General features: G+C 46.2%; 1 protein-coding gene across 1 annotated transcript; it reads right to left on the reverse strand.

Annotated features, from left to right (window-relative positions):
• Positions 1-503: 503 nt before the first annotated feature.
• YES1 (YES proto-oncogene 1, Src family tyrosine kinase) lies at positions 504-108020 on the reverse strand. Its single transcript, XM_075314479.1, has 12 exons — positions 107765-108020; positions 51683-51940; positions 39602-39701; positions 36295-36393; positions 29102-29205; positions 24218-24367; positions 21995-22150; positions 19264-19443; positions 10830-10906; positions 10591-10744; positions 3914-4045; positions 504-2672 (listed from the first exon to the last, which is right to left on the reverse strand). The coding sequence occupies exons 2-12, from the start codon at positions 51933-51935 to the stop codon at positions 2464-2466; spliced, it is 1614 nt and encodes a 537-aa protein (XP_075170594.1). The 5' UTR covers positions 51936-51940; positions 107765-108020; the 3' UTR covers positions 504-2463.
• Positions 108021-144179: the final 36159 nt, after the last annotated feature.

Consider the following 144179-nt stretch of genomic DNA (forward strand, 5'->3'; position numbering starts at 1 on the left):
GTGCAAGATGCAGAACTGTGGAGGGATGATGTGGTCCCAGGGAAGACATTAGGATGGATTCAAATAAGTGTATTTAATGTTTGGATATATGAACTGCTACGCTTAGACTGCCTGAGGATCTACCCACCCGAATTTACAGCCTTGCAAACACATATGAAAGTCTGTCTGGGTTGGGATACCCATGGTCAGTCACGTCACGGTGGTGTGGTTCATATTCAGACTGTGAAATACAGCCATCTGAAAACAGCCCCAACTTAGGGGGTTATACCAGGTAACTGTGGCATATATAGAGACATGGCAAGGATTTCTTGAGTTAGCTAAAATATCAAGTCAGCTCCTCTGCCCTGAATGTGATACCATGGCAAGAGCAAAGCACCTTCTTGGCACCCCATGAATATACCCTGCCATCCACCCCCGGCACTTCTCCGAATTGTGACCTATTGATCAACCTTTTACTACAAAATGTTATTGCACAAGGAAAAATTCTCCAAGGAAAACTCATCTTTGTAAAAAAAAATGTTTTTTCTTTATTTTACACGCTGATAACCTGTTGTTCTGCAGGCATCAAGTTTAACATAAAATGGTGTTAAATATATAAACCGATAGTCTCTCATGTCCATTAGATATGCATCATCGTAATCACTTAAAATCAAGGCGCTAATTAGTGTTTTAATCCTTTACTATACAAACGATATTACATGATTTTGTTTAGTCGTGAAAACGCAATGAATGACAGCGAGCTTGCCAAATACTGCGCTCCTTTTACTTAGTACACAAACTTACAGAAGTCGAGTTAAATTGGCTTTGAAAAGACTTATAAAAAAGATACAATTCCATAGTTTTTGTATAAAGCCCTTAAAAAAAAAAAAAAAGAAAAAGAAAAAAATTTGTCTTGTTTAACAGAATGCAGGTAATAAAGCGGAATGATGGCGCCGCCATTACAGAAAGATAACATGTCAGGCTGTAAACAAAATACATTTCCAAATGCCTTCCTGATACAGAGAACGGATCAAATCTTACAAGTTGCATCATCAAATGTAATCTGGGATCTCCGTGCTCCTCGCCATCTATTAGAGAAGCATATTCATGAGAAAGGCAGTGAAACAAAAGCTCATTTATTGCCAGATGTGTCAGCCGGAATTGTGAACATTTGCACGAGCATATTGACCATCCCGTTCTACGCCGGGGATCCAATGCTGTCACCACAGTAAGTAATCGTGTCTGCGTATAGTCTGTAAAAACATTCACATTTTAGCTCCAGTCACCTCACACCAATATTCACTGTAATAAAAAAAAAACCAAAGTGGTATCGCAGAATCCCCCATTATGGGATGGGACAAGGGCTAGATTATTTGGATTCTTGATATGAGGAGTATTAGGATTTAGACAATTTCCAAGCCATTTGCTAAATCAATTCTCATTGTTTTGCAAAATCTCTACTTGCTGCCAAAAATCTGTCCTGGTTGTGACAATCACCGCAACAAGGGGAGCAAACGTGTCCATCACATGACCAGGACGGATTTTTGGTAAAAAAAAATATAAAAAATATATATAATGTACGAGTGCAGGCGAAGATCTTGAAAAGTGAAAAATTGGCACAGACAGCATATTGAAGGTGTATAACTTTTCGTTTTACAGAGAATATGCCTTATTGAGACAAGGGTCCATAAAATAACTTTAGGAACAGATTGCACACATGATTATCTCCAGTCACCACTCCAGAATAACCTGCTGTCGGTTTGGTAGACGTGCACCTAACCTTGCCCATATGTCGCCATTCTCACACAGGTAATACACCCTGGAACTGCCATTCTTCAGAGCAGTATAAAAGCCTTTAGAGGCAAAACCCGTGATACTGCCGAGAGCAAGAATAAGATGCTCGGTTCTCTAAAAGGACAACAGTGTCAGTGGCAACACCATGAAAGAAACATCATGGAAAGCCGGTACATACGGCACCTCCACCAGAACATGTCAGTCTAATTCACTGTATAAATATTTTGCACCTAAAACCTAGTGACCCAAGCTTAATAACAGGGCCCAATGGAAACCCAATAAGAAGTGTGTTGTCACTTGCCATTGATGGGACTGAGATAGGATGCTTAGCATTTACTAGAATAGGCAAAAAATAAAAAAACTTTTAGAAGAGGAATGAAATGTTTGGTCCAGCAAGTCTCCATTTCTTGAAATGTTGCATTGGAGCACTGGGCAGGACGATACTCTTAATGGCTTTCCTCACCATCAATAACAAAAGACCTTTCTTTGGGACCTGCTTGGACTCACACGAATTGTCCATTTACAAATACTTTCAAAGTGGTTTTGTGCAACTGTATTGTGGATTTCCAGTTCGCCATAAGCATGCAGAGGGATCACGACTCTCCTTTTCCTCATAGAAACAGGTAAGAACTTATGCAGTCTTGCTTATACTTTTGGCAGAATTGTGCATTTGACGTCTAGTCTTTAGCCTTATAGATTGTCTCCAGGTTGGTACTGTGGCTCTGTAGCAGTAAAGTAGTCTTCTAAAAAGGATTGAATATACTCGAAGGTCGGTCTTTCATCTGGGTCCTTCTTCCAGCACATCTTCATTAATTCATGCAGGGACTCTGGGCAGCCTTGCGGACAAGGCATTCTATAGCCCCGCTCCACTTGTTCCAGAACTTCCCTGTTCACCATCCCTATGGAAAGGATTCAGAACCACTGTTACATATCATGTAATGAAACCAAAATAAAGATGCTTTTTAAAGGATAAATTCATTGAAGCAACTTTATAAAGTCTTGCTAAAAATCTGTAACTGTTTTATGAGTAAATATGTTGGTCTTAGGAGGGAAAGGAATAAGACATCCCTGATTCAGAGACCTATATCACTGCTGACAGACAATATATTAGCCAAAATCCCTGTAAATAGGCTAAGTATGGTCATAACTTCACTCATACAGCCTGACCAGACACGCTTTATGCCCTCAAAGTCTATGGCCATTAATATATGGAGGGCATTTCTAAATTTGAAGGCAGAACAAATAGACAACAGAGGACAAAAGTAATTCTTTGCCTGGATGCCATGAAGGCCTTTGATAGTGTAGAGTGTGGATATATATGGGGATTATTAAAGGAAATGGACTTTGGGCCTAACTTTATTAGGTGGCTTAGGTTGCTGTACAAGGCCCTCATGGGAAGGGTAAGCGGCAATGGGAATATGTCAGATAGTCTGGAGTTCTTAAGAGGGACTAGGCAGGACTGCCCACTGTCTGCTGCGTTTCGCACTTGCAAGATAGCCTTTAGCATGCATTATCAGAGGTCATTCTGGGATAGAGTGTTTTAAATATAGCAATAATATGGCAATAAAGAAAAGATATCGCTCTATGCTGAAATTTTGGACTCTCAGGTATTAAAATTAATTGGTCGAAAACATATTGGTGGGGGAAATTTGAGGAGTGTTTGCCCTTGTGGAGTGCACTTACATTGGGCTGGGCAGCACCTGATCTAATAGTATAGATGTCACCAATACGCTATAAGCCGGCATGGTGCACTACACGTAGCTGTGACTGGCCCCTTATACAAGCCTCATCTGTGTACATTTATAATATTAAGCAACTACCCTTGGATGATAGGAGTGTGAGTGTGTGTTCATCAGTATTCTCCAGTGCTACTTCCCCATTATACCACTGTCTACACCCTGCAGAAGGATGGCACTGTGAGCAGGTTTTGGCAAGTATGCCTTTTTCTGTGATGTTCTTCATAGATGAAAAGGCAAAACAAAACTCATCAAAACAATTACTGTGCAGAAAAGTTTCACTGTGTGAAAATGACGTCTGCTCAGTTAAGTTGCCTACTGCTATATTCAACGTCAGGTTCTCCGAAGTGTGTTTAGCCTAAAAGTGCCAACGTATTGCCACAAAAAGGTGTTGGGCACGGTACCTGGATATGGCACTCTTCCTTTGGTAACCAGCTCTGTCAGGAGAATTCCAAATGACCAGACATCAGACTTTATTGTAAATCGCCCGTATAAAGCGGCTTCAGGAGCGGTCCACTTGATAGGAAATTTCGCTCCTAAAAAAGGAGAATACATCAGTGTCACCAAAATTAATTTTAAGAACACAGATAAAGTCTATACATTATATATATATATATATACACACACATATAAAGTCGGCTACATATGCTGATGGGGGCTATTTAACAGTATTTACACAGGGCCACTGCGATTGCAGATTATGTTTTGCACATAGGCTGCCACTTATTTACCAATAATTATAAAAAAAAAATATTATAAATCGAGCAGTGTGAATGCACCCTTATTCCTAAATGTATGATCCCAGACAAATGAAGGGAATTTTGTTTACTTACCGTAAATTCCTTTTCTTCTAGCTCCTATTGGGAGACCCAGACGTTTGGGTGTATAGCTTCTGCCTCCGGAGGCCAAACAAAGTATTACACTTTAAAAAGTGTAACCCCTCCCCTCTGCCTATACACCCTCCCGTGGATCACAGGCTCCTCAGTTTTGGTGCAAAAGTAGGAAGGAGAAAACTTATAAATTGGTCTAGGGTAAATTCAATCCGAAGGATGTTCGGAGAACTGAAAACCATGAACCAAAAGAACAATTCAACATGAACAACATGTGTACACAAAAGAACAACCAGCCCGAAGGGAACAGGGGCGGGTGCTGGGTCTTCCAATAGGAGCTAGAAGAAAAGGAATTTACGGTAAGCAAACAAAATTCCCTTCTTCTTTGTCGCTCCATTGGGAGACCCAGACAATTGGGACGTCCAAGAGCAGTCCCTGGGTGGGTAAAAGAATACCTCAATAACCAAGAGCCGAAAAAACGGCCCCCTCTTACAGGTGGGCAACCGCCGCCTGAAGGACTCGCCTACCTAGACTGGCGTCTGCCGAAGCATAGGTATGCACTTGATAGTGCTTCGTGAAAGTGTGCAGACTAGACCACGTAGCTGCCTGACACACCTGCTGAGCCGTAGCCCGGTGCCGCAATGCCCAGGACGCACCCACGGCTCTGGTAGAATGGGCTTTCAGTCCTGAAGGAAGCGGAAGCCCAGAAGAACGGTAGGCTTCGAGAATCGGTTCCTTGATCCACCGAGCCAAGGTTGACTTGGACGCCTGCGAACCCTTACGCTGGCCAGCGACAAGGACAAAGAGCGCATCTGAACGACGCAGGGGCGCCGTGCGAGACACGTAGAGCCGGAGTGCTCTCACCAGATCCAAAGAGTGCAAATCCTTTTCATATTGGTGAATTGGATTAGGGCAAAATGAAGGCAAGGAGATATCCTGATTGAGATGAAAAGGGGATACCACCTTAGGGAGAAATTCCGGGAACGGACGCAGAACCACCTTATCCTGGTGAAACACCAGGAAGGGGGCTTTGCATGACAGCGCTGCAAGCTCAGACACTCTCCGGAGTGATGTGACTGCCAGTAGAAAGGCCACCTTCTGCGAAAGACGTGATAGAGAGACATCCCGCAGCGGCTTGAAAGGTGGTTTCTGAAGAGCCGATAGCACCCTGTTAAGATCCCAGGGTTCCAGCGGACGCTTGTAAGGTGGGACTATGTGGCAAACTCCCTGCAGGAACGTGCGGACCTGCGGAAGCCTGGCTAGGCGCTTTTGAAAAAATACGGAGAGCGCAGATACTTGGCCCTTGAGAGAGCCGAGTGACAAACCCTTGTCCATTCCGGATTGAAGGAATGAAAGAAAAGTGGGTAAGGCAAACGGCCATGGAGGAAAACCGTTACCAGAGCACCAGGATAAGAAGATTTGCCAAGACCTGTAATAGATCTTGGCGGACGTTGGCTTCCTGGCCTGTCTCATGGTGGCAATGACATCCTGAGATAACCCTGAAGACGCTAGGAGCCAGGACTCAATGGCCACACAGTCAGGTTGAGGGCCACAGAATTCAGATGGAAAAACGGGCCTTGTGACAGCAAGTCTGGGCGGTCTGGAAGCGCCCACGGTTGACCCACCGTGAGATGCCACAGATCCGGGTACCACGACCGCCTCGGCCAGTCTGGAGCGATGAGAATGGCGCGACGGCAGTCGGACCTGATCTTGCGTAACACTCTGGGCAGCATCGCCAGAGGAGGAAACACATAAGGCAGTCGAAACTGCGACCAATCTTGAACTAACGCGTCCGCCGCCAGAGCTCTGTGATCCTTAGACCGTGCCATGAATGCCGGGACTTTGTTGTGCCGTGACGCCATGAGATCGACGTCCGGCGTTCCCCAGCGGCGACAGATCTCTCGAAACACTTCTGGGTGCAGAGACCATTCCCCCGCATCCATGCCCTGACGACTGAGAAAATCTGCTTCCCAGTTTTCTACGCCCGGGATGTGAACTGCGGAGATGGTGGAGGCTGTGGCTTCCACCCACTGCAGAATCCGCCGGACTTCCTGGAAGGCTTGACGACTGCGAGTGCCGCCTTGGTGGTTGATGTATGCAACGGCTGTGGCGTTGTCCGACTGGATACGGATCTGCCTGCCCTCCAGCCACCGATGGAAAGCCAATAGGGCTAGATACACTGCCCTTATCTCCAGAATATTGATCTGAAGGGATGACTATCGGAGTCCAGGTTCCCTGAGCCCTGTGGTGGAGAAAAACCGCTCCCCACCCTGACAGGCTCGCGTCCGTGGTGACCACAGCCCAGGTTGGGGGTAGGAAGGATTTTCCCTGCGATAGAGAATTGGGAAGGAGCCACCACTGAAGTGACGTCTTGGTTGCAAGGGAAAGAGACGTTCCTGTCGAGGGAAGCCGACCTCCTGTCCCATTTGCGGAGAATTTCCCATTGGAGTGGCCGTAGATGGAATTGCGCGAACGGCACTGCCTCCATAGCTGCCACCATCTTCCCCAGGAAGTGCATGAGGCGCCTTAAGGGGTGTGACTGACTCCGAAGAAGTGATTGCACCCCTGCCTGCAGAGAAAGCTGTTTGTCCCGCGGTAGCTTGACTACCGCTGGCTGTGTATGAAACTCCATCCCGAGGTAAGTCAGTGATTGGGTCCGTGTCAACTTGGATTTCGGGAAGTTGATGATCCACCCGAACTGCTGGAGAGTCGCCAGAGCGACGGTAAGGCTTTGTTGACACGCCACCCGAGAAGGGGCCCTGACTAGGAGATCGTCTAAGTAGGGGATCACCGAGTGGCCCTGAGAGTGCAGGAACGCCACGACGGATGCCATGACTTTGGTGAAAACCCGTGGGGCTGTCGCCAGGCCGAAAGGCAATGCCACGAACTGAAGGTGTTCGTCCCCGATGGCGAAACGCAAGAAACGTTGATGTTCGGGTGCGATCGGCACGTGGAGATAAGCATCCTTGATGTCGATCGATGCTAGGAAGTCTCCTTGTGACATCGAGGCGATGACCGAGCGGAGAGATTCCATCCGAAACCGTCTGGTTCTCACATGTCTGTTGAGTAGCTTGAGGTCCAGAACGGGACGGAATGATCCGTCCTTTTTTGGCACCACGAACAAGTTGGAGTAAAAGCCGCGACCACGTTCCTGAAGGGGAACGGGGATCACAACTCCTTCTGTCTTCAGAGCGTCCACTGCCTGAAAAAGTGCGTCGGCCTGAGCGGGGGGCGGAGAGGTTCTGAAGAAACGAGCTGCAGGACGAGAGCTGAACTCTATCCTGTAACCGTGAGACAGAATGTGTCTCACCCATCGGTCTTGAACATGTGGCCACCAGGCGTCGCCAAAGCGGGAGAGCCTGCCACCGACCGAGGATGCGGCTAGGGGAGGCCGAGAGTCATGAGGAGGCCGTCTTGGAGGCAGTGCCTCCTGCGGCCTTTTGGGGGCGTGACCTGGACCGCCACGCATAGGAGTTCCTCTGGCCTTTCTCCGGCCTGCTGGACGAAGAGGATTGGGGCTTGGCGGAGGGACGAAAGAACCGAAACCTCGATTGTATTTTTCGTTGCTGAGGTCTCTTAGGTTTGGACTGGGGTAAGGAGGAGTCCTTTCCCTTGGATTCCTTAATAATCTCATCCAATCGTTCGCCAAACAAACGGTCGCCAGAAAACGGTAAACCGGTTAAGAACCTCTTGGAGGCAGAGTCTGCCTTCCATTCGCGCAGCCACATGGCCCTGCGGACTGCCACAGAGTTAGCGGATGCTACAGCTGTACGGCTAGCAGAGTCCAGGACTGCGTTCATGGCGTAGGATGAAAAGGCTGACGCTTGAGAGGTCAAAGACGCAACTTGCGGAGCAGAATTACGTGTGACAGCATTAATCTCAGCCAGACAAGCCGAGATAGCTTGGAGTGCCCACACGGCTGCAAAGGCCGGGGCAAAAGACGCGCCCGTGGCCTCATAGATGGACTTCACCAGGAGCTCCATCTGCCTGTCAGTGGCATCCTTTAGCGATGAGCCATCTGCAACCGATACCACGGATCTAGCCGCCAATCTTGAGACTGGAGGATCCACCTTGGGACAGTGAGCCCAACCCTTAACGACTTCAGATGGGAAGGGGTAACGCGTGTCAGTGAGGCGCTTAGTTAAGCGCTTGTCCGGGACCGCTCTGGGCTTCTGGACAGCGTCTCTGAAGTTAGAGTGATCGAAAAACGCACTGCGTGTACGTTTGGGGAACCGAAACTGGTGTTTCTCCTGCTGAGACGCCGACTCCTCTACAGTAGGAGGCGGGGGAGAGAGATCCAACACCTGGTTGATGGACGAGATAAGATCATTCACTAAGGCGTCCCCTTCAGGTGTATCAAGGTTAAGGGCGACGTCAGGGTCAGAGCCCTGAGCTGCGACGTCCGCCTCGTCCTTCAGAGAGTCCTCAAGCTGGGAACCCGAGCAGTGTGAAGAAGTCGGGGAAGATTCCCAGCGAGCCCGCTTAGCCGGTCTAGGACTGTGGTCCGGGCAGGAGTCCTCCGCCTGAGACCTAGGGGCCAACCTGGGAGCGCGCTGCGGCGCGGACCGAGAGGGGCCTGGAGGCGACGAGCCAACAGGGGCCGGGGCCTGTGAAAGGACCGGTCTGGACTGCAAAGCTTCTAGCAGCTTGGCAGACCATTTGTCCATAGACTGAGCCATGGATTGTGAAAGTGACTCAGAGTTTCTCAGCAAAAGAGGCGAACTCTGTCCCTGCCGCCTGGACAGGGGGAGCAGGGGGGTCTACATGAGCCGAGGGGCCCACTAGTGACCGAGGCTCCGGCTGAGCAAGCGAAACAGGGGTCGAGCATTGCTCACAGTGAGGGTAGGTGGAACCCGCAGGTAACATAGCCCCACAAGAGGTACAGGCCGCAAAAAAACCCTGTGCCTTAACAGCTTTGCTCCTTGTGGACGACATGCTGTTGTCTCCTAGGAGAGTGATCACTGAGGGTATATGGGAAAAAAGGGGTATACAGCCCGACCGAACAGATATATATATACGTATCTATTCCGGCACCCTAGGGGGACCAGCACCGGGTGACCGGTGTGGCTTACCGACTGCTAACAAGCGGAGTGTGTCCTCCAGATTCCCTGCCTTAGGTCCCCCGGAGCTGCAGAGCTGTTCACTGAGAATCCTCCACCGGCAGAATGCCAAAAAATGGCTGCCGGAGCTCTCAGGGGAGGAGTGGAGCCGTGGGCGGCGCCAGGAAAGTGCGGGAATCTGGGGTCCCCACAGTGATCAGTGAGGGGGGAGGAAAACATGCAGGATGCTCCAGCCCTCACATCCGACGTCAGGTCGGTAATCCCGCCCTTACCCCTGACAGGCAGGCCCGGGGGCGGGATTTTTGCGACTAGGCTGTGATGAAGCCGGGGACTAAATTTGAGACCGCGCCCGACAAGCAGGCACGGTCGGCGCGGAAGTCCACCGGCCTTCTCAATTCAGCAGCTGCCGCAGCTTCCGGGAAGAAGGTGCGCTCCCTGCACAGTCCCCAATGGGGACACAGAGTACCTTTGAGTTGCAGGGCCCGGTCCCTGAGGTTGAATAGGCTCCGGTCCGGCAGGTTCCCACAGGGGCTGCGGAGGGAGCACGGTCCCAGTTAATGGATGACCGCTTAGGATCCCACTTCTCCCAGAGCCGCTAAGGGATGGTGAAGGAGACGGCATGTGGCTCCAGCCTTTGTACCCGCAATGGGTACTTCAACCTTAACACCGCCGACGTAGTGGGGTGAGAAGGGAACATGCCGGGGGCCCCGTGGGGGCCCTCTTTTCTTCCAACCGACATAACTAATATGAGAATGCATGAGTGGATGTGTGCCTCCTTCCACACAAAGCATAAAAACTGAGGAGCCCGTGATCCACGGGAGGGTGTATAGGCAGAGGGGAGGGGTTACACTTTTTAAAGTGTAATACTTTGTGTGGCCTCCGGAGGCAGAAGCTATACACCCAAATGTCTGGGTCTCCCAATGGAGCGACAAAGAAAAGAAAACTTATTGTACTTATTATAATTACTAATGTAAGCTATGGAAAAATAAACCCAAAGTAGGAAAGAATATCTTATTACATATCAAAATGTATATATTCTTGTACACCATATGTTGTACATTATAAACACCACAATATTAATTGATGTATTAGTAGATTATTGTAATATTTTGTAAATGCTGAGGTTATATACATGCATGTATTGATAAGGGGTAAATAGAAAGAGAAGACATAAGAGAACAGATGATGTACCTTGTCTTGCTGTGTATTCATTATCTTCTATCAACCTAGCCAGGCCAAAGTCAGCAATTTTACACACAAGATTGTCACCAACCAAGATGTTAGCAGCTCGGAGGTCTCTGTGGATATAGTTCATCCTTTCAATGTATGCCATGCCATCTGCTATCTAGGGATACAAAATTAACAGGTGGCTGAAGTATAGTTCTGTAGCCTCAAGTCGAGCAGAATTCAGACAGAAAAAGTCTGCCTACCTGTGCAGCCATATCGACCAGCTGCGGAAGCTTCAAATACTTCCCATCCCCCTCCTTAAGGAAGTCTAATAGGCTACCTGGATTGGGAGAAAATAAAAAAAAAGTAATTAAAGTATTTGCTTAAGTAGTTTACATTGTCTATTTTGTTAAATCCTGGGAAGAGATAGAGGAATTTATTTTCAAGCAGTCGCCCCTCTTACAAATTGGACAGAGTATATACTTTCTGTTGGGCAAGAAGATAAGCAGCTACATCGAGTCACCCCCCCCACCTTGCCCCAAAAGTAAGAAATATTCCACATCTCAAGTTCTGCTTCAATCACTATAACTAACTTGTTACATATATTATTTTTTTTTTTAAAACACTTCATTTTTATGTAAACTGCGTGAAGGCTCCGATAACTGATGTTCGTAGAGCCATTTTCCAATGTACTTGTCAATGTACTTGTCAACGTTCATCAAAAATGCTTATCCAATATGATTAATATAAGGTAATCTTGCAATTTTTATTTATTTGGGTTTGTCAAAAGTATGATAATTGTACTTAAAAGACATTATCCAATACTTTTACATTGATGGCTTATACTTATGATGTCCGATCGGCCAAGGTCTGACAGCCCACACCCTGCCGCCAATCAGCTGTTCTCGGGGCTGGTGGCAGCGGCCAGAAATGCTCAGTTCTGGAGATTGCCAGTCTTCTGATAGCGTCCGAGTACTGCACGTCTGCCTCATATTGGTTTGAATGAGATCTGGATATGCCTTAACCAGCCGCTATCAGTTGACGGGGCAGCTTCAGAACTGAGCATTTCCAGCAACCTACTGCTGCCAGCACCGAGAGCAGCTGATCACCAGGGGTGTCGGGTTATGGACCCCGACTCATCATACATTGATGACTGTTCTTAAAGAAAAGGCCACCAATGTAAAAGTAGTGGCCAACATCTTTAACCTCTTCACAACATGACGTACTGGGTACATCATGAATTGTGTCAGGTTAATCCCTACCGGCTGCCTTGGGCAGCCAGCAGCGATCTCTGCACATGTCAGCCGATTTGATCAGCTGACATGTGCGTTATCAGGCACGAGTGGATTCACTACCCACTCATGCCTGTTAACCCCTTAAAGCACGCTGTGAAAATGTGACAGCATTCTGTACATGATGCGCCACTGGATGTCACGTGATGTGATCATGTGGATCCGATGGTAGTCATGGTAGCACAGGGTCATGTGATGACTCCTGTAGCTATCATGAGTTAGTTCCTCTCACAGCCGGCAGAGCGCTGTGTGTAAGAGAAGAGCAGCTTTTCTGAAAATCAGAGCAATGCTGCTCTGATCTCCAGAAAAGAATGAGTGATCAGACTGCTTATCCTTATAAGTTGCATAGGGGTACTAGTAAAATAAAAAAAAAAAAAAATAAAAAACAACAAAACCTACAAGTTCAAATCACCCCCATTCACCCCATTGAAAATTAAAGGGTTAAAAAATACACATTTGGTATTGCCGCATTCAGAAATGTCCGCTCAAAATATAAAATGATAAAACTAAATCTATACATGGTGAATAAAATATCCCTAAAACAATCAGGCAGTCTCACTTTTTTTTTGCTGTTTTCCAGTAAACTATATGGTAAAACTAAATTGTTTTATTCAAAAGTACAACTCGTCCCGCAAAAAATAAGCCCTTAAATGGCAAGATTGACAGAAAATTTAAAAAAAAAAAAAAAAAAAAAAAGTGACGGCTCTCGGAAAAAGGGGGATTTAAAAAACAAAAGAACGACGAAAAACAACCACCACCAGAAAATAGCCCGGGGGTGAAGGGGTTAAAGCAGAATTCGAAACAAAATGGCAGCCATCTTCCAGAATCTACATCATGTCTGTCTACAAGGGGCTATAGGAGTTCTGCTCCACTGAAGAGAATGTGGTCAAGCGGCCAACACCACACTCAGAATTTGCAAAGGAAGACAATTTTCTAATTGTGAACAATACAATTTATTTTTTTAGATGTAATTTTGGGCACTTATCTGTACTAAAATAGCCCTAATGCCTGTGTAGGGCACATTTTTTTTTACCTGGCATTACAATGATTTTGACTAGGTAAAAGTAGTGGAGAAGTTACCCATACCAACTAATAATTCCCAAAAGTTCTCTGAAGAAGGGAATTTTGTTTACTTACCGTAAATTCCTTTTCTTCTAGCTCTAATTGGGAGACCCAGACAATTGGGTGTATAGGCTATGCCTCCGGAGGCCGCACAAAGTATTACACTCAAAAGTGTTAAGCCCCTCCCCTTCTGCCTATACACCCCCCGTGCTCCCACGGGCTCCTCAGTTTTGGTGCAAAAGCAAGAAGGAGGAAAAAGAATTATAAACTGGTTTAAAGTAACTTCAATCCGAAGGAATATCGGAGAACTGAAACCATTCAACATGAACAACATGTGTACACAAAAAAACAGGGGCGGGTGCTGGGTCTCCCAATTAGAGCTAGAAGAAAAGGAATTTACGGTAAGTAAACAAAATTCCCTTCTTCTTTGTCGCTCTATTGGGAGACCCAGACAATTGGGACGTCCAAAAGCAGTCCCTGGGTGGGTAAAATAATACCTCGTAAGAGAGCCGTAAAACGGCCCTTTCCTACAGGTGGGCAACCGCCGCCTGAAGGACTCGTCTACCTAGGCTGGCATCCGCCGAAGCATAGGTATGCACCTGATAGTGTTTCGTGAAAGTGTGCAGGCTCGACCAGGTAGCCGCCTGACACACCTGCTGAGCCGCAGCCTGGTGCCTCAAAGCCCAGGACGCGCCCACGGCTCTGGTAGAATGGGCCCTCAGCCCTGATGGAACCGGAAGCCCAGCCGAACGGTAAGCTTCGATAATTGGCTCCTTGATCCACCGAGCCAGGGTTGATTTGGAAACCTGTGACCCTTTACGCTGGCCAGCGACAAGGACAAAGAGTGCAGCCGAGTGGCGCAAGGGCGCCGTACGAGAAATGTAGAGTCTGAGTGCTCTCACCAAATCTAACAAGTGCAAATCCTTTTCACATTGGTGAACTGGATGAGGATAAAAAGAAGGTAAGGAGATATCCTGATTGAGATGAAAGGAGGATACCACCTTAGGGAGAAAATCCGGAATCGGACGTAGAACCACCTTGTCCTGGTGAAACACCAGGAAAGGGGCTTTGCACGACAATGCTGCTAGCTCAGACACTCTCCGAAGAGAAGTGACTGCTACTAGAAAAAACCACTTTCTGCGAAAGTTGTGAGAGGGAAATATCTCTCATTGGCTCGAATGGTGGTTTCTGAAGAACCATCAGAACCCTGTTTAGATCCCAGGGTTCTAACAGCCTCTTGTAAGGTGGAACGATGTGACAAACCCCCTGCAGGAACGTGCGTACCTGTGGAAGCCTGGCTAGGCGCTTCTGGAAAAACACAGAGCGCTGAGACTTGTCCCTTAAGGGAGCCGAGCGACAAACCCTTTTCCAGTCCAGATTGAAAGAAGGACAGAAAAGTGGGCAAGGCAAAAGGCCAGGGAGAAAAAACCCTGAGCAGAGCACCACGACAGGAAAATTTTCCACGTCCTGTGGTAGATCTTGGCGGACGTTGGTTTCCTAGCCTGTCTCATAGTGGCAAAGACGTCTTGAGATAACCCTGAAGACGCTAGGGTCCAGGACTCAATGGCCACACAGTCAGGTTGAGGGCCGCAGAATTCAGATGGAAAAAACGGCCCTCGAGATAGCAAGTCTGTTTGGTCTGGTAGTGTCCACGGTCGGCCGACCGTGAGATGCCACAGATCCGGGTACCACGACCACCTTGGCCAGTCTGGAGCGACGAGGATGGCGCGGCGGCAGTCGGTCCTGATCTTGCGTAACACTCTGGGCAACAGTGCCAGCGGAGGAAACACATAAGGGAGCTGAAACTGCGACCAATCCTGAACTAAGGCGTCTGCCGCCAGAGCTCTGGGATCTTGAGACCGTGCCATGAACATTGGTACCTTGTTGTTGTGCCGGGACGCCATGCGGTCGACGTCCGGCACCCCCCAGCAGCAACAGATCTCCTGAAACACGTCCGGGTGAAGGGACCATTCCCCTGCGTCCATGCCCTGGCAACTGAAATAATCTGCTTCCCAGTTTTCCACGCCTGGGATGTGAACTGCGGATATGGTGGATGCCGTGGCTTCCACCCACATCAAAATCCGCCGGACTTCCTGGAAGGCTTGCCGGCTGCGTGTGTCGCCTTGGTGGTTGAAGTATGCCACCGCTGTGGAATTGTCCGACTGAATTTGGATCTGCTTGCCCTCCAGCCACTGCTGGAACGCTTTCTGGGCAAGATACACTGCCCGTATGTCCAGCACGTTGATCTGAAGCGAGGACTCTTGCTGGGTCCACGTACCCTGAGCCCTGTGGTGGAGAAAAACCGCTCCCCACCCTGACAGACTCGCGTCTGTCGTGATTACTTCCCAGGATGGGGGTAGGAAGGATATCCCCTTCGATAATGAAGTGGGAAGGAGCCACCACCGAAGGGAAGCTTTGGTCGCCTGAGAGAGGGAGACGGTCCTGTCGAGGGACGTCGGCTTCCTGTCCCATTTGCGTAGGATGTCCCATTGAAGGGGACGCAGGTGAAACTGCGCGAAAGGGACTGCCTCCATTGCTGCCACCATCTTCCCCAGGAAGTGCATGAGGCGCCTCAAGGAGTGTGACTGGCCTTGAAGGAGAGATTGTACCCCTTTCTGTAGTGACTACTGCTTGATCAGCGGAAGCTTCACTATCGCTGAGAGGGTATGAAACTCCAAGATATGTCAGCGATTGGGCCGGTGTCAGATTTGACTTTGTAAAATTGATGATCCACCCGACACCCTGGAGAGTCTCCAGGGAAGCGTCGAGGCTGCGTTGGCATGCCTCTTGAGAGGGTGCCTTGATCAGTATCCAAGTACGGGATCACCGAGTGACCCTGAGAGTGGAGGACCGCTACTACAGTAGCCATAACCTTGGTAAAAAACCCGTGGGGCTGTTGCCAGGCCGAACGGCAGTGCCACGAACTGCAGGTGTTCATTTCCTATGGCGAAGCGCAAGAAGCGCTGGTGCTCTGGAGCAATCGGTACGTGGAGATAAGCATCTTTGATATCGATCGACGCAAGGAAATCTCCTTGGGACATTGAGGCGATGACGGAGCGGGGGGATTCCATCCTGAACCGTCTGGTTTTTACATGTTTGTTGAGCAGTTTCAGGTCCAGGACCGGGCGGAAAGACCCCGTCCTCCTTTGGGACCACAAACAAGTTGGAGAAAAAACCGTGGCTCAGTTGCTGAAGAGGAACCGGGATCATCACTCCTTCTGCCTTCAGAGTGCGCAGCGCCTGCAGAAGAGCCTCGGCTCACTAGTGAGGCGGGGATGACCTGAAGAATCGAGTCGGGGGACGAGAGGTGAACTCTATCTTGTAACCGTGAGACAGAATGTCTCTCACCCAGCGGTCTTTTATTTGTGGCAGCCAGGTGTCGCAAAAGCGGGAAAGCCTGCCACCGACCGCAGATGCTACTAGAGGAGGTCGAAAGTCATGAGGAAGCCGCTTTGTTAGCGGCGCCTCCGGTGGCCTTTTAAGGACGTGACTTAGACCGCCATGCATCAGAGTTCCTTTGTACTTTCTGAGACCTTTTGGACGAGAATTGGGACCTGCCCGCGCCCTGAAAGGACCGAAACCTCGACTGCCCTCTCCTCCGTTGGAGTATGTCCTGCTTGGACTGGGGTAAGGATGTATCCTTTCCCTTGGATTGTTTGATGATTTCATCCAGACGCTCGCCAAACAGCCTGTCGCCAGAAATTGGCAAACTGGTTAAGCGCTTTTTGGAAGCAGAATCTGCCTTCCATTCCCGTAGCCACAAGGCCCTGCGGAGTACCACCGAATTGGCGGCCGCGACCGCCGTACGGCTCGCAGAGTCCAGGACAGCAATAATAGCGTAAGACGCAATTGCCGAGGTCTGGGTGGTAATGGATGCCACTTGTGGCGCGGCCGTGCATGTGGCTGCTTCAATTTGTGCTTGACCTGCTGAGATAGCTTGTAGCGCCCATACAGCTGCGAATGCTGGGGCAAAAGAAGCTCCGATAGCTTCATAGATGGATTTCAACCAGAGCTCCATCTGCCTGTCAGTGGCATCCTTGAGCGAGGCCCCCTCGTCCACTGCAAGAATGGATCTAGCCGCCAGTCTGGAGATTGGAGGATCCACTTTGGGACACTGAGTCCAACCTTTAACCACGTCAGGGGGAAAAGGATAACGTGTATCCTTAAGGCGCTTAGAAAAAACGCTTATCTGGACAAGCATGATGATTCTGGACTGCCTCTCTGAAATCAGAGTGGTCTAGAAACATACTCTGTGTAAGAGAAGCTGACTCCTCCGCCGGAGGAGCTGAGGGAGAAATATCCAGCATTTGATCGATGGACGCAATAAGAACATTCAGTATGGCGTCCCCGTCTGGAGTATTAAGATTGAGAGCGCCCTCAGGATCAGAATCCTGATCAGCTGTCTCCGCATTATCACCAGAGATTCCCCCCGCTGAGACCCTGAACAATATGATGTCGAGGGAAATTCTAAGCGAGCCCGCTTAGTCGGTCTGGGGCTGGGGTTTAAGTCAGAACCCTCAGCCTGGGATGTATGAGATACCCCGGGAGGACATTGTTGGTCCAACTGAGGGGGGCCAGGGAACAATGATTCAACAGAGTCCCTTTGCTGAGATACCGGCCTGGACTGCAAGGCTTCTAGTATCTTAGCCATAGTCTGAGAGTTTTGCAAACTCCGTCCCCGTCACTAGGACAGTGTCAACAGGTGGCTCCCCCTGGGCCCCTCTTAGCAGAGGCCCTGGCTAAAGAAGTGTCACCGGGGCCGAACATGCACACAATGAGGGTTAATGGAACCTGCCGGCAGCTGGGTCGTACAAGCGCCGCAGGCAGCATAATAAGCCTGTGTTTTTGGCACCCCTGCCTTTTGTGGGCGCCATGCTATTGTTTTCCCTGAGTAACACACTAGGGTATATAGCCATAATGAACTGTGCTCATACAGTGTAAAATATATACTAAAAACAAATAATGTATCAGTACACTACAGCACCATGAGGCTAGCACCACAGGTGCTGCTTACCATCCGCCTAAAGCGGTTATGAGGCCACCAGAGACCGTGTCTGGGTCTCTCAGGGTTTGTCCCTCTCTGCAGCGTCGTAGGAGCTGACAGGAAATGGCTGCGGCGTCCTGACGAGAGGAGGGAGCCGTGGGCGTAGCCGAGGTGCTCACACTGTGCACAGTGAGGGGGGTGGAGTATGGAAATCATATTCCAGCCCTCAGTGCTGCTCTTCCGTGCAGCGTCCCGCCCTTCCCCTGCCTGTCAGGGCTGAGGGCGGGAGAAAGGGAAACTAGGCCGCAAGCCAAGCCGGGGACTCGAGTATAAGCGTGGCCGCCGTAAAAGCGCGGCCAACGCCGAAGTCCCCGGCGAACTACAAGTCCCAGCCGCGCCGCAGTTTCCCATGGCAGCGGCGGTTAGCGCGGTAGCCCCTACATATAAACACACTCAGCGATGCTGAGTGTGTAATGGCACAGTTTAACCCGGTCCCCCGGTGCACTAGCACACCCAGCAAAGCTGAGGTGTTGCCGTGCGCGGTCCCCACAGGGATACAGAGTACCTTCACGTAGCAGGGCCATGTCCCTGAACGGTACCCGGCTCCTATCCAGCAGTCTCCACAGGAGTTGTGGATGAAGCACGGTCTCAGTGCCTGGAGACCGATAGGATCCCACTTCACCCAGAGCCCTGAGGGGGATGGGGAAGGAAAGCAGCATGTGGGCTCCAGCCTCCGTACCCGCAATGGATACCTCAACCTTAACAACACCGCCGACAAGAGTGGGGTGAGAAGGGAGCATGCTGGGGGCCCTATATGGGCCCACTTTTCTTCCAACCGACATAGTCAGCAGCTGCTGCTGACTAATTTGTGGAGCTGTGCTGTGCGTGTCTGACCTCCTTCGCACAAAGCAAAAAACTGAGGAGCCCGTGGGAGCACGGGGGGTGTATAGGCAGAAGGGGAGGGGCTTAACACTTTTGAGTGTAATACTTTGTGCGGCCTCCGGAGGCATAGCCTATACACCCAATTGTCTGGGTCTCCCAATAGAGCGACAAAGAAAAACCACATCCTATATCAAATTGAGTGCTATGCACAATTTTTTTGCAGAAGTTTTTTTTTTTTAAATATATCTCCCACGTTGCTCACTTTATAATCACTTCACCTACCTTGTCCATTGTAATTTCAAGATGTAGATTCAATATCATTATTTGATATGTAAAAGGCATCCAATATGGCTCTATTCACACTACTAGACAGCAATACCCTTTTTGTCAACTGCATGGAACAGACAATAACGCTATTCCATACAAAGAAGGGTGTAAAGTTTAATAAAAAAAAAAATAAGCTTAAATGTGACCAACCTTTTGTCATGAACTCTGTAACAATGTAGATTGGCTCTTCCGACACCACAGCGTAAAGAGGAACCAGTTTATCATGCCTGAGCTTCTTCATAATCTGGGCCTCTTGTAGGAAGGCTTCAGGCATCATCGTCCCAGGCTTTAGTGTTTTAATTGCTACTTTTGTTGTTCCATTCCACGTTCCTTTATCACAAACACACCAAACAAAAAGTCACCAAATATGATAAGAAAAGCAGAAAAATAAAAAATACCACTCCTGTAGGCTAGAGTAGACCGTCAATGCACAGGGTCAGGGTAAAAAGCACAGACTGAGGATTACAGATATACACCGCCATTTACAGTGCAATCCATGTGGACAGGATTTTAAGAACTCCATAAATGTGTGGAGTTAAAAATAAAAAATTGTAATCTGCAGCATGTATGCATGTGGATTTGTTGAGGATTTTCACAGGAGATTTCTCATTTTGCAATGCATAGAACGCTGTTGGTTGTTGCTGTTTTAATGCAGAACCAACAGCATCAGTTAGGCTGATATGTGGATTGGAGACTAAGGGCCCGTGCCAAAGATCAGTTTTAGCGAAAACATTCAGTGTCCAAACTGCTAGGTCCAAACTGCTGCATTATACAGTACAAGCACAGTGGATAGGATTTATAGAAATCTCCCCTACTGTGCTTTTTAACACTCTATAACACTGACCTGTGGTGTGGGTTTCTGAGCCGCAGTGCGTCAAATTATTCTTGTGGAGACTGTGTTCTGTTTGGTAGAACAGCGAAAAACCACTGCGCCCATAATCCTAATTCTAATGTGTTCTCCCCCACTAAGGTCTCTGCAAGCGAAATGAGGCTATGTGCACACGCTGCGTTTTGACGCTGCGTTTTTGGCCGCTAAAAACGCACCCGCGGCAAAAAAAACGCTGCAAAAAACGCATGCGTTTTTACTGCGATTTGGTGCCTTTTTGGCTGCGTTTTTCCAATGCATTGCATGGGGGGAAACGCAGAAAAACGCAGGAAAGAATTGACATGTCCATTTTTTTTTAAACTCAAAAACGCAGGTTAAAAAAAAAAAAAAAAGTTGTGTGCGGACAGCAAAAATGAAAACTCAGACTTTGCTGGGGAAGCAAAGTCATGCGTTTTTGAGGCCAAAAACGCACCCGAAAAACGCACTGTGTGAACTTACCCTAACACTGCGTCCAGAGAGTGAATAAGCCTGATTGTGGGCACGTAGCCTTAAGAGTCATTCACATTGGAAGATAATCATGAACAAGCATAGTTAGGCTAGGTTCGCACACTGCGTCTTTTTGACGCTGCGTTTGTGCGTTTTTGGCCGCTAAAAATGCACAAAAACGCACTTGCGTCGAAAAACGCATCAAAAACGCACGTGTTTTTACCGCGATTTGGTGCGTTTTTGATCTCTGCGTTATGCTGAGTTTTTCAAATGCATTGCATGGGCGGAAAACGCAGAAAAACGCAGGAACGAACTGACATGTCCATTTTTTTTTTAACTCAAAAATGCAGGTAAAAAAAACAGATGTGTGCGGACAGCAAAAATGAAAACTCAGACTTTGCTGGGGAAGCAAAGTCCTGCAGTTTTAAGGCCAAAAACGCACCCGAAAAACGCAGCGAAAAACGCACTGTCCGCACATAGCCTTAAAAACACTGTTTATGATCTTACAGTGTTAACAAGCTGCTGATCACCAGAAGAAGCAGCAAAATACTCATTCATCAGGTGAAAATCTTTTGGCCAACAAGAGAAATCATTTTTGGCATTGCATTGTTCTGTGTACCCAGGAACCCTACTGACGAGAACCGTGGCCGCCTCTGTACATTCAGCATAAATCGCTCAGTGTACATGGTTTCCTTCGGTCTGAGTGTAAACAGACAATTAAACGACCTCAGATTGCTGAACGTTTTATTGTGCCGCCAGTCAGTCCGTGTAAATGAAGCTCGAGAGGTGAATATCACTCACACATTTACATTTAGATAAACATGTAGCATGAGAAACGCGTTTTGGATATCAAGTTGCTGTTTTAGTGCATTCACTAGAAGAATACAGTACGGAGCTCCGAGGTCCGCACGAGAGCACTACGGAGCCATGAATAAGACAACGTCGTGGACTTGGTAACTGGAGGAAACCCATGAAAACAGTGAGATCAAAAACGCTCCAAAACCTACCGCAAGAGCAATTTCCATGTAAATGTGCATGATGAGGAGCATTTACTGTATAACACTACAAAATATGCTGTTGCTATAGTAATAGGTAAATCAATAATAGAAAAAAAAAATGATCTGTTTATTCAAGTTCCATAGACAAATGTGAAGACATCAATACAAAACAGGGCAGACATCACAGGCGTCCTGAAGCCTGAAAATAAGAGGATCTGATTTATTTGGATGCAAAAATCAATGAGGTCAGGCATTTAATAAATTTCTTTGGGATGTGGAAAGGCTCCTAATGAAATCATACCCCAAACAGTCATATTTACCCCTCCTGGCTTTAAATCATGTCAATAAGGAAACATGATCTCATCCACGTTTCTTGGGAGAAATGAGTGAGTTCAGTAAATTAAAGACTGGCTCAAGAGGCTGAATCTCTGAAGAAACTCTGCTATAGGTTATACCATTGCTTCTTTATTTCCGGAGAATCATCATCTGGTTTTAGTACACATGCATAAGCTTTAGATTCTGGACACATTCTGGACAGTGACAGATATACAGAATAATAATCTGTACTTACCCATCCACACTTCACCAAAACATCCTTGGCCCAATTTAACTTCAAGCCTTAAGGATTCTCTAGGAATTTCCCATGCATCCTTTGCTAGTCCCTGGGTCTGCGGTTTCACGGTGGGGCACACAGTTGTCAACCTATAGCACAAGCCATCGGCATGTTCTTTAGAACAGAAAAATAAATAAATTAATGCACTGAAAGTATTAAAGGAGAGGAAAAATGTGGAAAAGCAATCAAATAATGTTAGGAAAATGATGCTGTGTACCCGTCGCAGTGAGGATTAGTGTGAAGATGCCCAGCCTTCAACAGATGGCATGGGCTCAGTCTTGATGGGGCCGGCACTTTGGAGGAGCAGATTTGGCTGCCAAGCTTCATTATTACTTTTACTACAAGTACCCCTGACAAAGGCCAGATATAGGTGAAACACATCAAGGTGCGGTGTGTGCCACCCAGTCCAACCATAATTGGGTTAACATGGCACAACGTATTGCAGACATGGATAGGTATTTGTTCATCTTTAATTCTTTAATCTCATTGTAACTACTGCGTATATGTTCATTATTACTACCCATTTAATTATCTTCAAACACAGGAGGAGAGAGTAAAGTGCAAAATTTATACTTTATTGAAACAGACACAACAAGACAAATTTAAAAAGAGGTATACTACCAAGTAAATAGGGAAACAAGTAGTAGTCACTTTGTCATGACAGATTGCAGCCCAAATATTATATATAGGTTCTACCAATAATGGAGTGGGAAATAGATGGGATAAGGGCTGACCAGAATCTTAAATCGGGACTACAAAAATAGAAGAGTATATGGACAGGGACAATATGGGATTGCAATACATTACAGTCGTCACGGCATCTCCAGCAAAGCAGGGAGAGGCCGTGGTGGCTAATAAATGAGGCACCAATAATAATCAGTTGTATATATTGAATTACATAGTGAGCGAAACAGTGTGACTATTGTAACAAGGCACAAATGAGGTACATTTCGCTTACCTAAAGTGCAAGTGCAGAATCAAAAGGTCCTTAATGCGCCAAAGGTGCCAGCAACCCCATGCAGTCCCTGGACCAAGTTAGGCTCACTTAGGCTCCCCACCTTGAAAAAGCTAAACCCACCCGCGAAACGCGCGTTGGATGGAGATCCTGGGCATTTTTTAGGGATACCACTTGGTCCAGGGACTGCATGGGGTTGCTGGCACCTTTGGCGCATTAAGGACCTTTTGATTCTGCACTTGCACTTTAGGTAAGCGAAATGTACCTCATTTGTGCCTTGTTACAATAGTCACACTGTTTCGCTCACTATGTAATTCAATATATACAACTGATTATTATTGGTGCCTCATTTATTAGCCACCACGGCCTCTCCCTGCTTTGCTGGAGATGCCGTGACGACTGTAATGTATTGCAATCCCATATTGTCCCTGTCCATATACTCTTCTATTTTTGTAGTCCCGATTTAAGATTCTGGTCAGCCCTTATCCCATCTATTTCCCACTCCATTATTGGTAGAACCTATATATAATATTTGGGCTGCAATCTGTCATGACAAAGTGACTACTACTTGTTTCCCTATTTACTTGGTAGTATACCTCTTTTTAAATTTGTCTTGTTGTGTCTGTTTCAATAAAGTATAAATTTTGCACTTTACTCTCTCCTCCTGTGTATGAATATGTACTACGAGTAGTGCTGACACCCCTCCCGTCCATCCTGGTGGGTATGGTGTCTATACAAATGGCTCTTAAATTGAGACATGTGTTAACCATTTAATTATCTACAGCGATACCCAGTGATTTATTTATATTAATGGGACCATTACACATAGGAACAACATGGCTTGATCTCCCATATCTTATAGATGCCTCCCTCATTGCTGTCAGTCTTTATCTGGTCTTCTCGTGTACTTTGTTCAGCTCATTATGTATAATTAGACTTAAACTATATGTTAGAATTAATTCTAATAACTTAGTCACAAGGTAAGACGAAAAACAACAAAGGGATACAACAATTATCCAGTACTTTCATATTTTGGTATACTTGTATGGAGTGAGAGGGCAATTATTCTCTGGAATTATTTTTGTATGTGTCATATCAGAAATAAGTCTGGCAGGAATGCAAAATTATTTTCCCAATTCTTTTTGCCCTTCCCCACACCTTATTTTATTTTGCATAGTTCCTATAAAGCAACTGTAAAAAAAAAAAGAAGGACGTTGGGCACTTACCAGAGTAGTGTTTTACAAGTTTCTGTAGTGATTCAAATTGTGCCCGTGTAGTGATATAGTATCCTCCATTGTCAAGTTTTCTTATCTTGTAGTGTTTCACATTGTCGCCTCTTACTTCATCCCAGTCCCGGATGGACAGAGAAAAAGCTCCTACAAAGCAAAATGTGTGCAAGAGAATTTACTACTCAATCATCGAAGAAGACCACTATATTGATCAGCAAGTCTCGCTTTATTCCATAGCCCCCTCAAACCTCACATGTACACTATGTGAAAAAGCTTCTCTGTTAAACACTTGACAATATTTTGTGTGGTCAAAAATTGGTCTCAGATACCAGTAAACTTGGATACTGTGGACTTGTCGAATACTGCTGGTATCAGCCAGTTCTTGGTCGGAAGTGTCAGCACTTTTATTAGCAATTTAATACTTAAAATATTGTCACTTTAAAGCGGTTGTCCACTACATGGATAATACGAGGGGCTGCTGATAAGTCTTTGGTTTTACCCAGAAAGAAACAAGATAGGACGATGAAACTTTACATTTATTCCACATACTCTCCACGGATGTCAACACACTTCTTACATCAGTATTCCAAGTTCTAGAAGCCTAGCAAAACGAAGGATTTCGGTTGTGCCTCAAACTAGGCCTCCATAGCAGCCATGGCATCAGAAATGGTGTGAAATTTGGTACCCTTGAGGTGTTTCTTCAGGTTTGGAAACAGATGATAGCCGGAGGGAGCTAGATCTGGTGAATAAGGTGGGTGGTCAACCAGCTGGAAGCCGAGCTCTGCCAGTTTTGCCGTGGTCTCTTGTGCAGTGAGCCGAGGCGTTGTCTTGCAGGAACAAGATTCCTTTGGACAGCTGGCCGCACCTTTTGGCCTTCAGAGCTGCCTTCAATTGGTCCTAAAGTGCAATGTAATACCTTGCATTGATGGTGGAACCCTTTTGAAGGTAGTCCACTAGCAGCACGCCCTCCTTATCCCAGAACACAGACACCATCACCTTAGTGGCTGATTTTTGCACCCTGCACTTCTTTGGATGAGGAGAACCTCTGTGCCTCCACTCTTGACTGATCCTTGTTTTCAGGGTCATACAAATAAATTCAGATCTCATCCACAGTGACCAGTCAATCCAGGAAGTTCTTAAGCCAGCTTTACACCTTACAATTAGGTGTGCAATCTCGTATGCGATGTGACACGCCCAGGTTGCATATGGGATTTTATGAGATTGCACGTAGGTCGTTCATTTGCTGTCACACGTGCGTTAGTAGTCTATGTTAAATTGATCAATTTTGTGTGCGATCCTTTAGATCATGTGTTCTGTGACGTATGCATTGGGCACCCTTTTTTTTTTTTATTTATTGACTTGCCAAGCGTGTGTAATGTAATAGGGATGCGTTTTTACTATGTCATCTGCCTTTCAGCTCTGCTACATGGCCGCTGACAGCAGACACAGACAGCCATGTAGCAGAGCTGAATGGCCGATGACAGCAGACACAGACAGAGCCGCACGATCAGAATGAACTCGGGTTAACTTCACCCGACTTCATTGTCATGCTGCGGCTCTGTCTGTGCCGCGTCCTGATTAGAGGTCACCCGTGAAGGATTCACCGGTGACCGCTAAACTCCTGAGTAACTGAATTGAGCAGCCCTCTCTCATATACTCACCGATCACCGGCGCGGCACGGCTTTCTCACTGCTCCGGCGGCTTTTACCATTTTGAAAAAGCTGGCCGCTCATTAAACAATCTCGTATTCCCTGCTTTCCCCACCCACCGGCGCCTATAATTGGTTGCAGTGAGACACTCCCCCACGCTAGTGACAGATGTCTCACTGCACCCAATCACAGCAGCCAGTGGGCGTGTCTATACTGTGCAGTGAAGTAATTAAATAATTAAAAAAACCGGATCACAAAACTGTCACTGGATCCAGCGGTGGCCGCGGGTAACCTCAATGACAGCTCAGCTGATCGCGCGGCTGTCTTCAATTGCTGCGTGGAGGTGACAGGAGCGGCGGTGTCTGCTGCAGCTCCGGTCACCTCCATGCAGCAGAGCTGGAAGCGACGTTGGAGCATCCTGGATTACGCCGGACATGGAGGGCTTTTTCGGGCTTATTAAAGTGGTGAACCAGGGTATATGTTTGTGTTTTTTATTTCTAATAAAGGATTTTTTCGTGTGTGTGTGTTTATTTACTGTCACTTACAGATTAATCATGGAAGGTATCTCAGGGAGACGCCTGACATGATTAATCTAGGACTTATTGGCAGCTATGGGCTGCCAATAACTCCTTATTACCCCTATTTGCCAACGCACCAGGGCAAATCGGGAAGAGCCGGGTACAGTCCCAGAACTGTCACATATAATGTATGCGGCAATTCTGGGCGGCTGCTGGCTGATATTGTTAGGCTGGGGGGCTCCCCATAACGTGGAGCTCCCCATCCTGAGAATACCAGCCTTCAGCCGTATGGCTTTATCTGGCTGGTATTAAAATTGGGGGGGACCGCACGCCGGTTTTTTTAATTTAATTATTTATTTCACTGCACAGTATAGACACGCCCACCGGCTGCTGTGATTGGGTGCAGTGAGACACCTGTCACTCAGCGTGGGGGCGTGTCTCACTGCAACCAATCATATGCGCCGGTGGGCAGGGAAAGCAGGGAATACGAGATTGTTTAATGAGCGGCCAGCTTTTTCAAAATAGTAAAAGCCGCCGGAGCAGTGAGAAAGCCGTGCAGCGCCGCACCGGTGATCGGTGAGTATGAGAGAGGGGGTAAGAGGGATAGCCTGACATGGATAGAGAGAGGGACAGAGATAGTGACCGACTGACAGAGATTAGTGAATGACAGACTGCGCTCTTAAGCGGACCTTTTTTAAGCTGCGGTGCAGAGCGCACACCTGCGCACATAGCCTCAGACATCACAATCGTATGAGGGATGTCACACGTTTCAATTGACTAGGTTAATACAACAAAACGCCCAATGTATGAGGAATAAACAATGTGTATGCGATCACCGTATTTTCGTTCAATCTTGATTGCACGTAGGTGTCACACGCAAATACGTCACGAACGATGCAGGATGTGCGTCACTTACAACTTGACATCGACGACGGATTGAAAGATTTATTGAAGCGTGTAAAGCAGGCATTAGTCCGGAAATGCTGACAAATGAACCGGGAATTTTTCACTCGCATGCTTCTCTGATCTGTTGTCAAACATTTTGGGACCCACTTTGCAGATAGCTTCCTCATGTCCAAATGTCCATGGATAATGACACAAACATGTTCACGGGAAATCTCCCATGATGTTTGCTATTGCTTTAGCTGAAATTCGTTGATTCTCCAGTAGTAGGTTGTGCACAGCATCCACTATCTCCGGAACCACCACCACTCTTGGTCATCTAGGACGTTCCTCATCATTGGTGCTGAAGTGGCCCATTTCAAATTTGGCAACCAAGTTCTTAACTGTGGAATATGAAGGGCATTGATCCACCAATGTCTGCGAGATATCACCATGAATATCCTTCCCGGACTTTCCTTGCAGAAACAAGAATTTTAATTACTCCTCTGCTCTCAGTTGCTGTGAATATCGCATTAGACTCCACCATTTTGTTTTCCCGCGTGTGTAGAACACTGTTGCCATAAGCAACAAACACAACATTTTGAAGACATATTAGACACACAAGTCTTTCATGTGATGTAACATTCATTAGCACAGAAAAAAAAAAAAAAAAAAAAAAAAATCAAAATCACAAAGCCAAAGACTTATCAGTAGCCCCTCGTAAAATAAAACACCTATACTTTCAGCTCTCACTCACTCTGGATGTCTAAACTGTCCGATTGAGGACAGAGTGGAGCCAGTGCTGATTGACAGCAGAGACTGCATGACATAAAAGGGTCAGGCGATCCCAGGGAGATCCAGTGCTAATATTATGCGAAGTGAGGGGGAAAGCAGGGATTGAAAAAGGGTTGTCCGAACAGAGGAAAACCCATTTAAGCACCATGCATGTTAGAATACTGTATATAAGAGCCCACTGGTGGTGGCTGTTCCGTTTAAGTGACTATTCATAACAAACTGTATTACAAGTGTATGATTGTCATGTAAGCACGATAAACCTACCCTAAATGTTTTCTGGTTTCATCCCATTTTTGCCTTTGGCAAATTAAAGTTTAACAAATTAAAATGCATTAAAATAGCTGTGAAAATGTAATTACAAAAGGGGCAGGAGCTATTTTTTTTCTGTAAAACTATCAAAAGGTATTAGATGCATTTTTTGCAACAAAAGTCCACAAATATTTCAGGTGGATCTGTGAGCGTGGTCACAATAACGTGGTCACAATGGCGTGGCTGGGCTGAGTTTAGGGTGTATTTATTAGGCATGAAAATGGTGCAAGTCTACAGTGGCTCATAATGCATGCATTTCATTTTTTTCTCACTTTATGGGCCTCCCAACTGCACCCCATTTATTAAGGTACAACTTAATCTGGCGTGCAAAAAAAGAAACTCTAACTGCACAAAACGTGACTTTTTTTTTTTTTTTAACCTTTTCTGTTGTTCAGCACTCTTCAGAAGGGTGTGACCTAGTGATGTGCAACAAACTGACAATGAATCTGCTGTAAAACTAGAAAATATTGTAACTAAACGCTCGCTAGCCCAGAGACGCGCTAAAGTCATTGATGCGTGCCACTTAATAAACCTAGCAGGATATAGGTTTGGTTTCTACATATTTACCACCAGTCTTGATAAATGAACCCCACTTTTTTTTCCCCATGTAAAATTGGTTGTTTTGCACCAGAGAGAAAAAAAAAGAAGAAAAAAAAAAAAAAAAAAGGAAAAAAAAGTAATTGAAATAGTGTGATGAGGCACGAGCCGCACATTGTATATAGGATTACCTTTAGTGGTTTCACTCTCTCTAACGAGAAACGTTCCTCTCTGATTTCCCGGGCTGAGAAGCAATCGCTCTGCATCTTTTCTCCCCATTTTGCCAAAATACCACCTAGGAATAAGGAAAGCAGCACAAGTCTCACATCTCATGATCTGCAAGCATCAAAACATCCCCTTACTCATCGCTCTCCTTGAAGCATTTTTTTATATATGTTTGATGAAATATTTCACTTTTGTATTCAACACTGATACAAAACACCAGAATTACTATTCACTTTGGAAATACGAACTGCCTATTATAGGTTGATGACATCTCCACTGATTTAGTGGACAAAATGTTCTTTTTTTATTTTTACAATATTAATACTGGACGTTCAGATAAACATTGGCCCTGGTATAACATGTCTATAGTCAAGACGGGAGGGATACATCCTTAGGCCCCTTTCACACGTCAGTGATTCTGGTACGTTTGTGCTTTTTTTAAACGTACCAGAATCACTGACATACGCAGACCCATTATAATGAATGTGTCTGCTCACACGTCAGTGATTTTTCACTGCTCGTGTCTCCAAGCGGCGTACCCGCGTGTGCGTGATTGCCGCACGGAGACATGTCCATTTTTTTCTGGCATCACTGATGTCCCACGGACCACGCAGTGGTGAGATCCGTGAGACACGTGCCAGAAAAATAAGAATTATTCTTACCGATAATTCGCTTTCTAGGACCTTCCACGACAGCATAGGAGGTTGTCTCTCCACGCCCTAATTGGGACAGGAAGTTCAAGAGGTTTAAAAGGACCCTCCCACCTCCCATAGCCAGTGTCTTACAAAGAATCCATAGCATATGAGAAGTACTACACATTCAGGAATACATGAATACATAGGGGAGGGAATTACCTGCTGTCGTGGAAGGTCCTAGAAAGCGAATTATCGGTAAGAATAATTCTTATTTCTCTAGTCCCTTCCACGACAGCATAGGAGGAATACCAAAGAATTGATACCTAGGGGGGGACCACAGCCTGCAGGACTTTCCTGCCAAAGGCCAAATCCCTGTTGGAATCCAGATCCAGACGATAATGCTTCGTGAAGGTATGGAGCGAAGACCACGTAGCCGCCTTGCAGATCTGCTCAGGGGAGGCCCCTGCCCGTTCGGCCCAGGAGGCAGAGGTAGCCCTGGTGGAGTGCGCCGTGAATCCAGTAGGCGGAGAGAGATGCTGAGCGAGGTATGCATCTCTAATTGCTCGCACAATCCAGTTGGCGACTGTACTCTTAGCCACCTTCTTGCCCTTATTGCGGCCAAAGGGCTGGATGAACAGGTTAGAATCAAGGCGCCAAGAAGCAGTAACCTCTAGGTAGTGCAACACTATCCGACGGACATCCAAAGAATGAAACACTTCCTCACCCGGAGTCCGAGGATTCTGACAGAATGAAGGCAGGACGATGGACTGCGAACGGTGAAAATCCGAAACCACCTTGGGAAGGAAGGAAGGGTCCAGCTGAAAAACAATGCTGTCATCTCTGATGGTCAGATAAGGTTCCCTAACAGACAAAGCCTGAAGTTCGCCAACTCTGCGAGCAGATGTAATAGCCACAAGAAAAGCAGTCTTGTGAGAAAGGGAACGAATGTTACAAGAGCACAGAGGTTCAAACGGAGATTGAGATAGTCCTGTAAGGACCACATTGAGATCCCAGCGAGGCGTCAGGACCCTCCGACGTGGACAGAGTCTACCAGCGGACACAAAGAACCGACGGATCCAACGATGATCTGCCAGAGCCGTGTCAAAGACTGCACTGAGTGCTGACACCTGAACTTTCAGGGAGCTGGGCCTAAGACCTAAGTCTAAACCACTTTGGAGAAAGTCCAGAATCTGCGCAATATTAGGCCGAAAAGGGTCAGGAGGCCGAGAACCACACCAGGAGGAAAATCTCTTCCAGATTTTGTTGTATATACTATTAGTCACAGGTTTACGGTTCTTCTGCAGCGTAGCCACAACTTTGTCAGAAAGCCCTTGAGCCTTCAGTGCCCGGGCCTCAGAAGCCAGGCAGCCAAGTTGAGTTTCTGAGGAGCCGGATGGAAAATCGGACCCTGTGACAGTAAGCGGGGGTCCGAACCTAAGAGGATTGGGCCGTCGATTCCTAGCGTCATGACCAAGCTGTACCAACTCCTCCGGGGCCACAGAGGGGCTACCAGTATAGTTGGGACCCCCTCGTCTCTGATCTTCCTCAGGGCCCGTGCGAGAAGAGGAAGAGGGGGGAACGCGTAAGCGAGGCGAAAGGACCAACTGTGGCAGAAAGCGTCTACCCCTAAAGCCTCGTCCCTTGGGTTCAGGGAGAAATATGTTGCGACCTTGCGATTCTCTGCTGAGGCAAAGAGGTCCACCTCTGGTGCACCCCACCTTGCCACTAGAGAGCAGAACACTGCCTGATCCAGGCTCCATTCCCCTGGATGAACATCCCGACGACTCAGGAAATCCGCCTGAAGATTGAGGGAGCCCTTCAGATGGACCGCAGAAAGGGAGAGCAGAGATTGTTCTGCCCATTGAAAGATTCGGGAGGATACCGACTTCAGGGCGCCTGAGCGTGTACTGCCCTGATGGCGGAGATGTGCCACTGTTGTGACATTGTCTGAATATACCAGGACGTGAGAGTCCCGGACGAGGTCCTGAGCCGCAAGGAGGGCTTCCCTGACTGCCCTGAGCTCCCGGTAGTTGGAGGATTGGGAGCTGACGTAAGGACTCCAGACCCCTTGAAATGGGGAATTTGCCACCATTGCCCCCCATCCACGTAGGCTGGCATCTGTGGTCAGTGTAACCAGGGGTTTCTGAGTCCAGGCAACCCCCACCTGCAGGTTGGCGGGACTCAGCCACCAGAGAAGGGATGAGGAGACGGACTCCGAGAGGCGAAACCTTCTGTTTAGGGATGACGGGAGTCTGTCCCAGTGTGTCAGGATATGATCCTGGAGACACCGAGAATGGGCCTGAGCCCACCTGACCGAGGGGATGCAGGATGTCATGGAACCCAGGGCCGACATAGCCGCTCGAAGCGTTGGGCGAGCCTGCCTGCGGAGCTTCGAGATTTTGGATAACAGAGCTATCCTGTGGCCCTCTGGGAGAAAAGATGCCTGTCTGTCGGAGTCCAGCAGCACTCCGAGAAACTGCCGTGTGGAGGAGGGGGTTAACTGTGATTTTTTGAGATTGGGAATCCATCCCAGAGACCGAAGGATTCCCAAAGACCTCTCCACATGGCTCCGGAGGGTTGGAGCAGACGGAGCCATGAGAAGAAAGTCGTCCAGATACGGAACTAGACAGATACCCTGCAATCTTATGAAGGCGACCACCTCTGCCATGATCTTGGAAAAGATCCTTGGAGCTGAGGAGATCCCGAAGGGAAGTATATTGAATTGGAAATGAAGTACTTCTTCCCCGTGAAGCACCGCAAACCTGAGGTATTGTCTGTGTCCCGGATGGACGGGTACATGGAAGTAGGCATCTTTCAGATCGATAGAGGCCATCTGGTGGTGTAGACCTATCAGGGGAATAGCTGATCTCACCGACTCCATCTTGAACCGCCGGTACCTGACCTGACGGTTTAAACTTTTTAAATTGATAATTATACGGACGTCGCCGGATGGCTTCTTGACCAGGAAGAGACGGGAGTAGTGTCCTATCCCTTCTTCCCGACTCGGGACTGGGGAAACGACCCCCGAGTGCACTAACTCTAAAATCTTTGTGTACAACAGAGTCTGTGAACCCGGCGATGCCAGCGCAGTGACTCGGAGACCCGGAAGAGGGGGGGAAAGGAATTCTATGAGAAGACCGTCCGAGATGATCTTCAGAACCCATTGGCAAGAGGTTATGGACTGCCACTGGGTAAGAAACGCTGAGAGTCTTCCCCCCACCCGGGCCGAGTCACTGCTTGTCCTGCTGAGGACGTTGCTGATGTGGAGGGATGAGGATGTTTCTCCCTCTACCTTTGGGATAGCTCCACCTGCCTGCCTTCCCTTTCCCTCTGGGCTGGGAGGCCTGAGGCATCGAGGGACGAAAGGACCGCTTCCTGGTAGGTCTAGGATCGGGCAAGGCCTTACGATCAGTCGCCTTGTCCAGGATATCATCCAGGGCAGGTCCAAACACCAAATCCCCTTTAAAAGGAAGGGAACAAAGCCTCATTTTAGAGGTGGAGTCTCCACTCCAGGCCTTAAGCCAGAGGGCACGTCGGGCAGAGTTAGAAAGCACCGAGGTCCTGGCTGCCAGGCGGACAGATTCCACCGAGGTATCTGCCAGAAAACAGGTAGCCTTCCTAAGCAAGGGAAGGGATTCCAGTAATTCCTCCCTAGGGGTCCCTTGGGAAATATGAGCCTCCAACTGGTCCAACCACCTAATTAGGGACCTGGATACGCAGGTGGAGGCAATGTTGGCTTGAATAGAGGAAGACGATGCCTCCCAGGACCGCTTCATCAGGCCCTCTACCTTCCTATCCATTTGATCCTTCAGCTGGGAAGTATCCTCAAAGGGAAGAGCCGTTTGCTTAGCTACCCTAGCCACCTGAACGTCTACTCCTGGGATCTCCCAATGTAGTCCCGAAGGTTCCAGAGGAAACCGGCGTCTAAGGTCACTCCGTACCCGCCTCTCAGGACATTCCCATTCCTGAGAAACAATATCCAATATATTGGCATGAACTGGGAATCCCAACTGTTTGACTGACTTCAGGCCAGCAAACATTTCGTCCTGGATTGAAGGAAGAGACTGCACTTCCTCTAAACCCATAGTGCTCCGAACTGCCTCAATAAGATCCCCCAACTCTTCTGAGTGAAAAAGAAAGGACTGGTCAGACCCCCCAGATGGAAATCCTTCATCAGGACCCTCAGAGGTGGAATCAGCGTCCTCCTGATCAGAAGGGGTCGACTGGAGTCTCCTCTTTTTTGGAGGAGAGGGTCCAGTAGCAGGGCCAGGAGCAGGGCCAGGAGCAGGGCCAGGAACAGGGCCAGGCACAGGGCCAGGCACAGGGCCAGGCACAGGGCCAGGCACAGGGCCAGGCACAGGGCCAGGCACAGGGAGAGAAGCCAGTGAGGCCCTAATCTCCTGTTTCATCATGGACCGCAACTCATCTATCAGAGATGGTTGTTCGGCCCTAATAACCTGGTCCGTACATTGCTGGCAAAGCTTTTTATCCCATCTGCAGGGAGCTTCTTTATACAGATGGGACATTTTTTAATTTTGTCCACTCTGTCAGGTCTATCAGGCTTATCGGACTTGTCAGTTTTTTCTGACTTCTCAGGCTTCTCTGATTTCTCATTTCTGTCAGTTTTCTTGGTGGCCTTGTCCTCCTAGAAAACACAGAGCAGAGAGCCATAATCACTGATGAGACCTATGTCCGAGGGACCAGTCCCCTCCATACTCACAGTAGCAGGGGGCACACTGGGTTCTGCAGAGGCAGCTGCAGCGGAAGACATGACAGGGAGCACGGTCTTACCATGATCTGATGTCTTCGTGGCAGCCCTTATGGACAAGGGCCTGCCTCCCCAGTGACGGTGCACGTTTCCCCGCCTCCCGCATCCGGTCCTGGGCAGGTCGAGTCGCAGTCGGCGTGCCTCCACGCTGCCTCCGCAAACCGGAAGCGCTCGACCGGAAGTCCGCAAGACCAGAAGTCCCGCCTCCGGGAGCACTTCCGGATCGCTCCGGCAGCGTGCATGCGGGAGGCGGCCGGCGGCTCAGGGAGGACGCCGGCCGGGGAGCTCAACAGCCTGCATCACCCCTCAGGAGGATCCGGAAGGCTGGAGCAGCGGTCCCCCACAGCGTGAGGGAACAGCAAGGGAGGAGCGGTGAAGGCCCGACCGATGCCGTCCGGCTGAAGGTAATAGGGGGGAAAAAAAAAAAATATACTGCAGTTCGCCGGCCACCACAGCATAGGAGAAAAAACAAAACCTCTCCATGCCCCATGGGGACAGGAAAGACACTGGCTATGGGAGGTGGGAGGGTCCTTTTAAACCTCTTGAACTTCCTGTCCCAATTAGGGCGTGGAGAGACAACCTCCTATGCTGTCGTGGAAGGGACTAGAGAAAAACGTGCTTTTAAAATAAAAATAATTTTTACTCACCCGGCTACAGCGATGCCCTCTGCAGCCCGTTCTGCTTGCTGCTTCTGAGCCGGCTCATTATTGTCGCGCATATTCATTATGCGCGACACTGCCGACCCGGAAGCAGCTGCTGCGGGGGTCAGCGCCGGACGGATGCTGCACCGCGAGAGCGATCAGCCCCATGGAGAGCAGGAGCGGGCACAGGTGAGTTAATCTCTAAGTGCAATCACGGGCCACGGAAAACGGAGCCCGGATTGCACTTAGACAACTCACGAGTGCCGTGAATCACGGCACACGTAGGGACATGTGCGTGTTTTACACGCCAGTGAAAAACGTCAGTGTTTTTCACTGACGTGTGAAACGGGCCTTAAAGAGGATGTTCACTACCAGACAACCCCAGCTTAATCAATTCAGGTCATCGTAGAAAATAAAAATAATGTATATACTTGCCCTGTTCCAGTAAAAGGATATGACCGCTGCAGCCAATCCGCTGCAGCTCATCAATACTCCACCAGAGTGGATGTCCAGCCATACTAATTAGTAAAGGCTACAGCGGCCGCTGATTGTTGTGTAGCACAAACCTCTGCAGCCAATCTCATGGTATTTACCACTAATAGTGACACTGCATCAATGTGGAGGAAGGTACGGTATATATATTTTAAATTTTCTACGGACCACCAAACTGCTTAAGCTGAGGCTGTTCATTGGGGACAACCCCTCTAATATGGGGTCAAAGGAAAATAGAGCTGGAGAATGACAGTATATAGAAGTGTGTTCAGAGTCTTTGTATTTACTTAATCAGAAGGGACTGGACAGCGCCCCCTCAGTAACATACTGCCTATACCATGTAGGTCAATGAAATAGAGGAATAGTCACTGACCAGGTAGAATATATTCTCTGGATTAATAGGAATCACCAGAACAGGACCAATTATAATTTCAATAAATGATTTTAGAGAATGACAATCAGGGTTATAATGACTTTCCACATCTGCTCAGTTATTTGTTGCTTCTTCTCAAGAGACACCGTAGGATTTTGCCAAATGGCCAAGATAAATACATTTTGCAAAACTGCAATAATTGCTTCCTACTTTATCAGCTTATCGCTGGATACACATAAATTATACTTACTCTTCAGCCTGTATGGAGTCTGCCGGGGCTACATAGTTACTGGGGATATAACCTGTTTTGCCAGTGGCTATGGATCTGGCTTCCCACCAGTCGCCTTCCCTGTATTAGGAAAAAGATACAACAATGTAATGCACAAATTAGACAATACATTTTTCTACTTGCATCTTCTTTTTAAGTCTATTTTATTATGTGTGCTCGTCTGCTCTTTTTGCTTTCTGCTTTGTTGGCGAAGTCCATCAATTCCAGATGTTTTAGCCCAATTCACCAATTGCAATTTTTTGCCTGGAATTTACCTCCTCAAAAGAACCTGATCACAGTTTGCCAGGACCGATCCCTCAAAGTAATGTTGATGTTTCACCATGAGATTATTCTTATTGAGAAAATCCAGAATAGCATCTCTTAGAAATCCCTCAAGGATTTTACCCACAGTAGAACTTAAATTTACTGGTCTATATTATCCACGCTCAGATTTTGACCCCTTTTTTGAATATTGGAACCACATTTGCTGTGCGTCAGTCCTGTGGTACAGATTAGGGAATGGCAGGGGTTTGGAAGTCATTTACAGAAAGTACAATTGTTTTTCAGGAAGAAAGAAATCCACTAACAGGCGCTGCGCACACCACGTCGTTTGCTGCGCACACTTTCAACTTTGTCACTTTTCATAACAGATTCAGGGTTCGAAAAACATGAAGTGGTTAAAAGAAATCACATGTTCATTCATTGGGCGCAGTTACAATTTACATTCTTACAAAAAAAAAAAAAAAACAATTGTATTTTTTTTCTATAATGACATTGAATTTTACCCATATCACAATCTTTAATAATATATATTTAAAAAAAAAAAAAGCACGCATTTCACACGTCAGTAGAGCTTCATTTTAGACTCCCACTTCCTGTTTCAGGAAATCGATTTGTAGATTAGCTTCAATGGACAAACCCTGACCACATCTTTTCTATTGAAGCATCTAATGAGTGTGTGCAATGCTCAATGTGTAGGGAGTCCTAGCAGGATGAGTTACATCTCATTGTAATCCTGCCTCTGATAAACTGCTGTAAATTTTTTTAGATAGGACAAAAGTAGGAGTCCAAAGTAGCCCTGTGACTGATTGCAAGACTTTTTTTTTTTTCTAATATCACGATTTGGGCTGAGCGGACCACACTGTAAGGCTATGTGCCCACGTGAGATGAAACCTGCGGATTTATCTGCGGAAAATCCACAATTTTTCCAGGTAAATCCGCATGTTTCAGCATGCACAAACACTCCCCATGTTATCCTATAGGACATGGGGAGTGCTGTGTCCACGCTGCGGATACGTGCAGCTGCAGAACATGGTGCGGATGTCCCGCAGCCGCACGTAATTGCATGTCAATTCTTTCTGCGGAATTACCTGCGGAAATCTGCCTTGGTCCCAATTCTTACCTGCCTTGATAGACACCCGGTCACTTTCCCTCCATGCACAGGACAGCAGTGAAGCTAGGAGCAGGAAGGAGAAGGTCAGCGGGCCTGCACGAGCTCCGGTCATGTGACAGCCAGAGCTAGTGCTGGCCCGCCCACCTTGTCCAGCACAGTGCAGACACGGCCGGAGACTGAGAGTGAAGTGCTGCGTGATGGAGGTAAATAAGTATGAACGCCCCGATCACTGCAGCACTTGTTCTGCATTGAGGATGCAGTGTCCAAGCTATGGAACTGAATACTCAATGCAGAATGCCCGCACCATATCCGCAGGAAAACCGCAGCATGGAAACAGACAAAGTTGTGCTGCGGATTTCTGGGAGCTCCTGCAGAATATCCTGCGGATATAACTGCAGGACACTTTCCCTGTGGGCACATAGCCTAAAAGTCTGGATCCACGCAGTTTCAAAGATGCCCGGGTGCCGGTCCTGGGATTCTCGGCGTACGTATCTGTATTCGGCACTTGGGAAATTAAAGGAAAAATAAAGAAAAGAATTAAGAGGGTTTCATACTTAGAGACTCTGTCATGGCAGCAAACTGCTTCCGGGTAAATAAATAAATGCCCAATGCGGTTTCTCTTAAGCCGGCATCACAATTGCGAGGGATTCGCACAAGTCGCGTCGCATCACCCGGCACAGCCGCACACTCCAACAGGAGCAGGTCGCCTGTTGTCTTTCTATGGAGCTGTACGCTCATGACCGTGCCGGGTGAGGTCATGTCAGACTTGCACGAGTCTCGCATTGCATCACCCGGCACAGCCGCACACTCTGCTGGCAGGAGCGGGTCGGCAGCATGTGCTTCTATGTACTTGCATGCTTCTGTCAGGAGAGTGTGTGCCTGCCGGGTGATGTGATGTGAGACTGGGCGTGAGTGTGTGATTCTTGCCTTATTCTGATACACAGCCATGATAAAGCCCAACAGCTGGGGGCTGCAGCCGTGGGCTTTATCTGTGCTCGTATCAGAATACGGGGACCCTGCAACGATTGTTTTATTTATTCATTTATTTTTATACCACGATACTCACCTGCAGACACTTGCACTGCTTTCCCTGCCCACTGTGGTGCGCTTGTGATTGGTTGCAGTCAGCTGACACTCAGGGTGGGGGCGTGTCTAACTGCAACCAATTACATGCGCAGGTGGGTGAGCAAATCAGTGTATATTCAATGGGGGTTAATCGTGGCTCCGGAAGGGAATGCCTGACCTGGAAGTAGCTTGCCGCCATGACACAGCCTCGGTGAGTACACTGCGCGCTCCTACCCCCCTATCCCTTCTACCAACGTTTTTAATCTCCGGATTCTGGTCCCAATACACTTATTTGGGTACCGGATTCCGGAGCGGATCCGGGTTTTTCTTTTTTTAAATTTAGCAGGTTTTTTGCGAGTTGACCAGCTCTAATCACGATTTCAAAAACATAGGCTTTTTTTCTTAAATATAACGTTTTTAAAAATATGCAACACAAACATTTGATTTAAACAATAGATCATTATCTGACAACCCATTCCTTAAATCATTTACCAACATTTGCGGCATTTTAAAAAGGAATGGAAAAGCACAATTCATCAAATGTAACACATCTCAATCCAAATTTTTTGTGTTGCTCATATACCAGAATCTGCAATTTCCCGTTATTCACCCTGTTTCAAACAAAACGCACATTCCTGTTTTGGGTAAAAATAAATAAATACATATGGAGACAAACAATTATTTTTTCTCTTCTCCAAGTTGCAGACAAATGATGGAAATGGCCAGAATTTGGTCATGTCTGCAGTCTGTAAAAAAGGAGAGGAAAAGAAGGAAACCAGAAGCAGGACATCCCAATAATGGAAACACTTGTTAAACATGGCTGTAACGTACGTGTTGTTGATGATCTGGAATCTTTCACCTTTCCTGAAGGAAAGATCTTCTGATGTTCTAGCTTCATAGTCGTATAAGGCAACAAAAACTGTAACACCCCCTAAAGGAAAAAAAAAAGCACAAGAGGCAATGTAAAAGTATACAGTAACTACGGTTTTCATACACGTGCATACTACAGCTGAGATTACACCTCTAATACCCAGAAACGATTCCCTGTACAAGTAAAAAAGTTCCATATACTGGAAATATGTAACATTACAAATTAACCCCGTCATTTCCCTTTACTTCAGTTGTATTCAGATGTAGCAGAGCTGGAATCGCCAATGGACCTTGTGTGGATTAAGTCAGATCTGCATATGTGTTGGGGTTAATAAAGTGGTGAAAAAGGGTGTTTTGTATTTTATTCCAAATAAAGAATTTTTTTGGTATTTGTGTTTATTTAAAATTTACAGATTAATGATGAAGGGGCCTCAGATAGCTGCCATAACTTATCTGGGGTTTAGTAGCAGCTGTGCGCTATTAACCCCTTATTACCCCGATTGCCACTGCACCAAGGCATTCGGGAAGAGCTGGTAAAGCGCCGGGCTTGTCACATCTAATGTATCCATGCAGCGCGATCCTGGTACCAAACATGATGCACAGACCGGTTGTTGGTCTCCTGACCTGAACCAGTCAAGTTTGGATCAGGACACCAACGCATTTGGACCGTGATTTCACAATTTGGCCTTACACTGAATGCACGGTATTTTATTGTTTTTAGATTCATACAAAGCACATTCTTAATGTTAAATGTGACCACCCATTTTTTAACTCGATGTCTTGATCTTTATAGAAAAAAAAATGGCAGTCTGCTATAATCAACCCCTCATGAGCTTCCTCATTAGATGGAGCAATGAGCAGCTACAAAAATTGGTTCTCCATGCGGCTCAGCCATCTCCCATGTGTATTACATGAAATGCCCATTCATTTCAATGGGTGTTGTATTATGTTTGAGGGGAAAAAAAAAAACAACAAAAAAACAATGAAATGAGAGCTGTGATTTTGCAGTGGCCACTATTGTGCTCCCGACCGCTGCTCATACTGCTAAGCAACTCCAAGTGGGTGGAAACAGACTGTAGGTGTGAGTGGGAAAAAGATGTTCTTCAGCACTGATTATCGGCACAGGATATGACAGCGGAAAATGACACACAAACACCAGGAAGAATGAGGAGATGTGGGGGAAGGGCGGGCTACCTCGAAGGAGCTGAAGCAAAAGAAAAGATGTTGTGTGTGTTATCTAGTAATGGTTATTTCTTCGCGCTCACATGTCTGCTTCTAATAGCTTTTCAGGAATACATAATAACTACCTTTTAATGAGCCCTTCATCTGCCTAAACACACACTGTTGTCATGATAGAGGCGCAGCACATAAGTTGAGAACAAGATCTCTCATTCCCTGCGCTCTTTGCCTCTGTAAAGATGTTCCAATAAAACTCGCCCCAATGTATATTTATGGCACAGGTTTAGGCACCATGCTGCCAGAGACTGCAGAAGACCCCAGAGTAGGCAGAAGCGAATACACACAGCACTCACTCTAAGGGGCCCTTTGCACACTACGACATCGCAGGTGCGATGTCTGTGGGGTCAAATCGAAAGTGACTCACATCCGGCATCGCTCTCGACATCGTAGTGTGTAAATCCTTTTAACTACGATTACTGAGCTCAAAAGCGTCGGTATCGTATGATCGGTGTAGTGTCTGTCATTTTCATCATTTTGGTACAATACAATGTTGTTCCTCATTCCTGCGGCAGCACACATCGCTGTGTATGAAGCCGCAGGAGCGAGGAACATCTACCTGCGTCCCGTCTGCAATGCGTAAGGAAAGAGGTGGGCGGGATGTTTACGTCCCGCTCATCTCCGCCCCTCCGCTTCTATTGGCCGCCTGCATGTGACGCCACACGACCCGCCCCCTTAGGAAGGAAGCGGGTCGCTGGCCAGAGCGACGTCGCAGGGCAGGTAAGTGCATGTGCAGCTGCCGTAGCGATAATATTCGCTACGGCAGCTATCACAAGATATCGCAGCTGCAACAGGGGCGGGGACTATCACGCTCGGCATCGCAGCATCGGCTTGCGATGTCGTAGTGTGCAAAGGGTCCCTAAGGCTGGGGCCACACATGGATTACTGCGATCCCCTCGCATGACACTTGGCTCACGCTGGCAGTACAACAGAGCGGAGTGTCATGCGAGTGTCCCTGCGACTGAGGTCCGACTGTGCGAGTGGACCTCAGCTGCTGAGGGGAGGGACGGCTGAGGAGAGGAGGGAGGGATTTATCTCCCTCTCTCCTCCGTAGCTGGCTATTGCCATTCTCGCACTGCACTCGTGATACACCGGTGTACTGCGAGTGCAGTGCGATTTTTCTTTCGCTCCATAGACTTGAAAGGGTGTGAGAGAAAGTCTCGCATTACAGTCGTAGAATGCTGCGATTGTTTTCTCGGTCCGATTAGGGCTGAGAAAATAATCGCTCATGTGTGCTGTCACACAGGCTAATTTTGGTCCGAGTGGAATGCGATTTTTTTACCGCACTCCACTCGCACTGTTTTTCATGCCGTGTGGCTTAGGTCTTAAGGGCAGACACAAAGGATGTCAGCGCATACAAGAGATTTTATGGGAGACTTATACCCTACACATTAATATATGCATATAAAAACAGAAGAAAAAAAACCAAAACCTTATATAAAATGCAGCAAAAATCCATTGACAGTCCAGGAAAAATATATAATTTTTTTTATAGTGGCTATAATTAAAAAGCCTACTAAAACTAGCTAAGCCCTTTCTTATCCTAAAAGACCAAAATATCATTAGGCACGCTCCACCATAGTCATCTCTGGGAATGGCACTTACATCGAGATTTATGAGAATCATAAAACCTCCTGAACGTCTGATACAGACATCACTACACCTGGTAATTACACATCAACAAACCTAATAAATGGATTTTCTCCATCACTTTTCAAGTCCAATCTCGCTGAAAAACAAATGACACCCTTCACGTTACAACCTCCTTCACACACTAAAGCATTTTGGAATTAGGTTTTTTTTTTAACCCCCTCCACCACCCAGCAATTTCCATTTTTTCACTTTTGTACTAAGGGCCATAACTTCTTTTTTTTTTTTTTTTTTTTTTAAATCTTTCTGTCAAAATAGCACATGAGGGCTTTGTTTTTTGTGGGAAGAGTTGTACTTTAAATGAAACCAATCATTTATTATACTGTTATAATGTGCTCTTCAGAGCATCCAGGGGCATTACAGCCCGGACCAGACCCCAATCAAAGGACGATTAAACTTTCACACTGCTTATCTATGAACTACAGCAATATTTATGGCCACAACAGTTTGCCCCCTGCCATAGTGATAGTTCTGCTTCACATAACTTGTTTTTTTTTTGTTTTATTTCACTGCACTATTCTATGTCCTGTTGTGTATAAATATGTGACTCTTCAGATTTTGTGTTATACCGAGCCTGATGAAGAGACCCAAGTAGTTTCGAAAGCTTGCCATTATTACCATCTTTTCAGTTAGCCATTAAAAGGTATCAACCACTGAGGACTCTGTTCCTTTAAACCAACATTTTTTTATCTCTACTGGCTAACACGGTTCAAAGATTATACTGGAAAAACGAAAAAAAAAAAAAAAATCCAAATGCAAAAATCCCCCCCCCCCAAAAAAACCACATGTCTCAAATTGTAAGCTTTTAAGCCACAAAAATATTATTTAAACGCTTTAAAAAGTTGCAATAATTTTGCACAACATGGAGTTGTGCAAAACGGTTGTGATTTTTGGCATTTCCATTTTAAAGCGGCTCCGCCACAATAGTCAGGGCCTGGGGCAGGACGGGGCATGGAGACTTGTTCCCGTCAAATTCAGCAAAAGTGTGGCATTTCTTTTGTCAAAAATGCTACTACAGGCAACGAGCCACTAAAAAGATGCGCCGGATTCATGAGGCGGCGTGTGCTGCAATTAATTTGGCGCATCGTACTGCAGTTACCGCTTCTATGCCACACCAGTCTTTATGAATCAGCCCTCATCTGCAAACAGTTGTTGCTGCAGCTTTTTGAGCCAAAGAACCGGAGTAAATTCAAAAGAAATGGGAAATCTGAGGGACTTACACCTCCTTCCTGCTGGAGCCAAACCTGGCTTTAAAAAGGGAAATGTGTCATCAGAAAATTATCTATGGTTTTAAAAAAAAAAAAAAAAAAAAAAAAAATAGAAAAAACCCAAAAATAAAATAAATCAATTTTTTTAAACTATTCACCCCCAATGCCCCGTTTTCGTCTCCACTTCTTCCAAGAATGATAAAAATAAGTTATGTGAATATTGCCATATGAGGGGCTTGTGTATTGTGGGACGAGTTGTACTTTTGAATGGAACTAATTATTAGTTTTACCATTTTGTACTGAAAAATGGGAACAAAATTAAAATTAATTAAAAAGTGCGGTGAAATTAAAAAAAAAAAAAAAAGCAATTGCACCATTTTTTTTTTTTTATTTTTATTTACCTTGTTGCCTAAATGATAAAGCTGACCTGGCATTATCAATGCCCAGGCCTGAAGAGTTTGTAGATACCAAATATGGATAGTTTTACTTTTATCTAAGTGGTGAAAATAAATTCAGAAGTTTGAAGAACAAAACAAAAAAAAAAAAAAACCCCCCAAAAAAACAAACAAAACCAAAAACCGCACCTTTGTCGCCATTTTCCGAGACCCTGAGTCTTATTTTTCGGGATCTGGGGCTGTGTGATGGCTTATTTTTTGCATCGCGAGTTTGAGTTTAAAATATACTATTTTTGGATAAATGCGATGTTTTGAGCTTAAATTTTGTCGTTTGGAATTTTTTTTCTCTCTACACCATTTATCAATCAGTTTAATTGATTTTACATTTTGATAGATTCCTGAACACAGCGATACCAAAATGTGTATTTTTTTAGATTCTTATCTTTATTCTTGATGGTGCAAAAGGGTGATTTGAACTTTTAGGCCCTGTGCGCACTTGCCGGATTTTGCTGTGGATTTCCTGCGGTTTTGCTGCATGTTTCGCTGCAGAAAATGTTCATAACATCTCTGCAGTGATTCACCAGCAAAACCTATGGGAAAAAAAATTCCTGTGCGCACTGGGCGGATTTTGACAGCTGCATGTTTTGCTGCGGGATTCCCGCAGCAAAAACAATTGCATGTCACTTCTTTTCCACACGTCGCTGCGGGATTTCACTCCAGTGACTCCAATGTAATCGTGAAATCCCGCAGGGAATAACGCAGGCAGCAAATTCTGTGCGGTTCACTGCGCTTTCCTGCGTTATTCCCTGCGGTATTTCGCGGTTTACCTCCGGTAATGTACATCGCTTGCCTGCGATTTTGCAGGGAAGTGATGTCATTACAGGAAGAGGAAGCCGAGCAGAGAGTAAACCCACACAGATCACACACACACACACAGACATCACAGACCTAGAACACAGACACAGACACATAGAAAGCAAACGGAAATATAGAAAACAAAAACACGTGGGCTCCGCTGTATATTTACCGTACAGCCGAGGTAAGCACACAGCGGCGGCCCGGTATTCTCAGGCTGGGGAGGGCGAGGGGCAGGGTTAATGTCCCCCGCCTCACTCCTCCTCCCGCAGCCGAGAATATCAGCCGCCCCGGGACTGCCGCATCCATTATGCGGCAGTACCGGAGTGTCCCCGGCTCTTCCTGCTGCCGTGTAGCAGTGGCAGTCAAGGTAATACAAGGAGTTAATGGTGGCGGATCACCACCATTAACTCCATGCTTGATCATGGCAGCGTCTATGTGACAGCTGACATGATCAACCCGTAAGTAAAGTGAAAAAACACACACAGAAAAATCCTTTATTTTAAATAAAACACAAAAAAGCCTCGTTCACCCTTTTATTAACCCCTCCCGAAACAAAGGTCCGACGTAATCCACAGCTCCGGCGTCCTGCGATGCTTGCATCCAGCCACGATTGACACAGACACTGCTGAATGCAGCCTCGCAGCGAGACAGCAGAGGTAACCACAGGGCATTTCCCACGGCCGGTAATGTGAACTCACTGCCGACCGTGAGAAATGGAGAGTGTGCTCACAGGGACTCCTATCTATCCCTCTGTCTATCTATTCTTCTGTCTATTTCTCTATCTCAGAATGAAATAACTTTTTTTTTTTTTTCAATGTGCTTTATTGCATTGAATGCAATAAAGCACATACCAACCCGCACGCGGCAAAACCGTGGCAATACCGCGAACAATACCGCAGTAAAACCGCAGCAAACCGCATGCGGTTTTCGGGTGCGGTTTGCCGCGTTTTTTTACCGCATGTGCGGTAATCTTTGAATACCTGCGGAATTTTCTTGAGAAATATTCCATTTTCCAGTGCGCACAGGGCCTTAGGGTTTTTGAGGATTTAAAACTTTTGTTTACACGTTTTATACTGATTTTACTAGTCCCCCTATGGGGACTTTATGACTGCAGTGTGATTGCTTGAGCTTCTTGCTCTCCTGTGAGGGCTGGCGCTCTGCCGGAATTCATAGGAAGTGAGTCATAACAGCGACCGGGGTCATCATGTGTCCCCGTGCTATCATGGCAACACACTGGCGCCCTGTGATCGCATCAGGGCCACCGATTGAGGCAGGGAACAGAACAGTGCACGCCAGATCCGACTTACCTGCCCATGTTAACTGCATATGTCTGCTGATCACTACATGTACATCATAGGTCGTGAAGGGGTTAACTTTATAAAAAAAATGCACGTTTTGTTTTTATTTCAATTCTTCCTATCTTTATTACAAAGACAATTTGCGATTTTTACCGAGTACTAAGCTTTATACTAGACTCAATTCCTGTTCTGTACAGATGACTTTTCAGCAGTCTCATTACCACAACCAGGATAATGAAATGCAACACTGCTCTGCACAGTGATGACACAGGATTCAACATTCACAATATCACAGCTCACATCCTCCATTTCCCATCACATTGACGTCTGCCCTCATCAGATCATGCTCAGAAAACTCTCCTGTACAAAACAATGGCTCCGAGGCAAATTTGCCAGAATTCTGTTAGAACATTATTTTTTTTTAACATTCCTAGAGGTTTCCACAACTCTTCATTGGAAAAAAAATGTTGCGAATTTGTGGAGTCTATAAGTCACCTCCGCCATAAAATGGAGGAAGCTTCAAGTGAACCTGACAGCAGATACATACATACTGCCTGATCCATGGGCAGAAGGGATCAGACAACGGTTGTTTGATCTCGGCCAGGTATATTAACTCTGAAACTTTTAGAGATTTACATGTAATCCCCGGTGTAAGCGCTCAGCGTAGAGCGCAGGATCAATGTGAGCTGCGCTGTACTTTGATCTTTGGGAAGAGGAATTACCAAATTAACAGCAGGTCAAGAATGGCTTTTATTTAAATTTGTAGCCATTCCACGTGTGGTAGAAGTGATTAGACTGCTTTATTCTTCAGGTCACTGATTACACCGATAGCGCATTTATATAATTTTTTATGCTTTGCCTCTGAAAATATATATATATAGGTTTTGCATTGCTGAGATAAACATTTTATTTTTCCGCTGACAGAGTCAGATGAGAGCTTGTTTTTATGAAGGATGAGGACGTTTTTATTGGTATAATTTTCAGACAATATTTTTTGATTGGTCTATTCAAATTTTTGTGAGTTAGAAGGAACCAATGTTTCAGTGTGTGGTAAAATTGATAACAGCTTTATTCATCGGGGTCAGTACGATTATAGTGATACCACATTTATATAGTTTTTTTTTTTTTATAGGTGTTGCAATGTGCATATGTACTGACCTTTAAAAATTTCTGGTACAAGCAACTCCCTTCATAAGTCAGTGCTGCTTAGTGACAGAAAGTCCACCTGTGTGCAACCCAAGTGTACCGGGCTGTGTCAACACACACACACACACACACACACACCCCTTTTCTGAAAGGCCACATTGGTTAGTGGTGCCTCTTGCCTAAACACCATTAAGACCATGGAGATCTCCAAAAGTCAGAGACAAAGTTGTTGAGAAGTGCAATTAAGGGTTGGGTTCTTAAAAAATATCCCAATCTCTGATGAGACCAGAGCACCATCATATCCATTATCATAAAATGGAAAGAACATTGTACAACAAACCCGACAAGAGAGGGCCGCACACCAAAACTCTCAGCCCGTGCAAGGAGGGCATTCATTAGAGGGACAGCACAGAGACCAAAGGTGCAGATTTCACAGAGACTGGAGTATCTGTCCATACGCCAGACTAAGCTGTATACTCCATAGAGCTGGCCTTTGTGGAAAAGTGGCTAGAAAAAAAGCCTTTACTTACAGCCAAAATTTGAAAGGCTTGTTTTTATTTTGCTAAAAGACATGTAGAAGACTCCCCAAATGTACGGAGGAAGGTGATTTGGTCAGATGAGACCAAAATTTTACTTTTTGGCCACCAAAAGGTATATGCTCTCTGGCACCAAACAAACAGCTCATCACCCAAAGAACACCATCCCCACAGCGAAACATGGTAGCGGCAGCAACATGCTGTAGGGATGTTTTGTTTTTTTAACAGCAGGGACAGGGAAAATGGTCCGAGTTGATGGGAAGGTGGATTGTGTGAAATATCGGGACATTTATGAGCACAACCTGTTTCAGTCTGTCAGTTATTTGAGACTGGAATGGAGGTTCACCCTCCAACAAAACAATAACCCAAAGCATATGGCTAAAGCAATACTCAAGTGGTTTAAGGGGAAACATATAAATGTATTGGTGTGACCTAGTCAAAGCCCAGACCTTAATCCAATTGAGAATCTGTGGTCAGACTTAAAGATAGACGGTTCCTCTAATGAACAGCACACTTGAAGGAGGTGGTGAAGTGTGGTCATGAGGAATGGGTGAAAATCCCAGTGGCAAGATGTGGGAAAACTCAGACTTCTCCAAAGCGATTGACAGCTGTATGAAAAATTTCACATGGCATTGTACATTCCGAGAGTTATAGCTTTTTTTTAATTTTACACTGACGGAGCTTTTGCAAGTCAAGATGACCTTTTCAGCTATACCATTTTTATTTACATACAACTTTTTGATTGCGTTTTATTCCACTTTTTTCAGCAGTGTGATTAAAAAGCAGTTTTTGCCACAATTATTTTTTGTGTTCACTGAAGGGGTTAAAGAGTGACCGTTTTATAGATTGGGCTGTTCCAGATGCCACACATACCTTTATGTTTATTTTTTACATACATATATATATATTGGGCCACCATAGAAGGTAAACTCAGAGATCATTATTTGACTCAGGTTGCATGGTAATGATATGCAGCCTGCGATAACATTGCGGGGGTGCCAATCGGTTATGAGAGGTAGCGCAATCTCCCTCTCAGCCTCCTAAATGCTTTAATTGCTATTGATCGTGGAATTTAGGAAGTTAAAAAGTCAGGGACGCGGCTATGAAAGCCGAAGCTTGGCAATCGCTTATGCTGAGCTCCCAGGGCTGATCGTGCGGGCATACAGCACCTAGGTGCTCGCATGATCGCCATAACGTAAATGTACATCATAGGTAGGGAAACCCTCTCCAACTTTGACGTATTGGAATGTCAAAGGTGCTGAAAGGGGGCGATTTGAAGATTTAGAATTTTTTTCATACTTCTAAAACCGTCACTTTTCACTCTTTGTTAGTCTACACAGGGGACTTGATCCTGCAATCATCCTATTGCTTATACTATACATAGCAGTCTATCAGATAAGCTATGTATCACAGTCTCCTATGAACGCCAGATAAACGATGGCTTTCACAGGAAAAACATCGTAACTACATTGGGGTCTATATCAGACGCCCAGCTGTCATAGTAAACCATTGGCGCCCCGAGATCACGTCATGTCACGAGTGCGCTGAACTATGCACTCCCTTGCCGGCGTTCATTAAATGCCGTGCTGCTATACAGAAACAGACGGCAGTATTCAACAGGTTAATATCCGTAGGCGGAGCACTGCTACACTCGCAGTTGTAAGGCAGATGGGTGAATGATGCAGCCATCATCTGCCAGGAAAGATGAGGGCTCGGCATGTGAGCCGGCATCAAACTCAGGGACACTAGATAGGATGTAAATGAATGTCATATGTTGTGGAGAGGTTTAGGCTATGTGCGCACTTACCGGATTTTGCCGCGGATTTGCTGCATGTTTCGCTGCAGAAAACGTTCATAACATCTCTGCAGTGAATCACCAGCAAATCCTATGGAGAAAAAAAATCCTGTGCGTACTAGGCGGAATTTGACAGCTGCATGTTTTGCTGCGGGAATCCCGCAGCAAAAACAAGTGCATGTCACTTCTTTTCCGCACATCGCTGCGGGATTTCACTCCATTGACTCCAATGTAATCGTGAAATCCCGCAGGAAATAACGCAGGCAGCAAATTCTGTGCGGTTCACTGCGTTTTCCTGCGTTATTCCCTGCGGTATTTCGCGGTTTACCTCCGGTAATGTACATTGCCTGTCTGCGGTTTGCAGGGAAGTGATGTCATTACAGGAAGAGGAAGCCGTGCAGAGAGTAAACACACACAGATCACACACACAGACACATCACAGACACAGATAGACATCACAGACACATAGAACATACATAGAAAGAAAACGGAAATATAGAAAACAAAGAACGTGGGCTCCGCTGCATATTTACCGTCCAGCCGAGGTAAGCACACAGCGGCGGCCCGGTATTCTCAGGCTGGGGAGGGAGAGGGGCAGGGTTAATGTCCCCTGCCTCACTCCCCCTCCGGCAGCCGAGAATATCAGCCGCAGCTGCCCCGACACTGTCGCATTCATTATGCGGCACTACCGGCGTGTCCTCGGCTCTTCTTGCCACCGTGTAGCAGTGGCAGCAAGGTAATACAAGGGGTTAATGGTGGTGGGGGACCACCGCCATTAACTCCAGGCTTGATCATGGCAGCGTCTATGTGACAGCTGACATGATCAACCCGTAAGTAAAGTGAAGTGAAAAAAACACAGACACTGAAAAATCCTTTATTTTAAATATAACAAACAAGCCTCGTTCACCCTTTTATTAACCCCTCCCGCACCAAAGCTCCGGCATAATCCACAGGTCCTGCGCTGCTTACATCCAGCCGCGACTGTCACAGACACAGGCTGAATGAAAGCAGCAGACAGCAGAGGTAATTACCGGTCATTTCCCACGGCCGGTAATGTGAACTCACTGCCGACCGTGGGAAATGCAGCGATCTGTCCTCTATCTATCTATCTATCTATCCCTCTATCTATTCTTCTGTCTATCTACGATCTCAGAATTAAATGACTTTTTTTTTTCAATGTGCTTTATTGCATTGAATGCAATAAAGCACCTCCCAACCCGCACGCGGCAAAACCGCGGCAATACCGCGAATAATACCGCGGTAAAACCGCAGCAAACCGCATGCGGTTTCCCACGTTTTTTTACCGCGGGTGTGGTAATCTTTGAGAGCATGCGGAATTTTCTCAAGAAAATTCCATTTCCCAGTGCGCACAAGGCCTTATGTAGTTTTGATAAAATCAATCATCAGCAGGAGATAATCATTAAAAAGAACTAGTAAGCCTGCTGCTATATAGTCCTCCATATTCATGGGCTGTGTATAACCCTTGCCCCACCAATGATTGTCAGCTTACTGTGTACACTGTATGAGGGCAAAAAGCTGTCAGTGGTAGGGGTGAGGTTATACAGAACTCAACATTCAGAGACCTGGTAGATCTGCAGAAGAAAATATGACATGGCAGGAATCAGGCTATCTGCCCCTACATCATGCTAGTCTAAGTTGGGGCTGCAAAAGACTTGTGACAGATTCTCTTCAAGCAATAAGTTATTTTCTGCTGACATGTTCCCCGCTCAGCTCTCTATCTGGAAGGGAGTTGAGCAGGACAGACCCTTTAGGTTGTGTTTTCAGGCTTGAAGTTTTTGTTTTGTATAAATCTCTAAGTATGGCATTTTTGTTTTTCTTTTTACAAGCTTTATTTATTTTTACAGCAAAACTGTGTGACTTTATTAAGGGACAAAAAAAAAAACCCCTCTTAAAACCTACCGGTCAACCCTCCGGGGTAAGAAACTGGCACTGGTGAAAATAGTGAAGTAGCCCCTCCAAAGGGAGTCATTCCAGAAGATCCTCCAAACGGTGTCATGGAATGACTGTTGAAGTTTGTAGGTGGTCCTTTAGCAGCTGGCGACTGTGCAGCCTGGGTTGGGTCACCGCCATACTGGGTAATAGGCTCTTGTTTGGGTTCCGATCTGTACTTTATTGATGGACCTTTGTCCTCCTTGCTCTTGATACAGCCCATTATATCTATACAAAACAGAAGAGAAAGGGTTGTAAGTGACTGTAGGGAACACAATGTGGAGAACAATGCATTACTCCATCAGAACATGCGAATCACCGAATATACGTCAGCCAGTGTTTATATGGAGACATACAGATTTCCCTCTCCTCAGATGAATGCATGTGCTCTATACATGACCTTGGCAATCCGGTTCTGCAGGTCGCAATAAAAACTGTTAAAGGGGCAGAAACCTGTGAAGTGTTTGCATAGGAGTGTCAGGAACGGTGCGCGCCTCTCCTGGGCATATTATAGGTCTAAAAGGCCAAGACAGCAAAGAACAGCTTCAATATGAATCAATGCCACCGCATAATGCAAAATGCTAATTAGCTCAGGGATTACAGTGGATCCTTGGATAAAGAGAACAATCTGTTCTGGGGCTGTGCTTGTAATTCAAGTTACTCGTTCAGCAAAGCAAAATTTCTCATAGCAAATCATTGCAATGCAGACAATTCGTTCCACAACTTGTTAAATGTCCCATTCCACACACGTATAAACACGCACAAACACACATATTATGCTCACCTTACCTTCCGTTCCCTCGCCGGCCTCATGAAACTTGTAGTTCGCCCGTATACGCTGTGTATCGAGTAACCCTGTGACTGATTCCGGACCTTCCGCTCCCAGCGCGCTGACATCAAAAGCAGGAGCCGCTTGCCTCCAATTGGTCAGCATGCTGCGTTTGAGTAGCGGCTGACAGGGGAAGTTCCTCCCTTGTCACTACAGGATGTGAATCGGCAAGCCTCGCAACGAGTGTGGACCTTCCCCTGTCAGCCGCTATTCAAAGGCAGCACGCTGGCCAATCAGAGGCAAGCGGCTCCTGCCTTTGACGTCCATGCGCTGGGAGCGGAAGTTCCGGCATCGGTCGCATGGTTACCCGATACACAGAGTGTACGGGCGAACCACAAGTTCCATGAGGCCAGCGAGGGAACGGAAGGTAAGTGGAGCATAAATGTGTGTGTGTGTGTGTGTGTGTGTGTGTGTGTGTGTGTGTGTGTGTGTGTGTGTGTTCGTGCTTGTGGAACCGGAAGTGTGTGCGGTGAGTATTTTGCTCGTACGGCAAAGCTTGCTCGTAAACAGAGTTACAAATTTACAGAAAGCTTTGCTCGTTCAGGAAAAATACTTGCTAACTGGGTTACTCGTTAAGCGAGGTTCCCCTGTATTGTAAAAATCCACAAATCACAATGCAGACAGGGTGCGATACACAAATTGTACCAGAGCTACACACTGGCGGTCGGTCGCATTTGGAAGAAGTTTCTATTACATATATTACGAGGCGAATAGCTCTTAACGCATTAGCCCCTTTTGGGGGGGGGGATTTTTCTCAAGACATTTCTTGAGTCTAAAAGATTAGCGCACTTGCGTTCAAAAAACGTACCAATAACGCACCGAAAAACGCATGCGTTTTTACCGGGTTTTTTCCCGCAGGTTGGTCCTTGCGGTTTTTTTTCCCATTATCTATTGCAAAAAACGCAGGCACCTGCAGAAAAGAAGTGACATGCTCATTCTTTTTCTCAAGAAATTTTGCAGAAAGAATGTTCTTGAGGAAAAAAAAAAAAAACAGTGTGCGCACAGCTGTGTTTTTTTTTTATAGGTTTTGCTGGGGAATATCTGCAGAAAGGTTACAACCATTTTCTCAAGAAATTTCTGCAGCAAAAACGCAAAAAAAAGCGGGTAAAAACGCAGTTTGTGAACAAAGCCTCAAAGTCAATATCGATCCATTAATGACGATCCATGCCATAGGACTTAGCATACAAGCCAAATCGGAATATCAATTTATAGACAGTGTTTCGGACAATACTTCGAAACACAGGATAAGCAAAGCCAAAAACTCAACTTGCAGACACTGTTTCGGAGCATTGCCCCTTATCCCGAAACACTGTGCAAATTGAGATTCTGGTTTGGTTTGTATCCTAAGTCATATGGCAAGGCTCGTTAAAGGATCAATATTGACTTCTAGGATTGCTACTTCAAAAGGTGGCACTAAAGTTCAAACCCTCACCCTCTCTGAAGAGGCAATTTGTATATTAAATTTCCCAGAGGAGCATTGTATGGCATTTAAGTCTCCTCATACTGGCATGCCAGACATGGTATGTCACTCTCCACAAGGAGAAACCTTACCCCTTAGATTTTAATATTTTTTTCTTTTAGAAATTCAAGATAAAATGCCAAGACGTCGAAGCACTGGAGTAAACACAAAGTGACTGTACAGGGTGTGAATTATGAGGGACGTCATTACATTGAGCTTCCTTGATTTTCTTTTTGTCTTCGAGCTTAGTGGATACAAACTAAGAAGCCCAGGACTTAGGTTAAAATCCGAACCCTGTGATAAAACTGCAAACTAAACCCCGCAATAATTAAAAGCATCTGTCCTGATGTCACACCAGCCACGGCTAAACAACAGCCTAATCTCTGCCTGGCAGTGGTGACATTCAGGGGATCTGCTAGGGTGGATTATATCCCCATACACGAAAATGATCCATGTACTTCTAGGTTATTAATTGCCAAATAATTTATAAAAGTTCTACATAGGAAAGGTACATTGATCACTTAAAAAGGCGGCTTCTAAGGTTACAGGATGGAAGCAAGATTGTTCTAATGAAATGTGCTTTCATCCACAGGTAGTAACCTGGTAATGCACTTACTAAAATGGGGGAGGGGGCTATATAAAAGTCTCATCTGTGCATTGCATAAAAAAAAAAAAAAAAAAAGTGGAAATTGAGAAATATATAATAGATACTGGTGTCTGTAATGGGAGAGCAAATGTCAATCTGGCTACTCAGCCTCATCCAGATGTAAGCCAAAAATAAAAAGATCTGGAAGACCTGGGCTCACCTGGAAAGACGTCTATAAGGCCCTGTGCGCACTAGAAAATGGAATTTTCTTAAGAAAATTCCGCAGGCTCTGAAAGATTTCCGCATCCTCAGAAAAAAACCCCGCAAAAATAGCACCGAAATCCGCATGCGTTTTGGTGCTGTTTTTCCGCGGGTTGGTACATGTGTTTTAATGCATTCAATGCAATAAAGCACATTGAAGAAAGAAAAAAAAAAAAAGTAATTTCCTTCTGATATAGATAGATAGATAGATAATGGATAGATAGAAGGATAGATAATCAATAGATAGAGGACAGATCAATCAATCAATAGTCCCTGTGAGGACACACTGCAGTTCTCACGAGCCATTAGTGTGTTCACATTACCGACCGTGAGAAATGACCTGTAATTACCTCTGCAGTCTCGTTACGAGGCTGCATTGAGTATGCGTCAGTCGCGTCTGGATCAGTCTGCAAGCGTCATGGGACCTGCGTGGATTATGCCGGAGCTGTGTGTTGGGAGGGGTTAATAAAATGGTGAAAGAGGGGGCTTTTTTGTGTTTTATTTAAAATAAAGGATTTTTCAGTGTGTGCGTTTATTCACTTTTCTTACGGGTTAATCATGAAAGCTGTCTCATAGACGTTGCCATAATTAAGCTTGGACTTAGTGGCAGCGATCCGCTGCCATTAACTCGTTATTACCTGGATTGCCACCGCATCACGGCAATCTGGAAGAGCCGGGGACACTCCGGGACTGTCGAATAATGGGGGCTGATATTCTCGGCTGCGGGAGGGGAGCATTTAGCCTGGCCCTCGCCCTCCCCAGCCTGAGAATACCGGGCTGCCGCTGTGTGTTTACCTCGGCTGGACAGTAAAAATACGGCGATGCTCACTTTTTTTTTTTACATGCACGTTTGATTTCTGTGTGCATTCTATGTCTGTGTGTGATGTGTGTGTGTTTACTCTGCTCCGCTTCCTCTCCATGTCATAATGACATCACTTCCCTGCAAAATGCAGGCAGTGATGAACATTATGTCCCGAAAAATGTGAAATACCGCAGGAAATAATGCAGGAAAACGCAATGAACCACACAGAATTTGCTACCTGCGTTATTCCCTGTGAGATTTCACGATTATATTACAGTCAATGGAGTAAAATTCCGCAGCGACGTGCGGAAAAAAGTGACATGCAATTGGTTTTGATGCGGGAATCCCGCAGCAAAACATGCAGCTGTCAAAATCCGCATAGTGCGCACAGCATTTTTTTTTCCCCCCATAAGATTTGCTGGTGAATCACTGCAGAGATGTTATGAACATTTTCTGCAGCAAAACATGCAGCAAATCCGCAGGTCATCCGCGGGAAATACAGTCTAGTGCGCACAGGGCCGAAAAGATATACAAGGAGCAAATCCCATTTACCAAATTTAAGAGGAAAAAAAGTAGTGTTCATGCGTTTAGTTTTGAATGTCCAATCCAAAAAAGAAAAATGTACCTCAAGAGTTACCGAGTTACCCTGGTGTCTACCTCACTAACTTGTGAAGCCAAAAATTAAAGGGGTGGTTCCAGTAGGAAAGAATTGCTGTTTACTCCTTGAGCAACAAAGCATATTACAAATATGGTAATATATATATATATATATATATATATATATATATATATATATATATATATATATATATATATATATATATATATATATATATATATATATATATATATATATATATATATATATTCTATATTTTTAAATTTATTATAACGGTTCGTAGTCCAGATGATGGGTCTAAATTCTAACACGTCAGATCTTATACACCTCATCATAAGGTCTACCAACCTTTTAGTGGATTCTAAATTAAAATTGTTTTTGTGCTGAATTTCCCATGTCTTTTCGGTTCCTCACCAGCAGGATCGAGCACACACCAGCCTATGGTTTTAGGACATTTTAATCCTATGCAAACATGGTTAGCTCACTTTCCACTTTTTTTTGCATATTAGATATACCGGTAGTTGTAACTTTTTGTTAAATAAAATTGCAGTGAAAATTATTGCCCATAGCCTCCTGTATCCCAGCTGCAATTTCTAACAAAGTATGTTGAGAACTTTTGTATTTATTTTGCCATTTCAGGTTTGAAAATGAGGATCAAAAACAGCCTCCTCTTGGCCTATTCCTCGCAGTGTTAGTTGTAACCCCAAAGCTCAGACACCCTAGAACCCTCTGGAGAAAAGCCCCTAAGCGGCAGACAATGAGGACTTCTGTAGTAGGTGAACAGTCTGACAACCAGATGCCATTAGTATCCAACACTGTCACCTCAAATCCGTAGTAATGCACTGGTAGACGTGATGGCGTAACCCTGTAGGTTTCCCGGTCAGAGTGAGCACATTGATGCTATTAGCCGATGACCAGGCTGTAACAGTGTGTCCCTCCCCCGCCTGTGCTCATGGTGTAATAGTCTGTCTCTCCTGGCAGTCCTGTATGTACTACTGGTGGGGGATTGTTTGTTCTTCTCAGCATGGGACTTCTCCAATCCACAATTTGGTAAACAGAACAGAGCCAGGAGTTTAAAGTCCATTCATGTATCAAATGTCATCAAATGTCCAGGCGGAGTTGGGCCCACCTTAGGGGCTGATCCCAGGAGAGAAGAACAATGAGACCCATGTTAGGTGAGTTAGTTGGATCTCGGCTGGAGAAAGACTAGGATCTATAGCGGAGGCTGGATCCTGTGTATGGACTGTTACACACTGGAGATCAGTGGCCATGTGGGATTGTGTTTTGTTGTTCACCCTGTTGGACTCAAGGAACTCATAAAGGACCATTGCCATGTTTTCCCTGGCGTTGGAATACCGGGAGGCGCCCCTGGATCTTTTGTTTTGTTATGGACTTGCAGACTTTAAGGATTTATATTTAAATGTTTGGTGCTTTATCTTTGTGGTTCCAATAAAGTCCTTTGGATTGTTCCTTGGCCTGGCGTCCCTCACTGCTCTGTCTCATACCCAGTCACACAGGCTCTCTCTGGATCATTAGAGATGCTGGAGATAGGACGAAGCAATAGCAAGTATAAATCAGGGTGGAAAATTAAGGCAGAAAGCCACAACAAACCACCAGTACTGCGGACCTCTGCCAGTAAAGGGCTATTGCCATCTCAATAGCACATTCACAAAATATACAAAAAACGTATATAAGATACAATTCCCACATCTGTGTAGAGAACGTGTCTCCAGCGAGAGATGGTCAGAACTTCTAAATTAATGAGAATACTGAGCAGCTCCCCACGGAGCGGCGCACATCATGACCTCCTCCTTGTACGAAGCAGGTCATATAGGGGGGTTCCGCACCCACTACACATTTATGCCATATCCTGGACAATATTCTGCTATGGTGTCTCTACTTTGCATCATTGCCAGCTCTAAGGCTGTGTCCAAGTGGCTTTTTTTTGTGTGTGTTTTTCTTTGAGTTTTTTTAGTCAATAAAAGCAAGGAAAAAGCCTCCCAGCAAAGTCTGAGAATCGTGACTTGCCGTGTACACGCTGCTTTTTCCCTTGCAGATTTTGTTGCTGAAAAAAAAAAAAAAAAAAAAAAGCTGCATGTTTCTGCGTTTTTTTTTCTCAGCATTTCTGCAATCTCCTGCAATGCTTTATCACTACATTGGATTATAGCGCAGCACTTTGCCACATACAGCATGGTGTGTGAGGCTGTCCGTAGCTCAGTAACCCAGGATAGTCATGGTAATCACCAAGGGTTACCATGGCAGTGATTGGGTCACTGTGATCGTGTTACAGGGACCCAATAGCCAGGGGGAGGTAAGCTATACCTCTCCCTGCCTTCTAAATGCTGCGATCGCACTAATTGCAGCATTCAGGGGCTTAAACTGTCGTGGGGAGCGCTCTGGGCAATGAGAGCTGGGTCCTGGCTGTATTATAGGCCAGACAGCCAGCGGTGACCGTGGGGGTACAGTGCCTGAACCCCTGCACTTGCCATGACTAAGCACAAAAGGCAGGAAAAAACACGCAGATGCAAAAAAAAAAAAAAAAAGAATTATTCTTACCGATAATTCGCTTTCTAGGACCTTCCACGACAGCATAGGAGGTTGTCTCTCCACGCCCTAATTGGGACAGGAAGTTCAAGAGGTTTAAAAGGACCCTCCCACCTCCCATAGCCAGTGTCTTACAAAGAATCCATAGCATATGAGAAGTACTACACATTCAGGAATACATGAATACATAGGGGAGGGAATTACCTGCTGTCGTGGAAGGTCCTAGAAAGCGAATTATCGGTAAGAATAATTCTTATTTCTCTAGTCCCTTCCACGACAGCATAGGAGGAATACCAAAGAATTGATACCTAGGGGGGGACCACAGCCTGCAGGACTTTCCTGCCAAAGGCCAAATCCCTGTTGGAATCCAGATCCAGACGATAATGCTTCGTGAAGGTATGGAGCGAAGACCACGTAGCCGCCTTGCAGATCTGCTCAGGGGAGGCCCCTGCCCGTTCGGCCCAGGAGGCAGAGGTAGCCCTGGTGGAGTGCGCCGTGAATCCAGTAGGCGGAGAGAGATGCTGAGCGAGGTATGCATCTCTAATTGCTCGCACAATCCAGTTGGCGACTGTACTCTTAGCCACCTTCTTGCCCTTATTGCGGCCAAAGGGCTGGATGAACAGGTTAGAATCAAGGCGCCAAGAAGCAGTAACCTCTAGGTAGTGCAACACTATCCGACGGACATCCAAAGAATGAAACACTTCCTCACCCGGAGTCCGAGGATTCTGACAGAATGAAGGCAGGACGATGGACTGCGAACGGTGAAAATCCGAAACCACCTTGGGAAGGAAGGAAGGGTCCAGCTGAAAAACAATGCTGTCATCTCTGATGGTCAGATAAGGTTCCCTAACAGACAAAGCCTGAAGTTCGCCGACTCTGCGAGCAGATGTAATAGCCACAAGAAAAGCAGTCTTGTGAGAAAGGGAACGAATGTTACAAGAGCACAGAGGTTCAAACGGAGATTGAGATAGTCCTGTAAGGACCACATTAAGATCCCAGCGAGGCGTCAGGACCCTCCGACGTGGACAGAGTCTACCAGCGGACACAAAGAACCGACGGATCCAACGATGATCTGCCAGAGCCGTGTCAAAGACTGCACTGAGTGCTGACACCTGAACTTTCAGGGAGCTGGGCCTAAGACCTAAGTCTAAACCACTTTGGAGAAAGTCCAGAATCTGCGCAATATTAGGCCGAAAAGGGTCAGGAGGCCGAGAACCACACCAGGAGGAAAATCTCTTCCAGATTTTGTTGTATATACTATTAGTCACAGGTTTACGGTTCTTCTGCAGCGTAGCGACAACTTTGTCAGAAAGCCCTTGAGCCTTCAGTGCCCGGGCCTCAGAAGCCAGGCAGCCAAGTTGAGTTTCTGAGGAGCCGGATGGAAAATCGGACCCTGTGACAGTAAGCTGGGGTCCGAACCTAAGAGGACTGGGCCGTCGATTCCTAGCGTCATGACCAAGCTGTACCAACTCCTCCGGGGCCACAGAGGGGCTACCAGTATAGTTGGGACCCCCTCGTCTCTGATCTTCCTCAGGGCCCGTGCGAGAAGAGGAAGAGGGGGGAACGCGTAAGCGAGGCGAAAGGACCAACTGTGGCAGAAAGCGTCTACCCCTAAAGCCTCGTCCCTTGGGTTCAGGGAGAAATATGTTGCGACCTTGCGATTCTCTGCTGAGGCAAAGAGGTCCACCTCTGGTGCACCCCACCTTGCCACTAGAGAGCAGAACACTGCCTGATCCAGGCTCCATTCCCCTGGATGAACATCCCGACGACTCAGGAAATCCGCCTGAAGATTGAGGGAGCCCTTCAGATGGACCGCAGAAAGGGAGAGCAGAGATTGTTCTGCCCATTGAAAGATTCGGGAGGATACCGACTTCAGGGCGCCTGAGCGTGTACTGCCCTGATGGCGGAGATGTGCCACTGTTGTGACATTGTCTGAATATACCAGGACGTGCGAGTCCCGGACGAGGTCCTGAGCCGCAAGGAGGGCTTCCCTGACTGCCCTGAGCTCCCGGTAGTTGGAGGATTGGGAGCTGACGTAAGGACTCCAGACCCCTTGAAATGGGGAATTTGCCACCATTGCCCCCCATCCACGTAGGCTGGCATCTGTGGTCAGTGTAACCAGGGGTTTCTGAGTCCAGGCAACCCCCACCTGCAGGTTGGCGGGACTCAGCCACCAGAGAAGGGATGAGGAGACGGACTCCGAGAGGCGAAACCTTCTGTTTAGGGATGACGGGAGTCTGTCCCAGTGTGTCAGGATATGATCCTGGAGACACCGAGAATGGGCCTGAGCCCACCTGACCGAGGGGATGCAGGATGTCATGGAACCCAGGGCCGACATAGCCGCTCGAAGCGTTGGGCGAGCCTGCCTGCGGAGCTTCGAGATTTTGGATAACAGAGCTATCCTGTGGCCCTCTGGGAGAAAAGATGCCTGTCTGTCGGAGTCCAGCAGCACTCCGAGAAACTGCCGTGTGGAGGAGGGGGTTAACTGTGATTTTTTGAGATTGGGAATCCATCCCAGAGACCGAAGGATTCCCAAAGACCTCTCCACATGGCTCCGGAGGGTTGGAGCAGACGGAGCCATGAGAAGAAAGTCGTCCAGATACGGAACTAGACAGATACCCTGCAATCTTATGAAGGCGACCACCTCTGCCATGATCTTGGAAAAGATCCTTGGAGCTGAGGAGATCCCGAAGGGAAGTACATTGAATTGGAAATGAAGTACTTCTTCCCCGTGAAGCACCGCAAACCTGAGGTATTGTCTGTGTCCCGGATGGACGGGTACATGGAAGTAGGCATCTTTCAGATCGATAGAGGCCATCTGGTGGTGTAGACCTATCAGGGGAATAGCTGATCTCACCGACTCCATCTTGAACCGCCGGTACCTGACCTGACGGTTTAGACTTTTTAAATTGATAATTATACGGACGTCGCCGGATGGCTTCTTGACCAGGAAGAGACGGGAGTAGTGTCCTATCCCTTCTTCCCGACTCGGGACTGGGGAAACGACCCCCGAGTGCACTAACTCTAAAATCTTTGTGTACAACAGAGTCTGTGAACCCGGCGATGCCAGCGCAGTGACTCGGAGACCCGGAAGAGGGGGGGAAAGGAATTCTATGAGAAGACCGTCCGAGATGATCTTCAGAACCCATTGGCAAGAGGTTATGGACTGCCACTGGGTAAGAAACGCTGAGAGTCTTCCCCCCACCCGGGCCGAGTCACTGTTTGTCCTGCTGAGGACGTTGCTGATGTGGAGGGATGAGGATGTTTCTCCCTCTACCTTTGGGATAGCTCCACCTGCCTGCCTTCCCTTTCCCTCTGGGCTGGGAGGCCTGAGGCATCGAGGGACGAAAGGACCGCTTCCTGGTAGGTCTAGGATCGGGCAAGGCCTTACGATCAGTCGCCTTGTCCAGGATATCATCCAGGGCAGGTCCAAACACCAAATCCCCTTTAAAAGGAAGGGAACAAAGCCTCATTTTAGAGGTGGAGTCTCCACTCCAGGCCTTAAGCCAGAGGGCACGTCGGGCAGAGTTAGAAAGCACCGAGGTCCTGGCTGCCAGGCGGACAGATTCCACCGAGGTATCTGCCAGAAAACAGGTAGCCTTCCTAAGCAAGGGAAGGGATTCCAGTAATTCCTCCCTAGGGGTCCCTTGGGAAATATGAGCCTCCAACTGGTCCAACCACCTAATTAGGGACCTGGATACGCAGGTGGAGGCAATGTTGGCTTGAATAGAGGAAGACGATGCCTCCCAGGACCGCTTCATCAGGCCCTCTACCTTCCTATCCATTTGATCCTTCAGCTGGGAAGTATCCTCAAAGGGAAGAGCCGTTTGCTTAGCTACCCTAGCCACCTGAACGTCTACTCTTGGGATCTCCCAATGTAGTCCCGAAGGTTCCAGAGGAAACCGGCGTCTAAGGTCACTCCGTACCCGCCTCTCAGGACATTCCCATTCCTGAGAAACAATATCCAATATATTGGCATGAACTGGGAATCCCAACTGTTTGACTGACTTCAGGCCAGCAAACATTTCGTCCTGGATTGAAGGAAGAGACTGCACTTCCTCTAAACCCATAGTGCTCCGAACTGCCTCAATAAGATCCCCCAACTCTTCTGAGTGAAAAAGAAAGGACTGGTCAGACCCCCCAGAAGGAAATCCTTCATCAGGACCCTCAGAGGTGGAATCAGCGTCCTCCTGATCAGAAGGGGTCGACTGGAGTCTCCTCTTTTTTGGAGGAGAGGGTCCAGTAGCAGGGCCAGGAGCAGGGCCAGGAGCAGGGCCAGGGACAGGGCCAGGCACAGGGCCAGGAACAGGGCCAGGAACAGGGCCAGGCACAGGGAGAGAAGCCAGTGAGGCCCTAATCTCCTGTTTCATCATGGACCGCAACTCATCTATCAGAGATGGTTGTTCGGCCCTAATAACCTGGTCCGTACATTGCTGGCAAAGCTTTTTATCCCATACTGCAGGGAGCTTCTTTATACAGATGGGACATTTTTTAATTTTGTCCACTCTGTCAGGTCTATCAGGCTTATCGGACTTGTCAGTTTTTTCTGACTTCTCAGGCTTCTCTGATTTCTCATTTCTGTCAGTTTTCTTGGTGGCCTTGTCCTCCTAGAAAACACAGAGCAGAGAGCCATAATCACTGATGAGACCTATGTCCGAGGGACCAGTCCCCTCCATACTCACAGTAGCAGGGGGCACACTGGGTTCTGCAGAGGCAGCTGCAGCGGAAGACATGACAGGGAGCACGGTCTTACCATGATCTGATGTCTTCGTGGCAGCCCTTATGGACAAGGGCCTGCCTCCCCAGTGACGGTGCACGTTTCCCCGCCTCCCGCATCCGGTCCTGGGCAGGTCGAGTCGCAGTCGGCGTGCCTCCACGCTGCCTCCGCAAACCGGAAGCGCTCGACCGGAAGTCCGCAAGACCAGAAGTCCCGCCTCCGGGAGCACTTCCGGATCGCTCCGGCAGCGTGCATGCGGGAGGCGGCCGGCGGCTCAGGGAGGACGCCGGCCGGGGAGCTCAACAGCCTGCATCACCCCTCAGGAGGATCCGGAAGGCTGGAGCAGCGGTCCCCCACAGCGTGAGGGAACAGCAAGGGAGGAGCGGTGAAGGCCCGACCGATGCCGTCCGGCTGAAGGTAATAGGGGGAAAAAAAAAAAAAATATACTGCAGTTCGCCGGCCACCACAGCATAGGAGAAAAAACAAAACCTCTCCATGCCCCATGGGGACAGGAAAGACACTGGCTATGGGAGGTGGGAGGGTCCTTTTAAACCTCTTGAACTTCCTGTCCCAATTAGGGCGTGGAGAGACAACCTCCTATGCTGTCGTGGAAGGGACTAGAGAAAAAGTGGTTTTTCAGCTGCTTTTTTCCTGCTAAAACAGGTCTTTTTGTGTGCAGAAAAGAAGCACATAAAAAAGCAATGTGGGCACATAGCCTAAGACATGGGAAAGATCTGTGCAGCCCGTAGTAATGGCTGATCACAATGCAGGGCACTCAGGATTGTAACTGAGCTTATAGTGCACTTATTAAAACCATGGCCAATGGGAAAGCCTACACATTCCTGTAGATTAACTTTTATTTTTAATACACTAATAATCATTAACGTCTCTAAAGGAATCCTAAGGATACTGGTAGAGAATACAAGATATAAAATGTGTCATAAAACCGTAACCGCGAGGCTGTATCCGTTTGCCTGTATGATACGGTATATACTATTTTCAGCACCAGAAAACAAGTTCCAAGTGTTACCATGTAAGGTTATGTGCAAAAAAAAAAAAAAATGGACATGTCAATTCTTTCCTGCGTGTTCCCCCATGCAATGCATTGGAAAATGCAGAAAAACGCAGAGATCAAAAACGCACCAAATCGTGGTAAAAACGCATGCGTTTTTTGCCGCGGGTGCGTTTGTAGCGGCCAAAAACGCAGCGTGTGCACATAGCCTAAGAGGCTTAGCTCTAATCAGAAAAGCCCTCCACAAACCTTCCCATTCACAACTACTTACACAGAAGGGGCCAGTTTTAACAATGGATGGTCAGATATGTCCATACTATGTAAATATATACCATATTATATTTGGTCTGTACTGTGTGTGTGTATATATATGTGTGTATATATACACACACAGTACAGACCAAATATAATATGGTATATATTTACATATACATACACACATATATATATATATATATATATATATATATATATATATATATATATACATACACACACACACACACACACACACACACATATACATACATATACACACACACGCACCGTACATACACACAGTTTGGACACCTCATTCAAGGAGTTCTCTATTTTCAGGACTCTCAAAATTGTAGATTCACATTGAAGGCATCAAAACTATAAATTAAAACATGTGGAATGAGATACTTAAAGTGTGAAATAACTGAAAATATGTCTTATATTCTAGGGTCTTCAAAGTAGCCACCTTTTGCTTTCATTACTACTTTGCATACTCTTGGCATTCTCTTGATGAGCGTCAAGAGGTAGGGGCACTTTGCACGCTGCGACATCGCAAGCAGATGCTGCGATGCTGAGCGTGATAGGCCCCGTCCCCGTTACAGCTGCGATATCCTTGTGATAATGTTCGCTACGGCAGCTTCACATGGACTCGCCTGTCCTGGGACGTCACTCTGGCCGGCGACCCGCCTCCTTATTAAGGGGGCGGGTCGTGCAGCGTCACAGCGACGTCACACGGCAGGCGGCCAATAGGAGCAAAGGGGCGGAGATGAGCGGGATGTAAACATCACGCCCACCACCTTCCTTCCGCATATCCTACGGAAGCCGCGGTGACGCCGGTAGGAGATGTTCCTCGCTCCTGCGACTTCACACACACAGCGATGTGTGCTGCTGCAGTAGCAAGGAACAACATCGGACCGTCGCGTCAGCGTAATTATGGATTACGCCGACGCTGCACCGATGATACGATAACGACGCTTTTGCGCTCGTTAATCGTATCATCGAACCTTTACACACTACGATGTCGCAGGCGATGCCGGAAGTACGTCATTTTCAATTTGACCCCACCGACATCGCACCTGCGATGTCGTAGTGTGCAAAGCCCGCCTTAATCACCGGAAATGGTTTTCCAACAGTCTTGAAGGAGTTCCCAGAGATGCTTAGCACTTGTTGGCCCTTTTGCCTTCACTCTGCGGTCCAGCTCCCCCCAAAGCATCTGGATTGGGTTCAGGTCTGGAGACTGTGGAGACCAGGTCATCTGGCGTAGCATCCCATCACTCTCCTTCTTAGTCAAATAGCCCTTACACAGCCTGGAGGTGTGTTTGGGGTCATTGTCCTGTTGGAAAATAAATGATGGTCCAACTAAACGCAAACCAGATGGAATAGCACACCGCTGCAAGATGCTGTGGTAGCCATGCTGGTTCTGTATGCCTTCAATTTTGAGTAAATCCCAAACAGTGTCACCAGCAAAGCACCCCCACATCATCACACCTCCTCCTCCATGCTTCACGGTGAGAACCAGGCATGTAGAGTCCATCCGTTCACCTTTTCTACAAAGACGCGGTGGTTGGATCCAAAGATCTCAAATTTGGACTCATCAGACCAAAGCACAGATTTCCACTGGTCTAATGTCCATTCCTTGTGTTCTTTAGCCCAAACAAGTCTCTTCTGCTTGTTGCCTGTCCTTGGCAGTGGTTTCCTAGCAGCTATTTTACCATGAAGGCCTGCTGCACAAAGTCTCCTCTTTGAAAATATAATTCCATGATCAATATGTCGGAGGTTGTTATCCTAATTGGGACAACACACTAGTAACCAAAACACTGTTCCAGTTCTGGAGGACTGGAGCTGTAACGGCTCCTCTAGCATGGCTGTATACCATTTGTACTCTGCATCGGCTGCTGTTCGGACAGTGACTGGTGGGTCTCAGCTTGCCTTGCAAAATCAGACTATTGCCAGAAATGCCAAGAACGGGGCCAGGGTGTTCAGGTAATCCCATAAGGGCCATGTTTTGAAAATATCGGTCTGTGATAAGAACTGCAATTCTACTTTGCTAACTTCTCAAACTAAACCAAGAACCTTCATCATTTTCATGGGATACTCCTTTTACAAAATAGGCTACTGGAACATGCAACAAATAAAGAGTTAGCTCCGGGACCATGTCTACTAGCCAGAGCCGGTGATGAATGGTGCTGTAACATAAGCATGTATTTATACAACATCAGCAAGGCAATACACTTCTCTTGCAACATCTTTGCGACGTCTGACCGCTCTGAACAAAAACCATGATCAGAAATAAGGCCATTGTATACCGTAGTGAACATCGAGCCCTTACCACATGCGTGCCCCCCACACTCCGCTGCCTAATGCCACCTCGGGGGTATTCTGGGTTTTTATGCCAAATGAACAGGGCAGTAAAAGACTCAGCTCAATGGAGCCTGAAGCAATGTTATATAAAAAAAAAAATAATAATTTCTGCTCTATTTGCACTCAAATTATTATTTATTTTTTTTTAAAGGAATGAGCGTTCTCCAACAGGTGCTGGCCAAAAGTCATTCCTCAAGGCGGTCTTGAAAGCCTCCAACATTTATAACAGTGCCTGTTAATATAGATCTATTTCCGTCAGCAATAACAAAAGGCAAATCTAAACATAAAGGGCACAGCTAACCAAATACAGACACGTAACATAAGATGCCATTCCGTCGGAAACAGATGACATTTCATTTGGAGATCCCAACAAAAAGGAGAGCTTTCTTTCCCCATCATGGAGACATGTGGCTCTGGAATTTACACAGCAGGTGTGAAGCCCCCATAGCAGTGTATGGCCGACTGCTGCAAGTGCTGCGTGTGGCAGAAACAAGGCTTCTCTCCTTTGGAAAAAGACTATTACATGTATGGTTTTCTGTGTAGCCCAAACTAAATGCACCTTTATGAAAAATAGAAGACGTGCATTGTAAAAGCCTTCTACTTTGTTGTAACATCACCCATTACTATATCTATATAAAAGAAGGCGGAAAAAAAAAAAAAAAAGTGCCATCTATATTATTCCCCTCTTGAAAATGAATGATGTTGCCCCAACTTCTCCCTATAATGAAAGATCTGGTTATTTCTAGCTTCTAAATGTCAACATGCATCATAGAGGAAAAACAAGACATTTCTTCCCCAATTTCTCCTAAATGTGTGTAGTGTAGGTAGGTGCATACTTGCTGATCACTGTGCTCCCCAGGTTCCAGTGCTCCTATTCTCCTCTTTTGGTCCACGTGACCTGAAATCAGATTAGCTGGATCACACAAGGGTTGTGTGTGGCCCCAAAGTCGCTTTCTTATTGTAAATCTATGGATTCTTGTTCGAGACTACACTTACATTGGCATGAGAGTATGGCACCATGTAGTGTGATCCAGCAGATGTGAAGAGTGGTCACCTGGACCAGAAGAGGACTGGAATGGTGCTGGAAAATGCTTAGAGGGAATATGCGACCAGGTTTGTGTTACACCATCTGAGAGCAGCATAATGTGGGGGCAGACACCCTGATTCCAGCGATGTGTAACTTACGGAGCGGTTTGCTGTCATTTTGATAAAATCAATGTTTTCTCTGCTGCAGATCTAGCAGTTATACAGAGCTCATGAATATGCTGGACTACCTGGTAGCACGACAAATAGTCCTCTAATGATAAAATCACTGACTAATCAGCTGTAGACGATCAAAATTACACTAAACTGCCCAGTAAGTGACATGACTGGAATCAGGATCTCTGCTCCTACATTATGCTGCTCTCAGATTAGGTGGCAAAAAAAAAAAAAAAAAAAAAAAAATGGTGACAGATTACCATTAAGGCTATGTGCACACGCTGCGTTTTTTGACGCTGCGTTTTTGGCCGCTACAAACGCACAAAAACACATGCGTTTTTGCCGCGATTTGGTGCGTTTTTGATCTCTGCGTTTTTCCAATGCATTGCATGGGGGGAAAGCGCAGAAAAACGCAGGAAAGAATTGACATGTCCATATTTTTTTTTAAGCTCAAAAACGCAGCTTAAAAAAAAAAAAAAAAAGTTGTGTGCGGACAGCAAAAATGAAAACTCAGACACTGCTGGGGAAGCAAAGTCCTGCAGTTTTGAGGCAAAAACCGCACCCAAAAACCGCGCAAAACCGCCGCGAAAAACGCACTGTGTGAACTTACCCTTAGACAGTAATGGGTAAGTATATTGTGCTTCAATTCCATTGTGATTAAGTAGTATACATTACATAATTAAGAGGGAAAAGGGAAGATTCCTTTTGCCCAGACATCTTTAAAGGGAACCTGTCAGGTGCAATATACACCCAGAGCCACGAGCAGTTCTGGGTGCATATTGCTAATCCCAGCCTAACTGTATACACTAGCATAAAGAGATCTTTAGAAAAAGTATTTCTAAAGATCTGTTATCTTATGCTAATTAGCACGAGGACTAGTCCCAAGGGCATTTGTTCCCTTAGTCGGCCCACATAGCATGGTAGCACACCCCTGTGGGCGTACCAACATACTAATGAATACACGGCAACGCCGCACATACCTCACTGTTCACGGCGGCCAGTGGTGGATGGATGCGCAGTGCACATGATCCGGAGTCTTCAAAGCTTCCGATCAAAACAGCAAAGATTTATTCTGATTTCATGTCAGATAGTGAGACAAACCTGCATGGATTTTCCCACTACTAATGTTTACCCCATTTCATTTGTCCTAACTATTCCTAACACACTTTCCCAATATACGTCTGCTGCATACCTTGCTCCTGTAAGCTCATCTTTCTGCGGTATGTATATACCTTTACTGATGTTTTGCTTTGATCCTTCCGGTCTGGAGACCAGAATCAGAAACTGAGCAGGTCACATCACTGTCGGGGGGAGAGGTTAACTCTCAGTGATTGACAGCAGCCTGTGCACGCATGCCCAGATCACACTTCACTCTCCTCTCGGCCTGCTTTACAGTGCGGTGCTTTCATGTGACAAGTGCTGCGATGTGCAGATCATCATATACAGTAGTATATCACAGGACGTTGGATATCTTGGGTCTGGAAGGATCAAAGCCAGAACATCAACAGGAATACAGAAACCGCAGCGAAATCAGCTTACAGGAGCAGGGTAGGTAGCAGAGGTATATTGGGAAAGAATTATTTAGGAATAGTTAGGATAAAATAAAAAGGGTCATATTAGTAGTGGAAAACTCCATTAAACAGAACAAGTCTGCAAAATCTCATACTCATTGCTGCTATTGTAATAAGCAGTGGATTTAATAGAGACTTTGCCGTTTATCCAACTGACGTGAGCCTTTAGAGTTCTGTTGGCAGCTGGAGAACGGATGCAGTCCCTCCAAGCCCAAGGCCAGACTATGAAAAGAACCCCAAAGATAATATAAAAGTAAATCCTTCAATTTCCTACTTTCCTGTGATCTCATTTTGCCTTGTATTCCATTTTAAGTTGAAAAATATACAACTAAATCTTCTGTGTGTGCCCAGAAGGTCAGCCTCACCCCCTCCTCCTCCTCATTAGTCTGTAAGGGGTGCTTCACACACAGCGAGCTCGCTGCCGAGATCGCTGCTGAGTCACGCTTTTTGTGACGCAGCAGTGACCTCATTAGCGATCTCGCTGTGTGTGACAATGAGCAGCGATCTGGCCCCTGCTGCGAGATCGCTGCTCGTTACACACAGCCCTGGTTCGTTTTCTTCAAAGCCGCTCTCCCGCTGTGACACACAGATCGCTGTGTGTGACAGCGAGAGAGCGACAAATGAAGCGAGCAGGAGCCGGCATCTGACAGCTGAGGTAAGCTGTATCCAAGATAAACATCGGGTAACCAAGGTGGTTACCCGATATTTACCTTAGTTACGAGCCTCTGCAGCTCTCACGCTGCCTGTGCTGCCGGCTCCGGCTCTCTGCACATGTAGCTGCTGTACACATCGGGTTAATTAACCCGATGTGTACAGCAGCTAGGAGAGCAAGGAGCCAGCGCTAAGCAGTGTGCGCGGCTCCCTGCTCTCTGAACATGTAGCTGCATTACACATCGGGTTAATTAACCCGATGTGTACTGTAGCTATGGTAGGAGAGCAAGGAGCCAGCGCTCAGTGTGCGCGGCTCCCTGCTCCCTGCACACACAGCTGTGCGCTGGTAACTAATGTAAACATCGGGTAACCATACCCGATGTTTACCTTAGTTACCAGTCTCCGCAGCTTCCAGACGGCAGCTCCGTGTAAGCGCAGCGTCGCTTGCACGTCGCTGCTGGCTGGGGGCTGTTCACTGGTCGCTGGTGAGATCTGCCTGTTTGACAGCTCACCAGCGACAATGTAGCGATGCAGCAGCGATCCTGACCAGGTCAGATCGCTGGTCGGATCGCTGCTGCATCGCTAAGTGTGAAGGTACCCTAAGTCAAATGGCTGAAGCAGGAACCTCCCCCCATGCTTTGATGACAAACTGCATGTAGGCATCCACGAGTTCTCAGAGGCAATTTTACAATCAGCTGTCTTTCAAATATAAGGTTATGGGGATATTATTTCCTTTACGCCACATATTCCTGCTAATTATAGCCCATTAAACATCTAAATTTGTGGGTGTAACAAGAAAATATGTTGAAAAGTTTAACGGGATATGAATACTTTAAGGCACTAAGTGCATTTTTTACAACATATATGGGATGGAAACACTACAAAAAAAAAAAAAAAAAGGCAAAAAAAAAAAGTTTGCATTTTCTACCGTATTAGGCTGCTTTCACACATCCGGTTTTTGCAGTGCAGCTCAAAAACCTATGCAATGGATGCGGCGAAAAAAACTGATCCGTTGCATAAGTTTTTCCATGCGGCCCATCCGTTTTTTGACGGATGTGGCTTGATACTGAGCATGCGCAGTGCAAAATACCGCATCCGGCGTCCATAGGCTTGCATTGCAAATCGCACCGGATCCGGCACGATGCGTTTTTTTTGCCGTACAAAAAAACGTGCAAGGCAACGTTTCATCAGGCCGCCGCATGGGCTAAATATGCCGCATCCGGCAAAACCGGACGCCACGCAAGGCCATGCGGCACAATATGGCGCTAATGCAAATCTATGCGGAAAAACGCAACCGGCGCCAAAAAAACCCCCAAACGGTTGCGTTTCTTCTGCAGAGCGCCGTATTGTGCCGCTCAGCAAAAACCGGATGTGTGAAAGCAGCCTTAGCAGGAGTAGTTCATGGAAAACCACTGTGTTCCTGACCCCGGTGAGAACACATGGCAAGCGAGTGCTGACTCGTATACTTCCATCCCCACAGGTGCCTTGCTGCCAAGACACAAACTATGGGCCATCATCAAAGAAATACGTGCCATGGTTGTGGGTTCATGAAAAATAATAGTTTTGGCACTGGACTGGAGAAGGGACAGAATTGCTCGATTTTTAGCTCCGCTTCAAAAATCTTTGTTGGAAACCTAAACTGAGCCCATTTTACTCTGTGAACGACAAACAGTTACAGTATAAGGCTATGTGCGCACGTGTGCGCTCTGCGCCGCACCGAACAGGTGCGCTTCAGAGCGCAGCTGAAAAGCTGCGTTCTGAAGCGCATGGTGCCGGCGAGAACGTGCGCTCTGCCTGCAGCTCCTCCCATAGGCAGAGCAGGGGCTGCTGGCAAAGCGCACGGAAGAAGTGACATGTCACTTCTTAGAACGCAGCGATTCGGGCAGCAGCCGAATCGCTGCGCTCTATATCATACTATGAAGAAAAAGACATGGATCGCACATCCCAAAAATACAATGATCTAAAGCCGCTAGGCAAAAAATTAAATTGAACATGAGGTTCTTTTGTTACCATTCTGATCAGATTGTATTAAGCCCACTGCCACGTCACGGCAAACCTCTTGAGTGGGTCCCTAACCTGACCTTTTTGTGCGGCACTGTGCACTGACCACCGCCGCAGCGACAAAGCGCCAGCAGGGCGGGCGACCTGGTGCCTCACAGCACCCATGCTGCAAGGCAAAGCCCCCAAGGCTCCAGGCCGCGCCGCCCCACTGACACCACACCACCACAACAGCAGCCACCACACACACACACACACACACACACACACACACGTCACTTCTTAGAACGCAGCGATTCGGGCAGCAGCCGAATCGCTGCGCTCTAATATGTCACATGCGCACGGCCCCTGCACAATCTCCATAGATTATGCAGGGGACGCAGGACGCATGCAGTTACGCTGTGCTACAAAGCGCAGCGTAACTGCATGAATTACGCACACGTGCGCACATAGCCTTAAGCATCATTCAACAATTCACAATATATGCAGTGTTTTCTACACACTACACATAGTAGCTGTCAGGTTTCCGGGTTTTCCAGTCCTCTTTTGAAAAAGCTTGCCCTCGGTTAACATGGAGTTTTGTGTTCTGTTGCCCTACTTCCTGTCCAGCTGCTTAAAAGGCCGCCTCTAAGCTTAGTCCAGTGCCTGAGTATACTGCTTGCTGTGTGCTCCTGCTTTGCTGCTGCTGCTACTTGATTACCTTTGGATCCTCCTGGAAATCTACCGACCGACTCCTGGACCATACCCGGTTTCTTCAACTGGGCCCGGACTCCGTCTGCCGTCTTTTGTCAGCACGTCTGCCCGGTTTCTTCCGGTTCATAACCATTCTGGACTTTCATTCCGTACGGACACTTCTGGACTTTACCGCTTGCCCCTTGTGTCCCGGCTGCACCGCATTTAGGCCTTCCGGGGTTGATTGCCGGACAGTCCCTGTATAGGGGTTCGCTCTGGTGGTCTCCCTGGGGGAGTCCGGTGCGTGGCCCCGGGAATCCCCTTCGCTCCGTTTCAGAAAGGTATTTGTTTGTGTTTGTTATACTGTGTATTTCCGTTGTGTATCTACCGTGGTTACATATCATAAAAACATCTTGTACCACAAACTCGTCTCTGGCTGTCATTGCCCTAACGCTATCGAAATCCTCAAACATACAATAGTATTACAGTAGCTCAAAGTCACAAGTCTATACATAGACCTAGGTCTTTTTTTCAACCTATGTAACTATATAGCGGGCAATTATCTCATGGGCTGCCTAATAATGTGCTGAACATGGGCAACTGTCACATAAAAGGAACTATCATGCCAGGCAGGCAAACTACATAAAAACATCTGTAAAAAATAAAATAAATGGCAGCAACGCTCACATCTGCTCTTAGTTAACGAGTCTACCATATAGCTGACTTGTCAAATTTGGGCTTTTTCCACTAGTCACATTTCTATCCTCAAAATATTCAATCCACAATATATTGAGCCAAAAAGGAAAAAAAAAAAAATAAATAAATTTATCTATATCTCTATTATACACTCACACACTCACACACTCTGTTGAAACCAGAAGTTTCCATCCACTCTCTAAAAATACACATCTGCAGGTTTTTCTCACTATGTGACATGAAATCAGAAATCTTTCCCGTTTTAGGTCAGTTACAAAGCAAAATTATTTATATTTGCCAAATAACGAGGAGTTCAGAGAATATTTTAAGGCATTTTTATTACTTTCTGCAAAGTCAAACGTTTACATACAGTAAACCTGTATGCCTGTAAGCAATAGGAGACAGCACATATGATGTCATGTCTTTGGAAGCTTCTGATAGGTTTATTGGCAACATCTGAGTTAATTACAACATCTGAGTAAATTACAACATCTGAGTAAATTACAGACACACCTGTGGATGTATGTTAATGCACACCTGAAACACACTGCTTCTTTGTGTAGCATTATGGGAAAGTCAAAAGAAATCAGCCAAGATCTCAGGAAGAGAATTGTGGACTTGCACAAGTCTGGTTCATCCTTGGGTGCAATTTCCAGGTACCTGAAGGCACCTCATTCATCTGTACAAACAATGACATGCAAGTACAAACAATAAGGGAATGCCCAGCCATCATACCGCTCAGGAAAGACGGGTTCTGTGTACCAGAGATGAACGTGCTTTAGTGAGAAGTGTGCATATCAACCCAAGAACAAAAGCAAAACACCTTGTGAAGATGCTGGTTGGTAAGATTGTATCATTATACACAGTGATCGGAGAACTGTATCAACATGGACTGAGAAGGCCACTCTGCCAGGAAGAAGTAATTGCTCCAAAAGAAACAAACAAAAAAAATCCAGATTAATGGTTTGCAAATGCACACAGGAACAAAGACCTTAATTTTTGGAGACATGTCCTGTGGTCTGATGAAATTAAAATTTAACTGTTTGGCCACAATGACCATTGTTATGTTTGGAGGAAAAAAGGAAGAAGTTTTGAAGCCTAAGAACACCATCCAAACTGTGAAACACGAGGGTGGCAGCATCATGTTGTGGGGTTGTTTTGCTACAGAAGGGACTGGTGCACGTCACAAAATAGATGGCATCATGAGGAAAGAAGATTATGTGGCAATACTGAAGCAACATCTCAAGACATCAGCAAGGAACTGAAAGCTTGGGTGGAAAGGTGACTTCCAAATGGACAATGACCAGAAGTATACAAAGTGGCTTAAGAATATGTTATTTCAGAATGTGTTTATATAATGAATATGAGTTTATAATCTTGCTTGACTTTGAAACTTAACGAATTACCTCAACGTCTTCCTCCTTCCCTTTCTCCTCCCCCTTTATATTCCCTAACTCCTTCCATTCCCACTTCCCCTCCAATAGCCCTTCCCATCCACTTTTAGCCTACCCTTTCTTCCCTTCCTCTTCCCCTTCTTTGTTATTTCAACAATATTTTTAAGAATGCATTTTAAATACTTCAATTACCCCCTCCCCTGTTATTGTAAACCCCTTAAAATTTAATAAAGTATACAAAGTGGCTTAAGGATAACAAAGTCAATGTTTTGGAGCAGCCATCAGAAATCCTTTTGAAAATGTACAGGTAAAGCTGAAATGGCAGGTGCGAGCAAGATGAGTGACAAACAAAGCTCAGTTACACTAATGCTATCTCGAGGAACAGGCCCAAATTCCTACTAACTGTTGTGAGAAGCTTGTGGAAAGAGATTAAAAACGTATGACCCAAGTCATACAGTTTAAGGCAATGTGCACACGTGTGCGTAATTCATGCAGTTACGCTGCGCTTTGTAGCGCAGCGTAACTGCATGCGTCCCCTGCACAATCTATGGAGATTGTGCAGGGGCCGTGCGCACGTGGCGTCTTAGAGCGCAGCGCTTCGGCTACTGCCCGAAGCGTGCGTTCTAAGAAGTGACATGTCACTTCTTCCGTGTGCTTTGCCGGCAGCCCCTGCTCTGTCTATGGCAGGAGCTGCAGGCAGAGCACACGTTCTCGCCGGCACCATGCGCTTCAGAACGGAGCTTTTCAGCTGCGATCTGAAGCGCACCTTTTAGGGGCAGTGCAGAGCGCACACGTGCGCACATATCCTTAGGGTAACCAAATACTAATGAAATGTATGTAAACTTTGCAGAAAATAATAAAAATGCCTTAAAATCATTCTCGCTCTCTAATTATTCTGGCATTTGGCAAATATAAATAATTTTGGTTCCTAATTGACCTAAAACGGGAAGGTTTATTCTGAATCCATGTCAGATGGTGAGAAAAACATGCAGATGTGTCTTTTATAGATAGTTGAAACCAGACGTTTACATACATGAGCTATACACACAGGATCTGCGCGCACACACACACACACACACACACACACACACTCGGTGGTGAGCACTGTATGGTGGCTCAGTGGTTTGCAGCTCTGAGATCCTGGGTTTAGTTAAGACGATGTATTGAAGCTTCAGTGAATGGAGGGTAAAGACAACATGAACTTCAATGACTTGGCACTTGAAAAGGGCACCGCACACGGCTGAGAAGAACCACAACTGCTCATGAAGATATCAAACTTCTTGCACAGCAAACAAAGACATGAGGGTTGCTATGGAAACCATATTTTTGGCTGGTATCTTCTTGAAAATGCGTTATGACTGACAAGCTGACAGTAGTCTAAGCATCATCATGGAGCATTTGCCAATATTCCTGCCATAAAAGGTCAAGTTTCCTTCCAGATGAGAAAAACAAGTAGGGGAAAAAAAAAGGAAAAGAAAATTGATATATTAATATCTGTAAAGAGTAATACAGTCTATCAACAATTTCTCTCAATTCTAAAATCCTGCTTCTGAAAAGACGCCGATAGGAAAACTTGTCTCCCATAGTTCAGAAATGACTGAATAATTGAAGCTTAAAGTACTGCTCACCCCAAGGACCACATAACACAAAACTAACCGTCCGTGTTTAGTACATCGCTTTACAGAGAAACCTTAGATTCTGAGGCACCAATAAACCCAGCCCCTTTTTAGTTCGTTCTAAAATTTTTACCCCCTCCTGGTTTTGGCATAAAAATAAAACAAGAAATCCCCCTCACCTAATACTCAGTGTGCACATGTCCCTACAGGTCCAACACCTCTCCATTGAACAAAACATAATGGCATGTAGTAGATTACTTTATAAGGAGGGAGGAAAAAAAAAAACAAAAAAACAACCCTTTAAAAAAAGGTAATCTGTCAGCAGGTTTTTGCTATGTAGTCTGAGAGCAGCACAAGAATTCCAAAAGAAATGTCACTTACTAGGTTGTATGTTGCGGTTTTAATAAAATCAGTGTTTTATTAGCAAGAGATTATCACTACAGGACTAGGTGTCTTGTGCCATGTGGTTCTCCTGCTGTGTAACCGTCCCCAGCGATTTTCAGCTATCAGTATATACAGAAAGAAGATAGGGTGGGTGGGGTTATATAGGGCTCAGTATTCTGAGCACAGTTAGATCTGCAGCAGAGAACATCAGAAGTTGCATTGAAATGACAGTGTGCAGGCCAGCAAGTGACATCATTGGAATCAGGGGCTCAGCCACTTGATGCCGCTTTCAGATTACATAACAAAAACCTGGTGATAGACTCCCTTTAAAGGAAGGGTGTCATTTTTTTTCATTTTTGTATTTAAAATAGTGATTATGAAATAAAGTATTTTTAATACAAAATTAAACTCAGTTTAGTTTTTATTTAATTCTAGTTTTACTAAAGCACTGGGGGCTGCCATCTTGGATCTGGGGTTTGTAACGACAGTTACTCACCGCATTTACAGCAGCCCCCAGGGCTTAAGGCCCCGTCACACTAAGCAACATCGCTAGCAACATCGCTGCTAACGAACAACTTTTGTGAAGTTGCTAGCGATGTTGCTGTGTGTGACATCCAGCAACAACCTGGCCCCTGCTGTGAGGTCGCTGGTTGTTGCTGAATGTCCTGGACCATTTTTTAGTTGTTGCTGTCCTGCTGGGAAGCACAGATCGCTGTGTGTGACAGCGAGACAGCAACAACTAATGTGCAGGCAGCAGGAGCCGGCTTCTGCGGAGGCTGGTAACCAATGTAAACATCGGGTAACCAAGAAGCCCTGTCCTTGGTTACCCGATATTTACCTTTGTTACCAGCCTCCGCCGCCCTCACTGTCAGTGCCGGCTCCTGCTCTGTGCACATGTAGCTGCAGGACACATCGGGTTAATTAACCCGATGTGTGCTGTAGCTAGGAGAGCAGGGAGCCAGCGCTAAGCAGTGTGCGCTGCTCCCTGCACGTGTAGCTGCAGTACACATCAGGTAATTAACCCGATGTGTGCTGTAACTAGGAGAGCAGGGAGCCAGCGCTCAGTGTGCGCTGCTCCCTGCTCTCTGCACGTGTAGCTCCGTGCGCTGGTAACCAAGGTAAATATCGGGTTGGTTACCCGATATTTACCTTAGTTACCAAGCGCAGCATCTTCCACGCGGCGCTGGGGGCTGGTCACTGGTTGCAGGTGAGCTCACCAGCAACTCGTGTAGCGACGCTCCAGCGATCCCTGCCAGGTCAGGTTGCTGGTGGGATCGCTGGAGCGTCGCAGTGTGACATCTCACCAGCAACCTCCTAGCAACTTACCAGCGATCCCTATTGTTGTTGGGATCGCTGGTAAGTTGCTTAGTGTGACTGGACCTTTAGACTCATAGTCGGGCTCTGACCCCTATACTTATTACAGGAGAGCTCCCTGCTGTAACCTGGAAGCGCCCCCTGGGCTGTCCATATCACGGCAGAGGGAGGAGATCGGTGCCATGTTTGTGGAGCTTACAGCGTATGCCGTGTGTTGTTCTTTTTCCCGGGACGTGAGAGTACGGGGCACCCCTCCCCTCCTACCATCTCCAATAACACCCGCCCCGCTCTCCCCAACCCCGGGCTGTCACCTGTCGGCCTGTGTGATTACCGGCACCCATCCCCCCACCGCCGCTGCTACCTTCTCCAATAACACCCCAGCTCCCCCCTCCCCCCCGAGCTGTGTGATACTGTCTGCTGAGCTGTGTATCTAATCCTGTCCTGTGTGATCCTGTCTGCTGAGCTTTGTATCTAATACTCTCCTGTGATACTGTCTGCTGAGCTGTGTATCTAATTTCTTTCCTGTGTGATACTCCGGCTATCCTTGGTGACACTATAGGCATTTGTCATCACCAACAAAATGGCTCCGCACTGTGATCCTAAACGTCATCTTCCCTTATCCTTTTGGAAACCCCCAGATTGGGAGGGGGAGGGGACATCACACACAGGAGAGCAGATGCCACACACTTTTACAGCTGCTGTAATCCGGGCTACTTCTACAGTAGGATTTCAGCAGCTGCTCCCTCTAGTGTTTAACAAAGGAAAATAAACTTTAATTTTTTTATATTTTGCTCAATGAAAAACAAATAATTTAAACAAAACATTAATATTTTACATTTTTCAGTTTTTTTTTTTTGGATGACACCTTCCCTTTAAAAGGTTAGGTTTATAGAGCCTCAATGCACGGACTGTATATGGACATCCATGCATTAACCCAGCCTGAACTTACAGCCTTATACAGGGTGGTCCAAAAGTAGGTGGACAGATAACAGCGGCCGAGCTGCACTGTGGTGTTGAGCGATGCAGTGGGCTGTGGTGCTCCAGAAAAGGACTTGGACCCCTCAAATCAGGTGGGTCAGTAAAGAAACCTGTGGCTGCATTTACCCACATGAGAACTTGCCGTGTGCACGCGAGACTTCAGCTGGCGACATGGATGATGTATCAGACTAGAGCTGTCAGTTAGGGGAGAATGGTGCAGGGTGGAGAGTAGTGGAGGGGTCAGAAGCTGCTGAAGAGCGATGACCGCGCTCAATGGACGTCCAGTCTGATTTCCATCTAGTTTTTGTGCCAATTACTCGACTGGCACATCAGATCTTTACAATAAAGTATACAGCCCTACCCCTAGACATAAAGTGATGGTAAATCCCTTTCAAAGACCCCTAAAAGTAGTCCAGTGCTTTAACATTAAACCCCTAATTAACCCATAAAGTGCTCTATAACCTGGTGGTACAGCACATAATCAGCTTTGTCTGGGCCACGCTTTTAAGAGCCAAGAATAGAGATATTGAAGGATTCAGATAAATTGTAGAATATATGTTGTCTGATCTCCATCAGCAGGCAGTGTTATTTAGAGGTGAGGGCACGCGTTAGCTGGTTCAATGTGCAATGTTCACAACGTCACAATTAACAAATCAAGCTAAATGTTAATAAGAGTCCAGGCCTAGCATAGCCAAGACATTTGTTCTAAAATCACAATCAGTGAAGCAAAAAGATAAGACAAAAACGCATTACTGTAGTGGAGCTGCTACATGAAGAACGGGAGCGAGTATGGCCGGGCCGAAGTACTGGCCCTAATGGCAAGCAAACACTTCCTATTGTAACTATAGTGGCCGAGTCCTCGCTAGAAAGAAATCAAGATCAGATTCTTATTCCTATGAATATCATTATGACATTTCTAGACAGAAATAGATCCCTAACAGAAGACCAAACATAAAATATGGTACACCAATGTACTAGGGTTTCATTCTCCAAACTACAGTTATACACAATATCAATGCCCTTAACCCTTTAACGACTGTGGGCAGTAATATTACATCCTATGTAGCTCACCAAAAAGGACATAAATTACAAAAAAAAACCAACAAAAACACTGACCAGAAAAGTCACCAGCCAACTCAGGTCAAAAATGACAAATGCACTCGCAGGATGCAGCCGGCCTCCATGATAAAGGTATGGGTAAGGCTAGTTTCACACTTGCGTTGAACGGTATCCGTTGCAATGCGTTGTGTGACGGATGCAACGGATGCTGCAAAACAACGGAATCCATTTTGATTTTTTTTTGGTGTTTTTTTTTACAGTTTTACCGGCGGCAGACTATTGTGAACGATCAGCTGATCGCTCCCAGTAGCCTGCAGCCGGGTGATCAGCTGATCGCTCCCTGCAGCCGGCCGCCGGGTGATCAGCTGATCGCTCCCTGCAGCCGGCCGCCGGGTGATCAGCTGAGCGCTGTCACTTGCCGGCCGCCGGGTGATCAGTTGAACGTTCGGCCACCGCGAGTCAAAATAAAGTTTGTTTTTTTTTTTTTTTTTAAATCACAAAGTAGCATGCGCAGTTAAATCCAGAGGATTCCGCTGCTCAAAACAACGTTACATTCTGCGTTCCTCCCGCTGGGCGGAAGCAACGGAGCGTCGCCCAGCGGAAGCAACGCAGGTCCTTTTGGTACAATCCGTCAACCATACAAGCCAATGGGAAACAGCTGAATCCGTTAACGGATTCCGCTGTTTTCCAAAAGGGCGGATTGTAACGGAAGGAAAACAACGCAAGTGTGAAAGTACCCTAACAGGTGCAGAAAAACGATGAGACAGCCACTCTCAACCTACTGTGTGACTGGTGCCCTATGTAAAACCTCACTAGTGTGCATGTTCAATACCATCAGCCTCCATGATTTGGTAGGTTGGGGGACTATTAAAAGTAAAAAAAAAAAAAAAAACCTAAAGTTCAAATCACCCCCCTTTTACCCCATTGAAATTTAAAAGGTTTAAAAAAAAAAAAAAAAATAAAATTAAAAATACACACATTTTGTATCGCCGCGTACAGACATGCCAAATCAAAATATAAAATCAATTATCGGTCGATACACAGCGTAGCAGCAGAAAAAAAAAATCCAAATGCCAAAATTACGTTTTTTGGTAGCTGCAAATTTTGAGCAAAATGCAATAACAGGCGATCAAGACATAGCATCTGCGCAAAAATTGTACTATTAAAAAAAAGTCAGCTTGAGAAGCAAAAAATAAAGTCAAATGAGAACACTACGAATCGCAGAAAATGGCACAAAACTTGAGCCACTTTTTTTTTTATACAAACTTCAGAGGTTTTTTTTAACCCCTTAGATAAAAGTAAACCTATACATCTTTGGTGTCTATCAACTCACACCGACCTGAGGCATCACAGCGACATGTCAGTTTTATCATATAGCGAACACTGTGAATAAAAGTTTTCTCAAAAACTATCGAGCATTTCTGCAATATTTCCACATTTGAAAATGTTTTTGCTGTTTTCCAGTACACTATACGGTAAAACTCATGGTTTCATTTAAAAGCAGGGCTGTGGAGTCGGTAAGCCAAACCTTCGACTCCGACTCAGACTCCGACTCCTCAAATTCTCTTGCTCCGACTCCGACTCCTACATATATTGCTTAGTTAGGTGAAACATTTATTGTAGTACATGAATATGTGTATGTGAACATCAGACATTTAATAATCTTTATGATACGATAATCAAGATATTTGGATAGAACATAAAATATATTTATTGGAATACAACTTTAGAACACAAAAAAACTGTAATAAATTGTAAATATGTAATACACTATGTAATATACAGTAGATTACATATATATCTTGTGTGTGTGTGTATATATATATATATATATATATATATATATATATATATATATATATATATATATATATATATATATATATATTACATTACATATTTACAATTTATTAGTTTTTTGTGTTCTAAAGTTGTATTCCAATAAATATTTTATGTTCTATCCAAATATCTTGATTATTGTATCATAAAAACAATTAAATGTCTGATGTTCACATTGTACTACAATAAATTTTTCACTTAAATATAAGCATTATACTAAATGTTATTATTTAGTAAAATATTCAGCACATTCTGCATTGCACTCCTGTCCCCAATTTATTATATATTTTAGGAGTCGGAGTCGGTGCATTTTATACCGACTCCGACTCCACCAAAATGAGCTCCGACTCCGACTCCGACTCCACGACTCCACGACTCCACAGCCCTGTTTAAAAGTACAACTCGTTCTGCAAAAAACGAGCCCCGATGGCAAGATTGACTGAAAATTATAAAGGTTACGGCTCTCGGAAGAAGGGGAGCAAAAAAAAAAAAATTTTTCAATTACAATTGGTGGACTAGAATTTTGTTGTGTGGTAAAAATGCATATCCATGGACCCAGCAGCTGTCAGTGTGCAGAGCGGATCGCTCAGTCCCTACTACACGACATACAGGAATAACGACAATGTGAAGGTAGCTATTGTATTAGAGAAGAAAGCCCTGAGATCAAAGTACATCAACCATAGATTACTGGCTACCCGGCAAGAAGAAACGCCATCTCACTGTGTAAATAGCACAAATTAACTAATACCTCTTTACATATAATCTCAAGAGAAACCTAGAAGTGAAAGGCAGAGCAGAGGCGAGATCAATGTCAGCAGGCGGATGATCAACTTTATTCTTTTATGAGTTGGAAACCATCAACATGGTGGGTGCTGGTGATATCTGCACATACTGGCGTCCCAGTCCTCGCTTAAGTGCTCACTGTAGCCCCGGCACATAAAGGATACATCAGCCACCGGTCTATTGAAATGGAAAAACTGCAGTAGGAAGGTTGTGAATGATGACCCGAAGCAGAAGTTTACCAGCACCGCAGATGGGAACCCACAGCAAGCCCAATGCAAATGTGGGAATTAGAGTATACAAAAAGTACAGAAAAATAGTCAAAGAATTAAATAGATGTGGCACAGATGCAATCATAATCCAATGTAAAAAACAAAACAAAAACATGATGCACCAACAATGGGGCCAAATTATGGCTCTTATTCTTATATTCAACAAAAAATGTAGTGAAAATGTCTAGTGCCGCAGGTTTCAGAATAAAAATAATTATATACAGTTCAAAAGTTTGGGGTCACCCAGACAATTGTCTTTTCCATGAAAAAAAAAAAAAATCATACTTTTATTTATCAGATGAGTTGCATAATGAATAGAAAATATAGTCCAGACATTGACGAGGTTAGAAATAATAATTTTTACTTGAATAATAATTTTCTCCTTCATACTTTGCTTTCGGCACAGAACGCTTCTTTGCAGCAATTACAGCGTTGCAGACCTTTGGCATTTTAGCTGTTAATGTGCTGCGGTAATCTGGAGATATTTCCCCCCCATTCTTCCCCCCTCCCACAAGATGGATTGGCTTGATGGGCACTTTTTGCACCATACGGTCAAGCTTCTCCCACAACAGCTTAATAGGGTTAAGATCTGGTGACTAGGCTGGCCACTCCATTAGGCTATGTGCCCACGCTGCAAAAAATTTGCGGAATTTGCAGCGATTTTTTCGCAGAAATTCCGCGGATTTTTCAAAAATCCACAGTACAGCGAGTCACCAGCCATTTCTATGGCATTTGGGGAGTGCTGTGCCCATGCTGCGTTTTTTTTTCCGCAGCGGAAATAATGCGGATTTCCCTGCGGAAAAAATCTGCAGCATGTGAATTATTCCTGCGGATTTCTCCGTAGCATCCCATACTTACCCACACTTCTCTTTCTACTCTGGTTAGAGCCTGTTTGTGCTCTCTTCTGAAGGGAGTAGTACACACCATTGTAGGAAACTTCAGTTTCTTGGCAATTTCTTGCATGGAATATGCTTCATTTCTAAGAACAAGCATAGACTGTCGGATTTCACATGAAAGTTCTCGTTTTTTGGCCGTTTTGAGAGTTTAATAGAACCAACAAATGTAATGCTCCAGATTCTCAGCTAGCACAATGGAAGGTCAGTTTTACAGCTTCTCTAATCAGCAAAACTGCTTTCAGCTGTGCCAACATACTTGCACAAGGGTTTTCAAGGGATTTCTAAGGGTAAGTTCACACAGTGCGTTTTTGCGCACTTTTCGGTGCGTTTTTGCTCAGAAAACTGCATTACTTTGCTTCCCCAGCAAAGTCTATGAGTTCATTTTTGCTGTCTGCACACAGCGTTTTTTTTCAGCTGCGTTTTTGTGGTGCCACAAAAACGCAGCATGTCAATTATTCCCGCGTTTTTCACTGCGCTTTTCATCCATTGAGTGCAATGGGATGTTGAAAGACACAATGAGAAACGCAAATAGCTGCGTTTTGGTGCGTTTTTAAGACCAAAAACGCAGCTATAAACGCAGGAGGTGGGTAGTAAAGTTACGTGTACAGGAAGAGTATTCCTTCTGTCAGTAAACACAGAAGCGTGAATCCTCCCGGTACCGTCACCGCCGCTTCCACCTCCGGTCCTGTGCATGTATGCTGCCGTGCGGCGCCATGTCTGGGCGGGAGGTGGAAGCGGCTGCGAAAACAAAAGTTAACAGTAGGAAAAAAAAAAAAAAAAAAAGTCATACTCACCTGTCTGCAGGGTCCCGGTGCCATGCCCGCTCCCAGATCCTCCTACCGGTACCACCGCTCCGGCTGTGTGCAGTCTCCCCGGGTACGTATGCCTGCAGGATGCAGGACCTGGCGATGGATCACCTGATGCAGTCACCTGACGCGTCAGCTGATCGTAAGTCTCGGGCCGGCGCCCGGTCGGTTATCAGCGGATGCGTCAGGAGACTTCATCCCTGATTACCAGCAGCTGCTGCAGCGATCGGACGGGATCAGACTCCTCCAATCGCTCTAGGGGCTGCCGGTAATCAGCACATAAGTGAGTTTTTTGGGTTTTTTTGCACCGATGCATCAGCTGATTGTATAAACGGCTTTTATACAATCAGCTGATGTGTGATGTGCTTCAGCCCCTAGAACCTGACAGCAAACCGATCAGATGATATTGGATCCGGATTGGACAGCGCGGGACCCTGACCCAGGATTACTGCGGAGGGGGGGGGGTTCTTTATTTCAATAAAGATGGAGTCACTAATTGTGTTGTGTTTTATTCCTCATAAAAATATTTTTCTGTGTGTTGTGGTTTTTTTTAATCTTTACTAGAAATTCATGGTGGCCATGTCCAATATTGGCGCAACACCATGAATTTCGAGCTTAGCGCCAGCTGATAATATACAGCTAGCCCTAACCCCATTATTACCCAGTGAGCCACCCGGCATCAGGGCAGCTGGAAGAGCTGGATACAGCGCCAGAAGATGGCGCTTCTATGAAAGCGCCATTTTCTGGGGTGGCTGCGGACTGCAATTTGCAGTGGGGGTGCCCAGAAAGCATGGGCACCCTGCACTGTGGATTCCAATCCCCAGCTGCCTAGTTGAAACCGGCTGGACACAAAAATTAAGCGAAGCTCACGTCATTTTTTTTTTTTTTAATTTCATGAAATTCATGAAATAATTAAAAAAAAAAAAAAGGGCTTCTCTATATTTTTGGTTCCCAGCCGGGTACAAATAGGCAGCTGGGGGTTGGGGGCAGCCCGTACCTGCCTGCTGTACCCGGCTAGCATACAAAAATATGGCGAAGCCCATGTTATATTTTTTTTTTCTTTTTGGGTAAAAAACTGCATACAGTCCTTGATGGAGGATGCTGAGCCTTGTAGTTCTGCAGCTGCTGTCTGCTCTCCTGCATACACTAGTGAATGGAGGATGCTGAGCCAAGTAGTTCTGCAGCTGCTGTTTGCTCTCCTGCATACACTAGTGAATGGAGGATGCTGAGCCTTGTAGTTCTGCAGCTGCTGTCTGCTCTCCTGCATACAATGAACATTTTGAATAAGGAAATGACATCAGACTTTTTTTTTTTCATCAACAATCTTTAATGGCATTGTGCACTGATTAAAAACGCAGTGAGCAAAAACGCAGCAAAAAACGCACCAAATCGCGGCAAAAACGTGACAGAGCAGAGCAAGTTGGTGACATGCTCTGCTCTGACACATAGTGTGCTGCATGTCACTGTATCCACTCTGGGACTTGTTGTGCAGGTGACCGGATGATAGATGTCACTAACTTGCTCCACTCTGTGACTTCTGCTGCATTGTTCCAACTGTATACACTCTCACCTGAACAAGTCTCAGAGTGGGGCAGTTATTGACATGTATCATCCGGTCACCTGCACAAGTCCCAGAGTGGAGACAGATAGTGACATGCAGCACACTATGTGTCAGAGCAGAGCATGTCACTGTCTCCACTCTGGGACTTGTTGTGCAGGTGACCGGATGATACATGTCACTAACTGCCCCACTCTGTGATTTCTGCTGCATAGTACCAACTGTATACACTCTCACCTGCACAACAAATCCCAGAGTGGAGACAGTTAGTGACATATAGCACACTATGTGTCAGAGCAGAGCATGTCACTGTCTCCACTCTGGGACTTGTTGTGCAGGTGACAGAGTGCAGACAGTTGGTCCCATGCAGCAGGACAGATGGCAGAGCACAGCGGTGACATGCCTGTCAGTGTCTTGCTGCTGGGAGGAGCAGATGATCCCAGTGCCCGACACCGGCCGCTCTCCTGACATCGCAGCAGAGCGGGTGGGTGGACAGTGTGAGCACATACTTACGTGCAGGGGGGGATTCAGCTGAAGAACCACCCCCCCTGTACTGCACACTGGCGCCCCGTGCCTCACCATCTGCAGGACGCCGGCTCCACACTGACATCCTCCGGATCCTCCCCTCGATACTGGGCTGTGATGTGCGGTAGTCACTGCCCACAGCCCTGTCACTCAGTGTGAGTGGTGCCAGCCTCCTCTGACATACCCGTCTTGTTTGAGAGCCCGGAAATGCCGGGACGTCAGAGGATGCTGGCGGCCACAGCTCCAGGGGGTCATGTGACCGGCACTGAGCGTGCAGGATAGCGCCGCTCAGTGCCAGACCTGGAAACAGAAGCCAAAGGAGAAAACGCCAAGAAAGGTAAGTAGAACTCCTACAGAAAATAAAAAAAAAATGGGTGAACCACCCCTTTAAAAGGGAACCAATCACCAGGATTTTCGTATATAAGCTAAAGCCAGTGCTATACTGGCACTATCAGGCTGATTCTATACATACCTGTAGTGGTCAGCTCGGATGTTTAGGTTTTGAAATCCAAGAAAGTAAAGTTTATAAAATCATCAGCTTTTTGAGTGATAGCAGCTGAGGAGCAGATAATATCTGGGGGGTATGCATACTTATCCCCTCCCCCTGTTAGAATTAGCATAATTATACAAACAATTCACTGTCTAGCAGGACCTGTGTGAGGTCATACCCATGTGACCAGAAGGGTCAGGGCCTCAGCCAACAAAAGCTGCATACAAGGTCACATGGGTATAACCTCACACAGGTCCTGCAAGAGATAGTGAATTGTTCATATAATTATGCTAATTCTAACAGGGGGAGGGGATAACTATGAATACCCCCCCAGATATTATCTGATTCTCAGCTGCTGTCACTCAAGAAAGCTGATGATTTTTTAAACTTTACTTTCTTGGATTTCAAAATCTAAACATCGGAGCTGCCCACTACAGGTATGTATAGAATCAGCCTGATAGTGCCAGTATAGCACTGGCTTCAGCTCATATATACGAAAATCCTGCTGATGTGAATACCCCTTTAAAGGGAACCAATCTCCAAGATCCTATCCCAATATAAAGTAGGTGTAATAATATTAACAAATACCTCCAGTTAGAAATGTAGTATAGTTTTCTGATTCACTGTTGCTTACCTCATGTTCAGGGCATTGCAGGACCTTAGGTATCCATGGTTATGACCACTAACTAACTGGCTGTGACTATGGATACCTAAGGTCCTACAATTCCCTTAACATAAGGTAACGACAGTGAATCAGCAGCGCTAGACTACATTTCTAATTGGAGGTATTTGCTATTATTATTATTACACCTACTACATACTGGGATAGGATCTTGGAGATGGGAATAACCCTTTAACTGCTTGGCATCTTGGAAATAGAGCAAGTCATTTTTACACTTTAGTGCACATGTTCAATCTTTTTAGATTTTAGAGCATGCCCTCCTGAAAAAGACATGGTCTGCACATACACGACCAATCTGACTACATGTACTTATGGGGAGCCAGGTGAGTACCTAAAATGTAATACAGAGTACAGCAAAAAAATCCTAGATAAAAAAAAAAAACACACGTAAAATGAATGGCCGCTATAGACAGGCCAATTGTGGCTATTATACGTCCGGCTCCATGTAAGCCAATCAGCAACTGTTTAGTGAGAGGATGATATACCTCCATGTGCAGAGCGATTGTTAATACAATTGCTGTGAGCACATATAACCCCATGCTCTTGGCAGCACTTACCCTGCTTAGACAGAACGTGCTGCCGAGAATGATGACCTAAGCCTGCTTGACCTCTCCACCCCCGGCAATTCTCCATTTTTCCTCCCCTTCGTCCAAGAGCCATAATGTTCATTTTCCAGCCATAAACTCTGCATCAGAGCTTGCATTTTGCGGGACGAGTTGTACTTTTCAACTTCTGACACCATTCATTCTGCCCCATATTGTACTGGAAAGCAGGGAAAAATGCCAAGTGCAGTGACATTGCATACAAAAAAAAAAAAATTAACTTCCATAATGGGTTTCTTTTTGCTCCCCCCCTCCCCTCCCAACATACAACGCTTAATATATGGAAAACTAGCCTGGCATTATGATTTCCCAGGTCAGTACGAGTTTGTAGATACCAAAAATTTATAGATTTTTTTTATTATTTCTTTTAAGAGGAAAAAAAAAAAGAAGACAATTCAGAAATTTGTCTCAAAAATGTTTTCACTTTCATCACCATGTTCAGAGACCCATCACATTCTCATTTTTGGGGGGGAGGGGGGATCTGGGGTTTTATGAGGGCTTATTTTTGCCACCCCCGAGATGACGTTTGTAAGGATACAGTTTCGGGGGTATATATGAGGTTTTGTTCATCTTTAATTACAATGTTGTGGCGACCAAAAAAAAAAAAAAAAAAACCAACAAAAAACCCTAAATTCTGGAGTTTAAAGTTTCTTCTCGCTATGCGGTTTACTGACTATTACGGTGATATATTGATAGAGCGGACATTTGAACTTTGTGATACTAAGTGTGTATTTTTTTTTTTTTTAAATGGTTTTATCTTTAATGGAGCAAAAGCGATTTGAACTTTTTACTTTTTTTTTTTTTACTGGATTTCAATAGTCCCTAGCACTGCTCTGTATAGCAGACATCACAGGCTCCTATGAATCGTCAGCCATAGGCCAGCGACCACAGGACGCTCGTAATTACAGGCAGGGTCATCAGCTGACCGCTCACAGCCCAGTCACTCAGGGAGACTGGGGCCCGGCCTTGGTGAGGTCGGGTCAACTGGAAGTTGACATTACATCACCGGATCTCAAAGGTCACGGAGCCTGGGTTTCACTTCATGGGGGTGAGTGGACCGCAATAGCGCCGCTCAGAGGCAGAATTGGCTGAACAAAAGGTACATAGAAAACACCTTCCCTATCAGTTTAAGGCCCGTTTCAGACGTCAGTGATTCTGGTACGTATGTGCTGGTTTTTATACGTACCAGAATCACGGACATATGCAGACCTATTATAATCTATGGGTCTGTGCACACATCAATGATTTTTCACTGACTGTGTCTCTGTGTGCGGCGTACAAACTGTCTATGATTGCCGCACAGAGACATGCCCGTTGTTTTCTGGCATCACTGATGTCCCACAAAGCACACTATGGTGTGATCCATGAAACACGTACCAGAAAAAAATGGACATTGAAAATAAGCATTTTTAACTCCCCTTTTCCAGCGACGCTGTGTTCTGCCTCTCCTCTCTGCAGCTTCCTGCCTGGCTCATTACTGTCTGTGTCGTGCATAATGAATATGAAGGACACAGCCTACCCAGAAATACATGCAGAGGTCAGAGAGCGGCAGCCGGATGCAGCACCGCGGGACTCTTCAGCGCCACGGACAGCAGGAGCGGGGACAGGCGAGTATACGTCCATGTGCAATCACGGATCACACAAGGACATGTGCATTTTTTACACGTCAGTGAAAAATGTCTTTTTCACTGACATGTGAAAAAGGCCTTACAGAGATGTGGCCACGATTGCAGAGTAGTGAAGCACCCCTTTAACTGGTTAACAGATGCAGGTGGATCTCTGATCCACCCGCGGCTGGTGGAGGCATATGTCGGCTGATTAAATCAGCCATCAATGTGTGGGGAAAAATACAACTCAGTGTGAATCCCCATCCAAGGCAGGGACACTGTTGATGACAAATATAAGTCATCGATCATGAACAGGTTACAATGAATCTGTCACCAAGCTTTTGCTACCTTATCTGAGAACAGCATAAGATGGGTGCAGACACCCTGATTCCAGCGATGTGTCACTTACTGCCATTTTGATAAAATGCCACTTATCTGCTACAGATCTACCAGTTCTCTGAATGCTGTATAATCACCCACACTGATTGGCAATTTTCTGTGTACACTGTGTATGGACATAAAGCTGACAATCAGGAGTGAGGTTATACAGAGTTCGTGAATAAAGGTCCACTTACACGCAACGACGTATCTAATGATATATCGCCGGGGTCACGGATTTCGTGACGCAAATCCGGCATCGTTAGCGATGGAAAATACTCACCAAATCGTCCATCGTTGACGTGTCGTTCTTTTTCAAAAAAAATCGTTGATTGTTGAGGACGCAGGTTGTTCGTCGTTCTTGAGGCAGCACACATCGCTACGTGTAACACCTCAGGAACGACGAACTACAGATTACCTGCGGTCGCCGGCAATGCGGAGGGAAGGAGGTGGGCGGGATGTTACGGCCGCTCATCTCCGCCCCTCTGCTTCTATTGGGCGGCCGCTTAGTGACGGAGGCGGTTCACCGGCAACAGCGACGTCACTAGGCAGGTAAGTACGTGTGACGGTTCCTAACGATATTGTGCGCCACTGGCAGTGATTTGCCCGTCACGCACAAACGACGGGGGCGGGTACGCTCGCTAGCGATATCTCTGCGTGTAAAGCCCCCTTAAGGAGGACTACATGGCAGCAGGTTTACTAGTCCTCTAACGATTAAATCACCATTTTATGAGAAAGAGATTATCAAAACTGCACTAAGCAGCCCAGTAAGTGACACACCGCTGGATTCAGGGACCCGGTCTACATTATGCTGCTCCCAGATTAGGTGACAAAATTGGTCAAACTCTCTTTAAAAATAATTTCACTTGATAAAAAAGCATTTTGCGCATTTGTTAAGCAATTGCCGGTCTGCTTAGGCAAGACCAATAATTAAGAACACATGTTCCTAGGCCAAAAGGGCGTGAACATTCTGTATTTAAAAAAAAAAAAAAATATTTCCACTTTCAAAATCTTTGTATGCTCAACACATACACAAAAAACAAACAAAAAAAAAAGCTTGCACAGCCATTGTCTTATTCAATAAGCATGGAGCAGGAGGAAGGAAGTTATGGAATCCGCAAAGTTTCCCTAAGACTCTTATACGCCGCTGCTTGTATGCTGTTACTATTGTATAGACAGAAAAACGATTCTAGTGGACAAGAACAAGAACTGTCATACAATAATCGGGTTCATTATTTGTATATTTGTAATGAGTGCAGAGTTGTGATAGGAGAGAAGAAAAAAAAAAAACCAAAAAAACCAAAAACTGATCCCATTTGTGTGGAGTGTGGGTCTGACAGCGGCTACCTCTTGTCCCGACTATTAAACCCCCTATTAGCATTGTGATCAATGTGAACCATGGTAAGGGTCACACAAAACCTGGAGAAAATTAAGGCCTTGCTGTCCTCATCACCCACAATAAGAGAGGTCACTATTGTTACTGTGTGTAACATCTAATCCGTTGCATTATTAATGTGCAGCTCCCCTTCATCAGCATTCTGCCATCATTATAGGTGCTAGAACTTCCCTACTATTGTCCAATAGTTACATGCTTTGAACTGCAAGTTCATTCATCTGGAGGCATCTCTGGCTAGAGCCTCATTAGGCAGCACACAGAAGCAATAGTTAGCAGCCATAATGTTCAACTGTTTTTTTTCCAGGGGTAAAACAGAAAATCTACAAATCGCTTTGTTTACAAATTAAGCCATTTAGCAAACTATCAAATGACTACAAGCTGTCCAAAAGAACAGTGACTATTTAACCCATTAAAGGGAACCTGTTAGCAAAGGAAATGGTATTTGCAGTCTGACAGTGGTATTCTGCTGATAAAAGTGTAGCAGTCTAATTGGAAGTGCAGCTGCAGGGAGAAAATTAACTTATATTTTCCCTGCTGCTGCTTGTTTCCCATCTCTGTAGTGGTGCCAGGGCTGTGCAGGTTGGGAAGTGTACAACACACACTCCACCTGCTCACTGATTGGCACCCTGCTGTGCTGTAGGTGTGTGGAACCGGATGTCAGTAATGAAGGAGGAATGATTATTAAGAGCTCTCTGTGGGTGCGGACCGTTCACAGCCCCAATGACTGGAAGCAAGCAGCTGCAAGGAGAATATAATGTGATTTACTCCCTGCAGCTACATTTCTAATAAGGCTGGAATCACACTTGCGAGTGTAAAAATCGGTCCGATTCTCATGCTAGAAAGTCGGGCCAATTTCTTCTCACTTTTCATCAGTGTGCAGTCAGTGTGCAATCACTTTTCACCCTCAGCAGCTGCTATTCATGTACTGTTATGTACAGGAGCATTTACACTTCTCTGCTACATGATAGAAATGTATTGAGAAAAACGGATGTCACTAGGATGGTGTGTGTGCCGTCCGTGTGACATCCATTTTTTTCACGCACCCATAGACTTGCATTGAAGAGACTCATGCGAGAAACTCACCAAAACACAGCATGCGGCGATTTTTTTCTCAGTCCGATTTGGACTGAGAAGAAATATAGATGGGAGCTGCCTCATTGATTAACATTGGTCCGAGTGCAATGCGAGATTTTCTCGCATTGCCCTCGTGCAAGTTAATCGCAAGTGTGAAGCCGGCCTTCGGCTAGGCTCCTACCTTCACAACAATTTTTTAACGTCAGTGAAAAATGGACTGTTTTTCATGTGTGGTATCTGTTTTTAGAAACTGAATTGGATGCACTGTCTGAACTTTACCATCAATAGACCTAAGGATAGATCATTGAAAAATAGATGTAACAATGGAATACTATTCTATATGGATCCCCACAAACTTTCATGGCTGTGTCTGATCCACTAAAGAAAATGGCATGTTCTTAATCTCACAGACAGGACACTTGGATCAGTTTTTAAAGTGAATGCATGTATGGGTTAATAAATTATTATAGGTTCGTTAGCTGTCAGAAAGAAAAGCGGACAGCACACGGAGGTGCGACAAGCCTGAGAATGCTGCATGTGGGGAACATTGCACTTACCTGCAGATTACCACTATGGCTACTGGTAAACATATGACTGGCTGCCTTTAAAGCACAGAAATGAGTGACAATGCATCAATAGTGACACAAGACAAGGGTGAAATAAAAAAAATAAAAAGACATGCAAACAAAAGCAGAAAGAAACTGCTGTGTCCAAGCAAAGAATAAACAAACCCAGAGCGGAAACTAAAGTACAAGGCTACAAAATAAACAAGGTGTAGCCAGAAATGTTTATCTGAAGGTGAAGTTCATGGTGACAAACATGTGACTCCAGAGAGAAGACCAAGTCTGCCTTCAGTCGGTTGCATGTACAGTCACATGAAACACCGTCAGCATGGAAAGCGGCACCACGGCAAGCAGGAAAGTGAGCAGGAACGCCACACCCTGCCTGGAGAAGGATATCTTGTCCTGTTACTGCAGGAAGTCTACAGCTGACTAAATAGTCACACATACCGGGGCTATCTGTAGCCTAGTGCTTCAAAATTCCCACTTCTATGTCATATTAAATAAAACAGCCCGATCAGAGCTATATAGCCACATTCCCCAGGAGAAGAGCCCGATCAGAGCTATATAGCCACATTCCCCAGGAGAAGAGCCCGATCAGAGCTATATAGCCACATTCCCCAGGAGAAGAGCCCGATCAGAGCTATATAGCCACATTCCCCAGAAGAGCCCGATCAGAGCTATATAGCCACATTCCCCAGGAGAAGAGCCCGATCAGAGCTATATAGCCACATTCCCCAGGAGAAGAGCCCGATCAGAGCTATATAGCCACATTCCCCAGGAGAAGAGCCCGATCAGAGCTATATAGCCACATTCCCCAGGAGAAGAGCCCGATCAGAGCTATATAGCCACATTCCCCAGGAGAAGAGCCCAATCAGAGCTATATAGCCACATTCCCCAGGAGAACAGCCCGATCAGAGCTATATAGCCACATTCCCCAGGAGAACAGCCCGATCACAGCTATATAGCCACATTCCCCAGGATAAGATCCCGATCAGAGCTATATAGCCACAATCCCCAGGAGAACAGCCCGATCAGAGCTATATAGCCACATTCCCCAGAAGAGCCCGATCAGAGCTATATAGCCACATTCCCCAGGAGAAGAGCCCGATCAGAGCTATATAGCCACAATCCCCAGGAGAAGAGCCCAATCACAGCTATATAGCCACATTCCCCAGGAGAACAGCCCGATCACAGCTATATAGCCACATATCCCAGGAGAAGATCCCAATCAGAGCTATATAGCCACAATCCCCAGGAGAACAGCCCGATCAGAGCTATATAGCCACATTCCCCAGAAGAGCCCGATCAGAGCTATATAGCCACATTCCCCAGGAGAAGAGCCCGATCAGAGCTATATAGCCACATTCCCCAGGAGAAGATCCCGATCACAGCTATATAGCCACATTCCCCAGGAGAACAGCCCGATCACAGCTATATAGCCACAATCCCCAGGAGAACAGCCCGATCAGAGCTATATAGCCACATTCCCCAGGAGAACAGCCCGATCAGAGCTATATAGCCACAATCCCCAGGAGAACAGCCCGATCAGAGCTATATAGCCACATTCCCCAGGAGAAGAGCCCGATCACAGCTATATAGCCACAATCCCCAGGAGAACAGCCCGATCACAGCTATATAGCCACATTCCCCAGGAGAAGAGCCCGATCACAGCTATAAAGCCACATTCCCCAGGAGAAGATCCCGATCACAGCTATATAGCCACATTCCCCAGGAGAAGATCCCGATCAGAGCTATATAGCCACATTCCCCAGGAGAACAGCCCGATCAGAGCTATATAGCCACATTCCCCAGGAGAAGATCCCGATCAGAGCTATATAGCCACATTCCCCAGGAGAAGATCCCGATCAGAGCTATATAGCCACATTCCCCAGGAGAAGATCCCGATCACAGCTATATAGCCACAATCCCCAGGAGAAGATCCCGATCAGAGCTATATAGCCACATTCCCCAGGAGAAGATCCCGATCACAGCTATATAGCCACATTCCCCAGGAGAAGATCCCGATCACAGCTATATAGCCACATTCCCCAGGAGAAGAGCCCGATCAGAGCTACATAGCCACATTCCCCAGGAGAAGATCCCGATCAGAGCTACATAGCCACATTCCCCAGGAGAAGATCCCGATCAGAGCTACATAGCCACATTCCCCAGGAGAAGAGCCCGATCAGAGCTATATAGCCACATTCCCCAGGAGAAGAGCCCGATCACAGCTATATAGCCACATTCCCCAGGAGAAGAGCCCAATCAGAGCTATATAGCCACATTCCCCAGGAGAAGAGCCCGATCAGAGCTATATAGCCACATTCCCCAGTAGAAGAGCCCGATCAGAGCTATACAGCCACATTCCCCAGGAGAAGAGCCCGATCAGAGCTATATAGCCACTTTCCCCAGGAGAAGAGCCCGATCAGAGCTATATAGCCACATTCCCCAGGAGAAGAGCCCGATCAGAGCTATATAGCCACATTCCCCAGGAGAAGAGCCCGATCAGAGCTATATAGCCACATTCCCCAGGAGAAGAGCCCGATCAGAGCTATATAGCCACATTCCCCAGGAGAACAGCCCGATCACAGCTATATAGCCACATTCCCCAGAACAGCCCGATCAGAACATGTGAAAACTAAACTTACGCCATCTTGTCTCTGTAACTTACATACAAAAGGGAACTGGTCACATCTTTCTGGAATGATATGCATGCATATACAGCCCCGGTGATGTTATTGCGCAGGCGCATGATTATGGGTGGATACTTGGATGACGCTGGTGAAGTCATTCACAGCGCTGCCCATAATCTTGCGCCTGCGCAATAACATCACCGGCGCTCGCGATTTGAAAACAGTGCTCAGTCCTGCGATAGTGCCACTGCGCAAGACTTCAGGAGCACTGCGGAACATGAGGGTGGCGGCCTCATCTATGTAAATGAACACTGGGGGATGGCGAACAGCGGCAGGAGGGGGAGGAATAACAGACGAAATACAGCCCGCCCCCGGGGCCAGCAAACCTCATTACCATAGCAAAAGGTAATATTTTATAAAGTGTTTATTTAGGTCTGAAAGGGGGGCCAGGAGCAAGATGAACCTTCCTAGAATGCAGCCCAGGAGCTGCAGAAGGGGATACTTTTAGTTTAATAGCGAAAATTCTGGTGACAGGTTCCCTTTAAGAAATACATTTTTAGTAAGGGTATTTTGTTGCATTTTGATACTTGCAATTTTCACATTACAATTCATGCGATTCACAAATTAAATGATCCCAAGGATGGAGATCTATGGGAGAGAAATGCCCTAAGCAGCATGAAAATGGTAAAATGTGCGGAGGTACAAAAAAAAAAAAAGTGCAGTGTATGAATTTCATGTAATAGTTCCCTAATGACTTCTAGAAAACGTATGACCAGAGCATTTATATGCTGCAGATAAAAATGGTATTAAAACAGGTAAAATAATGCTTTATGTAAAGATAGCCTTAGGACTCTCCTTTAGCAAGTAATGGCACAGCCCTGGGGGTTCAGGGACATATTACCACTGATATTACAGCTCCAGGCCATGCCAAATAATGGTGCAGGGTGATCACCAGGTAAATACAAATGAAAGTTCAGCTTTTGCTCCTAGCTGGCAAGGCTCCCAGCCGCATCCACACTTTAACAGCAAACGTCCCATCTATATTCTCCTTCTCTGACATAAATGAACCATCTGTTTCCTTTATCACCATATGTAGACCAGTTTACTCCAAATAATCAATCATGGATACGTAGACTCTGGGAATTAAATAGATAAGAGCCACGTTCCTGGCATAAAATCTAATAAAAGTAGTATACTAATAAAAAGGAAAATCATTTACAGGCAGTAATGCAACCAAACGCCATCACATCAACCGGACCAGACCAAGCAGCAAAGGGTGGGCAGCAGAGCAGGTATAACCCTGTGGAGATGAATGGATGGTCACATCACACCACGGCCCTGGCAGAAGGCGATGGAGGCAGCCACAGAACCAGTCCAGCATTGAAACACAATGGATGTGGAATTGACCATTTCTCATCTTGGTCCTAAGGATTCTTCATTACAGTAGTGCGGCCCAACATCGTGTTATAGCCCAAACTGGTCAAGGTCTTTAAGAAGTCACCCTTCATAGCCGACCATGGAGTTCTGACGAGTGAGTAGTACAGCTGAGAGCAATGGCTTCTAATGGGCACCAACAACTTCCAGGGGAATCTTTTAATCTGAAAATTCTTACTTTGTTACATAAAAGTCAATCTGCTTTGTGAGCTGAACCTCCATCATGTACCTGTCAAGTATCTGTTTTCCTGAAGCAGCAAGTCCGTAGTGTTTTGTGTCTCCAAATCAGGATGGAGATGTATTACCATGATATCTCTCAAAGAACTCACTTCAAAGATTTAGTCCTAAAACAATAACCTGGTGGTGAAATGTGAGAAGTCAGGAATGTGATGGATACACCTGTATATGCCCCAAGTGATGTCTGGTCTAGAATAACCACATACATCAAACACTAAACAGGTGGCCTGAAACCAGAAGTAACTGAATCCCAGGGTTCAGGACTACAACATAGCAGTGCCGTGCTGACCAAGTAATGAATGGACCTGTTGTGTGGAGATAGGTTGTACATGGATGGACTGACACTGGACTGCAGGGAAAGCCTGATAGTGTAAAGATAAATTTAGATTTGTTGGAAATATCTGTCTATAGAAATAAACCATGCTCTCCTAAGCAATCACCTCCACTGGTCTCCATACATCTCTACTGATGACATGACCACACTTGTAACTGTTCAAGTATCTATATAAAGCCAAGGTATAGGGACCAGGCAAGTGGCTCAAAAGAAGTTGAGGGGATTGCCTAGGTGAGCTTGTTTGATTTCAGCAGTGGCACCCACAAATTTTGCTATGGAGGTAAACTGCTCCACCTGAGGCCTTTTTCTTCCCTATTAAAGTGCACCAATCACCAGGATTTTCGTATATAACGTAAAGCCAGTGCTATACTGGCACCTCAGGCTGATTCTATACATACCTGTAGTTGTCAGCTAGGATGTATAGTTTTGAAACACAAGCAAGTACAGCTTGTAAAATTACGTTTTTTTTGATTGGCAGCCAGTGACGAGCAGCTAATAGCTGGGGTGGGTTTGGATAGCAATTCCCGCCCCTCTGCCTTTTCCACCATATATTATTTCTGCCAATTCCATTATAGAAGGTGGTGGCTATAAATAATGGTGGCTAGAAGGACAAAGCTGACATATCCATGTGACCAGAAGGGGCGGGGCCTCAGCCAACAGAAAAGTAATATTGCTTCCTGGTATCAGCAATGTTGGCTGAGGCACCGCCTCTTCTGGTCACATGGTATGACGTCAGCAAGGTCTTTCTACTCACCGCAAGGTCCTTCTAGCCACCATGATTTATAGCCACAACTTAGTAAAACGTCTCTATAATGGTATTAGCGTAAATAATAGATGGATGGAGGAACAACAGGCAGGGGGGCAGGAATCACTTTCAAACCCCTCCCCAGCTATCAGCCGATGTCAAGTCAAAAAGCTGCTCATTTTACAAACTTTACCTGCGTTTCGACAACTATACATCTTAGCTGACAAGTAAAGGTATGTATAGTATCAGCCTGATAAAGCCAGTGCTATACTGGCACTAGGTTATATAATCACCTGCTGATTGGTGCGCTTTAAAGGGAATCAGTCACCAGGTTTTTGCTACCTCGTCTGAGAGCAGCATAATGTAGAGACAGACACTGATTCCAGTGATGAGTCAATTACTGAGATACTTGCTATTATTTTGATAAAATCACTGTTTTCTCAGCTGCAGATCTAGCAGTTATACAGAGCTCCTGAATATGCTGGACTACCTGACAGCACAAGTAGTCCTCTAATGAAAATCTACTGCTGATAACAGTAGTTAAACTAAAGTAAGCAGCCGAGTAAGTCACATCAATTGAATCAGGGTCACTGCCCCTACATTATGCTGCTTTCAGATTAGGTGGCAAAAATCTGGTGACAGATTCCCTTTAAAGGCCTCCATGCTCAATCTGCAGCTGAAGTTGACATGTGGTAGACCTAAGTGTCTGCACTGCAAGTCAACTTCTTCCTTTACTTTAGAAAAGCGGCCTAAACATATTTCACAAAGCCACAGATTTCAATGAGATTGAGAACTTAAATCATTAAAAAAAATAAATAAATATATCACATTACTGTAGGATAGCAATCAAAGACCCTTCAAGTGTTACCAGCTTAAAGGGAACCAAACATCAGGATTTTCATGTATTAGGCCAGTTTCACACGTCAGTGAAAAACAGTGACGTTTTTCACTGGCGTGTAAAACACGCACATGTCCCTGCGTGTGCCGTGATTTACGGCACATGTGGGTTGTCTAAGTGCAATCCGGGCTCCGTTCTCCGTGGCCCGTGATTGCACTTAGAAAACAACTCACCTGCGCCCGCTCCCGCTGTCCATGGTGCTGATCGCTCCCGCGGTGCAGCATCCGGCCGGCGCTGACCCCCGCAGCAGCTGCTTCCGGGTCGGCAGTGTCGCGCATAATGAATATGCGCGACAATAATGAGCCGGCACAGAAGCAGCAGGGAGTACGGGCTGCAGAGGACATCGCTGTAGCCGGGTGAGCAAAAATGGTTTTTATTTTAAAAGCACGTTTTTTTCTGGCACGTGTTTCACGGACCACACCACTGCGTGGTCCGTGGAACATCAGTGATGCCAGAAAAAAATGGACATGTCTCCGTGCGGCAATCACGCACACGCGGGTACGCTGCACGGAGACACGTGCAGTGAAAAATCACTGACGTGTGAGCAGACCCATTCATTATAATGGGTCTGCGTATGTCAGTGATTCTGGTACGTTTTAAAAAAAAGCACAAACGTACCAGAATCACTGACGTGTGAAAGGGGCCTAAGGTGCAGGCACATTGTGTACATACCATTAGTGGGCAGCTCGGATGTTTAGGCTGTGAAATCCAACTTTATAAAGTTTGAAAAATCAAGCACTTTTTGATTGACGTGTGCACCTCGCTGCTAATGTCCTGGCGGGTTATGCACGTGTATCCCCGCCCCCCTACCCGCCTGTTCCTCCCTCTCTCTGATTGTATTCAAATTTCTCTCTTCAGAAACATGGCGCCGGAGTTGGCACCTGCGCATAGCGCTCATCTCCGGCGCCATGTTTCTGAAGCCCGCAGTAGCTAGTATTACCTGCAGCTACGATATCGTGCCGCCCCAGGACACCGTGACCGGGTCTCGCAGCACTGCCGTCACGGGATCATGCGAGTCCATTGTTAACTTGCCTCACCTGACCCCCGATGTCGCTGGCAGGCTGCTGTCGGCTTTTTCTTGTGGCGTCCCGGTGTCCTAGGCGGCTGCTGTGCTGGTACGGTGTCCTGGGGCGGCACGATATCGTAGCTGCAGGTAATAATAGCTACTGCGGGCTTCAGAAACATGGCGCCGGAGATAAGCGCTATGCGCAGGTGCCAACTCCAGCGCCATGTTTCTGAAGAGAGAAATTTGAATACAACCAGAGAGAGGGAGGAACAGGCGGGTAGGGGGGCGGGGAACACGTGCATAACATGCCCGGACATTAGGAGAGAGGTGCACACGTCAATCAAAAAGTGCTTGATTTTTCAAACTTTATAAAGTTGAATTTCACTGCCTAAACACCCGAGCTGCACCCTAATGGTATGTACACAATGTGTCGGATAGTGCCAGTACTGCACAATCCTGATGTTTGGTTCCCTTTAAATACATGGAATCCCTATGGTTTTATTCCAGTGATGTATTTAGATGATAAAAATGAATAATAGAAAGGACAAGTGACAGGAGCACCAAATCCATCACTTGGCTACATGTACAATGCCCTGATATAAACCTGTAGCCTCCTCTGTGTAACTAGAGATGGAGAAGATTTTTGTAGGTCATTCTCTGCTGTCAGGATACGTGCCCTGTAGACTGCATCTATATTCTGCAGACAGCGCCCATTAGCTTCAGCTAAGTATATATGTCACTGCCAAGACAAAACCTACAAGCGTGGGTTTACCGGAGGTGAGGCTTCCCATTGACACAAGTCACAGTTGTACCTCGGTGTATACACTACAGGGTCATTCTGCCATCTTCAATCATTCAGTATGACGGAGAAGAAAGAAGCCTCTGAGTCCTTCCAAACAGTTGTTCTGAGGCATCATCAGACAGGACAGCAGTGCGTTTGTATGAAGGGATGGGAGAGGAGGGAGGGGGCGCCTGTGAATGAATTCCTTTCCTCCTCCTTCTTTATGACTATTCATGTGGAAGAGGGTCAAAAGCAGGATTACAGGATTTATTTCCTCTTCCAACAGGCAAGGCTATTAACCTCTTAAGAGACATTAGCAAAACCGCAGGTAACATGAGGTTCTATAGCTTTAGAGAAGTATGGCTGAGATATCCGGGCACGTCCACAATTACTAGTGTCACACGAGTCAAATCAATCTGCAGATAAATAGGAAGTTCTATTACTCTTAAGGCCGCTTTACACGCAACAACATCGCTAACAAGATATCGTTGGGGGTCATGGAATTCGTGATGTACATCCGGCCTCGTTAGCGACGTCGTTGCGTGTGACACCTACGAGCGACTGCTAACGATCCGAAAAACAGCAAAAATCGCTGATCGTTGACATGTTCCTTTCCCAAATATTGCTCATTTTGGACGCAGGTTGCTTGTCGTTCCTGAGGCAGGACACATCGCTACACGTGACACCCCGGGATCGACGAACAGCGTTCCTGTGTCCTCCGGAAACGAGGTGGGAGTGACGTTAATGCGGCTGCTCTCCGCCCCTCCGCTTCTATAGGTGGCCCGCTGTGTGACGTCACTGTGACGCCGCATGAACCGCCCCCTTAAAAAAAAAAAAAAAAAAAAAAAGAAAGAAAAAAAGGTTGTTTACCGGCCACAGCGACGTCGTTAGAAACGTATGTGCGTGTGATGCGTACTAGCGATATTGTTCGCCACAGGCAGCGATTTGCCCGTGACGCACAAACGACGGGGGCGATCGCTAACGATGTCGCAGCGTGTAAAGTGGCCTGTAGGCCCAGAGTCCTATCCTCCGGTAGCCGCTGTCGGGTACGGCCCCTCAGTCACAGAGTGCAGTGCTGTCAGTATGCTAAACACTTAGCGGCCGCGATAAAGGCACGGACACGAGTCGCTTCTGTTTCCAGATCGCCTCTTAAAAATTACGTGGCTGTTTTTATTGGACTTGTGTTGTTTTTGGTTTAACAAATCAATTTAACTTTTAACATGAAAATCACAGCGTCTGGCATGGCTGCATCGCTTTGCCACCATGTATCTGTACTGTAAGGAATAAATCACCCGGCTACACGAGCCTCGTATCCTCTAACTAGACCTTCCTCGCTGTGACTGGCAGACCATGGACTCCCAGGCATGGTAGCTCCAACAGCACTTTGCACACGTGTGTGAGATTTAACAGTCATACCAAGAGCGGCAGTACACAGAAGCCATCAATCACACAGGGAAAGGACTGGTCTAGGAGATGTCCCACTGGACTAGTCCTGCGCGTCAATAGCTTAAGCAACCATAGAACGGCACATAAATTACTTTCTGCATACAGGACTCTGCATACATACCACTATAGTGAGTGTAAACAGTCAGGTGCCACTTAGAGATGCCTCAAATTTATCATAAATAGAATGAACCATTATGATAAATTGGGCATGTTGGGACTGTCTAGTCTCAGGGTCAATAATTAGACATTATCGATAGTTACACCAATATTCTACCCTTGTGCCCCCTAAATAAATCAATCACTTCTCCTATTTCACACAATACAGGCAAATTTCTGTATTACTGACAAGTGCGGGCTCATTTTCAGACCCACGGACCCGGACATTCACCAGCAGGTTTAGGCACGGGAGTGCCAGCTGTACTTCATGTTTGTCAATGCAGCACTGTGATCAAGACCGATTATTTGAAATCTTGTTCTGTCGCCTTCACATATTTTGTATAAACCACATCTATAATTAAAGACTTTGCATATTGAACTGTGTGCAGTGATTCTCTTTATATTGACCCAAACTGACAGCATCATGGATGAGCGTGGAACGGACAATACAGGAGGCCTGGGCGGATAGAAGAATCTAGGCAGACGTATGTGGGATACATGTGAACAGATCACAATAGAGCTCCGTACAGGAAACAGGATTTGGTCAAGAATGGGATCGGTTCAATGCGCTTCCTTTGCCTTCAACAGGAACTTACAAGCAAACAGCCAGATAGCAGCAACGTGTCCCCATTTATCGGGACCTACAGGCACAGAAAGCCCGAGCGTGTCACTGAATGGCAGTTGCCTGACGAGAACCTGGACATGGCCATCAGTGTGACAATACGGCATGGAAAAATCTGAATATTCATTGTCCATAAAATGAATAAAGGGCTTATACCCTTGTTTCACAGTAGTGGACATTTACTTAAATATGAAAGACGGGGGGGGGGGGTTGGGCGCGACCAGTTCGATCGGATGTAAAAGGAGCGGAAGAGCAGAGCTCGGCACAGTTTAGTAGACAACCTCTCATGTCAGTGACTCTGGTATTTCCCATCTCTAGTATCCTGTTTCCTTATTATATGTGCACAGGACCCTAGGGATGATGATGTGCCCCTGTACGCCATATGCTGGAGGTTTATGACTCACACACTGAGGCGCAGCCAGCATGCCTGTAGGAGGGGGGGAGGGGAAATTACAGCGCAGGTATTGTAGGTGCACAATTAGTAGGGTACAAAATTTAAAAAAAAAAAACAAAAAAAACAAGAAGGAACGAACAACATTATTTTATTCCTTCTTGAAAATGTTGTGCACCCAAGAAGTGATGTACAGGTGCCCGATCTCCAGGCGCGCCCCCTAGAGCTGTACCGACCCAAACATGGCTCCAATGGGGCTCACCTGCCCAACCGCTCACTGGTCTCCAGGACATAAGCTGTGAGCCAAGGGTCTCCAACACTGTGCGGCCCACCCTGAGACAGGGGACGACATGACGCGGCCCACCCTGAGACACGGGACGACAGGGGACCACAGGACGCGGCCCACCCTGAGACACGGGACGACAGGGGACCACAGGACGCGGCCCACCCTGAGACACGGGACGACAGGGGACCACAGGACGCGGCCCACCCTGAGACACGGGACGACAGGGGACCACAGGACGCGGCCCACCCTGAGACACGGGACGACAGGGGACCACAGGACGCGGCCCACCCTGAGACACGGGACGACAGGGGACCACAGGACGCGGCCCACCCTGAGACACGGGACGACAGGGGACCACAGGACGCGGCCCACCCTGAGACACGGGACGACAGGGGACCACAGGACGCGGCCCACCCTGAGACACGGGACGACAGGGGACCACAGGACGCGGCCCACCCTGAGACACGGGACGACAGGGGACCACAGGACGCGGCCCACCCTGAGACACGGGACGACAGGGGACCACAGGACGCGGCCCACCCTGAGACACGGGACGACAGGGGACCACAGGACGCGGCCCACCCTGAGACACGGGACGACAGGGGACCACAGGACGCGGCCCACCCTGAGACACGGGACGACAGGGGACCACAGGACGCGGCCCACCCTGAGACACGGGACGACAGGGGACCACAGGACGCGGCCCACCCTGAGACACGGGACGACAGGGGACCACAGGACGCGGCCCACCCTGAGACACGGGACGACAGGGGACCACAGGACGCGGCCCACCCTGAGACACGGGACGACAGGGGACCACAGGACGCGGCCCACCCTGAGACACGGGACGACAGGGGACCACAGGACGCGGCCCACCCTGAGACACGGGACGACAGGGGACCACAGGACGCGGCCCACCCTGAGACACGGGACGACAGGGGACCACAGGACGCGGCCCACCCTGAGACACGGGACGACAGGGGACCACAGGACGCGGCCCACCCTGAGACACGGGACGACAGGGGACCACAGGACGCGGCCCACCCTGAGACACGGGACGACAGGGGACCACAGGACGCGGCCCACCCTGAGACACGGGACGACAGGGGACCACAGGACGCGGCCCACCCTGAGACACGGGACGACAGGGGACCACAGGACGCGGCCCACCCTGAGACACGGGACGACAGGGGACCACAGGACGCGGCCCACCCTGAGACACGGGACGACAGGGGACCACAGGACGCGGCCCACCCTGAGACACGGGACGACAGGGGACCACAGGACGCGGCCCACCCTGAGACACGGGACGACAGGGGACCACAGGACGCGGCCCACCCTGAGACACGGGACGACAGGGGACCACAGGACGCGGCCCACCCTGAGACACGGGACGACAGGGGACCACAGGACGCGGCCCACCCTGAGACACGGGACGACAGGGGACCACAGGACGCGGCCCACCCTGAGACACGGGACGACAGGGGACCACAGGACGCGGCCCACCCTGAGACACGGGACGACAGGGGACGACAGGATGCGGCCCACCCTGAGACACGGGACGACAGGGGACGACAGGACGCGGCCTTTCAGATTACGAGGGTAGGAACTATTTGGGTTTTTAATATGATTTGGTGATTGCATAAAGGAGGCCTCATTACTGGAGATGCGCCTGGTCCAGGGCAACCTCTGCTACACCCACCCCCGGACCAGAGGAGCCCTTGGAGAGGTATGGACAAATGTCAGTGAAAATCAGACAATGAGGCAGAGACTCCCCTCACACTCTGGCTGTATGCAGGGTTATGTCACGACATGTGTACATTATGTTGTGAAGGAGTCTGTATCGCAGCAGCAGGTGTGTCTGGCCTGCAGCACGGGGCCGCCTCTGTCACAGACAGCAGGGGCTACAGCACATCAGCAGGCGGCCAGCGACCACAGCGCGGCCCGGGGAAGAAGCACCATAACAGCGGGAGGAGAGCGGGGAAGGAGGAGCGGGCCCAGGGTCAGGGGTTCCCACGGAGAACATTCGGGGTAGGCCCGGGGAGGAGGAGGCCGGGGACAGGGGCCGGGTGCGGGCAGGAGGAGGCCGGGGACAGGGGCCGGGTGCGGGCAGGAGGAGGCCGGGGACAGGGGCCGGGTGCGGGCAGGAGGAGGCCGGGGACAGGGGCCGGGTGCGGGCAGGAGGAGGCCGGGGACAGGGGCCGGGTGCGGGCAGGAGGAGGCCGGGGACAGGGGCCGGGTGCGGGCAGGAGGAGGCCGGGGACAGGGGCCGGGTGCGGGCAGGAGGAGGCCGGGGACAGGGGCCGGGTGCGGGCAGGAGGAGGCCGGGGACAGGGGCCGGGTGCGGGCAGGAGGAGGCCGGGGACAGGGGCCGGGTGCGGGCAGGAGGAGGCCGGGGACAGGGGCCGGGTGCGGGCAGGAGGAGGCCGGGGACAGGGGCCGGGTGCGGGCAGGAGGAGGCCGGGGACAAGGGTTGGGTAGAGGGCGGCCGGGTGCAGGCACGAGGCGGCCGGGGACAGGAGCCGGGTGCGGGCAGTAGGAGGCCAGGAGACAAGGGCCGGGCAGGAGGCGGACAGGGGCCGGGAGAAGGCGGCCGGGTGCGGGCAGGAGGACAGCTCACCGCTCTGCTCTTACCTGGATGTCCGCCGAGCCCCGGCCTCACATAAGTTACTTGCTCCTCACAGGCTGCTGCCCGGACACGTCCTCCTCACTCTCTGAGGGACACGGCGGCCATGGTCAGCGGACACTCCGACGGTAATCACTCCATGGCAGTAATGAAGCCCCGGGCCGTGCACTTTGCTCTCTCCCCTCCTCCGCCAGGCTGACACATCCAGGGTCCGGTCCTGTGATCTCTCCCACCCTCCGAACAGTCCAGGGGGCGGGGAGGAGGCGGAGGCTGCAGCGGCTGGGGACTGGCTGCGGCGGCTGTAGGCGGTGTGCGCGCGGGGGGCCGCCTTCTGTGCATGGGCCGCTCCAGGGGAGGACGGGGGGCGGCAGTGCCGGAGAGGAAGCGTGAGCCCAACATGGCGGCCGGCGGGGAGACTCAGGCTGTCAGGGAGCGACTCCGACAGCTAGCCTCCCTGGAATACCGCTCACAACACGGGACGGAGCCTGACAGAACACATCGTACACACAGGGACATATACACAGTGATAGGGATATATAGTATATACAGGGACATATACACAGGGATAGTGATATATAGTATATACAGGGACATATACACAGGGATAGTGATATATAGTATATACAGGGACATATACACAGGGATAGTGATATATAGTATATACAGGGACATTATATACAGGGATAGTGATATATAGTATATACAGGGACATTATATACAGGGATAGTGATATATAGTATATACAGGGACATATACACAGGGATAGTGATATATAGTATATACAGGGACATTATATACAGGGATAGTGATATATAGTATATACAGGGACATTATATACAGGGATAGTGATATATAGTATATACAGGGACATATACACAGGGATGTATAGTATATACAGGGGCATATATCCAGTGATGTATAGTATATACAGGGTCATATATACAGTGATGTATAGTATATACAGGGGAATATACACAGTGATGTATAGTATATACAGGGGAATATAGACAGTGATGTATAGTATATACAGGGGCATATAGACAGTGATGTATAGTATATACAGGGGCATATATACAGTGATGTATAGTATATACAGGGTCATATATACAGTGATGTATAGTATATACAGGGTCATATATACAGTGATGTATAGTATATACAGGGGAATATACACAGTGATGTATAGTATATACAGGGGAATATAGACAGTGATGTATAGTATATACAGGGGCATATAGACAGTGATGTATAGTATATACAGGGGAATATAGACAGTGATGTATAGTATATACAGGGTCATATAGACAGTGATGTATAGTATATACAGGGGCATATATACAGTGATGTATAGTATATACAGGGTCATATATACAGTGATGTATAGTATATACAGGGTCATATATACAGTGATGTATAGTATATACAGGGGAATATACACAGTGATGTATAGTATATACAGGGGAATATAGACAGTGATGTATAGTATATACAGGGGCATATAGACAGTGATGTATAGTATATACAGGGGAATATAGACAGTGATGTATAGTATATACAGGGTCATATAGACAGTGATGTATAGTATATACAGGGTCATATAGACAGTGATGTATAGTATATACAGGGGCATATATACAGTGATGTATAGTATATACAGGGTCATATATACAGTGATGTATAGTATATACAGGGGAATATACACAGTGATGTATAGTATATACAGGGGAATATAGACAGTGATGTATAGTATATACAGGGGCATATAGACAGTGATGTATAGTATATACAGGGGAATATAGACAGTGATGTATAGTATATACAGGGTCATATAGACAGTGATGTATAGTATATACAGGGTCATATAGACAGTGATGTATAGTATATACAGGGGCATATATACAGTGATGTATAGTATATACAGGGTCATATATACAGTGATGTATAGTATATACAGGGTCATATATACAGTGATGTATAGTATATACAGGGGAATATACACAGTGATGTATAGTATATACAGGGGAATATAGACAGTGATGTATAGTATATACAGGGGCATATAGACAGTGATGTATAGTATATACAGGGGAATATAGACAGTGATGTATAGTATATACAGGGTCATATAGACAGTGATGTATAGTATATACAGGGTCATATAGACAGTGATGTATAGTATATACAGGGTCATATAGACAGTGATGTATAGTATATACAGGGGCATATATACAGTGATGTATAGTATATACAGGGTCATATATACAGTGATGTATAGTATATACAGGGGAATATACACAGTGATGTATAGTATATACAGGGGAATATAGACAGTGATGTATAGTATATACAGGGGCATATATCCAGTGATGTATAGTATATACAGGGTCATATATACAGTGATGTATAGTATATACAGGGGAATATACACAGTGATGTATAGTATATACAGGGGAATATAGACAGTGATGTATAGTATATACAGGGGCATATAGACAGTGATGTATAGTATATACAGGGGCATATATACAGTGATGTATAGTATATACAGGGTCATATATACAGTGATGTATAGTATATACATGGTCATATACACAGTGATGTATAGTATATACAGGGGAATATAGACAGTGATGTATAGTATATACAGGGTCATATAGCCAGTGATGTATAGTGTATACAGGTACATACTGTATGTGACAGGACCGCTCCCAGACCATCCTATGAGGCATCTGCACTATAACCCCTTTTTAAAATTGGGATTGATGAGGAGGGGCCGGTCACACAGGACCACGTTTAGTGACTGGAATGCTTCCTTCACCTGAGGGTTCCAGCACACTATGACCGACTTCTACCCTTTTAAGAGATTGGTCAGAGGTGCTGATCTCCCAGCAAAATTTGGTATAAAATGCCTGTAATACCCCATGATGCCAAGTAAAGCTCTCACTTGCTTTGTGGTAAGGGGGCGGGGCCAATTTTGTATATACTTTGTAGTATATACAGGGGAATATACACAGTGATGTATAGTATATACAGGGGAATATAGACAGTGATGTATAGTATATACAGGGGCATATAGACAGTGATGTATAGTATATACAGGGGCATATATACAGTGATATATAGTATATACAGGGACATATACACAGTGATAGTGATATATAGTATATACAGGGACATTATATACAGTAATAGTGATATATAGTATATACAGGGACATTATATACAGTGATAGTGATATATAGTATATACAGGGACATATACAGTGATAGTGATATATAGTATATACAGGGACATATACACAGTGATGTATAGTATATACAGGGGAATATAGACAGTGATGTATAGTATATACAGGGGCATATATCCAGTGATGTATAGTATATACAGGGTCATATATACAGTGATGTATAGTATATACAGGGGAATATACACAGTGATGTATAGTATATACAGGGGAATATAGACAGTGATGTATAGTATATACAGGGGCATATAGACAGTGATGTATAGTATATACAGGGGCAAATATACAGTGATGTATAGTATATACAGGGTCATATATACAGTGATGTATAGTATATACAGGGTCATATACACAGTGATGTATAGTATATACAGGGGAATATAGACAGTGATGTATAGTATATACAGGGGAATATAGACAGTGATGTATAGTATATACAGGGTCATATAGCCAGTGATGTATAGTGTATACAGGTACATACTGTATGTGACAGGACCGCTCCCAGACCATCCTATGAGGCATCTGTACTATAAACCCCTTTTTAAAATTGGGATTGATGAGGAGGGGCCGGTCACACAGGACCACGTTTAGTGACTGGAATGCTTCCTTCACCTGAGGGTTCCAGCACACTATGACCGACTTCTACCCTTTTAAGAGATTGGTCAGAGGTGCTGATCTCCCAGCAAAATTTGGTATAAAATGCCTGTAATACCCCATGATGCCAAGTAAAGCTCTCACTTGCTTTGTGGTAAGGGGGCGGGGCCAATTTTGTATAGCTTCGACTTTATTCATTTGTGGTTTGATAACCCCTTGGCCTATCACATAACGCAAGTAGCGAGCTTCTTTGAGACCTATTGTACACTTTTTTGGGTTGGCCGTCAAACCTGTGTTTCTGAGCGAGTCCGCCACGGCTTGTACCTGGGAGAAGTGTGAATGCCAGTCATTACTATAGATGATAATATCATCCAGATATGCGGATGCATACTTCTGATGAGGTTCTAACACTATGTCCATCAGCCTCTAAGATGTGGCTGGAGCTCCATGTAGGCCAAAAAGCAAAACGACATAGTGATAGAGACCCTCTGGTGTGGCAAAAGCGGTCTTTTCTTTTGCAGGTTCTGTCAGTGGTACTTGCCAATAACCCTTGGTCAGATCTAGTAAAATACTTTGCTCGTCCCATTCTCTCAATTAACTCATCCACCCTGGGCATTGGATAAAGGTCAAATTTTGACACCTCATTCAACTATCGAAAATCGTTACAAAATCATAAAGAACCGTCTGGCTTTGGGATTAATACAATAGGGCTAGCCCATTCGCTTCGGGATTTTTCAATAACACCTAGTTGTAGCATTTTTTTTCACCTCATCTGCACTGGCCTGCCTGCGAGCCTCCAGCACACGGTATCGCTTCATTCGTACCTTTACATGAGGCTTGGGGACAATGTTATGTTGGATTACGGACGTTGAGCCGGGCAGGTCTGAGAATATGTCTGCATTACGCTGTACGAATTTATGAGACTCCCGTCTCAGCTGTTTTGTGAGAGAGTCCCCTATCTTCACTCTGGATTCCTCACCTCCTGTTTCGACCTTGGCTGGTGTCAGAGGGTCCAAAGGAGATACAACAGGGGTACATCAGTCACCATACACTCTATCCTTCCATGCCTTCAGGAGATCCACATGGTATATCTGTTCCAGCTTTCTCCTACTCAGTTGATACAGTTTGTAATTTACTTACCCAATTTTCTGCCAGATCTCATAGCGCCCTTGCCATTTAGCTATGAATTTACTTTCAGCAGTGGGTACCAACACTAATACATTATCCCCCTTTTTGAAGGACCTGACAGTAGCTTTTTATTATACCTGGAGCTTTGAACCACTTGCGCATCCAACAGATGTTCCTTAACAATCAGCATTATCGCTGTAATACGGTCCTGCATGCCCATGATGTGCTCAACTACGCTAATATGGGGGGTAGATTCCTGTTCCTATGCCTCTTTAACAATGTCCAAGGAGAAAAGGCTGTGGAAAAACAAGCGCAATAGGGTCTTACCCCAATATGTGAGGGGCAGGGAGGGGGGAGTCAATTTACTCACCAATTGCAGTTGTGAAAAGCCACAACTACTATAAACGCATGTATCGTCGATCCAAGGCTGCAGCCACCAAAACCGGTAGATAACAGAGAGCAAAGGAGAGAGGTGTTCAAATGCCGCGCCAATAGATCACTTCAGCAGATGTTCAGATCAATGTCACTTTATTGTCATTCAGGTCGACGCGTTTCTGGAGCATCTGCCCCCTTCATCAGGACCACCAGGAATAGAAATAGAAATAACATCCAATCACTGGATGTTATTTCTATTCCTGGTGGTCCTGATGAAGGGGGCAGATGCTCCAGAAACGCGTCGACCTGAATGACAATAAAGTGACATTGATCTGAACATCTGCTGAAGTGATCTATTGGCGCGGCATTTGAACACCTCTCTCCTTTGCTCTCTGTTATCTTTAACAATGTCCAACAGACCCCGAGGATGCCTACCGTATAATAATTCAAATGGCGAGAAAACTGTGGAAGACTGGCACTTCTTGGATGACAGACATTAAATACTGTAATAACATGTCCCAGTCCTTCCCATTCTTGGAAACCACTATTTTTATTAAACCGCTCTACTAGTCCATCAATGTGCGGATTGTACACCGATGTGCGTAGCTGCTTAATCTTAATCTGGAGAAGTGTGCACAGTTCCCTGGTGATCTTAGACATAAATGGGGTTCCCTGATCGGTAAGGATCTCTTTAGGCAACCCAACACGATAGAACATGGCAAACAACTCCCAAGCAATAAGCTTCACCAAGGTGTGATGGAGGGGTACTGCCTCAGAGTAACGAGTAGCATAATCCATTACCACCAATATATGCATGGGCAGATTTCATAATTGGTCCTTACAGATCCATGGCAATCTGCTCAAAAATTATAGGCAACAGTACCAAAGAACTAAGGAAATTTGCCGTGGGTGCAGTCAGCTGAAATTCCAGGCACGATTCACAATATCTCTTAACCTCAGAAACAATCCCGGGCCAAAAAAAACGCTGCTGGTTATGCTCTGGCGTCTTTTCTCCCCCAGATGGCCACTCATTAAATGTTTATGAGCTAACTCAAGTGCCTTATGGGGGTACGGCTGTGGTACAATCAGCTGCTCCACATCTTCATCCTGGATCTTATCAACTTAGTAGAGCAAGTCCTGCTTGAGTGCAGTGTAGTGGAAACTTACGTCTCCTCCTGTGGGGTTCAGTCCTGATATCAAAGATGCATGGACAAGAGTCACTAGGCTTCCTGAGTCCAAGAGAGCCTCCACCAGCTGCCCATTTACACGTACCTGACACAGAGGGGTCTTCCCGCCAGTAGCAACGGAGTGTGTGGTACATACAGTCTGGGCATACCACGACACCCGGCGAGAGTACCCACAGTCCATAGGTTCAGACGATAGTGGGCATTGAGCAGCCATATGCCCCAGCTCTTGGCATCGCCAGCACCTAACAACGGAGGCGGCATGCTCCTTGTGTCTGGTTTAGGGGAAATAGTATTCCTGACGTCCTTAGACTGGGGTGCAGTCTCATCAGGGGCACGAGATGCCACCAGCCCAGCAGATGGTCAGGGGCCTTTCATGGTCTCAGGAGTTGTGCGCCGATGGGCTGCACAAAGTGACGCAATGTCCTGACCAAGTCCTGTGTAGCCGCATATCATTCCACCAAACCCACCAACTGGTCAAGGGTACCTGAATCCCCTTTCCCCACCCAATGTTGAATGGCGACCGGCAATTTTCGCACAAACTGATCCACCACTGCCACCTGCTCTATCATCTGGGCCAGGCTCAAGGTCTTAGGCCCTGTGCGCACTTGCTGTTTTTTTCCGCGGATTTCCTGCGGTTTTGCTGCATGTTTCGCTGCAGAAAATGTTCATAACAGCTCTGCAGTGAATCACCAGCAAAACCTATGGGGAAAAAAAATGCTGTGCGCACTATGCGGATTTTGACAGCTGCATGTTTTGCTGCGGGATTCCCGCAGCAAAAACAATTGCATGTCACTTCTTTTCCCCACGTCGCTGCGGGATTTCACTCCATTGACTGCGATGTAATCGTGAAATCCCGCAGGGAATAACGCAGGCAGCAAATTCTGTGCGGTTCATTGCGTTTTCCTGTGTTATTCCCTCCGGTATTTCGCGGTTTACCTGCGGTAATGTACATCGCTGCCCTGCGGTTTGCAGGGAAGTGATGTCATTATGACAGGAAGAGGAAGCCGTGCAGAGAGTAAACACACAGAGATCACAGACACAGACATAGAACACACACATATCACACTCACACACAGACATATCGAATACACATAGAAATCAAAGGGAAATATAGAAAAAAAAACCACGTCGGCTCCGCTGTATTTTTACCGTCCAGCCGAGATAAGCACACAGCGGCGGCCCGGTATTCTCAGGCTTGGGAGGACGGGGGGCAGGGTTAATGCCCCCCCTCCCGCAGCCGAGAATATCAGCCCGCAGCTGCCCCGGGACTGTCGCATCCATTATGCGGCAGTACCGGAGTGTCCCCAGCTCTTCCTGTTGCCGTGATGCGGTGGCAGACAGGGTAATAAGGAGTTAATGGCGGTGGATCGCTGCCACTAAGTCCAGGCTTGATCATGGCAGCGTCTATGTGCCAGCTGACATGATCAACCCGTAAGTAAAGTGAAAAAACACACCCCGAAAAATCCTTTATTTTAAATAAAACACAAATAAGCCTCCTCATTCACCCTTTTATTAACCCCCCCAAAACACACAGCTCCGGCGTAATCCACGTCCTGCGATGCTTGCATCCAGCCGCGACTGACACTGACACACTGCTGAATGCAGCCTCGCAGTGAGACAGCAGAGGTAACCACAGGGCATTTCCCACGGCCGGTAATGTGAACTCACTACCGCTTGGGGGAAATGCAGCAATCTGTCCTCTGTCTATCCCTCTGTCTATCCCTCTATCTATTCTATTTATCTATTTATCTATCTACTATCTATCTCAGAAGGAAATGATTTTTTTTTTTATTTTTTTTTTTCAATGTGCTTTATTGCATTGAATGCAATAAAACACATATACCAACCCGCACGCGGCAAAACCGCGGCAATACCGCAAACAATACCGCGGTAAAACCGCAGCAAACCGCATGCGGTTTTCGGGTGCGGTTTGCCGCATTTTTTTCCCACGGGTGCGGTAATCTTTCAGACCCTGCGGAATTTTCTTAAGAAAATTCCGTTTTCCAGTGCGCATAGGGCCTTAGGCTGGAGCCATTTTCTTACAAGGTGCAGCAGGACAAAAGCCTAGGACTGCGCAGGTTTGCTCTCCTCAGAAGTCCACTGGTATACCTGCTGAGCCTTTACATACGTGTTGACCCCCATCTGGGCAAGGATCTCACCTGTAAGCTTCCCATAGTCTTCAGGGCTGAGGTCAAAAAATGCTTTCTAGGCATCTCCCACCAGGAACGGAACGACCACTTCAGCCTACTGTACTTGAGGTAGACTCTCTTGCTCTGCTGTCCTTTCAAACACGATGAAGGAGGCCTCCAGGTCATCTTCCGTACCCATTTTCCTCAGCGCCGCTCTGACTTTATCCCGAGCCTCAGGATTGATGGAAGGGTTTACAGCCCTCGCTGGTAGCGCCTTTCGCAGGGCAATCATTTGCTGGATCAACAAGTTGGTAGTTTGCTGCAGTTCTTATTAGGCCCTCTGCTGCTGTGCATTAACTTGCTGCTGCTGCACATTAGCCTGCTGAAGTTGAGCATTGGTTTGCTGCTGCTGTTCATAGGCCTTCTGCTGCAGGGCATTAGCTTGTTGCTGCTGTGCATTAGCTAGATCAACTGCTTTACACAATCCTCAATTTTGTCAGCTGACTTAAGCTGCAATCTTGTTGGCTTCATCACTGACGTGGTTTAAAGGGTATGCCTTATTGCTGCCCGCATTTTCGCACCATATGTGAGGCAGCGGCTTCTTAGAACTAGTCAAGTGAGGCAGTGACCCAGGTTCTTGTAAAAATCAACAGTCTTTATTCACACCAAGAAGTGTTACAGACTTCAATCTAGAGTGCAGCTGGTTCACGTAAAGAAATGCAGTCCAAACAATGTCCAGATAATTCAGTGCTGGCGTGTGTTTGCTCCAGACAGCCAGCTCTCACATAGCACATACTGCTCCAACAGTGTGGATCCCCCAAGTGAGACCCACCCTACTGTGCTCTGCAGGATTAAATGTATTCCCTGGACATCGGCTTGTTGCAAAACCCGGACTAGAGGGAGAGTTCCTTCCTACTCCCAAATCTACAGAACTTTCCAAAAATAAAAGCCCTAACTGATTTAATTAAACAAAATACTTGGTCAAATATCTTGACCAAGTGTATACTCTTTTATTTTATGTTGCACTCCCAGCGGTGACTGTAATTACAACACACTCCAGCTGGACTTACAGGGTCTCCAAACACATTCTGGGGGAAATATATCGACCTTCATATATGACACCTGTCACTGCCTCACAAAGGTCACAGTGTTTAGCTGCGCAAAATGCTCCCTCATTTTCTATTGTTCCTGCTGTCAGTATTCATTGTAATAGGTAGCTTGCCTGCTGGATTTTCATCTCTTCCTCTTTTGGACCCAGCAGGAGCTCTCCTTCTACCCACAGCTGCTGATCATCAGTATTCTCTTGGTGCTTAAATACTCCCTTCTTTCCTGGACTGGTGGGGCTAATATTCAGTTCATTATAGCTCTGGTTGCAAGCAGATGGCTTGCTCTCATCTGTAGTATTACTGCTGAAACAGTAGTACATGCTTTTCCCCCATGTGTCCCCCTTGTGTCTTCCTTTAGTGTTTAGTGGGGTTGACGATGAGCTCATCCCACCCTCTACCTATTTAGGGTCCAGTACTAGGGATACCTAGGGTCAGGTATCTGGCTTGGCGCATAGGTGCGGAACCTATCTTGGGTGGTGAGTGACCCCAGGGTCCAGCGGTAGGTTTGGTCAGGGGTCACCATCTCCCCTTCCCTTGTCGCAGGGGTCCCCCTCTTTTATCTTTCGACACTCGCTTGGTACTTCCCCGTACCTAGTGTGACAGTCACTGGCAAAATAAACTTTTTTATGAAAGAAAAATGTAATTAGACAGGAAACAACCTATAGAGTGATATTGTAGTTATAAGGATTTGACATATAAATGTATATATTTTGCCCCATATCTCTTGGTGCCAACAAACACTATTATTTATGTGGTTACGAGACAAAAGTATCAGAAACAAAAGAACTGTGAGACAGAATATATTGCATCCATTACTCAAAGTAATGACAGGTTTTATAAACCATAAAATAAACCACGTTCTACAAATAGTTATTAATAAATCTGTTAAAATTACAATATGTCAGCCAGTAACTGACAACTCATTACCACTGTTCGGTGACAGTTGTCCTCCTGTAGTGGTAAAAAGGAATTGACACTATATTGTGACATTTTTGTTCATTTTTATGGACATAAAAATAAAGCTGCTTTTTAGCACATATTGGGGTTGTCCACTACTTGGAATACCCCTTCTCATTCCCCATGTTCGCTCCCATAAAAATAATAAAGCCTATATTCACTTCCGGTGTCGCTGCGGTTCCAGCGATGTCGGAATTCGCATTCCCTGGGCCTTTGTGGCATTATAGTGACACGTGAGCTTCACGGCCAATCAGCGCCGTCATTGGACATTTAAGTAATTTACGTGAATTGAGCGGTGCGGCTGCCATTCACCTCCTGTTAATTACTTAACCGTACGTGTTTCATAATAATATCATGTGGCCCCCCCAGCAATGTGAGTACTGACATCACTGGAAGTGCGCCGACAATGGAAGTGAGTATAGGCTTTGTTATTTTTATGGGGGCAAACATGGGGAATGAGAAGGGCTTGTTGAAGTAGTGCATAACCCCTTTAAAATCATTCAATAGTTCTAGTGCCTGCATCGTACAGTAAAAATTGGCAGGATTTCACCATGCTCTAACAGTACCATAGACTTATGAAACAGATATGATTTCAAACAAATGCTAGTAGAATCTAAAAAGCTTATGTACAATTAATAAGTGCTGCCTCAGAGCCTGAAATTGTGACATTGCGCAACTTTCTGTTACACAAACCATTCCAAGTCTGCCTCTGGGCAGATATTGCAGCACATGTAGGGAGGTGGCTGTATAACACAAACTTTATTATGTGGTTTCTGTACTGTGTCCAGGAACTGTGCTATCTAATATATAAAGCTGAGTTTGAGTGTGTGCGTGTGCGTGTGTGTGTGCGCGTGTGCGTTTGCGCGCGCGTGTGTGTGTGTGTGTCCGTTAAAGGAATCCGCACCGTCACATTTACAATCACTGTATTTTGCATAGACACCTCATTTGACTCAGGGAATGTCATAGACTATGTTTTGAGGGGAAAATTTAACCCCGCACTTTACAGTTATTCAACAAAAAACCTGTTTACATTAAAGTCAATGGAGCTGGGAGCCACAGGTCATTAATAGGAGCTCTGATTGGTTCCTATAGGGAACAAAGGACATTTTTAGTATAAGAACCGTATGTGTGAGGTAATATGATGTCGGTGGGGATGGATAGAGAGAGTGACAGACACTCAGAGATAGATACAGACAGAGACAGACACACAGACAGAGACAGACACACGGAGACACACACAGAGACTGATACAGAGACACACACAGACAGATGCACACAGAAACAAAGACACACAAAGTCAGAGAGACAGACACACAGAGACTGACAGAAATACACACAAAGACAGACACAGAGACTGATACAGAGACAGGGATACACACAGAAACACAGAGACAGAGATACACAAGGATAGAGAGAGAGAGAGAGACAGACACACACACACACACGCACAGAGACACATACGCACAGAGAGACAGACAGAGAGGGAGACAGACAAACAGAGAGTGAGAGTGGCAGAGAGACACTTAGTTACTATCCTGCGAAACGCCGGGTACTACAGCTAGTAGGTTATAGCATTGGAATTTCCACATTTCCTAAAGTAGAAAGGGCGACTCCCGCAAGGCTGTCACATTGCTTCCCCCGCCCACCGGCAGTCCAAGCATATCTGATTGGTTAAAGTTATACTGTGTTCCTACCCTGTATGACAGTGTCTGTGATTGGTTGGGATCACACACAATGCCTGGGTCCTCTAATGGAGTGTAAAAATAAATTAAAAAAATGGCGTAGAGTCCCCCATATATTGATACCCAACTCACATGAAGCAAATGTCTACAGGCTGCATCCACCAACTGTGTGGTTATCTTCGCTGTGTATTAAAATATGAGGGACCCCATGTGGCTTTTTTTAAATGATTTAAATAAATAATTTTAAAAAATGGCGTGTGGTTCCCACCAATTTTAATACCCAACCAAGATAAAGCAGGCAGCTGGGACTAGTATTCTCAGGCTGGGGAGGCCGATGGTTATTTGCGCCCCCCCCAGCCTTAAAATAGTAGCCCGCAGCCGTCCAGAATTGTCGCATTCATTAGATGCGACAATCCCAACACTCTACCCAGCTCATCCCAATTTCCCTGGTGCGGTGGCAATTGGGGTAATATAAAGGGTTAATGACAGCAGACAGCTGCCACCAAGCCCTATATTAGTAATGGGAGGGGTCTATGAGACCCACCCATTACTAGTCCAGTTAGTGAAAAGAAATAAACACAAACACCAAAAAAAATCTTTATTTGAAATAAAATACAAAAACCCCCACCCTCTTTCACCCTTGGTGTATACTCAAAGGGTGCTTAGTTAAGAATCTCCTACATCAGGGTAAGTTTGGGTCCCCCCTATGGTCTAGTGATCCACACCTGCTTAATGCCTGAACATCAGTGAGCGTAACAGACATTAGACAAACATAAAGGCAATTGTAAAAAAAGGTCTGGTGTATTCCCATGTACCACTACAGTTCTTGTTTTCTTCTGTTTTGTGTCATCCTCTTCCACCATATCAACATGATGTGACCCTTGCTTTTCATTATCTTAGGGTGTGTACGATGCCCCACTACATAATTTTTAGAGGGTTACCTCAAATATTCTCTTCATACTGTAGTTGGTGAGAAAAAGTGTTTGCCCACTTCCTGATTTCTTATTCTTTTGCATGTTTAGCACACTTAAATGTTTCAGGTCACGAAACAAGTTTAAATATTCGACAAAGATAACACAATTAAACACAAAATGCAGTTTGTAAATGAAGGTCTTTATTATAAAGGGAAAAAGAAATCCAAACCTACAGGGCCCTATGTGAAAAAGTGATTGTCCCCCCACCTTAAAACTGTAGTTTATGTTATCTTTGGGAGCCTAAGTACAATTTCCCTAGCCACACCAAGGCTTGATTACGGACACACCTGTTCTAAAAAAAAAATCACTTAAATGATACCTGCGTGACTAAGTGAAACAGACCAAAAGATCCTCAAAAGCTAGATATCAAACCTCGATCCAAAGAAATTCGTGAACAAATAAGAAACAAAATAATTGAGATCTATAAGTCTGGAAAAGATTTAAAGCCGTTTCTAAAGCTTTGGTACTCCAGCGAACCAGTAGAAGCCATTATCCACAAATGTCTTTTTTCATTTTCGTTTTTCCTCCCCTTTTTCTGAATAGCCATAACTTTTTTTTCTGTCAACAAAGTCGTACGAGTGGATGTTTTTTGCAAAACGAGTTGTACTTTTGAAAGAAACTATTAATTTTACTACCGTGTTTCCCCGAAAATAAGACCTCCCCCGAAAATAAGACCTAGCAGGAGTTTTTAGGGATGCTTAAATATAAGACATCCCCTCAAAATAAGACCTAGCCGCGATCCAATAATGAACTGTCCGTGCAGCGGTAAAAAAAGTTAAAGAAACTGCAGGACACTTCATTATAGACAGCGGATACCCCTAAAGAAAGAAGAGAGAAGAACACCCCCGATCATACTCATCAGACGCCAACTGGGAGCGCATCAAGGTCCTGTGGCAGAACACATCAGATCACATATATATACACACACACATACACTACAGATCATATACCCACACTGACCACATCCAGCAAAATCGCTTGCTTCTCGACACGTGTAAGGACCTGCGACGCTGTGCACTGTGCAGTGAGCTTCCAGGACCTACATTACATGACTGTAAGCATGTGGTATCTCCGGATGTTGTGAGTGTGTGCGCGCGATTGTACAGGTATGTGCGATATCGTGACTGTGTGTGAGTGTCTGCTGTCTGATGTGTGAGAGTGCGTTCTGATGTGAGTGTCGGCAGAAGGCAGAGGAGGACGGCGTGAAGCACAGCTGTCTGGAACGCCCACTGGAGATCACAGGGAGGAATGATGTGAAAGTTTTGTGTGTGTGTATGCTATCTGATGTGTGAGTGTGTGTGTGTGTATGCTATCTGATGTGTGTTCTGGTGTATGTGTGTTAGTCAGATGCAGGGGAGGACAGCGTGCTGCACAGAGATCACAGGGAGGAATGATATGGAATCTGATGTGTCTGTCTATATGAGTGTATGTTATCTGATGTGTGAGTGTGTGTGCTCTGAGGTATGTGTGTTGGCCAGACGCAGGGGAGGCGTGCAGCATACCTGCTGGGAGATAACAGGGAGATCTGGGAGCCATATAGACGCCCGGGGCTGGTAAGTATGATGATCCTGGGAAGGGGGGGGTCTGCTTTTTGTGGGGGGTAAACTTATTATATGAAAATCACAGCGCCGCCCATAATCTCGCGCATGCGCCGTGCCAGTCTCGCAGGACTGTGCAGTGTGCACATTGTGACCGCTGGTGACATGTTGCGCATGCGCGAGATTATGGGCGGCGCTGTGATTGTCATCAGCAAGTACCCGCCCATAATCTCGTGCTCGCGCTTTCACCGCCGCCTCCACCGTTCTGCGCAAGCGCTGGCCAGCTTACCTCACGTCACCTCCTTGAAATTGCACGATGGGGGACGGCCTAAAGCGACAGGAGGCAGACTAACGGACACCAGACAGCCCGCGCCCGTGTACCATTATCAAGATCTGAATACAAAAAGGTACCACTTTACAAAGTCTTTTTTTTTGGTCAGAAAGGGGGCACATAAACAACAGGAACATTGGTAGAATGCAGCCCAGGAGCTGCAGAGGGGGAATCTTTTAGGTTTAGTGCAAAATTTCTGATGACAGGTTCCCTTTAATTTTTGCACCCTGAACTGACATTTTTTAAAGTACCATTTTTGAGTAGATGAAATGTTTTTATAGCCTCTTATTGCATTTTTTTTGCAATGTTACGGCAGTCAAAAAAAGTAATTTTTCTTCTTTTGAATTTTTTTATCTTCTGCTGTTTGCCGATCAGATTAATTTTATATTTTGATAGATTGGACATTTCTGAACTTGGCGATACCAAATGTGTATTTTTCTTTTTGTATTGTTTTATTTTCAACTGGGCAAAAAGGGGGTGAATTGAACTTTTGCAGTTTTTTTTACATCTTTTTTCATATTTTTTAAAACTTTTTCTCCACTTTTCATTGTTTTACTAGTTGAAGCTGTGATCTTCCGATTGCTTGTGCTGTACAGAGCAGTGCATTAGCACTGCTCTGCGGAGCAGAAATACTGACTTCCTATAACGCTGTCACGCAGCCAGTGTTCACAGGAACTTCGTCATGACATAGACAGTGGTCATCGCTGATCCCTGGGTGTCATGACAATCCAGCGATGCCCCACGATCATGTCACGAGGACACTGATGGGAGCAGGGAATGGCGCGCTCCCCAACAGAACCTGTTAAAGATAAATTTATATAGTTAACAGTGGCAGATGGCTCTCCAATCTGCCCGCCGCTGTCAGGGGCACATGTCGGCTGATGAGATCAGCCGACATGTGCAGGGAAAGATGCGGGCTCATCGTGCAAGCCCACATGAAAGAAAGAAACACAACCAGTACATCCAGGGTCGTGAAGGGGTTAAATATATGTTCATTTTTGTTGATCAAGGATAAATGTAGATTGTTGTTCATGGAAAAAAATATGACATCCATTTAAATTAAACCTCAGTCCATATTTTGGAGCAAAAAATGTCGGATTTTTGTAGAAACACGTTACATATAATTAATGCATAAAAGTTTGAGAACTTTAAAAGATTATTTTTGCAATTATAAAGATGCAGATATTTTATTCTATTAATTATCTTATATTTATTTAGAGGAAATTTTGCAACAAATTAAATAACTAAAATATGTCTAAACACTATCACGAATTATATACAGTTACAGAAATGGATTAAATTGAATGCAGGATAAGGACTATACAAATACAATATGCATAAATAAAAAATAGGAAATTAATGAATGTTTATAGGATGAATTTTAGTGATGCATATGTCAGCAGGATTTATGAAGTGTCATTCAGATGAATCTATATGTCCAATCAAGAAAACAGAAAAAGGAAGGTCAAAAAAATTGTGCTCCATAGTCCGTGCTACCAGGTGTGCATCTTGTGGGATGTATTCATGCCTTGAACAGCTGTTTGGAGTGAACATTTTTGTGCTCAAAGTCAGTGTGTTACACATTTGGAAGCCCAGGTAATGGATCTTACTATGCAACTTGCAACATTCAGGAGTATTGCAAACGTGGAGAAGAGTTTAGAGCTCACTGAGCTGCTCTGGCTGGGGCCAGTGATATGGAGGAGTGTGAAGTGGGGAGAACAGAACCCAGAAGTAGGTAGGCAACAGTTATAAGAAGGGGTAGGGGAAAAATGGCAGGGAGCCTAGTCCTGATCTGGCACCACCTAGTAAATATGCCTATTTGGCTGATATTAGGAATGCCAGGAAGTCCAGGACCTCCAAAGTGGTGTCTTCAGAACTACTGTTGGTGCCACAAGCGTCACTATAAAGACAGCAGGCGCTTAAGGAGATAATTAAGTGGCTTAGAAATTGGTGCTGTAAAAAAGGGTTTGGGTTCATGGAGAACTGGGCCAGCTTCTTTGTTGACTTCAGGCTCTATGGTAGGGACGGACTGCACCTAAATGGGGAGGGTGCTGCTGTGATGGGGAAAAAATGGTCAGAAGGCTGGAGGAGCTTTTAGACTGGGATCTGGGGGAGGTAAAGTAGTTGTGCAAAAAAGGGGATAGATTAGACACAGAGAGTGCGATAGTATGGGTCATTGATGATTTAGGGTGCATGGACATGCAAGGTGTTACGCTCACCGAGGAGCGGCGAGCGTCCGGAGGTGGACCCACTGGACCGTACACCGGACTCCCCTGAGAAGGCGACCAGCAGCGAACCCCTATACAGGGACTGTGCGGCGCCTCCCCAGAAGGCCTAAATGCACGGCAGCCAGGAACCGGTAGTAGGAGTCTCTGTAGGGCCAGGTGTAGCAAGGTTGTGACGTCCACAGCCGGCAGAACACGGAAACTGCACCGGAAATGTTCACAGCAGGTGACGTCCACAGCAGGTACGGCACAGATAATGTCCACGGCAGGTAGGGCACGGTGACGTGCACTGTCCGTATGAGCGGTGACGTCCACAGCAGGTACGGCACAGATAATGTCCACGGCAGGTAGGGCACGGTGACGTCCACTGTCGGTATGAGCGGTGACGTCCACAGCCGGAATGGTACGGATGGCACTACGGTGAGACAAGGGATTAGAACCAGGTATCAATGCACAGAAAACAGATAACATCACAAGGGGGTCTGGACACTGGCAAGGCTCTAATGGAAGCGTTGCTCGGGCGCCTGCTGCTGGGGGAGGTGGACCTAAATACCCATTAGGTAACAGGTGACCTCTGAGGTCACTTCCAGAAAACGGGGCATACCGCTTTAAGAAAGGGGGCGTGGCCTCGCGCGCAGCCTAGAGTCACTTACTGCAGTTCTGTGTAAGGACGGGAGACAGGAAGAGGCTGCAGCATGCCTGGGAGCAGGACGTACAGCAGGACCCGGAGCAGGGGCAGCGCCTGCAGAGCCATGGGACCGGTAAGAGGAAGGCCGTCGCTGCCTGGGGCTATGACCGGGAGTGCAAGTGGGAGCCATGCTGGGACCGGGCAAATGTGAGGGAGCACGCCCCCCACGGGGTCTGGTGGGACCAGGCACTACAGTACCCCCCCCTGAAGCCCCCCCTCCTCAGGAAGCTCCGGAGGAGACGAGGAGCATCCACGTCCTCCGCAGGTACCCACATCCTCTCCTCAGGACCGAACCCCTTCCAGTCTACCAGATAGTAGGTTCTACCTCGGACCTCCTTAGCCGCAAGGATGGCTTTTACCTCATAGACGTCGTCATCACCAACAGGAGGAGGCGAAGCCCCAGGATCACTGTGGAAACGGCTCAGGACCACCGGCTTGAGGAGGGACACATGGAAGGAGTTCGGGATGCGAAGGGTAGAAGGCAGCTTCAACTTGTAGGACACCTCATTGATCCGTCGGAGCACTTCAAAGGGACCAATGAAGCGAGGACCCAGCTTGTAAGACGGCAGTTTCAGGCGGGCATACTTGGACGAGAGCCAGACTTTATCTCCGGGATGAAAGAAAGGAACATCCAGACGGTTCTTGTCGGCGTGTTTCTTCATGCGGACGGAGGAACGTTCCAGAGTCAACTTGGTCTCAGCCCAGATGGCGGAGAAGGACCTCACGAGGTCATTGGCTGCAGGGTTGCCTGAAGAACATGTCACAGGACACGGCACTTTAGGTCGCTGTCCATAAATCACATGGAATGGAGATTTAGCAGAGGACTCACTTTCATGGTTGTTGTAGGAGAACTCGGCCCATGGAAGCAGTTTGACCCAGTTGCTGTGGTGTTCGTCCACAAAGTGGTGGAGATAATTGGTCAAGACTTGGTTAATGCGCTCCACTTGCCCATTGGACTGAGGGTGGTAGGCAGAAGAAAAGTCCAATTGAACATCCATCATTTTGCAGACTGCTCTCCAAAACTGAGCGGTGAACTGGACCCCTCTGTCGGACACGATATGGAGAGGCAAGCCGTGAAGTCGGAAGATATGTTGAATGAATAATTCAGCAAGAACCGGAGCGGACGGTAGCCCGGAGAGTGGTGTGAAGTGGGCCATCTTGGAGAACCGGTCCACCACCACCCAGATGACTGTGCAGCCAGACGATTTTGGCAGGTCCGGGATGAAATCCATGCCAATATGTTGACATGGAGCGGATGGTACGGGTAAAGGAAGCAAAGGGCCCGCCGGAAGAGTCTTCGGGACCTTGTTCCGGGCACAGGAGGAACAGGATGAAACAAAGTCCTGGACGTCTTGACGTAGCCCTGGCCACCAGTAATATTGGGATATCAATTGCAGAGATTTCTTTTGACCCACGTGACCTGCTATTCGGGAAGAGTGTCCCCACCGGAGTAAACGTTCTCTATCGACCTCAGCGACAAACGTCTTACCGGGAGGAAGATGGTGCATGTCAACTGGTGCCGCCATTAGCTTGGAAGGTTCAATGATGTGCCGAGGTTCATCTTCTTGATCCTCTAACAGGAATGATTGAGACAGCACATTGGCCTTCAGGTTCTTCTTGGCTGGACGGAAATGCAGAACAAAATCAAAGCGGGCGAAGAATAATGACCATCGGGCCTGTCGGGGGTTTAGCCTGTGGGCTGTCTGGAGATATGCCAGATTCTTGTGGTCAGTATAGATGGTAACTGGATGCAATGACCCTTCCAGCAGGTATCGCCACTCCTCCAGGGCCAGCTTGATTGCCAGCAACTCACGGTCTCTGATTGAGTAGTTTCGTTCTGCTGGGGAGAAAGCCTTAGAAAAGAAGCCACAGGTTACTGTCTTACCCTCTGACGTTTTCTGTGTAAGAACCGCACCGGCTCCGGATGAGGAGGCATCTACCTCAAGGATAAACGGCTTGTTTGTGTCGGGTCTGTGTAAAGCTGGAGCAGAAGCGAAGGCTCGTTTAAGGGACAGGAACGATTCTTCAGCTTCCGGGGTCCATTTCTTTGGGTTCTCCCCTATGCGGGTGAGAGAGGATATGGGACGCACCAGAGACGAGAAGTGTGGAATGAATTGCCGGTAATAGTTGGCGAATCCCAGGAATCGCTGGATAGCCTTCAACCCTTCCGGACGGGACCAATTCAGTACGGCTGATACCTTATCGGGGTCCATCTTCAGGCCGGTAACAGAGACTATGTGGCCAAGGAAGGGTAACGAGGTCTGCTCGAACAGGCATTTCTCGAGTTTGGCGTAAAGGCGATTCTCCCTCAATCTCCGCAGGACAAGACGGACATGTCTTCGATGGGTATGCAAGTCCGGAGAGAAGATAAGGATGTCGTCCAAATACACGGCTACACGTGTATAGAAGATCACGGAAGACGTCGTTCACGAACTCCTGGAAGACCGCCGGAGCGTTACTGAGCCCGAAGGGCAAAACTCGATATTCATAGTGCCCATCTCGAGTGTTGAACGCAGTCTTCCATTCGTCCCCCGACCGAATGCGGACCAGATTGTACGCACCCCGGAGATCTAATTTGGAGAAGATCTTGGCACCTTGAAAGCGATCAAACAGTTCCGGTATCAGGGGTAGCGGGTATCTGTTCTTCACCGTGATCTTATTCAATCTGCGGTAGTCAATGCAAGGCCGTAGACCCCCGTCCTTTTTCCCCACAAAGAAGAAGCCCGGTCCGGCAGGAGAGGAGGATTTTTGGATGAAGCCTCATGCTAGATTCTCCTTTATGTAGTCAGACATGGCTTGGGTCTCTTCTCGGGACAGAGGGTAGATGCGCCCACGCGGAGGAGTTGCCCCGGGGAGCAGGTCGATGGGACAATCGTAGGGTCTGTGTGGCGGCAATGTCTCAGCCTCCTTCTTGTCGAAGACATCGGCATAGGCCCAATAGGCAGGGGGTAACCCAGGAAGGGTGACCGGTTCAACGGGTCGGTGCGGAGGATGCACTGGTCTCAGGCAGTTGCTGTGGCAAGACGCACCTGATTGCAGGATGTCTACAGAATCCCAGTCCAATACTGGCTTGTGTGACCAAAGCCAGGGTATGCCCAGTAGTAGGGCATGCGTCATGCCAGGGAGTACGTGGAAGGCGATTGTCTCAGAGTGTAGCAACCTCACTTGCATTGTACAGTTCTCCGTGATGTACCGGATGGGTTCGGAAAGCGGTTTTCCATCCACAGAAGAAAGACTGATGGGGGTAGCAAGAAACCGGACGGGAATCTGGTGTAGGTCCACCACAGATTGTTGGATAAAGTTCCCGGCAGAGCCTGAATCCAGGAACGCATGCTCTGACAACCGGATGGAACCGTAGGACAGGATACAGGTACATGGAGAAAAGGAGAGGACTTGGCATGACCTAGGGTGGCCTCTCCGATGGACCCTAGGCTCTGTAGTTTCCCGGCTTTACTGGACAGTCCTGAATCAGATGTTTGGCACTTCCGCAGTAGAAGCATTCTCCTGCCATTCTCCGATTTCTCTGTCGCAGTCTGGACTCAGTGACGCGATCGACCTCCAAGGGCTCGTGCGGAGCAGTAGGCCTGGTGGAGGGAGGTGACATCGGCCTTTGGAAGGTGGGTGCAAGGCGCGGGGTTCTTCTCGCCCGGGTGACTTCTCTGGCACGCTCTTGGAAGCGGAGATCAATAGGGGTAGCCAGAGAAATCAGCTCTTCCAGGGTGGTAGGTACATCCCGGCCAGCCAGTTCATCCTTGATTTTTCCGGATAACCCTTCCCAGAAGGCAGCTACCAAGGCGTCATTGTTCCACTTGAGTTCGGAGGACAGAGTGCGGAATTCGATTGCATACTGTCCCACGGTGAGATTCCCCTGGTGGATTCTCATGAGCGAAGAGGCAGTAGACGAGAGACGGCCTGGCTCATCGAACACCTTACGGAAGGTGGTCAGAAAGATGGACAGGACTTGAACGGTCGGGTCATTCCTCTCCCAGAGCGGATTCATCCAAGCCAGAGCCTGACCAGTCAGATGAGACATGATAAATGCGATTTTCGAGCGATCAGTCGCTCGCTGCAGAGGCGACAGCTCAAAGTGCAGGGAGCACTAGTTTAAGAAACCGCGACACAAACAGGGATCTCCTCCATACATGGGTGGGGAGGCCAGGCGGGAAGGAGACATGCATGTCGATTAATCCCGCAGAGTCTGGGGTTGTGGAGGAGGCCGGATTCTGCAGGGCGTATAGACGGGAATCCACGGACGCCATATATTCGGCCATGCGTCTCTGGGCCTCATGCTGGCGGGACAGTTCCTTCTGTAGTTCAACTAGTTGGGAGCCGTCAGAGGATCCAGAGGTTTGCATGGATGCCAGACGGGATTCCACAGACTTCATGTGAGCCACTAATCTTGTTTGGGTCTCGCGTTGGCGGGAGAGCTCCTGTTGCAGGTCAGTCAGCGGGTTAACCTTGATCCCGGCGGAGTCCATGGCCCGAGCAAACTCTTACGCTCACCGAGGAGCGGCGAGCGTCCGGAGGTGGACCCACTGGACCGTGCACCGGACTCCCCTGAGAAGGCGACCAGCAGCGAACCCCTATACAGGGACTGTGCGGCGCCTCCCCAGAAGGCCTAAATGCACGGCAGCCAGGAACCGGAAGTAGGAGTCTCTGTAGGGCCAGGTGTAGCAAGGTTGTGACGTCCACAGCCGGCAGAACACAGAAACTGCACCGGAGATGTTCACAGCAGGTGACGTCCACAGCAGGTACGGCACAGATAATGTCCACGGCAGGTAGGGCACGGTGACGTCCACTGTCGGTATGAGCGGTGACGTCCACAGCAGGTACGGCACAGATAATGTCCACGGCAGGTAGGGCACAGTGACGTCCACTGTCGGTATGAGCGGTGACGTCCACAGCCGGAATGGTAAGGATGGCACTACGGTGAGACAAGGTATTAGAACCAGGTATCAATGCACAGAAAACAGATAACAGCACAAGGGGGTCTGGACACTGGCAAGGCTCTAATGGAAGCGTTGCTCGGGCGCCTGCTGCTGGGGAAGGTGGACCTAAATACCCATTAGGTAACAGGTGACCTCTGAGGTCACTTCCAGAAAAACGGGGCATACCGCTTTAAGAAAGGGGGCGTGGCCTCGCGCGCAGCCTAGAGTCACTTACTGCAGTTCTGTGTAAGAATGGGAGACAGGAAGAGGCTGCAGCATGCCTGAGAGCAGGACGTACAGCAGGACCCGGAGCAGAGGCAGCGCCTGCAGAGCCATGGGACCGGTAAGAGGAAGGCCGTCGCTGCCTGGGGCTATGACCGGGAGTGCAAGTGGGAGCCATGCTGGGACCGGGCAAATGTGAGGGAGCGCGCCCCCCACGGGGTCTGGTGGGACCAGGCGCTACACAAGGAAAGTAGCGAGGTGACAAAAAAGTTGCAGGGTTGTGTATTTTCATTAAATCTAACCTATGAACTGTGCTCAGTGATGACATTAAGGGGAACTGCGATAATGTAGAGTCAGTATAGTATGGGTAAATGTATATGGAGAGGGCAATAATATGGAAAGCTGCTAATTGGAATTTGCTATAAACCTCCTAAGGTAGCTGAACATGTAAAGGATGAAATGCTGCAACAAATTAAAAAGAAAAACACGATAGGATACATGTGATCACCCACATCATAAAATAGTAAAGTTAGAGGTCACCCCCAATACTACAATTACCTTTATACGAGAAAATAGGGAGAAATATGACCAATATATTATGTTTGAAATAAACCAAAATCCAAACATGTCCTTTTTTGGTAAAATATTAAATATCTTTATTATACAAAAAATTTAAAAATCACACCAAAACAAAGGAAAACGTACATATATAATAATAACATCACAGGTGAGGAGTGAAAAATCCAGATTAAATTATCTGTTAGGGGGCTAAATTGGGGTATTCCAACAATCAAATGCAGGATGTACCATAGGTGTGTGCCAGAGAAATCACACAACACAACAGATAAATCACATAGACAAGGAAATTTCAACCGAAATTCCCATAATATATCTATATGTAAAGTGCAAAGTGCAACAGTTGCGGAGAGTGACTAATACCCAGCACAACACATCATGTCAGATAATATAGTAGCTAGTGTACTGTTTCCTTTGTTTTGGTGTGATTTTTAAATCTTTTGTATAATAAAGATATTTAATATTTTACCAAAACAGGACATGTTTGGATTTTGGTTTCTTTCAAACATAATATATTGGTCATATTTCTCTCTATTTTCTCGTGTAAAAACAAATTAAAAAGGAAGCAAATAATAATAAGGTCCTTATTATGGGGATTTTACCTATCTAGTCATTCAATGGGACATAGGGCGGCTTTGCACACTACGACATCGCAGGTGCGATGTCGGTGGGGTCAAATCGAAAGTGACGCACATCCGGCGTCCCTTGCGATGTCGTAATGTGTAAATCCTAGATGATACGATGAACGAGCGCAAAAGCGTCGTTATCGTATCATCGCTGCAGCCTCCGACATTTCCATAATGCCGGTGCAGCGACAGGTACGATGTTGTTCCTCGCTCCTGCGGCAGCGCACATCGCTGTGTATGAAGCCGCAGGAGCGAGGAACTTCACCTTACCTGCCGCCGGCTGCAATGAGAAGGACGGAGGTGGGCGGGATGTTTACATCCTGCTCATCTCCGCCCCTCCACTTCAATTAGCCGCCTGCCGTGTGACGTCGCTGTGACGCCGCACGACCCGCCCCCTTAGGAAGGAGGCGGGTCGCCAGCCAGAGGGACGTCGCACGGCAGGTATGTGCGTGTGAAACTGCCGTAGCGATAATAATCACTACGGCAGCTTTCACTAGATATTGCACGTGCGACGGGGGCGGGACTATCGCTGCAGCATCGGTAACACATTGTTACCGATGTCGCAGCGTGCAAAGTCCGCCTAAGGGGTACTTCTCACATAGCGAGATCGCTAGCGAGATCGCTGCTGAGTCACAGGTTTTTTGACATACCAGTGACCTCATCAGCGATCTCGCTGTGTGTGACACTAAGCAGCGACCTGGCCCCTGCTGTGAAATCGCTGATCGTTACGCACTGTTCTGGTTCATTTTTTGCTCGTTGGTCTCCCGCTGTGCAGCACATATCGGCGTGTTTGACAGCGGGAGACCAACGAGCACCAACTCGTGTAAGCAGCGTACACTGGTAACCAGGGTAAATATCAGGTAACTAAGCAAAGCGCTTTGCTTAGTAACCCGATGTGTACTCTAGCTACGTATACAGTGCTGGCAACCTGTAAGCGATGTACGCTGGTAACCAGGGTAAATATCGGGTAACCAAGCGAAGCACTTTGCTTAGTTACACGATATTTACCCTGGTTACCAAGAGCAGCATCGTTACACGAGTCACTGGTGGCTGGTCGCTGGTGAGATCTGCCTGATTGACAGCTCACTAGCGACCTTGTAGCGACGTACCAGCGTCCCTGACCAGGTCGTATCATGGTTGGAATCGCTGGTACGTCGTTTAGTGAGACGGTACCCATAGATTTTTCAGGTTATGTTAAAAGCTGCAAGTTCTTATCTACAATTCAAGACAATTACCTCTAATTAAAATATGATAACAAGATAATTATAGAGGACAAAGAAAAGGCTGAGATATTAAATAGGCACTTATCATTTGTGTTCACCAATGGCCTGACTGTTCCAGGGATAATTCAACAAGCCAAAAATCAAAGTTCGTCTTCTGATATAACTAATTTAACACAAGAAGAAGTACTCTTGCATCTGAGCAAATTAAATATTGCGAAATCACCTTGACCAGATGGCATTCATCCATGGTTATAGAGGGAAATGTACTCAGTATTTGATAGACCGATGTTTCTCATCTTCGTAGACACTGTTTTAACAGGCTTGATGCCTTATGATTAGAGGATGGCTAACATGGTACCGGTATTTAAGAAAATATAAGGTGGATTCAGGTAACTAAATAAAGCAGAAGGGTACAAAAATAAAACTGAAGTCCTTTCTGACCATTTGAGCCCCTGATACATGCTAAAGGGGATATGTGGTGTGTGGCACTTTTCTAGATAACTTTTATTGAAGTGAGGATCTCTTGCTTCCTTTTAAGGAATATTTATTAAAGGTTAAGTTTTATTTTTGTACCCTTCTGCTTTATTTTGATTGTCTAAACTGCGGTACTATGCCAGTGGCTATTATCACCATCATTGGATTCAGGTAACTACCATCCGGTAAGTCTGACAGTGGTGTGAGCATTTGAAGGCATTATAAGAGATATAATATATAAAGCTGAGTGTATGTATGTGTGTGTGTATGTCCGCTAAAGGAATCCGCACCGTCGCATTTACAATCACGAAATTTTGCACAGACGCCCCATGTCACTCAGGGAACGTCATGGACTATGTTTTGACGGGAAAAGTTAACCCCACACTTTACAGTTACTCTCTAAAATCCTGCCTCAATTTAACTGAATGGAGCTGGGAGCAGCAAGTTAATAGCAACTGTCAGTGGTTGCTATAGGAACAAAAGAAACTGTTAGTATCAGAAGCTTATGTGTGAGGGAATATGATGTCGGTGGTGAGACAGCCCGGGAAAGAGACAGCCCGGGAAAGAGACAGTCCGGCATAGAGACAGACGGGCAAAGAGAGACCTGGAAAGAGACAGCCGGGCAAAGAGACAGACGGGCATAGAGACAGACGAGCATAGAGAGACCTGGAAAGAGACAGACCGGGAAAGAGACAGACAGGAAAAGAGACAGTCGGGGAAAGAGAGAGACAGACAAACACACACATAGAGACAGAGATAGAGAAAGACAGACAGACACAGAGATGGAGACAGATAGACTGATACAAATACAGACAGAGAGATAGAAACAGACAGACAGAGACATATACAGACAGACAGCGACCAACAGACAGAGACTGGGAGAGACACAGGGAGATAGTTACTATCCCAGGCAACGCCCGGGTACTACAGCTAGTAATATATAAATATAGATAATAAAAAATATTTTGCAGAGAATAATATAATAACTGACAACCATCATGGATTCTTGAAAGAGAAGTTGTGTCTAACTAACATGTTGGGTTTCTTTGAGGAGGTAAGTGCAAATCTGGATATTGGAAATGCAGCAGATGTGAATTACAGTCATGGCGGCAAGTTTTTCTACTGTTGAATTTGTTCCAGAAATTTTTTCCAAGAAAATTATTGCAACAAGTTTTTTAATACACATGTTTATTTCCTTTGTGTATATTGGCACAACACATAAAAAAGCAGAGAAAAAGAGCAAAATTGGACATAGTTTCACACAAAACTATAAAAATGGTCCGGACAAAATTGTTGGCACGCTCAACTTAATATTTGGTTGCACACTCTTTGGAATAAATAATGGCAATCAATTGCTTCCTATTATAATTAACAAGCTTCTTACACCTCTCAACTGGCATTTTGGACTCTTCTTTTTCAAACTGCTCCAGAGTTTTCATACTTGAAGGTGCCTTCTCCCAACAGGAATTTTAAGATCTCCCCTCAGGTGTTCAATAGGATTTAGATCTGAACTCACTGTTGGCCACATCCGACCTCTCCAGCACTTTGTTTCCATCCATTTCTGTGCTTTTTAAAGTGCACATTATTCATTGTTTTATATGTCTTCAACCTGAAGAAGGAAGGCTCTATGAGTAGAGCCAAAACGCAGTGTTTTATTATATACATACTTATGTATTTTTTATTAATATAATCTACCAAGACCGATCTTATTATGGCTGGATATATTGGAAGCGCCACATGCGATCTAATGCATGTGCCAAAGATAATACTAAGGGGGGGCACTCATTACGGGTGGAAGAAAGGTGATTCCAGGAACTATATAGGAAAGGCTTTTTTACAGTTAGAGTAGTAAGACTGTGGAATGCTCTACCACAAGAGGTAGTAATGATTTCCTCAGTGAACATAACATTCTGGGTTCTAGATAATTTAGTGAAAAAACTGTATAATTGGTTGAATGGTTAAATGGACCTAGGTCTTTAGTTCAACCTATGTAACTATGTACGCATGCAAGCTTTTCCTTGTTTACGTACCAATTTGGCTATAAAACGGTGTTATTGGTAAATCAATTAGGATTCAGGAAGCTCCACCTTTTTTCAAATTCCATCTAGTTTTCTTAAACTTTTGAAACTTTTTGTCTCCAGGTTTTTGCTATGTAATCTTAAGCCAACATGATGCAGGGGTTAAAAAACTGATTTCAGTGATGCCTCTCTTACCTAGTAGATTATCATTGCATGCCCTAGTCCGACATGCTCCCGTTACTGTGATTAGTAACTCATTCTCATTCTCTATAGACATTTTACATTGAGAGCCTGATGTGGGCAGGGGCAGCTTTCTCAGCTTGGCTGAATTACTAAATCTAAAAACTACTACATCCAGTAAACTAAGGGATACATTGTTAGATTTAGGGCCTCTTTGCCTACATCATACTGCTCTCAAATGAATTAGCAAAAATCTGCTGACAGATTCCCTTTAGCAAAGCACTGCAAAAATGAGTACACAGCAATGTTAAATCCTTCTGAGGTTTTGTAGCTATCATTGGGGGTAATATTCAAAAAAAGCCACAGCCACACCATGATTTACCAGATGGACATGTAAAACATGAGAGAAAAACCATAGTGTTCATAAAGGACTGGATGGGGACTAGGACAAGTCGCTATAATCATACAAAGGAGAGAAGGACAAGAAGAACAAAGGAGAAACACACGACCAAAGCCCAATATGCTAAAGTGATAGTCTTTATTGACAAAGGGGTAGGTGCCGGGCGGCACAGAATAAGTGAGGACACTGATAGTTAATCACTGATAGGGTACAAAAGGATATCCAACTACTGGCACACTAATACTCCATCCATATAAGGATAACAATTGAGACAAAATTACAAAATATATATATGGACACAGAGTGTCAGCGGTTCTCCAGGCACGGAAGTGTATTGCTGGGCGTCATGAGGCAAGGTCCCAATGGTAAATAAATATCCCCATCTATCACAGCTGAATACACATTAAATGATCAGCACTGTGGCTGTACCACGTACATCAAAAATTATTGCTGTGTGGGGATTTAAAAAAAGAAAGGGGACCATAACAACCCAGAAACTATGTAGACAGGAGAGTAAGCGGTATAACTATTACCTGGAGAAGAGCAGTGATCAGCATGGAGCCCGTGTCCTACCCTGACGAAGGCTCGTTAGCCGAAACGGCCGTCGGGTAGGACACGGGCTCCACGCTGATCACTGCTCTTCTCCAGGTAATAGTTATACCGGTTACTCTCCTGTCTACATAGTGTCTGGGTTGTTATGGTCCCCTTTCTCATTTTAAATCCCCACACAGAAATAATTTTTGATGTACGTGGTACAGCCACAGTGCTGATCATTTAATGGGTATTCAGCTGTGATGGATGGGGATATTTATTTACCATTGGGTCCTTGCCTCATGACGCCCAGCAATACACTTCCGTGCCTGGAGAGTGTCCATATATATATTTTGTCATTTTGTCTCAATTGTTATCCTTATATGGATGGAGTATTAGTGTGCCAGTAGTTGGATATCCTTTTGTACCCTATCAGTGATTGACTGCCAGTGTCCTCACTTGTTCTGTGCCGCCCCGCACCTACCCCTTTGTCAATAAAGACTATCACTTTAGCACATTGGGCTTTGGTCGTGTGTTTCTCCTTTGTTTTTGTATCATTGGGGGTAAGACTGGTGCAGATTAACATTGTACTTAGAAATGCATTACTGATGCCTGGGTTATTTCTATATGATCAGTGACTAGAGAAATGTAAAATGACCCATGAAATAGTCTAATTGGCTTTGTGGTTGCTAATGGATTGCTATATTAGCATTGTAGGTTATTGGTAGACTGAGAGACATAATATACTGCAGTGTATTTTATGAGTGATCAAGTAATCTACTGGGTGAATAAGTAACAAAAAGTATTTATACAAAATATCCAAGTAGAAATCTCTATCTTTCTCATAAAGTGCTTTTGAGCCACCACTCCAACGTTGTGTTTTTTTTAAGTGCTGATATGTCACTTTAAATTTAAGCCCCCTGACCCACGTCATATACTCACCTTCTGGCAGCTTCACCTTTTACCGACGCTCCAGTCCCAAGGTGCCATCTTGTGACAATAACTTCTGACTAAGAGCAAATACTTGGCACTCAAATAGTTGAATAACCTGGTATTTTATTGAGTAAGCTTGACCAGATACAGCACACACGTTTCGGTAACATAGACGTTCATCAGTGTGCAGTGTAGATGGTCTGCTCAGCTTGTGAGTGACAGTAGCGCTGGTGAAGATCACGGTGTCCACCACTGTGTGGCGCTTTTGTGCTAAATCTGGTCAAGCTTACTCAATAAAATACCAGTTTCTTCAACTATTTGACTCACAAGTATTTGCTCTTTGTATACTTTATTAAATTTTAAGGGGTTTACAATAACAGGGGAGGGGGTAATTGAAGTATTTAAAATGCATTCTTAAAAATATTGTTGAAATAACAAAGAAGGGCAAGAGGAAGGGAAGAAAGGTTAGGCTAAAAGTGGATATGGAAGGGGTATTATTATTATTTATTACTATAGCGCCATTTATTCCATGGCGCTTTACAAGAAAAAGAGGTTATACGTACAACAATCATTAACAGTACAAAACAGACTGGTATAGGAGTATAGAGGACCCTGCCCATGAGGGCTCACAGTCTACAGGGAATGGGTGATTGTACAATAGGTGAGGACAGAGCTGGTTGCGCAGTTGTGTACTGGACTGAGGGCTATTGTAGGTTGTAGGCTTGTTGGAAGAGGTGGGTCTTGAGGTTCCTCTTGAATCTTTCCACGGTAAGGGAGAGTCTGATATGCTGAGGTTGAGTGTTCCAGAGTATGGGGGAGGCACGGGAGAAATCTTGTACGCGATTGTGGGAAGAGGAGATAAGAGAGGAGTAGAGAAGGAGATCTTGTGAGTATCTGAGGTTGCATGCAGGTAGTTACGGGGAAACTAGTTTGATGGAAAGGCTTGTTGGAGGAGATGAGTGAGGAGGAGGAAAGACAATGAACTCTGTTTTGTCCATGCTAAGCTTTAGGAATCGCGCAGAGAAGAAGGATGAAATAGCAGACAGACATTGTGGAATTTTGGTTAGTAGAGAGGTAATGTCAGGTCCAGAGAGGTAGATCTGTGTGTCATCGGCATAGAGGTGATACTGAAAGCAGTGGGACTCTATGAGCTGTCCCAGGCCGAAGGTGTAGCTGGAGAACAGCAGGGGTCCAAGAACTGAGCCTTGGGGGACACCGACAGATATGGGGCGAGATGAGGAAGTGGTGTGAGTATGGGAGACGCTGAAGGTTCGGTCGGTTAGGTATGAGGATATCCAAGATAGGGCCAAGTCTCTGATGCCCAGAGATGAGAGAATCTGTAGTAGGAGGGAATGGTCTACTGTGTCGAAGGCAGAGGACAGGTCCAGGAGGAGGAGGATAGAGTAGTGTCGCTTGGCTTTGGCGGGTAGTAGATCATTGGTGACTTTGGTTAGGGCAGTCTCAGTAGAGTGATGTGGTCGGAAGCCAGATTGTAGCCGGTCAAAGAGGGACCAGGAGGAGAGGTATGAGGACAATTCAAGATGGACATGCTGTTCCAGTAGTTTTAAGGTATAGGGGAGAAGGGATATGGGGAGATAGTTTGACACAGAGGATGGGTCAAGGGAGGGATTTTTGAGGATAGGTGTAATGGAGGCATGTTTAAAGCATGAGGGGAATACACCACTTGTTAGTGATAGGTTGAAGATATGGGTTAGGGCTGGGATGAGGACTGCAGGGATGTTGTGGATGAGATGCGATGGGAGCGGGTCAAGTGCACAGGTGGTTAGATGTGATCTTGAGAGTAGAAAGACCGACCGAGAGTGGAAAGATTGTTTTCTGTCATGGTGGAGAAGCTGGATTTGGAGGAAGAGGGCTGAGTAGCTATGATGAGGGTCCGTTGTGATTGTGGGCCAAAGCTTGCTCTGATGTTGTCAATCTTTTGCTTGAAGAAACAGGCAAAGTCTTCAGCTGAGATGAGAGGAGAGGGATGTGGTGCTGGGGGACGGAGGAGAGAATTGAAAGTGTTGAATAGCTGTTTAGGGTTGTGAGAGAGAGAAGATATGAGGGATGAGAAGTAGGTTTGTTTTGCAGCAGTGAGTGTGGACTTGAAGGTGGTGAGGGACTCTTTATATTCAATGAAGTGCTCAGTGGAATGAAACTTCTTCCATCTGCGCTCAGCAATTCTGGAAGCCTATCTCAGTTGTTTAGTCTGCCTAGTGTGCCAGGGTTGTCTGTTGATTGTGCGGGCTTTGGTGTTTGTGAGGGGGGCAGCTGATTCGAGAGCTGCAGAGATTGTAGTGTAGTATAAAGTTGCAGCAGCATCTGCATCGTGTAAAAATGCAATGTCTGTGAGAGGGAGAAGGGACTGAGAAAGTGCGTGTAAATCAAGGTGTTTGATATTTCTGCGAGGGTTGAAAGTTTGTGGAGGGGGGGTTGCATACTTGGAGAAGAGAGGGAGGAGAATGTGAGTAGGTTGTGGTCAGACAGGGGAAGAGGCGAGTTAGAGAGGTTAGATAGAGAACAGAAGCGAGTGAAGATGAGGTCCAGCATGTGGCCATCTTTGTGAGTAGCTGCAGAGGACCATTGGGTGAGACCGAAGGAGGAAGTGAGTGTTAGAAGTTTGGAGACAGATGAGTGGGAACTGTCAATGGGGATGTTGAAATCACCCATAATGATGGTGGGGATGTCGGTGGAAAGGAAGTGTAGTAGCCAGGTGGTGAAATGATCAAAAAAGGCAGTGGCTGGCCCTGGAGGGCGGTAAATGACAGCCAGTTGAAGGTTGGAGGGGGTGTAGATGCGTATGGAGTGCACCTCAAAAGAGGGAAGAGTAACAGAGGATGGTAGTAGAATTGGTGTAAAGGAGCATTGGTCGGACAGGAGCAAACCAACTCCTCCACCATGCTTGTTACTGGGGCGGGGTGTGTGAGAGTGTTGGAGACCGCCATAAGAAAGTGCAGCAGGAGGGGAAGTGGGAATGGAAGGAGTTAGGGAATATAAAGGGAGAGGAGAAAGGGAAGGAGGAAGTCGTTGAGGCAATTTGTTAAGTTTCAAAGTCAAGCAAGATTATAAACTCATATTAATTTAGCACAGTAAATAAACACATTCGGAAATAACATATTACATTTATATTATTTAGAGAATGTCAAGGAACTAAGTCAAAACAAGGTTTGGCATGTACATCTGGGACCAAAGAGACCATCTTATTTTATATCTTTGATAGTTTTTTTTTAACGCATTATTATACTCATATAAATTATAAGCTGAAACCCTGCCCGTAACTTCTGAAATAGATGGGATTCTTTCTTCTCTCCAGTTGGCTGCTAATAAATTCTTAAAAACTACGAAAATGTGACAGACAATATATCTATAATTTTTCTCGTATTATTCTAACCCTATGGAAAGAATAACCAATTCTGGAGTAAGATTTATATCTTTTGTAGTTAATTGCTTTAAGAGGTCTTTGACTTCCTTCCATAAAGGACATCCCCAGAAAATGTGGATAAAGGATCTATTTTTCCCGCAACCTCTTCAACATAGTAGTGAGTTTTCAGCCGAAAACGTGCAGTATTTTCTCTTTGCTACATGTAAGACTGGTTCCGACTTGAGCACCTACTACACAGAAGTGCCGTGTTTATCCTCAACCATAACTTCCGTAATTCGAAAGTTATGTATCAAGCACTTGATACATCTCTACTTGAGCCAGAACGAGGCTGCTAGCAGTCACAAATTGCCGAAACCGATCAGAGCGGTAGCAGTAAAAGCTAAACCCACTGGAAGGTGAGTGTCAGACAGTGGTCAGGGGACTTAGATTTTAAGCACCACTCCAGCGCTGCAATGAAACAAAACACTGGAGTGGTACTTTAAGGTAAAGTACAAAAACATTTAATGGTGTTGAAGCATCTGTAAAAATAAAAAGATTACATAATTTAACATGCACAGTTGATACAGTTTTAAAAAAGGTGTTTTTGTAATTTCAACCTGCAAAAAAAGCATCAAAGAGTGATATCAAATTCTTATATAGTCCTAAAGGCTGAAGCACAGAAAACAAGCCCTCACAGCTAAAGGCCACGTCACATTAAGCAACATCGCTAGCAACATCGCTGCTGAGGCACGACTTTTGTGACGTAGCAGCGATGTTGCTAGTGATGTGCTGGGAGGTCGCTGGTTGTTGCTGAATGTCCTGGACCATTTTTTTAGTTGTTGTTCTCCCGCTGTGAAGCACACATCGCTGTGTGTGACAGCGAGAGAGCAACAACTGAATTTGCAGTGAGCAGGGAGCCGGCTTCTGCGGACGCTGGTAACCACGGTAAACATCAGGTAACCAAGAAGCCCTTACCTTGGTTACCCGATATTTACCTTCGTTACCAACATCCGCCGTTCTCACACTGCCAGTGCCGGCTCCCTGCTCTCTGTACAAGTAGCTGGAGTACACATCGGGTAATTAACCCGATGTGTACTGTGGCTAGGAGTGCAGGGAACAGGGAGCCGGCACTGGCAGTGTGAGAGCGGCGGACGGTGGTAATGAAGGTAAATATCGGGTAACCAAGGTAAGGGCTTCTTGGTTACCCGATGTTTACCATGGTTACCAGCGTCCGCAAAAGCCGGCTCCCTGCTGCCTGCACACGTAGCAGAGTACACATCGGATAATTAACCCGATGTGTACTGTGGCTAGGTATGCAGGGAGCCAGCGCTAAGCGGTGCGCGCTGGTGACCAAGGTAAATATTGGGTTGGTTACCCGAGATTTACCTTAGTTACCAAGTGCAGCATGCTTCCACGCGTCTTTGCTGGCTGGGGGCTGGTCACTGGTTGCTGGTGAGATCTGCCTGTGTGACAGCTCACCAGCAACCCGTGTAGCGACGCTCCAGCGATCCCTGCCAGGTCAGGTTGCTGGTGGGATCGCTGGAGCGTCGCTTAGTGTGACATCTCACCAACGACCTCCTAGCAACTTACCAGCGATTCCTATCAGGTTGTATCATTGTTGGGATCGCTGGTAAGTTGTTTAGTGTGACTGGGCCTTAAGTTGATGGAAAGGTTGAAATGTCTTGGGTCTATGAATGCAAGGGCACCAAAATTTTTTTCTCAAATTAAAAGCGCAGAAATAGAAAAAGTAAACAAAACAACCAATGTCCTAATCATATTGCCATTGTCATATCATTGATTATATTACCATAATTGTGATGGCAAACAATAAAGATAACATGTCACTTATATCACTTGCTAAACATTGTAAAAACAAAAGACAATGGGAGAATTGCTGGAAATTTTTTACCGTCTCCCCCCCAAATTTAGAAAAATGTATAGACTTCATTTAATGTTGCAAATAATGTATGCATCTAAGAATACAGCAAAAAATAGCCCTTGCTTGTATGTCGTTGTGAAGATAAACCATATGTTGGCTTTGACATTACATGCAGTGCTCTATTAACCGTGCATACTTTCAGACATTTAGGAATAAAAAAATAAGTATAACTTATGAGTGCCAGCCACGGATGCTTCCATAAAAACAATAATGAAAGTCCTGGACATCTGGGACAGTAATCTTCTAGCAATGAAACAAAATTATAAATAACTTGGCAAAAAAGTGTGACAAGTAAAATACTTACGTTTTTTACTTGTAGTTTGTGAACGTTATTGCTGTATTTATGTGTCTCTAACTGCTTTGCCTCTCAACATCTACTTTTAATATTGCTATAAATTTTTGTGTGGAAAATACATTATGCCATAATACTTTCCAAATCTTGTCCTCAGGAGCCTTTGCAAGAATGTGAATTATTAGTGAACCTGCTATTTCTATTGATAACTTTGTAATTATAACCCTTTGGCCATCTGCTTGGTATTTCATAGGCAGCCATGGAAAACAGTCAATACTGTTGAAAAGACGTTTTTATTACATTAAGAATCATTCAGATATTCGTTTCTTGGTTTTCATGGATAGAACACATGCACATTATATTCTATTGGTCTGTTAAAATGGTTGTGTTCTGTTTTTGTGCATCATTTTTGATCACCATCATAGATCAAAAATACCCACACAAGCCAATGGATATATGAAAATCATGTATTGAAATCATAGAGCTCATAGAAGATTTCCCATTTAGATCCTCCTACTGAGGCTACATTCACACGATTGACCTGTTTTTGCTGTCCACAAAA

Source organism: Anomaloglossus baeobatrachus, chromosome 6, assembly GCF_048569485.1.
Source record: "Anomaloglossus baeobatrachus isolate aAnoBae1 chromosome 6, aAnoBae1.hap1, whole genome shotgun sequence".
Taxonomy (NCBI): Eukaryota; Metazoa; Chordata; class Amphibia; order Anura; family Aromobatidae; genus Anomaloglossus; species Anomaloglossus baeobatrachus.

Coding starts and splice junctions, on each gene's coding strand:
- YES1 (XM_075314479.1), bottom strand. CDS start 51,935: ATGGGCTGTATCAAGAGCAAGGAGGACAAAGGTCCATCAATAAAGTAC. Junction 4,046..10,590: donor TGAATACACAGCAAGACAAG/GTACATCATCTG, acceptor CTCCTTTTTTAG/GAGCGAAATTTCCTATCAAG. Junction 2,673..3,913: donor AGGAAGAGTGCCATATCCAG/GTACCGTGCCCA, acceptor TCCTTTCCATAG/GGATGGTGAACAGGGAAGTT.